This window comes from Musa acuminata, chromosome BXJ1-4 (assembly GCF_036884655.1).
Source record: "Musa acuminata AAA Group cultivar baxijiao chromosome BXJ1-4, Cavendish_Baxijiao_AAA, whole genome shotgun sequence".
In the NCBI taxonomy this organism is placed as follows: Eukaryota; Viridiplantae; Streptophyta; class Magnoliopsida; order Zingiberales; family Musaceae; genus Musa; species Musa acuminata.
Window position 1 is genome coordinate 10,156,536 of NC_088330.1, and position 141,772 is coordinate 10,298,307.

Consider the following 141,772-nt stretch of genomic DNA (forward strand, 5'->3'; position numbering starts at 1 on the left):
TATAATTTAGTGCAAGCAACTTGAATTGTTGCAAGCTTAGATGAGATATCAGATGATGACGGCGACGACGATGATGTGTTTTGAGAAAATGCGTGAAGGTACAGCTGCTTGAGACGTTTGGACACTGCACCGAGGGGCCGACACATCGACGGATGAAAGCAACGTCGATCGACCTTGTTCATGTACGAAATCCATTACGTCAGGGGAAGAATCTTGTCTCGGTTTAGCCCATGGGCGACTAACTGGGAAGAACACCGGCCACAACGTTGAGAATGCTGGCATCTCCACCTTACAGTTCCCAGTGACATTCTTCCTCTTATCCTTTTGTTTGACCTGACGGGAGTGCTCGCTGGTATTTATGCTGGCGCAGGGTGCCATTGAGCATGCATGCCTGCGTTTGATCTCATGGAACCCTATCAGATCGAGTACGCCAACTACTGGGAGACCGAAAGTTTCTTTGACGCTGAGTTCTGCAGGTATATATCCATGGCAGACATCTGTTTGCTCTCGGAAGAAGAACATGCATTTTTTATTGCGTTGTTATTTTGCATTGGTTGTGAAGTTTTCGGAGGCAAATATTGCTTTCTTGGTCTCTCTCTCTCTCTCTCTCTCTCTCTCTCTCTCTCTCTCTCTCTCACATCTCTCCCCGTCTCTTTTGATGTCTCGACATGGAATGAAGCAGTTGGGACTACGAGAAAACCCTGTCAAGCTCGCCAGACATGGCTGCTCAGTCGACGTCGTCGACGCTACCGAAGAACATCATGGCGGAGCGGGAACGGAGGAAGAAGTTCAACAAAACGCTCTACGATCTCCGAAGCGTAGTCCCCAACATCACAAAGGTGAGAGAGGCAGGCACACATGCATGCGTGAAATCGTTTCATCCGGTCAAAACCAGTGATTTTGTTGGGTTTGGAGTGCAGATGAACAAGACGTCGGTCATCCTCGACGCGATCAACTACATCCAAGAGCTTCAAGAGCAAGAGAGGTCGCTGGTGGAAGAGATATCGGAGCTGGAGTCGCCGAAACAGATAACTGCACCACCTCATGGCATAAAGGACGAAGACCTTCTCCATGCACAGATGCAAAGGAGGAGAGCAGCATCGATGTCACCAATCGAAGCGATGGAAGTACGTCAACTTGCATTAGAACTTAGAAGAGCGCTGTGAAGTACTGTCGACTAATTTTGTCTCTGGTTGTGTGCAGGTTAGCGTGGCAGAGATGGGCAATGGCATCTCGTTGGTTAGCATCACTTGCAACAAGAAGTGGAATGCCATTGTTATGGTGCTTGGGGTTATCGAGTCTCTTGATCTCAGGATCTTCACAGCCAATATCACTTCTAGCTTCGGAAAAGTCTTCCTCTCTCTAGTGATTCAGGTCTCTCTCTCTCTCTCTCTCTCTCTCTCTCTCTCTCTCTCCCCCTCTCTCCAGTCATTATAACCGAGTGATTGACATGTTCAGGCTGATGGAAGACCGAGTGCTTATTTGAAGGAAAGGATCGAAGCCAATTTCGTACGTCTCGAGGCCACATCTCGAGGCCACAAGAAACCCTTCATTCGGTAAAGATCTTCTCATGATGAAACATTGATGGGTTCAACTATGATACTATGTTTGGGCATATCATCATGCAGCCATCCATCCATCGGTCAACCCTGTGTTATCCAAAGTATGAAGTGGATAACAAGAAGCATCATTTACATTTAGGAGATGTGTGATAGTTAGTTCTTGGCCTTGTTATTGAGGTGTTTGGAAGAATAAGATAAAAATATGTGCTGCTCACTCTGTTTACCACAATGTCAGGAAAAAGATACAGGAAAAACTTTCATCGAAGAGATATTAAATGATCAATATAGGATAAAAGCATACCAAAAGCTTTGTGGAATCAGAGGTTTGCCATGACCAGTAAATGACCAGTAAATGTTGGATGTCAACCATCAGATTTACTGGAATGATGGTGCTCAGATTCAAAGTGGAGTGTTCAAAAGATAAGTGATAAAAACCTACTCTGTGAACTATGAAGAAGCTTGCCAATTTAAACCAAAACCACCAGTCATGTCTAATTTACTCACAACAGCACCAGAATATAACATAATACCAATGACAATATTTTTCTGCCAAATACCATTGAAGAACATAAATTTCTGTAATCAAGCCATTCTTCAGGCCATGAAACAAATTCTGGGGTCGACATATTTGATCAGCTCTCATTTGAACACTGACTGAGAAGTCTCCTCGCATCTCAGCACAATTCCATCTAGGCTTGCTGGAGTATGCGCCTTGCCCAATGGCATTTAGTAGAAGAAGGTCAGAAGGTGGAACTATCATAAGAACAGCTTCATTCCTTTGACAGAAACTTGTTCTGCCCTCTTTGATATAGCTCCAGGAGAAAACATCTTAATAAACAGAAACTTGTGGGTAATTTGTTTATGATGATGTAGTTCTCAGTCCTTGCACAAAAATGAACAGCACAACTGCATCCAGTGACATTTTTTTGTCTGACGAAAAAGGACCCATGATATTTTCATTCTACATTTCATTCTGTTGCAGAAGAAGGTACAGGCTGACTGCCACTTAATGTGTCTCACAAAGAAACATAGACTCGGTTTAGCCTTCTTTCAATCAGCATCATGTGATCTTAACCGGAAAGGTTGAAATTCCGCAGACAAGTCCCTGTTTAGATTGATATCCAGCTTTTATCTCTCAACCCAGATTGGAAATCTGAGATACAAGAGTCCACCACATGCCTCTGCAAAAGTTTCAAAAGTTCTAATGTATAAGATTAAGATTGAACTTTCTAGTTGAGAGGTAAGATGATGCTCTGGCTAAGATTGAACTTTGCCAACTAAGAAAGAGCATACACAAATAAGGGAGAAAAGCTACATCTAATTCTCCTTTTGGAATTGCTCAATTCATATTGATACAGCTAATTCAAACCAGATTTCCACTTTCCTGTGGTCTACTTTTTCTCATATATATATTCAAGAACCTTGCCTGCTTAAATCCTTTTCATTGAATTATGTAAGTCAATCTTTGTCACCTAAAGACGACATGTGACTAGTTACTCAATTCAGCATAGGATCAAAATAGGATTTTGGTTCTCATACATTAGCATGGGCAATTTTATGTCAGGAACCAAATTTGGCAGAGTTCCTTGAGTTAAAGTTGATTAATTGTGGGCCATGCCGCCATTGTGTCCAAAAAAAGAATAAAAAATAAAAAAAAGAAATAAGGTCTATGGTTATTGCTATGATAATTTATCAATTCATCACAAACTTCCGATATGGGCAACTTCATAAACTGCACATGTATATGCTTCTGACTGAAGCTTGTTGTTCCAACAGATGTTTTCCAGTTTATTACCAATGTAAATTTTAGGTCCCAAAATTTGACAATCATGAGAAAAGCTCAAAATTGAAAACGATTCTAATCAAATTACATTAAATGCCAAGACAATGCCAATTGTAGTTTAGAGTAAAGGCCAGCATAAACACTCAAAATAGCAATCTTTGGTAGATGAATATGCAAAGACATACCTGCATTAAATGTGGCAAAATGAACAATTAAAACAGATGTTCAGAGCAAAATTGGACAATAAGCTCCTTGCCACCTGTAGAAATTTGATATGCTAAACTAGATTTTAAGAAATAGTTTAGTGCATCTCTAGTGCAACACATAGGCTTCATTTTTACTCAATATATGCTTATAAATCTCTTCATATCATAAAGATAATATCCGATAGTATAAGGTTGGCCTCAGTTGACTCAACCTAAATCCTAACTTGGTTTAGTAGAACTTGGGACTCTTGATAATGAGATGCATAAGGCATGGCCAGTCCAAACCAATGGAAAATTGATCCTTAAGAAAGAGAACATTTAGTAATACTTGATTCATATTGCTACAGCTAATTCAAATCAGTTTTTCACTTTTCGTGGTCTCATTTTTCTCATAATATTATAGGACTTCACCTCCATTAAACCTTTTCATGAAACTACAACTCAATGATCAGCACCAAAAGATAATGTGTGATTAATTGGCCTGTTCAGCCAGAGGAACAAAATAGAATTCTGATTCCCTTAACCATTAGCATGCACAATTTTATATCAAGAAATACATTTGGCACAGCTCATTCAGTTGAAGTTGGTAAGGTTAATTATGAGTCTTGGTGTCCAATATAGAAGAGTCTTGGTGCCAGAATTTTGACAGTCATGAATAAAAGCCCAGAATTGAAAATGATACTAGTCAAACTACTGCAAAAGCCAAGATAATGTAAGACGATGTAAGTTACAGTTCAGAATAAAGGCCAACATAAACATTTAAAAATATATAACTTTGGTAGATGAATATGAAAATACATACCTGAGCTCATGGCAAAAGTGAGTGTGATAGAATTGAAGATGGCATACTCAAAACCCAAAAAATGAACAATTAGAACATATGATCAAAGTAAAGTAGGATAATCAAGCTCTTATAAATGGACTTATACGGAGATGAACAAATGAGAATTCCTCTATGATCCATTGAAACACAAGATGGCACTGATTGACAAGTAATAACATATGAAAGCAGCTCTCAACTAGCCAGTGTCAGTGACCATCGTCTAAAAGCCAAAACTTGGGTACTGCTGTCAAGAACTCTTTTCTGAAAGACATAATGCATAAGAAAATCTTATCATATCTTGAGCTAATTTATATGTAAAGAAATACAGAGATGTAAATAAGTATGAAACAATGGTGTATGCAAGCCATCTATTTAGCACTGTGATTGCTGAATAGATGTCAGGAAAAGTTTGCACGATTTTTTTTGTTTGAAAAGCAGCTGATTTTCTTGCTCATGAAATCAGAGGACAGATTTTGACTGTGTATCCACCTTTTTCACAAATAAAAAGAAAAAAAAAACCATTTTTGCTTGTGGCTGAAGAAGTTATTGCAGATATTGCTGGTCTACGCTTGTTGCATCAGGTACAGCAACTCAGCGAAGGAGGCCTCATCGTCCCTGTGGAAGGTATCGGGCATACTCCGGAGCTCGTGAATCCTCATGACAGTGGGATCGGAGGCATCGTCGGCGATTGCCGCGGCAGGAGGAGGAGGAGGAGGGTCTTGAAGCCCTAGGATGCGATGGGGGCTCGATTATTCCGGTAGCTTAGTTCCGCTATTTCTCAGGGCCAGGATCTCTGGTTCCAGCAGGGACCTCACGACCGTCCAAAGCGCTCCCTCGTCGTCCCACGCCTGGTCGACGGCAACCTCCTTCGGGGGCTCGATCTTCGGCGTTTTCTTGATGCCGGGAGCGGCGCCGTGGCCGTACTTAGGGAGGCGGCGGATAATGCGGACCACCTCTTTCCGGTCCATCGCGTGGAGCGAAGGAGATGGCAGCGACGTTGGTGGGGCAGAGGGTGGACAGCTCGGAGGCCTTCTTGACGAAGCAGGCCCTCCTCTTCTTGAACGCGGTGCGCCGTGCCCTAGGGTCGGCGATGAACTTCACCGACTGCTTCATCTTTGCCCGAAGAGAGATAGAGAGAGAGGAGGGCACAGAGGAGGATTGACCGCGGACGGCGACGCCAAACACGTCGAGTGGGAGAGAGATCGGAAGACGAGAGAGAGAGAGAGACGATGGGGAGACTGAGGAGATACATAAGCCGCGTCGGGTAAGGCAATCGTTTAGTTCAACTGGAAACGGATCTTCAAGTGAAGCAGATCCGAAACATGTGCGATCCGACACCGACTTCAAACGGATCTATAAGTGAAGCAGATCCAAAGCATGTGCGACTCATGACCGATTCAGTGACCGAGTCGATCACCGAGTTGACTCGAAATCTGAGCCAATTATAGGCAGGACTTAAGAGATGGCATTGAGTAAAGGGATGATTGACCAACTTGAAGTCGAATTAGACGCGAAATCAATCAAACTTCTTATTGAGAGAGAGTGAGAGGGATAAGATCACGACCGTTCATCACATGCCCCCTTCCCTCCCCTTCGTTCTACTACAGTGATGCCTTCTTTTCTATGGCCCGTGTGAGAAGATAGCGTTGGCCCGGGGAAACTCTATTTCGAGGGAGAGGAACGGTAGTGTCGGCGACGCGATGCTCTTATCCGCGCGGGAGTTACTGAGTGCCCCTTCCCATGGCATTCCCTTCTCCACCTTCCCTTCCGCCCGCTCTCGAGCGGCTTCCCTCGCCTTCGCGAGGACCCGGGGCGGTCCCTGTAGGGCTTCCTCCTCCGGAGCGGCGGACGCGGAGCCCCGACGGCGAAGCGTTCCCTGGGACACTCTCCGTTTGAACTTCAGCGACGGCTCCAGGTGACCCAATTCGTTTTCATTGCGGATTCTTTGCTTGATTGTTGAAGCTCTGATTTTGCGCCGCTGTTTCTTCGTCCGGTTGTTTGAGGTCGAATTTAGATGATTATCGAAGCATCTGATGCCTATATTTTCTTAGCTTTGCATGGAAGTTTGATAAAGCAGTCCTGGAACTTGGTTTTCGTGGAAGTTCGAAAAAGTTGCCGTCTTGTTTCCGTTCTGATGTGTTGCTTGATGAATTTGTCCATTTTACTCATACTTATATTTTCCTTTTGATTTTGTTTGCTGATAGAAAGTTCTTGATGTCCAATTCGCTTCTGAAACATCAAATTATATGCATGAGATTTTGCCCCAAAATCTTGTAAGCTTTACTGAAATCAGATGCGGTACTTTTTGCACCCATACATCCACCTCTAGCTGCAAAATACCATCCACATTATTCTGGGTTTCTTGAAGGTTCCTGTTTAATAATCTACAAATTTAACTTATGTTGCATTGGAGTGATCTTGAATTAGTCTTCAATTTCTTGCCGTATAATCTCTGTGTATTGGGAGAAGAATAATAATGATCTTGAATTAGTCTTCAATTTGTTAACCTTTCTTGTACCTTTTTATCAATGTTTCTAACCAATGAGGATATCTCAGCCTCTCAGGAATTGCAAGCAAGGATGCACCTAAAACCTCCAATAAACTTTAGCAATCCTTTGCTGGTAAGGTCCAATTTGATGATAAAACGCAAATATAAGTAGTGACAATATAATTGGGATATTTTTATTTTTGTCCATATAGCAATGTGATGGATCAAATCATCTTGGAACAAATTCATATTTGAATGGTTTGCACGCAAATATTCTAATTGGATATGATCCAAATGCCTCCAACTTTTCACATTCTTCTCCTCCATGAACTCAAATAGTGAGAGGGTTATGGCTAACCAAGGATATTAGATGAAGGCCTTCAAACATGCCTTAAAAAGGCAAATATATTCTTTGTACCATGCAAGAAAAACCACTTGCTTTTTGTTGCTATTATTTGCCTTGAAAGGAAACGTTGTGCATGAATGTCTCAGTTTTCTTATTTGCTTGAGGATATGCAGTTCTATTCTAGAATACCATTTAGCTTGTACCAACAGCTGGGCTTGCCATGGTCCAAGCCATATAAGGTCCTGTTCTACTTGTGTTGTGATATGGTGATTTGTCCATATTTTGGTTCAGAATTAGTGTAGCGTGTGAGCTTTGTCCTCATGGTAGGTTGGTCCTTTTCACCAAAGTGCCGAAGCTTGACGTATAGATATAGTCTCTCAGGCAAAACGTGTGAGGGTGCAACCTCACTGAACCTCCTTATATCTTGGTAATACATAATCGGAAATCACTTCTGTTTTTTTTTTACTATGAAGTTTTTTTAGATAAGCAGTCAAGCAAGCTCTCATTTGCTGTTGTTGTTGTTGTTGTTTTAATGATGATAGTTATATCATGTTAATTCAAGCGTCTACTTGTGCACTGGGTTGCAACTTTGCAGCCAATTGGAACCTAATATATCTGATTTATTTTGTTGGGTCTTTGTAGCTTTGTTCTATCCAGCTAATCAGAGCTCTTTTCAGGTGCATTCAACCATCTGATTTCTCTGTCTTTGATCCGTTGGGTTTGAACAAGGAGAGCTCTTTGGGCCTTGGTGCTTTGTGGGAAAGTGTTCTTGATTTCTTTTCCCAAACATTTGAAAGTACAGCAAGTTCAAAGAAGGATAAATCTTCCTCAAAACGAGGAGTGGCAGGTTATTTTTTTCTTAATTAGTAATTTTCTATCATAGCTATTGTTTATTTTATACTAAAAGTAAAAAAAAAATGATGATGTACTTGACTGGATTATAAAGAGAGACACTTAATGCTTTGTTTTCTTCAGTTGAACAAGTAACTAACTCTAGACTGTTGCAACAGATTTAACTCGTGTATAGTTCAGCTCAGCATATAGCCTTTTGGGTTATTTTATCTCTGATTTCTACGTAGACACCCTTTGCCTGTAGAAATATATCCAGATTTTGTGATATTTGTGGTGTGCTAATGACTGAAAGAAGAATGGTAAATAACCTATGTCAACATTTTTAACCTTTATCTGTCTTTCTCTTCCAAATAGATGTTCTTCCAGGATGTAGAAGAACATGGCCAATGAGCAAAAGGAAATACTAAAACAGTTATAGATATTTGAGCAAGTTGTTCCGAAACACTCTTTTGTTGCAATATTTTATCATACACTGGTCTTGAACTTCTAAATTCTAAGTATGTGAATTTAGAATTCTGCTTTACCTAATTGCTTATTTTTATCTCCAGCTGCAATTGAGGATAGTTCTATTGACATTGGTGACTTCTTTAAGGGCCCTCTTCCAGGGAAATTCCTAAAGCTTTTAGGATATTTAACTTTATCTCGGCTTGGAGTATATGTACCTCTAGGTGGAGTGAATCGAGAAGCTTTTGTTGGTAATTTGGATCAGAACAGTCTATTGAGCACCTTGGACTCCTTCTCTGGTGGTGGAATTGGTAGACTTGGTGTCTGCTCCCTAGGTATTGTTCCATTTATCAATGCACAGATTGTCTTTCAGCTTCTTACACAAATCTATCCAAAGCTACAAGATCTCCAGAGAAGAGAAGGAGAAGCAGGAAGGAAGAAAGTTCTTCAGTATACACGCTATGCTTCTGTAGGCTTTGCAGTGTTCCAGGTGAGAGCCACTGGAACCTTGAAACTGATGGATTCAGTAGCAATTTCATCTTGGTTTAGTTGACTTATCTTTCTTTACATGAACTCTTTCATGTCTAACTTACTCCATAATCAGCAAATGCTTGTTGCCATAGTTGAAGTAGAGAAATTCATCATAATTTTGGTATTCTCACTGTATCTAATATGTTTCCAGCTGAACTGTAGACAGTGGAATAATTTTTTGTGATTTCATTGTTTCTTCTTTCTCAATAGGACATGTTATCAAGAGAAAATGTCAATAAACAAAATTATCAGATAAGGTACCTATTTTATCACACAATACCTGCAGTTCATAATCACAAAGCCTCGTTGTTGTTAGGTGCCAGACTTTTGGATTTATTGAAGATAACAAAATGCCATTTTTGCCTCCAGAAAATAACTCCCACAATTTCCATTGTAGGTTCTAAGGTTTTCTTTATTTTGAGAAATTTGAATAGAGCACCAAATCTGTCTACCTACTGTGGCTTCATTCTGCTATATAGTATATACAACAGTATGATCTCAATTAATCCTTAATTGCTTCCCTTGCAATGCAACCGTGTCTCTACGATGTGCTAATTCTTCCTTCCAAGTCTCAATACACATATAAAAGACTTTTCTTGTTTATCAAACTCGTTTAGTGTTAATGAACATCTTTTACAACAGTACATTGAACTTTGCATGCTGGTAAATTTTCTTATGATTATTTTGGACATTACACCAAGATGCCATGTCAGTTCATCCCTGCACCAGGATGCTTTAACAAATTTGTTATTTAATTCTTTGATAACTACTGCAAATGATTTATGCCATTAGAACAAATAAACGCTTTTCTAGTATATATCCTTATATGTCATATTTATCTACATGTTAATAACTTCTCTTAATAAATGCTAAATTGGTGATCCCATGTTTAAAAAGTGGGTATTCGTCTAACAGAAAAAGAAGCTAAGTTTAAAATAAGACAATTATCAGCTCAAAGTTCTTTTGAAAGGGAATAAACATTTGTTGTATGTCTGATAAAGAATGACATGATATTTATTTTAATGCAATAACCAACAAAGCCAACCTTGAAGACTATATCCATCTCCTTGCTGCTGTAAGAGAATGTGTAGAAGGATTAAATAGGTTAATGAAAATGATTGATTGTCATGGATTTTCTAGGTGGTGTGTAACGCTGGAAAAAATGTGTAAGCCTTTGAGTTTCGATTGGTTGTTCTCTTTTAACATGTCTATTAAATGTTAATGAATTTAGCTATCCTGAAGTTTCTGCAAGTGTTGTGTTTAAAACATATGGAGTATAAATAACTTGATTTTGAGTGGAATAATTTTGTGTTTCCTCCCTAAATATACAAATTATACAAGTTATATAATATATATTCCTTTAGTGGAAATTGACATTTCTTTTCATGGTTTAGGTACTAATCTTCACTTGTTGCTGCAGTTTTTTACCACAATGAAAACTTTGCGAGTATCATTTTGCTTCAGCATGACCTTTCACAATTTAGAGATTATGCTTCATTCGTATGTTGTTCAGACTACTACATTATCCATGTTGCTGGTTGGCTACATGAAATTAATGTTTAATGTGGATCAGTGAGCAACATTGCATGATTTATTGTGGATTTGTTATTAATTACATGCTGAAGCCTTTGTATTTCTTATCACAAGGCCATTGGGCAAGTAGTTTACCTTCGCCCATATGTCAATGACTTCAGTACGGAATGGGTTCTATCATCGGTGGTATTGTTGACACTCGGTTCAGTATTTACAACTTACATTGGTGAAAGAATATCCGACCTGAAACTTGGAAATGGAACCTCTCTTTTGATATTCACCAGCATTATATCATACTTGCCTGCATCATTTGGCAGAACAATTGCACAGGCATTTCAAGATGGAAATTACGTTGGACTAGCTACGATTACCTTGTCATTTTTCCTATTGGTCCTTGGTATTGTGTATGTCCAGGTAAACGCTTTTCAGCTTATCTAATTTATAGCATATCTTTTATGTGCTAAGAAAAGCTTGATAAATGGTTTCTAGGAAGCAGAAAGGAAGATCCCACTAAACTATGCTTCAAGATACAGAAGTGGGGGCCTTCAAAAATCTGCATATCTTCCTTTTAAGGTTTGTTATATTTCTTGTTGATCCATTATTCTGCTCCAAGTATATTGCTTGATACTTTCAAGTTTCAATACAGTGTTAGTTATTTGCTGTTATAGTCTTCAACAACAACAACATTCCATGAATCTTTTCTTGCCAGTGAGCTTTGTGTTATGCAATCTTTCTAATAAATGAAGAATATTCATTTTTTTTATTGTTCTTAAGTAGATCTATTTATGTTTCCCTTTACCTCTCTTGACACCATTAATCATAATTGAGTTATACGGTCTAATCACAATATCTATAGGTCTCTTTTGAACCTGTTCATATCATAGACAATCTTATGGCATTTTATCCTCTATGAAGTAACACCTAATTATTCTTGAAATGAATAATTCTTATTTTTTTATAATAACTTCATACATCAATCTCAATAGTCTTATTTCAGTTACACTATTCTTTGTGCTTGTTTTTCGCCACCCAACAACATGATTTGCCCAACATTATGGTTTGGGAAGCATTTTGAACTTATATTTGTTTGTTATAAAAATTTCCTTTCAATGTAAGGACAACTCAATGATCACATAAATTCTGACATCCATCTTCTTTTTAAGCATTTGACTTTTACTGAAGAATATCTTCATCAATCCAGTTGAATAATAAATTAAAGATACTTAAGACTTTTACTTGCATAAACTTGTTGTTCATTCATGTTAATTGTATCCTCATTTCTTTTGTTTTAAACTACATTTCATATATTTGAATTTAGTTTTAATTTAATACTTTTAATTTCCAAGACTATTCTTCATAAGTTTAGAAGTAATCCGAACTAAACTTTCGATAACCATGACAATATTGTCAGCCAATAATGAACACCACAGGGGTCCTTGACATGACCAGTAAGTTCAACTCCTATCCCTGAAAACACCCTTAAACACAAAGACCCGAGAAACATGAGCGTTATTGCTTATTGACACGCACCTGCTGACTTCAACACAAACTTGCAGTTGCTGATCAAATTTTAAGGCAACTGCAAGACTTGTTCAATTACTTTAAAGTGTTGGTTTTATTTTTTTGCGCTGGTTGGGTTTACTTCAATTCTACTTGAAAATATCTATATGATTGTTCAGTATTTCTTTAATTCTTTCTTTTTTCTATAAAGCTATCATCTTCATTTTGCAAAGTGCATTGGCTGTGTACTAATATTCTTAAGCAGGTGAATAGCTCCGGAGTGATGCCCATTATATTTTCAACTTCTTCCTTGGCTTTACCTGGCACTCTGGCACGCTTCACTGGTTTAACTGCTCTTAAAAAGGCTGCAGTTGCTTTGAACCCAGGAGGTAAGCTTGTTATCTGATTAGCCACTAAAAGATCAGATGAGGATTATGTAGAATAGATCATGTTAATGTATCATAACCAAAGTCAAAAGGATATTTTACCTTAATCATGTAAATAAAATGCTTCATCATGTTTTCGTCAATAGATTTTTCTTTTCTAAATTCAGACTTCTAATAAGAATATATCTTGCAGGTCCTTTATATCTTCCTACTAACGTCCTACTCATTGCTTTTTTCAATTATTATTATACTTTTCTACAATTGGACCCTGACGATGTGAGCGAGCAGTTGAAGCGCCAGGGGGCTTCAATACCACTTGTTCGACCTGGAAAAAGCACAGCTGCTTTTCTTAAAACAGTAAGGATGTTCATTTTTATTATGAGTTAATATGCTGTATCATATGCATAAGATGTTCCTTTTTTTGTTATAGAGATAAAATTCACATGGCATGTTTTGGTCTAATAAGATTCCAGTATGGTGTTGAGAGTGGTATTCAAAACCTTGAACCTTATAATACTTGCATACTTCTAAACAGATTCTAGCATTATTCTGTCCCATGGCATGATTGATATTTAATCAGTACTCTGCTCTCTGCTGTAGCACTTAGCCTTTTAAGTATCAACTTATGTTCGTTATATTAATAGTGTTCTGAGAGTAAGACATCTGGGCTTTTGTCCAGTAATATCAGCTTGAACTTGTCAAGTGGGCTGTTAGGTACTTTCTGCTTTGGATAATGGATACTCTCCATTTTGTGAGGACAGGGATTTTACACTTCTAACATCTAATTATATGAATTCTTTCCCAATGGGGTTTTTCTTAGTCTGTTACAGACTAAGAGATTCAAAGTGATTGCAAGTATTGCAAATGATATAGTATAATGCTAATTACTTTGAATTTTACCTGGAAATCCCTAAATAGATGAAGAATGGTTTATGGATCCAGTGTATCTACTGATAAACTAGAGTCAGAATTGGTACTTGCAACTCCATAATAGCTGATATAATTTGCTTATATATTGCTTCTGCAGGTTCTTAGCCGGATATCAGTACTGGGTTCAGCTTTTCTGGCAGTGCTCGCAGCTGGCCCGTCTGTTATCGAACAAACGACACACTTGACTGCTTTCCGTGGATTTGCTGGTACATCTATTCTAATTCTCGTGGGATGTGCAACTGATACAGCAAGAAAAGTTCAGGCAGAAATCATATCGCAGAAGTACAAGAACATCGAGTTTTATGACATCAACCAGTATGGCCCTTGAATGTAATCGACAAAAATCATGCACCTTCTTTTCGAGCACACCGTGCTACCAAATTATCAATGTTGTCATTATTGAAAAGGGAACTAACACGCATATATTATGCCCCACAGAAAAAATTGTTAGAGGTCAAGAGGCTGTAAGTTTGCGTCTTATCGCCGTTATTTGACCGTGTTGGTCTATAAAGTATCTAGAGTGTAGATATCTTCTGAAGAAAATTGAACTTAAATCATTCTTTCTTTATGTGATGATCAAAATACTAATGATATGTTCTTTGTTGATTGCATCTTGGTAAATCAGTAAACGGTGATGTTTAATCTTGCAGATATGTCTGTTTATTGAGGTAACTAAAGAGTACTCGAAACACAAATCCTAATGGAGTTAATGCAGAGGTTCCTGCACTTTGGCGATATTATGTTATTGCCCCTAATTTGACAGAGATATTGAGATTGTGAATAGCATGTTAGTCACTAGGGTGTGAACAGTGTGCTATTCCCCATAATTTTGATTCCATTTATTAGTTAATTTGGGATTGTATCCTATCTGAACTGTTTAACCTAATCAAATATCTTTATCAGAACATGTTATGAGTTTTAAACTTGCATCAGTCCATTTCTATTCCTGTTTGGTGTTTAATTAATGTTTATACAATGACTTTTTCTCTATTTGAGATAACAAACCAGCTTGCATGTGAGAAGGGATGTCAGAGTAGAAAGCATGGATACATAGTTCATGATTGAGATGAAACCTTCAAAATAAGATCTGCTAACTAATCCAACAAGAGTGTCAGTCACACTGTCTAATACTTAAATAATATATCCATTTAATCAAGCATCACTGTAATTGCCATGAAGTAAGACATTGTTCCAGCAGAATTCTTTGGCAGATCAAGATCTTTCAGCAACAGATAGAATTTACAAAAAGTTGTCATAAAGTACTGGTTCACAATGCTTAGTTCTTCATGATTCATAAGCATCATCAGTTGTTGCTCAGCTTGTGCTAGTGGAGTTACTACACACTTCAGTGGCTTTAACACCATGTACTTCCCCATTGTGATCCAATCTTCATGTAAATTTCTCACCTAGGAAAAAACAATAAGCTACAAGATCATGTGCAAGCAAGACAATGACATTTGATGTGTCTGCAGTCAGTACAGATCTACAGCACACTCACTCAATAAAAAGATCAGCAAAGTGAAGGATCAATTACTAATGTTGTAGCTCAAGGCTACCATTTTATGGCTCAAGACCTCTTGACACAGCCATGGGAGGACATATTGGCAGCTTCCCAAAAAGTTCCCTGTCCCACAATGTTAATGGGACATTGTGGGACAAAGTGTTCCTCTCACTTTACCTGAACTCATTCAAGGTTTTAACCAAAGGCTTCACCTCCATGTCCTTCAGTTTTGGCAAGGAGACAGGGATGGAACATGGTGTGGGCCAACCCTTCCTTACAAATATGGCTTCTTGCTTGGAAGATGAACCAACCCATCATGAGGTCAACTCCATGAACAAGAACTGCTGCTAAGCATGAAGTGGAAAAAGCTGCATTGAAGCATGTACTTGGCAAACTGGTCTGAGATGAACCATGTTACAGATCTTACCTCTCTGCACTTTTCTTTTACTTGAGATGCAACAAAGCAATAGCTGTGGACTTGGAGGATTCCAGCAATGGAAGAACAGAGCTGAGTTTTTGAGATCCACACTTGACACACATCATGTGTAACTCAGTCCTGTGGCCCCCTGTTTATACAACATCTGGAATCTTTCTTTCTCACCTTGTACTTGTTTGTACACATCCTGTATGTATTCCTCTTGCAATATATGTGGGAGTACTATTTTCCTTAAGAAAAGAAAGATGAGGAAGAAACAAATAGTGTCAATGTGACTTCTTCTCCCAAAAAAAAAGCTGAGTTTTGCTTATGATATTTTAAGCCTTCATGCCTAACCAATCACCAAATCATATGGGCAACCAATTTATTTGCTAGACCATATATGCATCATAAACAGCAATTAAATCTTTTGATTTATTAAAGTTTTGGAACTTTTCATGACCGCATTACCTACTCAAAGAAAGTTTTTTGTTACAAACAAAAAGCAATGAGTATAAGCTACTAGACATTCGAGTTACGGAGCAATGAAAGACAATAAGCAAACATCACGATTACTTGAAATAATTCGTCGATACTGAAGTAACACAACAGAACAAGGGGTTCTCAAGTCAACCATTCATACATCAAATTGATGAGCAGCTAAAGTAAGATCCTGAATGTCCTAACTTGACAAGGACCCTTGATACAAGACAAGTATGCATCCTAAGCTAAGACCAGTAGCTGAGAAAAGTCCATGTACAAAAAGAAAAGAAATCAATAACAGAGACAGAGACAGAGAAGAGGGAGGAAAGATGAACTCTAGAAGCCAGATGCCCTTCCTAGCGTGTCATTTATATCTGGGGTGATGGTTGTCATCCCGGTTGTTCCTGAAGGCGCAGCATCCAATAGAGTAGACAACAAGAAGGAAGATGAGGAAAATGATATTAGCTACCGCAACCTTCTTCCAGTCATGCTTGAGGTTGGCGAGAACCCCTGCCTTGCAAGATTGGCAGTCATAGCAAAGAGTGGATTGGCCACTTTGCCATGTGTTGCAGTCCGGCACATCAGATGAGTTGAAGCCAGGAGGTTTATTCCATGCAGTTCCACTCATGTAGGTGAAGTTACATGCACTGGGAGGTTTGCAGCATCCAGACTGAACCGACAAGAGATAAACACAACACAATAAAAGTCAAGATACAAGCAGTAATGCCTACATGATACATTGCCAGAGTGCTACTCGTGGACACTTCTACTTTCGCATAACCTATTACAGGTTGTGGTACATACTTCTGTTTCTCCTCCCTAACATTATGCTTTTAGATACTATTTTATCTGCAGAATGAATTTGATCAGGTGTTCCATTTTAAAGGTTTAGCCATAAACCAAACTATCTTCACTATCTGAAAAGAGAGTTCAAGCAAGGCACCAAGTTCATCTGTGCATGGCTACTTGCAGCCGACTATCCATATTCTTTGTGGACTGGGAGCATTCTATGTTGATTGTTAACCAGTATTGAAGGAATCAGACTTTACAAAGAAGGTCAACAGTAGTGTAATAAAGAAAGACCTGCATGCTCATAAAGAAAGGGATACACATGGAAGAAGACAATCATTTCAAACAATAAAGTCACTTAAAACCACTCGAGCTGTACACATGTTGATTCAATGTGGTGCTTTGGAAATTTTGCCTATTGAAGTGCTCAGAAGTAATTTTGGATTCATCTTGTGAAAAAGGTGAACATGAATGTAATGAATCAGAGGTCAAGATGTGGACCAGGAGAAACCACACAACAAACATATTTATGTAGTCATTATTTTCTTTCAGCATAATTTCGAGTTTTTGTCACAAAAAGACAACCTGTTCAGTATGAACAAAAATATTAATGTAATAAAGAACACAAATATAGTTTACTGAGGAGAAGAAGCAACCAGTGCAGTATGAAAATTGAAGCTGCCAAATAAGATTCACAAAGAAGACACAAAGTTTGAAGTCTGGTATTGAGAAAATGCCATGGAAAACAACAAAGCTTACACCACATAAGATTCTTCCTTATCTATATGTCTATAACTCAAAAAGGCAGCAGCAGAAGACATGAAAGCTAAATTTCATACAGAAAAAGATAATGATTATGATGATGATGATAACAAATTACTAACACAACAAATATACCAGCAAAAGGGTTAGGCTTGCACTACACCTTGAACTTTCATAAGAATAACACAATCCCACTCTAATTGCAGCAGGTTTGGGCCACATTAATCAAACTCAAAGAACTGTTGCAACTCAAAACAACACAAAAACTCGTAGAAGACAAGAGAAACGACAGAGGTTATAATTGAGGAACCCATCTTCCATACCAATTAGATTTGACAAAAAAGAGATTCCTCATATCTCAAGAATTCATGCTAGCTACCAAAAGCAAAATTTAGACAAACACTACACGTACAGGATGCACCACCACCAACAGAAATAGAGAGAGGAGATGCCCAAACAGAAGCCAACATGTCACAGGCAGTAAAGAAGATCAGAGCAATGTGCGGAGTTGAATGTCAAAAGAAGATATGCTATGGAGAAAATTTTGCTCCAGAGGACAATTTGCAACGGCCAAACTTTTAGAAGAGCAGACCATCTACCGATTTACATGCCCCATGGACACATGCTTCTTGAAGATCGAACCTTTACAGCATAATATCGTCAGAGAGCGTCTCAAACGGGAGAAGCAACGCAAGGAAAAGCCAAAAAGATGCCATTTTCAGTTCTCAAAACCAAAACCTTGCGGGAGAAAACAAGAAAAGGGGATGACCAATGCAAGCCAAAAAGATGCGATTTTTAGCGTCACAAAGCACCGACCTGTATAGGGGAGAGGTTATCTTTGATGAATTGGTCCCAAGTCTGGTTCTTGTTCTGCAAGCTCTCGCACACCTTGCCCTGCTGCAAGCAGCTGCGGATCCTCCTCCAGTTACCGGCTTTCTCCACCCTCCTCTGGAGCCAGTCGGAGTAGTCCCCCAGGCGGTACTCCTTGAACCCGCGTCCGGAGACGACCTCTCCGGCGCCCTTGTTGGTGACGACGAAGGCGAAGACGGTGAAGCAGACGAGGAGGAGGATGAGGAGGAACATGACGACCAGGTACAGCCAGAGGAGGCAGGAGTTGCGGCAGCAGGCGCCGACGAAGCCGGCGAGGGAGACAAGGAAGAGGAAGACACCGAGGGCGACGAGGGGCCGCTCCAGGAACTTCTCGCAGTCGGTATTGGCACGCTGGCTCAGCCAGATGCCGCCGCCGATAATGGGGATCGACAGCACCAGAGTGATGACATTGAGCACTCCGATGAGGCTGTTGCTGAACCGCATCATCTTCCTCAGGCGGATTGCGGTCTCTCGCCGTCGCTTCTTCTGCACGCACTGGGGAGGGAGACGAAGGGACGAAGATGAGAGAGCCGACGGCAGAGCGAACAGTGTGTGGGAAACAAGCATCGAAGTGGAAGTGGAATAATCTTTATAGGGGAATTATTATTATATGGTTTCTTATAAACCAATAGAAATTATAACTAAAACATATTGACATTATTTACCAAATAATATAAAGTCATTAATGATATATATAAATATATAATTAATGACTTTGACTAAGTCATCCAAATTTGGGTTACAATAGAATTAAAATGCATCAATCACCTCTTAAAGTCAAATTAAGCAATTAGTAAAAGAGGGGTAACCGTCTCAGCCATAAAAACCTTAATTTGAACGCATTTGTCCGGTAAATTACACGTTAACAAAGCTTAAATAACCCCATAAAAATATCCCCTTTTGGTCTTTTTGACGAAAAATTTAGTCAACTCATGAAGACATCTTCTTAAGCACTCTTCGGGTGATTAAGTGCACGAGATCATCCTATACCTCCACCTTAAGTGTGAGACCCTATACCTCCACCTTAAGTGACGCAAGGCCGCACATTCGATGCCACATAATCGTATTATCTTTATGACTATAAACGGGTATTTTGTGGGGCTTAATCACATGCATTGTTAATTAATTCCATATCAAATGGTAGACTATGCATCAATCATATTCATTGGATAAAATTTTAATGGCAAATCGATGTAGGATAGAGACATGGGATCATCTTACGCGCGTGCCTTACCAGTTTTTTCCACGTAATCGTGTGATCTTTATGCCTAAGAACTTATATTGTGTAGGCCCATCATTAGTCATGTTAACCACGACTAATTATATTACCTTTTATAGTTAGTTATCTTTGCATGATCCCTACACTTTAAAAAGTTATATTGACATCTTTATAGTTACGAAAGTAAAACATTTAATCTCATTTATCCTCGTACCGTCGATTCGATGGAAGATACCGGACGTGCTATCAGTGCAAAAATGACGCTAAAAAGAGAGACAACTTCACTATCGTTCCTCATGCTTTGTCTTCTCCTCTGACTTCACTATCCTCCCAAACGGTCTACCCAACGATGGTGTTGATGGTGATCATCATCTCCCCTATACCGACCTTATGTGAAGTCGAAGACGTTAGGTAAGATAACGAAGCAAGAAAAATAGGATGATGTAGGAGATGATAATCACTACCAACACCGTTATTAAGTAGGTTGTTCATGAGAATAGCAAAGTAAGAGAAACGAAACAATACAAGATATGCAGATTGCTATCGACATCACCGTTAGGTAGGTCGTCTGAGAGAGCAGCGAAACTAGAGAGAAAGATGAAGTCGGAGGGAGGATAGTGAAGCCTTCACAGAAGTTATCCTTCTGTTAAGTTAATATCTTTTGGACGATGAAAATAGTAAAATTATCTTTTTAGCATCATTTTTACACATGATATCTTATGTTAGTGGAATCAATCGCGCGAGGAGAAATGATATTAAATATTTTACTTTTGTAACTATACAGATGTCAATATAATTTTTAAAAATATAAAGATAATGATACTAACGATAACTAATTATAAGATATAATATGTAATTAGCTCCACTAATTAATTTGAGATTAAATGATAGCCCACGCATTAGTCATATTAGTCGAATCAAATACTGAAAGTTCTACCGTATAATTGAACTTAGAGATTTGTGAACTTAGGATTAATGTGTTTTTAAGAAGATTAGTTCTTCCATATAGTGATAATGGTTTGCGAGTTAACTTACTATTAAATGATATCAGGTTTCACCAAATGAGGAGGCTAAATCATACCTTACTATTTATTATATATCCCTGCAAATAGGCTGTTTGTAAGTTTTAGTATATATCACTTCACATACTAAAATACTCGCACATATAATATCATTCCGTTGATTCGAATTTAGCATCATATTGATTTCTAGAATATTAATATAAATTCGAGTTGTAAGTAATAAACATAATCATAAATTTGTTTATTTATTTTTTTTGCCGGTCGAAATAATAAGGGGAGTCGATAGGGGTATAATTGTACTTCGACAAGACTCCGAACACACGTGCGCGGCTACCCCGCGGCACGTGTACGGCCGCCCGATACGGACGAGGCCCCGCTCCTAAATGTTAACGTGTCTGTATCCCCAAAGTCGGAGAAGGACGAAGTGACCTCGGGAAGTCCTCCGAATCCTCTCCGCCCTCCTCGCCAAATCCGGATTCGGGCTCCAACCCCTAGTTTTGCGATTAGACCTTTTGGTTCGTCGGAATCTAGAGTGGAGGAGGCTGACAGCGTGGAGAGGTTGCGGGGATCTGCGATCTAGGGCTTTCGGGCGGCCTTTCCCTTTGCTGGATTATTTGATGGTTCAGTTGAGGAGTTACGAGAAGCTGCGGCCGGATTCGGGGCTGCCGATTACGAAGCCGACGCCGGCGCCTGCGGCGGCCGGGGTGAAGTTGGAGATTGAGGACCAGTTGGAGGACGAACATGGGCCGCTCGACAAGAGGCCCAAGATGGACACCTCTCCGCTCCAGCCGGTGGATCTATCTTGTTCTTTTTCTTTTCTTGTTTCAAGCGAAAGCCTCATTATTTCGCATTCTCTGGCTTTGATTGCAGATGATTCTCGAGTAATTCCAAAAAATAGTTTGATCTGATTTATATGTCTTCTAGGTTGGTTAATGTCGGGATACATGGTGGATGTGTTTTAAGAAAGATGTGTCTACAGTTCAAACAGTTAGAAAAAAAGTCATCTTTTTTTTCTTTTTGTTTTGCATTTTTGGAATCTTGAAGAACCAGATAACTATTGAAACTTTGGCAGTTCTGTGAGAGGCTTCCATCTTTTACATCTTTTATATTGCATTTCTGTTGAATTATTGGTGATTGGCTGAAAAGTTTCGTCATTTTGTCTTCCCTGGAACAAACGGTTAAGTGTTGAACTTGTGAGGCCGATGCTCCTTTTTCATGATAAAAGAATAATGTCGAGCTTTGAGAATCAAGCTTTTTTATGGAGAATGTTTGTTTTGCGTTCTCCCTTATTCTTCTTAATATGCTGAATGTGATTTCAGCCACGCGAGTCACAAGTGAGCTTGGATGTTCTGTCCTGGGAAATTTGTTATGCTTTCTTATTTCCAAAATCTGTTTGTCAAGACACATGTATTATCTAGTTTTGGAAAATTATTTACTAAGTTGGTGTCTTATTGCAGTGGGGAATTGGTGGAAGTATGCCTCCAACAGAGCTCATTCAAAACAATCTGCTAAATGAGCCTAGCCCATTGGGTCTTCACCTGCGGAAGAGTCCATCGCTGCTGGACTTAATTCAGATGAGGTTGTCCCAAGCAAGTGCGAGTGTGAAGTCATCTGTCATGAGGAATGAGAGCTTAGAGGATGTGAAAAATGAAGATTTTAAGTCTACTGGTGCTTTAGCCAACATTGAGAAGATGAAAGCATCAAACTTTCCAGCTTCCCTTTTAAGGATTGGAACGTGGGAGGTAATTCATTTGTTTCCTTTGGAATCTTGTTATTTTCTTTGCTCTTAACTTAGTGAACGAAAATTAAAGAAATACTGCACTAATTTATTTATTTATTTTTCGAATCTTTTTATTTTCTTTGTTCGTAACTTAGTGAATGAAAAATAAAGAATAATGCACTTAGCATCATATGATTACTTTGGAGTTTGGTAAGTTTTTTTTTCCCACTTCCTTAGCCGAATCCAGTCACACAGATATTACTTTTGTTTTCTGTGGATGGTAGTTATTATAAATCTGAAATCTAACCGTGCATGATTGCAGCAATTTTCTGGTGATGGTTTCTTGAGTTCTGTGCAATTAGTTCAGAACTGTAGAATCTGAAGGAGCACCTCTTTCCTTCTTTTCGACATCTAACATGCTAGAGGATTTAGCTGCGTCTTGCCTGTGTTGGGAAGCCACAGGCATGGCTTTCCAATCTATGAAGGAGAGTTGTTGTCCATTTCCATGCAATTATAAGCATGACTACTATATATTATATTACTGGCTTAATTTGCAGCATACAGCATGTTGTATTTTTGTTTGCTATTTTTTAGAGGATGGGCAATTTGTTGACTCTGTGGTTTTCGGGTTGGTGGAATTAGAAATGATTAATCTATTTCCTTTTACTATAGTATGCATCAAGGTATGAAGGAGATTTAGTAGCCAAGTGCTACTTTGCAAAGAGGAAGCTTGTCTGGGAGATTCTTGAAGGTGGTCTTAAGAGCAAGATTGAGGTCCAGTGGTCAGATATCACAGCCCTTAAGGCAACTTGTCCAGAGCATGGTCCAGGGACTTTGGATTTAGTGGTAACATTATTTTGGTGTCAGTAAATTAGTGTTAGTAAATTTCATTGATTTTCTAAGATTTTATATCTTTTGTGCAGTTGGCTAGGCAGCCTCTTTTCTTTAGGGAGACTAATCCACAGCCTAGAAAGCATACACTGTGGCAGGCTACTTCAGATTTCACTGACGGGCAAGCAAGCAAACACAGGTAAATGAGATATTCTTTGTGCTGGTTAATTGATTGTGATCGGGACTTTACTGTTGCTACAGTAACTGGGAACACAATTTAATTTCACGGTTTAATTTGTTCCCTTTCTTGAATGTTCCTGCGTTTAGAAATCAATTTCGAAGTTTAATGATGCCTTTTTCTGTCTGCTTATGGATTTGGTCAAATTGGTCACAAGTGGGATTTTACTTTCCCTATCGTGATTATATATCAATCTTATGCATCGTGGTGTACATGCCAATTAATCAGTAAATTGGAAGCGAGCTTGCAATTTGAGGTTCTTTGGGAATTTTGCTTCTTTTTTTTTTATTGGTCTACACTAATAGCAAGTTCTGATATACTTGTATTCAGGAGGCATTTTCTGCAATGTCCGCAAGGTTTATTAAACAAGCATTTTGAGAAGCTTATCCAATGTGATCCACGATTATATGCACTAAGTCAAGAACTTGATATCATTTTGAAAAGCCCATTTTTTGAACCAAAGATCTCTATGTTTGAGGACCCAGATGAATATAAGTGCCACCCATTTGATAAGCTGAAGGATGAATATGGATCTGCAATTCAAAATTTTCAAGATTCTGCATTGGCTTGTGCTGGCACATCAATTTCTGCCAAGAGTGAAATCAGAGAATCTACTGGTGCATTATCTGATATTTCTATCGGCAAAATCCACTCACCAAGCTCAGGTAGCTCCGCATCCCAATTCTATAATAGTTTATCTGTGTTATGATAATTTAAGAAAATAAATATGTTGCACTTTCTACTTTATTAAGTGTTTGCCGTTGTTACTTACCAATGAAAACTTAGTTGAAGCACATTGTTCCTTTAGTTACCAGTAGGCTTCTCCATTTTTACGAGGCACAATTTTTCTGCTTATCTTGTTTGGTTCTTTTGGATGATATCTAGCATTTGTTGTTTGAACCCCAAAGAAAGAAAAATACACACTAAATTTTACTTGAAATAAGATAAATCTGAAGTCAGCATTCTGACCCATGTGTTCCAACATTAGTACTAACCTTTTCTTTGGCATAGTACAATATTTTGCATGTAGTGAGGACATCTAAATTGTCTCTTTATCATTCTTTGGATCTTTAGATGTTTCTCTATGTTAATTTATCAAATCTTCTGTGCTTCTATATTTATTCCTATATAGTTCATATTACTAGCTTCTTATTTACTAGGAAATGATACTTGCTAGTACTCATTTGGATTTTGGAGTGTCTAAACCCCATCTCTGACTGCAATGCAATATATTGTTTGCAAATTTGTATTGTTTTATGATCTTCTACTTTGTGTTTCAGTGATGGATCATATTTCAGTGGAAACTGACGAGAGAAAGAACCATAACTGCTGGGATGAGTTAAAGTACCCTGGACTCAAGCCTTCGATGTCCATTAGTGACTTTGTAAGTCAAATAGAAAATTGCATTTCGGAGCAAATCAGTTCGGGGAATCCACAATTACCTGGTACTATACCCGACAAGAAAATGTTGGAAGAGTTGGCTCAATGCCTCTTCAGCGATTCCCAGATGCCCACCTCTGATGAAAAAACTGTCATGACGAAGGTAAACTCGTTTTGCTGTCTTCTTCAGAAGGATGCTGCCTCAGTCCAAAGCCATCAGATGAATGCTGGTGGCACTTCAGCTGATGATAGTGGCTCCCAGGATGGTGTGTCAGAGAAGCACACACATTCTCTTGAAGATGAGTTCGACAATACCTCAGGTCTCAAGACACTGGCAAACATCTCGAGGAAAGATTCGTTCGGGGAGCTGCTGATGCATCTCCCTCGTGTCGCCTCATTGCCTCAGTTCTTGTTCAATATCACAGAAGATGAAGAAGATAGCTGTCCATCAAACTGACTTTCTCCCAGATGAACATTTAGACTGTATCTTTCCCTCTTTTTCTGTATAGAAATGGTATAAGTAAATATTAGGGTTTCAGAAGTTGATAACAGGATGAAGTTCCATCAATGTATATGTGCTTTCATGAAGTGTATGTATATGTGTATTTGGTCATGTTGCTGGATAAGCTGTGTTGGAAGCCCAAACTTTGGTGATACTATTGGCCAAACCGGCTGAAGAATTGTACTCAGTCACCTTTGTCAGACTTCAATCGTACTTTTCAATGTAGGCCTCATTTTTCTTCATCTTCAAGAAATGCTCATTACACAAAGTTCATAGTGCCACATGCTGCAAGGATGCCTCCTTGTTTCTGTGCCTCCGTGAATGCTATGGAAAATTTCTTGATTATTAGGCCGTGCTCGCAGAACGAAGAACTTAAAAATAGTTAATGAGGATGTTCATATAAAGTTGGCAGAGATTTGTACATAGAAAAATTCTTAAAGATAGATATTGATTTTATAGTAGTTTGCACGGTTTTCTAAACATAATTGGCAAAAGTTCTCTTCACAATTTATATATGTTTTATAAATAGCAAGCAATTTATGCGTCATAAGGAAATATATACATGGGCAGATTTCCTTAAAAAAAAAAAATGAAGTTTTCATTTTCTCTGAGAATGTTACCTTTTTATTTTATTGTTGACTAAGGTCTTTTATATTTTAAAAGATAAGATTATCTTTCATCTTGTCATGATTGTCTTTGCCTCATCGTGCTATGGGTTATTGTGGCTGTTCCATCGTCTTTTAGGAATCACCCCCATAGTGACGTTGCTATATCGACCTTTACTCCGTTTTGTCACAACGAAAACCCTCACTGTGATGGGTAATTGCCCCCGAGTCATTTCTCCCTTGATTTCTTCAATGAAGGTATGAATGACAAGGTAGAATCAATCACGACAAGGAATCACCCTCATAGTGACGTCGCTATATCGACCTTTACTTCGTTTTGTCACGACGAAACCCTCGCTGTGATGGCTAATTGCCCTTGAGTCATTCATCTCTTGATTTCTTGAACGAAGGTATGAATGACAAGGTAGAATCAATCACGATAAGGAATCACCCTCATAGTAACGTCGCTATATCGACCTTTACTCCGTTTTGTTACAACGAAAACCCTCGTTGTGATGGGTAATTGCTCCCGAGTCATTCCTCCCTTGATTTCTTTAACGAAGATATGAATGACAAGGTAGAATCAATTACAACAAGAAATCACCCTCATAGTGACGTCGCTATATCGACCTTTACTCTGTTTTATCATGACGAAAGCCCTTGCTGTGATGGGTAATTGCCCCCGAGTCATTCCTCTCTTGATTTCTTCAATGATGGTATGAACGACAAGATAGAATCAATCAGAACGAGGGAGGTCCCAATCATGTTATGAAGCCTATAGCACACCCGTTGCTTATTTTGTAACAGTAAATTAGTGAGCTTCATAATGAGATTCCGCAGCATGATAAAATATTTATTTCTATTTTTTTTATTATAGTTCAGCTTGGCTGGCTGGCTGGATGGTTGATTCCCTACGTTTGACTGCGCCACCACGTTTCGTTTTGTTGAAGTACCCTATTTCTATGCATGGCATCATAAATCAATCATACATGCAACCTTATTTTGCTTGCTAAAAATTTATTTATTTGAACAAGGTGTTTCATTGTGGACATGCTTTGTGTTAGAAGAATTTTATCAAAATAATAATAATTTATGAGCACTTACACTTGCTCATTGTTAGGAAATGCTTAATAATGAGTACAATTATATAAAGGGCCATATGACCATTTCACTTGCTCAGAGTTTATTTGCTAGATCAAAATGCATGATCCTGGTGCTTTAGTAAAGAATACTATTCACATTTCAAGCATGACAAAAAGAATTGAAGATTACAACCATCAAAACAACAGAAGCCATAGGCTATACCATCATCTGCTAACCACTCAAAAAGAGAAAAAAACAATGAAAACTTCTATCTTCCTTCAAAAAGAGAACTCCAAGAAAAATTTAAGACACATTTTCCGCATATCAACAGCAAACCACATTAAGCAGAGGAGCAAAAAGCTCAGGTAGCATAGTGTGTCTCAGTTTAACAACAAAACTCTTCACTGATATATGATACATTCCATTTTAGACACAATAAATGTAGTTTTACACACCATTGATCCTATATCTTCTAGAGGGATTTATTGTGAAGCCAATCTCTTAAGGTGCTGGAACATCCGATGTTTGATCCACAGCCGATCGTATGGTAGATAAGCCTGAATTGAGTGGTCAAAGCTGCAAGCAGAAAACAAAAGGCACAGTTGATTAAGTAGGTAAAATAAAATGAGTGAAGCAGGAAAGTGTAAATGATACACACATCAACGCGCTAAGGTCTGCCAGGCCATCGATGAAATTATAAAGATCAGAAATGTCATAAGTGATGTTTTGGATGGTTGGATTTATTTCCTTCAGTTTTCTTTCGTACAACCCACAGATCCCTGTGAATGAGAAATAAGGTGGGTGAAACACTTGAGACTTCAATCTTCATTAAGAACAAAAGCCAAGTCATTAGGAAACAACAAGAGGTGGAATGACTACCAACTAGGCCATCAGGAAGAAAGCATATAACCAAGGCATTAATTAGGGCATGCTACAAAACTTATCTTGAGACGTAGATGTTACTATCATCCTAAGAACTGTGTCCTCGCTATATAAAGAATTTCAACCAAATTAAAATACATCAGTATCTGAAAGAACCAAGGAAACATTTTCAATGACTTCCTTACAAATTGCATTGACTTAATATAACTACCATGTTGTTTTAAATTTTAACCAGCTTGCTGTGATAATTAAATAATTGTTTCCCCAATAGTAACTTGAAACTGAAGCCAATTGCAGTTCAAAGAACAAAAATTATCCCAACTTCTATGGATGGGCGATAATAACCCTCACTCGAATCCATATATCTGCAATGTGCTGCAACAAGGATTCAACACAAGGATATCAACCATTTTTTAATTACATAAATTTGATACATTTTTTGAAATAAAATAAACCAAAACAAACTTAATAACTTGAAAAGACATTGCAAACTGTTCCTGACAATTTCTGATGGATAGTGAAAGAAATTAAGAATTATCTGGCAGGATGAATTTACATAAATTATGTGCATATAAATTTCATGAATTCCTACGTAAATCATGCATATTTCATGAATTGAACAAGTGTTATAACCTCATTACATGTCAATTTCCATTTTATAAATATATTAACCACTGAATCCAAGTGAAGGTGAAATCATTAATTTCCTATGAATAACAATGACATGAAAATTTAAGAACTCTCTGAAATAAACAGAATATCACAGATAAGAAATGTCCAGTGATGCAGCTTAAATGAACAATTTTGAAAATTTCAGCATCTTGAGACATAAGTGACTGTACCATCCATAGCCTGACTAATAGAACCATAATCCATGAAAGTTCTGGTTGCCCTGTTAGGAGATGATTGCATCAGAACAATGGTGTGTCTATTTGCCTGCATATTTGGCAACCACACCAACCATTATATATCCAAATATCTTCATTAGAGATTAAATTTAGTAAACTATGTAGCATAACAGACAACTGACATGAGAAGTAAGAATCCCTGTTTTGAGTTTCTGTCAAATCAATAGTTTACCGCTTATTTTCAGTTGATATATGGCTATCCTACTATCTCAATTTTGAACTCAGTTATTCAGCATACGTAAATTGGTACAGTCGGGAGAGATCTCCAACTGAAAACATCCAGCCAAACAAGTGTTGGATGATTCAGGAAAGAAAAGAAAATTAACTTAGCTCAGACATCTACATGCGGCTTCTGACATCAGCCATTGAGCTGGGCCAGTTTTTAATGATGAAGGGAAGAAGTTACATGCAGCTTGCAAGATAGGGCATTGAGCTGGCCCAGCATAATGCTTATCATTACAAATAGCATCACACATATCGGTAAGACATCGAAATAGAGTTCAAGACTTGAAACATGAATATCATGTTGATAAAATCTATTTATATGGACCAAGTAGCCCCTGCAAAAATTCATAGCTGCTATCTCTTATCAGAGATCTAATGTATGAAACCCACAGAAGTACCCCACAATATAATGTATCAATGCTTAGAATGTTCTTTTTAAGATATATGATGAAATGATTCCATATCTGAGCTTGTCTCGATGCAAAACCGCAAGGATGTCCAAGCAACAAATGCAGATCCACTGTGCAATGGCAAATTACAAATTTCTTTATGCAGTAATCTCCCAGTCAGTAGGCGTTGGTATACATTCGCACCTGTTTTTGTGAAGCTGTCAATGTAGAAAATATTTCTTCCAAATATGCATCAAGAAGCTTCCTAGCTTATCCTAAGTCTATAAACACAACTTTATATCATAGTTTGCTGACATATAGGAAATAGGAGACAATGAGAAGATACTTTTTCACAATTAAAAAGGAAGCTTTAGCAAAATAAGATAATGAGTGAATACTTGTTTGCCATTGTTGCTATGTAGAATAGCAATAATAGAAAGCAACAGAAGCTTAAGCATGTAGCCAGGCAAATATCTAGTTGCAAAATTAAATTCAGAGTATCAACATGGCAAACATCCAAATGTACTTATAGTGGCAGGCTGCTATTGTTGAATCTCGTATTTTGATGATGAAACTACTTGATATATGTTTATGATTTAATCTGCGTTTTGAGTGACGCAGGATGCTTTGATCAGGATGAGACAATTAAAGCAGGAAAATCATGTTGTGCCGGAGGAACATGTCAGAAGATTGGACGTCGGGCCGGTGGATCGGTCGACGTATCGACAGAAGGCTTCGGGCCGTGGACTCGGGCATCGGGCCAAGTAGAGCGGGTATTGTGCCAAGGATATCGGAGTTGCGGAGTCAACTGGCCGATTGGGCAATAGGCCGCAGGAGAGGACGATGCGCCGAAGAATCAGACGAAGCGTCAAGGGACCAATGACATGCCGGACAACTTGGTTAATTGCTTAGGATTAATTGTCTCGATCGAAGTTTTGTTTTAAGTGTGCAGGATTAACTACGATGAAAGATAGACAAGCAGCAGGAGTTGCGCCGGAGTCAAGTTCATGATCACGTTGGGAGTTCGAGAGTTCGACGGAAGTACGGACGGTCGTCGGAGGTTCTGCGAGAACAGATCCGAGAAGTCCAGAAGCTTGCCAAGTGAAGCTCGTCGGAACTCGCCAAGTGGATCGTCGCAAAGTCCAGGAGTTTGCCGGAAGTCCGCAGAAGCATCACCGAGGGTTCATCGGATGATCGACGGAAGTTCGCCGGAAACTCGCCGGAAGAAGCGATTGACGTACCGAAGCAAAGCTGCAGAAATTGTCTTAGATTTAATCGTAGTTAGCATGGTGATTAAGTTAGAAATGGGAGGTGATCCCATTAGCTTAATCCTGGGGCAATTGGGCCCCTGAAGAACTCAAGTTGGGTCGAATGGTTCAACCCATTCGAACCCAAGTAGCTGTGGGAGGTGCAACCGCCCAGGCAGGGAGGTGCCACCGCCCAGGCTAAGTCTCCCAGCGAGACTGGGCGGTGCAACCGCCCCAGCCAAGAGGTGCAACCGCCCAGGGCTCAGTCTCCAAGCGAGACTGGGCGGTGCAACCTCCTCTGTCGAGAGGTAGCACCGCCAGAGCTCAAGTTCCGAGCTCTGGCAGGCGATGCAACCACCGAGCTCGGTCTTCGAGCTCTAGCAGAGAGCTGCAACCTCTCTGGACAGGAGATGCACCGCCTGAGCTCGGTCTTCGAGCTCTGGCAGAATGGTGCAACCACCTCTGGCAGAGAGGTGCAACCACCTCTGGCAGAGAGGTGCAACCACCTCTGGCAGAGAAGAGAAACTTCTCTGGTCAGGAGATGCACCGCCTGAGCTCGGTCTTCGAGCTCTGGCAGGAAGGTGCAACCACCCCTGACAGAGAAGGTGGAACCGTCCGAGCTCAGTCTTCGAGCTCTGCCAGGCGGTGCCACCTCTCCAGTCGAGAGGTGCAACCGCCTGAGCTCAGACTTCGAGCTCTGCCAGGCGATGCCACCTCTCCAGTCAAGAGGTGTAACCGCCTGATCCCGGAATTCCGGGATTTGATCGTTTTGAGCTCGAAATTTGAATTGGGTTGGGGCCTATAAATACCCCACCCATTCAGCACTGAAAAGATACAGACCCACACCGAAATCTTGATCTTTTCTGTGATTCTAAGAGCTCAAAAGTGTTGTAAAGCCTTTAAGTCTCCTCCTTCTGTTCTTCAAGTTTTCAGTTGTAAAGTGAGGAGAGAAAGGTCTGTAAAGGTTGTCTCCTGAGCCTGTTAAAAGGAGAGAAACTGTAAAAGGGCAGTTTGGCCTTCGCCCATTGAAGGAAGGCCCCTAGTTGACGTCGGCAACCTCGTCGGTGGAGGAAGCCAAAAGTGGAGTAGGTCAAGGCTGATCGAACCACTCTAAATCTCTGGTTTGCGTTTATTTTTGAGCACTTTATCATTACTGCAAACCTCCTCCATTACTACTGCTCTTTGCGCTCTCACGAACAAGTTCTAAGTGCTGTTCTTCCGAATCTGCATTCAGACGTAAATTCGTATTTTCGTACATTACAGTTTACGTTTACGTTTGATTCTGCAGAACTGTCTTCCGTGCTTTTACGAAAGAGTTTCTTTGCAGTTTACACTTACATTTTGATCCTATTGATAACTGCAAACTGTCCTCTACAATTTTACGAACGAGTTTCAACATTTAGACGTAAAACTGCATTTAGACGTAAATCGGCTTTCCTCTCACAATCATCAGTTCTCAGTTCACGTTTACGTCTTGATTTCAACTGCATACTGCCTTCTGCGAGTATACAAACGAGTTTCAAAGTTTAGACGTAAATCTGCGTTTAGACGTAAATCTGCGTTTAGACGTAAAACTGCGTTTAGACGTAAATCTGAGTTTAGACGTAAACTGCGCTTAGACGCAAAACTGCGCTTAGACGCAAACTGTGTTTAGACGCAAACTGCGCTTAGACGCAAACTGCGCTTAGACGCAAACTGTGTTTAGACGCAAACTGCGCTTAGACGCAATCTGCGCTTAGACGCAAACTGCACTTAGATACAAACTGAGAATTAGCTTTTGCATCATAATAGCTTTTATTGAACGAACGCAGCTTTTGGTTTTTAATCGCTGTAAGATTTCCGCTGCACTAATTCACCCCCCCCCTCTTAGTGCTCTCGATCCTAACAATTGGTATCAGAGCAGGGTATTTCTCATTTCGGATTTACACCCGAGAGAAATGGCTCTTCAAGAGGGCTTTTCGGTCTTTCGTCCACCGTTCTTTAACGGATTGGACTATACTTATTGGAAAACTCGAATGAGAGTTTTCTTGATTTCTCTAAATCTGGATTTATGGAATATCGTTGAAAACAGCTTTCAACTTCCCTCTAAACCGACGAACGAATGGTCGGATTTGGAGAAGAAGTATTTTTCTTTAAACGCAAAGACTATGAATGCCTTATTTTGCGCTTTGGACAAAAATGAGTTCAATCGGGTTTCGTTGTGCGAAACGGCTTTCGATATTTGGCGCACTCTTGAAATCACGCACGAGGGAACTAGTAGAGTCAAAGACTCGAAAGTTAATATTTTACTGCATGATTTCGAGCTTTTTCATATGAAACCAAGCGAAACCGTTGTTGACATGTACACCCGTTTTACGGATGTCGTCAATGGTTTAAAATCACTTGGTAAAAGCTTTTCGGATTTTGAACTCGTTAACAAAGTTTTGCGCTCACTTTCTAAAACTTGGGATTCAAAAGTAACTGCTATTCAAGAAGCTAAAAACCTAAACAACTTACCACTTGAAGAACTAATTGGTTCATTGATGACATATGAAATGGTGCACAATGCACATGATGAACATGTTGAACTCTGGACAAATGAATGCCACTTGAGCGATGACTCAAGTGATGAGGACAATGATGAACAAAACAACCTTCCAAAGAACAGGAAGGATTTGGGACATAGAACATTTGAAGACCACTCGAGCATAAGCTCAAGTGATGGTGAACTTAAACTACAAATGAAACGAAAATTAAAAAGCAAAAAGAATCGAACTACTTGCTTTAAACGCAAGAAGAAGAACAAAAATTGGGATGAATCGAGCTCCTCCGAAGAAGAGAAAGTCAACAAAAGCAAGGCGGCAAACTACGCCTTAACAGCCTACAATGATGAGGTAATCGAAATCCCCCTAATTTATTTTGAAATTACTTGATGCTTTCATGATATATTTTCTTTTTTAGTTTAGAATTAATTTTCTTGAAAATTACATGTTTAAAAATAAAAATACAAAATTTATGATCATGCTGATAATTTCGAAAATGATAATATTGCATATTTTATGATAAACAAACAAAATGATTTTGATCATGGTTAAGAAGTAATAATGTGTATCATGTTTGATTAACATTGTTGAATGAAATCACGTTTGATTTAAAGTAATGCATAAAGATGTAATATTAAATGGTTATTAACAATTTTATGCATGTGATTTTAAGTTATCCATGATCATGAGCTTGTTTGATCTTCTTGATTTAATTTCAAGATCTATAGCAAAAATCGTGTCTGAATATATGAAAGTGTTAATTTCATTTTCGGATTCACTTAACAATTGGTATCCTAACAATCAGGATTTTCTCGTACACTTATGAAAAATATTTTTCTAAAATGGATTTGAGGAAATGATTCATGCTTATAAATTCCATCTTGAAATATGAATGATAGTGTTTTTGCTTGCAAAGATTTGTTTCACATTCATATCTCCTATGATTCATGTGCAGAAAAAGAATTTATAAATCATAATACAATGAGATTTCCTATGCAAAAATAAAGTGCTTTTGTGATTCTTTGCTAAAGAGAATAATTATTAAAATCATGATCTTGATAATTATAACATGAAGCTCTTTATAAATCAAGATCGTTCATTATGCTCCCTACATTTATCAAAAAGGAGTTCTTCAAATGAAATGCAATTCAATGAAGTGTCATATTGATATCTTGAAACTTGGAATATTTTAAAATGTGATCTTGATAAGAATGTTTCAAGTTGCTCTTTGTACTATATCTTTTCGAATGAATCATGAGCCTTGATATCATATATTTCATAATACAAGATTTCTTTGCCTTATGTCTTGAACTTTCATTCTTATCTTAATTTGGCATATAAAGACTAAGGCATGCTTAGATAAAAAAAAAAAAAAAAGAATCTCTTAAAAAATGCTTTTCCTATCTGATCGAGATTAATGATTTCATGATATTTTGTGAATCTCGAAATTAATTTTAATGACTAGATTATGAATTTCAAGTTAATGATTTGATTTGAATAAGTTTTATCTAAATCATAATCTTGATCTTGCAAAATTGAAGTCACAAATAATATCTTGTGGTATTCATAAATTAATACTCACAATATGAAAGCATTGATATTCATGACTTGAATTGGATTGAAACATTGTATGCTTAAATTAATCATTCTCCTATGTTTCAAAAATTCCTTAAATGCCTTATGTGATGATTGAAAACTAACTTGATTTATGATGAATCATGAATCATGACTTGATCTATGATGTAAATGCCTTGAAATAATTGAAATATTTAACACTTTTATGCTCTTCCCCCTACCTTCTTCTTGTTTTCAATGATAAAATGGGGAGAAGTTTTGATCATGCATGGTAGGATATAATTTGACAAAATTGATACCATCATGATATGAAACATTTATGATGTGCAATTATGCATGCAATACTTGCTTTCTAATTATGATGTGATGTATTGCATATGATGTAAATCATGATCTAAAATGCTATGAGTGCCAAGTTACACATTTTGAGAAGAAATTGCTATATTGAAACATTAATGTAATTATGAATGGTGATATGATATCATGCATGTAATACTTCAACTTATGATAATGATGCATGGAATGATAAAATATTCATGATGAAAAATTGTCTTGACATTCATAACTTGATTATTCATCCTTTGTCATGATTTTGAAATCGTTGTAAAAGGAAAAAAGAAGTACAAAACTGTATTCTCTCTTCCTTTTTTACAATGACAAAGGGGGAGATAGCTAGCTTGTACAAGTCAAGAAGATGCAAAAACTTGACTGCTTGCTTGCCTATCTTAAGTAGCAAAGATTGCTAACTTGCTCATTTCAAGAAGAAAAATTGTCTTCTTGAACATCACTATCTTGAATATCTTAGTTGAAGCAAAACTTGCAATTTGCACAATTGCAATAGGAAGCAAGAATCATGAGCTTACACAAGAAAGCTATCTTGTATTTGCTTTCGAAATTTTTGCTAGCTTATATATTGTGAAACTTGTATATCATAAAAATTGCTAGCTTGTTGGTCTAAAGAGAAGCAAAAAGTTGCTATCTCAAAAGAGGCAAAAATGCTAACTTGCGCATCTAGCAAAGTGAGCAAAATTTTCAAGAAGCAAGAGTTGCCTTCTTGAACATCTCTAATTTGCTAGCTTACATGATGTAGAACTTGCTATCTTATATGCTATAAAACTTGCATATCTAAAACTTGATAGCATGAATGTTCTAAGCATGATGAAATACTTGCTAAATCTTCTAGCTCCAAAGATTGCATTATGATAAAACTTGATACTATGTCTTTCATGCAATGAATTGAACCAATATCACAAACACTTGATTGTGGTACTTCTCCTTTTTGTTGATGACAAAGGGGGAGAAGTATGTTGATGACATGACATGTGATGCATAAGTTTATGCATATGTTCATGTTGACGTGTTGCAAGTATTCATGATGAATATTGCAATGACTTGAATTCAGGTTGAATTCAAGGTTCTATCAATATGGCATATTGATAGGGGGAGTTTGTTTAAACTCCGGGAGTTAAGTTTAACTCCGTCATCAAGTGGTTGTCATCATCAAAAAGGGGGAGATTGTTGAATCTCGTATTTTGATGATGAAACTACTTGATATATGTTTATGATTTAATCTGCGTTTTGAGTGACGCAGGATGCTTTGATCAGGATGAGACAATTAAAGCAGGAAAATCATGTTGTGCCGGAGGAACATGTCAGAAGATTGGACGTCGGGCCGGTGGATCGGTCGACGTATCGACAGAAGGCTTCGGGCCGTGGACTCGGGCATCGGGCCAAGTAGAGCGAGTATTGTGCCAAGGATATCGGAGTTGCGGAGTCAACTGGCCGATTGGGCAATAGGCCGCAGGAGAGGACGATGCGCCGAAGAATCAGACGAAGCGTCGAGGGACCAATGACATGCCGGACAACTTGGTTAATTGCTTAGGATTAATTGTCTCGATCGAAGTTTTGTTTTAAGTGTGCAGGATTAACTACGATGAAAGATAGACAAGCAGCAGGAGTTGCGCCGGAGTCAAGTTCATGATCACGTTGGGAGTTCGAGAGTTCGACGGAAGTACGGACGGTCGTCGGAGGTTCTGCGAGAACAGATCCGAGAAGTCCAGAAGCTTGCCAAGTGAAGCTCGTCGGAACTCGCCAAGTGGATCGTCGCAAAGTCCAGGAGTTTGCCGGAAGTCCGCAGAAGCATCACCGAGGGTTCATCGGATGATCGACGGAAGTTCGCCGGAAACTCGCCGGAAGAAGCGATTGACGTACCGAAGCAAAGCTGCAGAAATTGTCTTAGATTTAATCGTAGTTAGCATGGTGATTAAGTTAGAAATGGGAGGTGATCCCATTAGCTTAATCCTGGGGCAATTGGGCCCCTGAAGAACTCAAGTTGGGTCGAATGGTTCAACCCATTCGAACCCAAGTAGCTGTGGGAGGTGCAACCGCCCAGGAAGGGAGGTGCCACCGCCCAGGCTAAGTCTCCCAGCGAGACTGGGCGGTGCAACCGCCCCAGCCAAGAGGTGCAACCGCCCAGGGCTCAGTCTCCAAGCGAGACTGGGCGGTGCAACCTCCTCTGTCGAGAGGTAGCACCGCCAGAGCTCAAGTTCCGAGCTCTGGCAGGCGATGCAACCACCGAGCTCGGTCTTCGAGCTCTAGCAGAGAGCTGCAACCTCTCTGGACAGGAGATGCACCGCCTGAGCTCGGTCTTCGAGCTCTGGCAGAATGGTGCAACCACCTCTGGCAGAGAGGTGCAACCACCTCTGGCAGAGAGGTGCAACCACCTCTGGCAGAGAAGAGAAACTTCTCTGGTCAGGAGATGCACCGCCTGAGCTCGGTCTTCGAGCTCTGGCAGGAAGGTGCAACCACCCCTGACAGAGAAGGTGGAACCGTCCGAGCTCAGTCTTCGAGCTCTGCCAGGCGGTGCCACCTCTCCAGTCGAGAGGTGCAACCGCCTGAGCTCAGACTTCGAGCTCTGCCAGGCGGTGCCACCTCTCCAGTCAAGAGGTGTAACCGCCTGATCCCGGAATTCCGGGATTTGATCGTTTTGAGCTCGAAATTTGAATTGGGTTGGGGCCTATAAATACCCCACCCATTCAGCACTGAAAAGATACAGACCCACACCGAAATCTTGATCTTTTCTGTGATTCTAAGAGCTCAAAAGTGTTGTAAAGCCTTTAAGTCTCCTCCTTCTGTTCTTCAAGTTTTCAGTTGTAAAGTGAGGAGAGAAAGGTCTGTAAAGGTTGTCTCCTGAGCCTGTTAAAAGGAGAGAAACTGTAAAAGGGCAGTTTGGCCTTCGCCCATTGAAGGAAGGCCCCTAGTTGACGTCGGCAACCTCGTCGGTGGAGGAAGCCAAAAGTGGAGTAGGTCAAGGCTGATCGAACCACTCTAAATCTCTGGTTTGCGTTTATTTTTGAGCACTTTATCATTACTGCAAACCTCCTCCATTACTACTGCTCTTTGCGCTCTCACGAACAAGTTCTAAGTGCTGTTCTTCCGAATCTGCATTCAGACGTAAATTCGTATTTTCGTACATTACAGTTTACGTTTACGTTTGATTCTGCAGAACTGTCTTCCGTGCTTTTACGAAAGAGTTTCTTTGCAGTTTACACTTACATTTTGATCCTATTGATAACTGCAAACTGTCCTCTACAATTTTACGAACGAGTTTCAACATTTAGACGTAAAACTGCATTTAGACGTAAATCGGCTTTCCTCTCACAATCATCAGTTCTCAGTTCACGTTTACGTCTTGATTTCAACTGCATACTGCCTTCTGCGAGTATACAAACGAGTTTCAAAGTTTAGACGTAAATCTGCGTTTAGACGTAAATCTGCGTTTAGACGTAAAACTGCGTTTAGACGTAAATCTGAGTTTAGACGTAAACTGCGCTTAGACGCAAAACTGCGCTTAGACGCAAACTGTGTTTAGACGCAAACTGCGCTTAGACGCAAACTGCGCTTAGACGCAAACTGTGTTTAGACGCAAACTGCGCTTAGACGCAATCTGCGCTTAGACGCAAACTGCACTTAGATACAAACTGAGAATTAGCTTTTGCATCATAATAGCTTTTATTGAACGAACGCAGCTTTTGGTTTTTAATCGCTGTAAGATTTCCGCTGCACTAATTCACCCCCCCCCTCTTAGTGCTCTCGATCCTAACAGCTATTACAATTGCAATTCTGATATGAAAACTCATACTGCAGCTTGGGTTAAAGCTAATCAAGTAGGACTAAGTAGAGTTCTAGGTTAAGTATATTTTGGCCACCAAATTGGATAAAGCTAAGTCTACAATTAGGTCAGATTGGTCTGCACCTCAACAAGAGCCGCAACAGACATAAGTTGAGAACATTCCCAAAGCCTGCCTCCGCCTTCATGTTCAAAGCCAATCCAGCCTGTTCAAGATCGAATTGCACCATAATTGGGACTGAGCTGATTGGTCTAGTCAGTAGTTTTCATCAGAATCTTTATGTCGCACTTTAGCTAATTATAGTCCTATTTGATTCATGTTCAAGTTCAACAAAGGCATAAATTTATTATAGGAAAGCAGTAAAACTTAACAGAATAAATCAATTTAGGTTGTCTGGTGGTGTACAAAAAGATTTCAAAGGGAAATTATGTGTGTATGAAAAAATGCTGATGGCATCAAACATATTTTACTTTCTAATACATTCAATGCATGTTGTATCGGCTTCTTCTTTACATTCTATATCTAATCTTGTCTGCTACTCACTTCTCCCCCTCTGTAAACTTTCCTAATTTACAAATTGTGAGTTCTTAACTTCAGGTTACACCATATATGTAGGTCCAGCTAATCAAAAGCGCACACAAAGGTATATACTGCCAGATAAATTTATCCAAAGTTGGTTGGCGATACATAAAGTTTAGACATCTTTGGATACCAAACGAGAAAATAAACATAAAAAACAAACAAGTTTTGAAGAATACCAATAAGAAACCAAAACATATAGTATGCATGTTACAATGAAACAAAGATGATAATATCCATGTGAATTTCTTTAGTCCAAAGGATTTAAAAGGAAAATAAACAAAAAAAATTTGTTGGTCTTATTTGTTGTTAAAGTGAAATGATACAACAACAAACAAACATCTGGACATAAATATCCTTTTTATAATTTCTTGTAAAAAAATTTACATGATGAAAACAAAATGTCGACTAAACTATCAGACTAATCCTTTTCATAGTTTTTAAACACAATTTTAATGAGAAAAACAAAGCACATTCTATTAAAAAAAAAAAACATATAGCAAGTCTAACTGTTGAAAATTTCCTTTCACCCAATTAGAAGAGGTAGTGAGCTTTGAAGGTTCATCAACTAAAACCTATGAGCACTTTGATAGGGTCTACTAGCAGCAACCAGATGGAGGAAGTAGTGTCTTCCATCTTCCATAAAGAAGCTAATCTACGTAATCAATTCATTTTTATTGGCAGCAATTGGAGGGCAAATGTCAAAATCTCGTCTTTTTGGCCAATCAATAAAACTGAAGATTTATACATCAAAGTAATCCGTTTTAAAAATCACTTCACAGAATCCACGAGATCAAGCTGCTCATCATATTCCCAGACAATCTTGTTTCCTCTTTACCATCACCTCCTAAATCAGTGTCAATCGATCTTACTTTCATGCAATTCTTCTGGATCAACAAAGGAAAGAAGCTGGGGTTCAAAGATCCTCTTTTCCTCACACATCATATGGAAAAAAACGATCGAAGGTCCCCCGGAGACCTAATTTTGACTTCGAAACGACACAGTTTAACGCAAAAAGAAGCTCGACATAGCGAAAAAAGGCGGTCACTCACCATTTTCCGTCGCAGACGCGCAGAGCGAGAGAGAGAGAGAGAGAGAGAGGATTTTTCGTAAAGGTGTGATTTTTTGGGCGAGGGCTATACTAGTCCGACTTGTGGTGACCTCGCGGGACACTTTTAGGGTTTAATTGGTACCCCTTCAGTTGTCCTTGTCTGAAAGGTTTGGGCTCGACATTGCAGCCGTTCAATTAGTGGGCCCCGTCCGTGTGATTGTGCTTTGATCGGTATACATACTCTCCACTTGTCTATATCAAAACCGTCCATCACAGATGTGCCCAATCACCAACTTTGAATAGGAACCACCGTCTGATTGTGTGAACATATGATGCTGATGATGATGGAGAAGAACGACCATTCGCGTTGCAACCACGCTTTTGCGGGTCCATCGTCAGCCAACTGCTCCACAATCTAAATCTTCTGTTCTCTCTTTGATGTTGGATTCTCCTCAGTAGTTGCATGAATGATCCCCAAAAAGTTTGCATCTTGACGCTCTCAGAGCCTTTTGCCGAGCTTCACATCAATCTCTACCAATTTCTATCTTGTTTGTAACTAAAGCTGTTTTAATGTGTTTATGAAATGTAAAATATCACTTGCGTGAAGAGGAGATGATAGATAAATCAGCAAATCATAGATGCATGCATGCTGATCTCTGGAAGGACTTCAGAAGTAGTACAGCAAGCTACCAATCCACAAACGCATGGAAGCCATCCAGCTTAACTGCGTGTGTCTCAGAGTGGATGATCCATGGTGCTAGAATCCTCACTCAAATGCAGACCTCCAGTATGTGAAGTCTCCATGACACTTGCTTTGGCATGGCTTTTGGATCTCTTGGTGGTGATGCTTAAAGGCTGCTCGACACGCGCTGGACTGAACAATCTTGTCTCAGATTAAATCCTGTAGAGTGAAGCTCGATTGTCTGCTTGCCTTTTGATCTTTTTCACTGATGTGGTTTTACTGAAAAGACTTTGGTAGGTGAGAGTAAAGTCTGCTTGATGTTCCAAGTGCCACCAAATGCATAAATTCTAGTCCAACTTAGGACTTTGAGTCCAACATATTTGTCAATTTTAATCACAGTGCTAAAGCTGAATTGGTAAAGATAATTCAAAGAGCTGTATTACACTTTTGCCAAAAAAAAAACTTATAATAATGTATGAAGAACATTCATTGGATCACAAACTCTTTTGTCTTTCTCTATTCTCCTTAGGAACACACAATGAGACAAAGAAAAGATTGCTCATTGACCTACATTCTTCTTTGTAATCAATAACAAGTGATGAAGCACTTCTCAGCTGCTGCAAACTGAAAAAGAGTCAAAGAGAAGAAGAAAAGGGTGATAATGAGTGCATGTCTTCCTGTGCCAATTACTTGCATGATTAGGATCAATATAGAATAGCAAAATGAGAAGCTTAGCAACTCCCAAAGGCAAGTCCAGGTAAGCTTATGCAATGATGAACAGCAATAACTGAACTATGTCAATCCATTATTAGGTTGCTCCCACTAGGAAGGTTCAGTCTCAGTTTCTGGCAGTCAATTTGTGCATCATATTAAGATGCTAGCTTTAGCTGTAAAAAGTTTGGTATATCTGTACAAGATCTTGGGACCAAAGGATTGGTGACAGAACCACAACTTCCACATCATCACAGAGGTGTATCTTTGATTGCTGACTGATTTAGGAGATGATTGGTAGGTAATAGAAGGTCTTGTATACAACTACTTGTTTCAATCATTTGGTTGACTGATCCAAGAAAAGAAAACCTCAGCGACTGTGATTAATGTGGGTCACCTAGTAATTTTCCTTGTCATTGTATATAACAATGGCAAAAATTTTAATGTAAGTTTGAGAATAGAAACATTCTGTGGACATCCTGTCCTAGAAGTTCTGAATTATATGTTTTAGCAAACATTCCTTTCCCTGAGAACAAAGATCTGAATTATAAGTTTTAGCAAAAGTGAGCTGTATTTGTTTGAGTTGCAGTGCCAGATAAGTTGTAGGATGTGTGAGGATTCTAAAAATCAGATATAAATTTATTTAAGATTTATTTAATTATTAGGAGAACAAATGCTAATGAACTCATGCGTCAAAACTTTATAAATATGAATATATCTGTTTCTTTTCATCATCTATCAAATATTATTTCAATTTTTTGATAAATCCTAGGAGATCGATCATCTTGAAATGATCAAGGAGGTTTTATCATTTAGTATCAAACAGCTATCCTCGACGTTCTCGTTATAATTTCTCAAAATATTTTATCACAACTAGTAATAAAATAAAAATAAAAATAATTTAAAAAAAAGGGCGGGAGAAGAAGAATTCGTAACCTTAATCCTCGGGGTCTCGCTGTTGTTCCTCATCCCATCTTCCGCGTAGTCGCCCTCAGCAGTAGCCTCAGCCCTCGGCCACTGGCCACCCCTAGGAAAAAGCCAGACAGTCGCCGCATCCCGCTCGAGCGAGAAAGAGCCATCGTCGCTGTTCCTAATCCTCGGCGTCTTGCTGCAGTTCCTCATCCCATCTTCTGCGCAATCGCCCTCAGCCGCAGCCTCAGCCCTCGGCCACTCGCCACCCCTCGGCGCCACCGGCATCTCACCCGCGCAACGAAAGAAATAGGGCAAACCTCCCCCCCCCCCCCCCCCACCTCCTCACACCTTCTCTGTCGTAGCCGTCGATCGTCGTTGTTTCCTCCCTTCTTCACTACCGGCATCGATAGCAACCATCGCAGCCTTAGCCCTCAATCGCTCGCGATCCCTCGGCGTCGCCAGCGTATCCTCCCGCAGTGCAACAGAAACAGAGCAACCTCTACACCGATCGCCATTGTTTCTCAACCACGCCGCCATCGCTGCTCTCAACCCTTGGCAACGCTGCCTCCCAGCCACGCCCTCAACACTGCCTCGGGCCGACGCCAGCCTCCCAACGTCGGCAACTACTCTTAGCTGCACTATCGCGCGAACATTACTGCGTCCTAGCTACGTCCTCAACGCTGCCTTGGGCCGACACCAGCCTCCCAGCCTCGGTAGCAATCGCGGTAGCTACTCCCAGCCGCGCTGCCACGCGACCATCATCCTCTGTTTCAGTGTTTTCCTCCGAGACAACTTCGCAACGGCACTCCACGCCTTCACCGCTACCATAGGCCGACATCACCGTAGCTACAAAAATAGGCAGGGTTGATGCCAGACACCAGAAACAAGAAATTGAGAATTACTAATCTATGGTCCTATGCAACGAATACCGACAACTCCATCAAAATCCAAATAGAAGTTTTGGAAGCAGAATCGATTATAGGAAACTTTTAATGATTTTAAAAGAAGCCTATAGGAGAGCTTCAGCAAGTTTCAACAAGATAAGTTTAAGTCTTATGTTAAACTGACCCGGAGATAGAATCAATATGACACAATTTACCCTGCATGCAGATGAAATTTTCAAGATGGGAAGATGGAGATCCGACTAGTTAGATCTTTAAGGTTTTTTTTTTTTTTCGTTTTCACATAACTCCAGAAGAATCTAAGGTGAAAATAGCTTCAATCCAACTAGATGAAGATGTAATTCAATGATATGATTGGTATGAAACTTGTCACGATGTCTCCTCATAGGAACAATTCAAGAGAGGACTTCTTGTTCACTTTGGACTATTTGAATACGAGAATGTTGATGGGTAGCTAATCAAAATTCGTCAAACTTCTACGGTATTAGAATATCATAGCAGATTTAAAGGATTGTCAAATCAAGTCAAAGATTGGTCCGAATGATAACTGATATGAACATTTATCGAATGACTTAATCCAGATGTCCGGTGTGAAGTCAAATCTCGCTAGCCCCGCACTATGACAACCATAATCTCATTTATACATTTACATGAGGAAAAAATCAACATAGAGAATCGTCGAAATAGAAGTGACAACAAACAAATGATCAATAAGCCACCAACTACATCTATTCTCAACAAAAACCCTAACACTCGAAGACTAACCTGAGAAGAACTCAAGAAAAGATCAGCAAAGGGCTTGTGTTAGCACTGTAATGAAAAGTGTAGTATGGAGCACCGATGTAAACAAGGGTAATTTATGATGATTGAACCAATTGGGGAGTAATTGAAAGCTGACAATGTGGACTCCGACCATGAAGGTATAGATTCTGATAAAGATGTTTGACCTATTGTACATACAGTATATGCATTAGTCGACTACTCTAACCCGCAAACTATGAAAGTTGGATGAACTTTGGAATATCAGTATATTACAATTCTGATTGATACTGGCAGCACTAACAATTTTATGGACAGTAAGGTTGCTGACCGATTGGCCTACCATATTGAAGGATATGATAAATTTGAAGTAAAGGTCGTTGATAGACGGATTTTAACTTTGTTGAATCTCGGATTTGGATGATGACATCAATTGGTGAATTAATGATATAATCTACATGTTGAAATAAGTGATGCAGGACTAACTATGATCGTGAAAAAGTCAAAACGATTAAAGAAGAATCGAAGTTAGGTCGGAGTCAATGATTGGGCATCGTGTCAGATGAATCGGGGGATACACTAAAGGATCAGACAATGCAGTGAAAGCTCACCGGAAGTTTGCCAAAAGCTTATCAAAGGTTCACCGGGAGTTCGTCGAAAGCTCGTCGGAGGTTCACTAGAAGATTTCCAAGAGTTCGTCGGAAGTTCACTAAGAGTTCGGTTGAACCATTGACGTGCAAGACAACTTAGATTACAAGTAGAGTAATTGTTTTAACCTTAACTATCATAGTTAAGACTTTGATTTGAGTTAGTTTTGGGAGAAATCATACTAACTCAAATAGAGGCCAACTAGGCCCAATTGAATGGCTCATTCAGTCACTTGAAGCCACGTTAGGTGGTGGCACCGTCGGAGCTGGTAGTGGAACCGCTTGAGACTCAGCCTCCCAAGTGGTCTGGATGGTGGTACCGTGGGCAGTTATTGTTGTCAGGCGATGGTATCGCCAGAGCCCGATCTCCGAGGCTCTGTCAGGCTGTAATACCACCCAGTGTTAGTCTGCATGTAGTAATACTGCCAGTACCTCGAAAATCAAGGATTAGACACTTTTTAACTTTATTTTTGAAGCCAATAGAGTCATTTGTTCTCATCTTCCTTTAGCTTTAGCATTGTGAACAATCTAAAAAATCTGCAAGACTTGTAAAAAGTTATGTCCTAAATATGTAAAAAAAATAAAGTATTGTAAAATGATGGTTGGTCTTCGACCGGTGATTGACACTAGTGGCCTCAACAAAGAAGAAATTGAGAGTAGACATACGTCAATGGAACCATTATCAAATTAATGTATACTTTCTTCATTACTCATTATTATTATTTTGTGTCTTAATTGCTTATCACTCTTATAGTAAGTCAAGCACAGTTGGGTATAGGAACATTCGGTGGACAACCTGTACTGGAAGTTTGCTTCCTTTCCCTGTGAACAAAGTTCTGAATTTAGCAAAGCAGATATCGAAAACGAAAGATAAGTTTTAGCAAAAGAGAGCTGTATTTGTTTGAGTTGCAGTGCCAGATAAACTGGTGCGAGGAAGCTAGGTATTTTGTTCACTAGTTTAGAGAAGGAGATCTATTGGATATGTTTGATGTGCATGATAGGTATACTGGAGGAGGAACTTTGTGAATTTGTTCAGTTAAAATCATCAAACAAGAGGATGTCTTATAAAAAGTAAATCAAAGAAGGAAGGCTATCTATCTTATTCTAATGGTAGCATGAAGCATCATGACTGGTGTCATAGTTATAGATTAGATGAGTTCATACTATGCTTACGTAGTACAATGTTTGAAGGTCCACGGCAATTATTTCATCGCTAACGATAGAGAAGTCGCCGCAGTTAAAGCAAGGCAAAAAGGACGAGGGGAAGGGACGATAGAGAAGAGCGCGGCTGTAGCGTCGATGGCGAGCTGCTCCGACTATGATGAGGTTGACGGAGCGACTGCGAGCCCGCGCCAATAATCCTCCCTCTGCCTCCAAAGCCGCCTTTCTTCGAGTACCTACTCGATTTCACAGTATCGAACTGCATGTTTTCCCTTCCGGAATCACCATCACCAGACAGCCTCACAGTCGCATTCAGGCCTGCAAATAAGTCACGGTATGAAGAACCTAGGTTGCGCGGGTAAGAGGGATTCTAACACATGCTTACCTTGAACTGGTTGGTGTCGGAGGAGTTGTGGCGGCTGCTGAACTCGGTCCTCTGCAGCATGGCTGGCACTGGTGGCTAAGCTCCACTTGGCTCGGAGGAAACAAAGGAGGAGAAAATATAAGAGGAGATTAGGCTTCATCACGGTAGTTGATCAGACGGAAACGATCATGTGGGAAGATGAAGGGGAAGCTGAGGGGAATTTAAGGACTAACCTCTGAGAACCAAGTTAGGTGCTCGCAGGCTGCTTGCCAACCCAATCCGAGGACCAGCACTCGCAAAAGAAGGGAATTGGGTTCATTGCGTCAGACCAAGCATGTAGATGGCATGGCCCTCATGGCGTAAAAAAAGGGCTCGGTATAAAGTGGGGGGCAAACAATGCACAAGCTAAACATTTTGATTTATGCCTGCTTCATTCATAGTAAGAAAGAACGTACCAATCTTGTAATGGATATTCTAAAACTCGTTCACAAGCAACAGCGTCAGAATTGCTCTCTTTCCCTGGGAGTCAAAAAAAGAGTCGGTGAAGCATAACTCTGAAAACAGAAATAAGTTGGTGGGCAGCTCAATTGCGTCAACAGAAAGGAAAGAACACCGGAAAATGAAAGCCTGTCGCTGGTCCTTCTGCATGTCGGTGGACAGTCAATCGGCCATCATGGTTAGAATTCTTCACATGGGTGCCACGTTGTAGACTTGATTTGTGTTGATTCGAGCGGTTGGTGCAATCACATAACACTATACTTGATTTGTATGTCTCGACTTCCTCGGATCGATACTTATCTGGACACATGCATCAAAGTATCCTTTTTATTCTCTGTTTAATATAACCCCTTACAATCAACATAATGCAAAACATTCATCATCATAGTGGTCCTTGTGACTCGGACAAAACCAACAAACCTTACTGCCGAAATTTGCCTAAAGGTTCCTTGGAATTGTTCGCTCACACCGAAAGGTATGGCATTGCTCTTACATCTTAGCTGCAATAGTAGGTACTGGTTCATAGCCACACGCTGCATGAAAAGTAGGTTCCACCATGTGATGGATGACTACAGGATAAAACAAGTTAATGGAAAGAAATTTCATTACTATAAGGAAGAGCTACGTATTATTAAGCATAAATTTATCATCGCATTAGAAAAAATGATCTTTTGAGAACAGATCCAGCTATTAGAAAATGATGATAACAGAAACAATTCAGTAAGATTGTATGATCTGTCCAAAGTAATGACTAGTTATCAGGTAAGAGTTATCAAAATCCAGGTCAGGGTAAGTAAGCTAATAATAGTACTTTAATGCTAAGGTTGATGATTAAAGGCTCTTGGTACCATCTAAAACATAAGCTCCTCACAAAGAATCAGGCATTTGATTACAACTACTAAGAAAACACTAAAGAAGCAATGACTAATTGTGGATATTAGAAAGGAAGTTATGTCAAGCATAGATTTCCTCACCAAGTCATCATTGTCTGGCTTGTACCGGTCTGAGCGAGGACCATGCTGCATCTGACTGCTATGTACCAGTTATTCTCAATTATCTCCCAAGCAACCAGTATACAGTTATCCTTGATCTCGAGATGCCATAGCACAAATTAAATCCTCCGCAAGGTGACAGATAAAAGATAATTGACAGAACAACAATGTTTATCTGATCGTAATGCAGGTTATATAGAGCAAACAAGAAATCAGGACTGATGATGAGCAAAGAAATCACAGGCAAATTTCCTTCTGGTAGTTTCCCTGAAATTAATACTGCAGACTTGTAGGAAAAGCACCAATGCCAAAAAGAACTAATGCACCTTATCCATGCTTTAAAAAGTTGTGATCACCATTCTGCTGTCAAATGCAAAGATCTTTAGTAACTAAATTTGGAATCAACAGTACAACCAATTTGTCAGCAGCACATGTAAGATAGGATGTCCACATCCAGCTTCCCTTGGCTGGCAAGTGGAGAGAGTATCTTTGCCAGTTCCCCAACAACACGTTCCATATAAAGCATGTATAACCCATTCCTAGACTCCATGAGTTCTGAAGCCTTGCGCGCTTGTATAACCGATCTCACCCACTCTTCGAGAAGCCCTGCATAACATAATCATCATGACTTTTAAAATATGAAGTACAAACTACACGGACCATTTTTAGCTCAAAAAAGGATATTATTAACCAACCACAATTAAAGGCACTTAACAACTAAGGATGTTCTCATGATAGTCATAAAACACGACAGAATGAGTGGAACAATTATTATACTGGTCTTGCTCAACATATAAGGTGTGCATTCTAGTGCATCCTAGATCCTGATCCACCTGGCAACTAAATTACTAAGCAATACTCACACTTAGAGAATAGAGTGGCCTTCTTCCCAAGCAAAACATGTATCATCTTCTTGACCAATTTTGAATATCAAATATTTAAAAAGGACAGAAAAATGAATGCATATCGAATGGGACTAGTGGGCGCAATTAATGATATAAATATTGTGACCAAAATGGTGCAAGATATAATACAGATTTAGAATTAGCGTAATATGAACCAAGCACAATATGAGATAAGAATTTGCATAAGCAATCGTATGAAAGAGAGAGACAAACCCAGAGCATAAGGTCCTCAACAAAAATTTGCATAAGCAATTTCTGCTGGAAAAGAAAATTACAAGCTTACTGAATGTCTTATTTGATATTCCACATGTAGTACCAAAATATTTAGACAAAGTAATTGATCTAAAAAAATTATACTAGAAAAATGATGTCATGTGTGTCTAATCAGCCAATATTTTATCTAAATCACCTACTTGCGTCAAAATCTTCAATGCTTATCCAGCTTCTGACATAATCTGATATCAGAAACTCCATAAGTTCAATCCTGATGTTGTGAGAAAAAAACATGTTAGAAATATTATCGCCCAAATCTCAAAGCACAATGGAGAGATACGTAGGAGAGATGCACATATGTATTCCAGTCATTTGAAACCTCAAGATTTTCAAACAGAAATGATACATATCTCAAAAAAAATAGAAAACAGGCGAAGCCAGTGTAGCATACAAGAACATTCAATTGTTTGTGACCTGTAATACTTTCAAAAATGCGCACCCAAAAGTGAAACAAGTATGATTTCACCATAACTGAATGATCATAAATGGTAAAAGAAAGAGGACATTATACTCAATGGAAGATGAAAAGCTATTGAAAGTGCCGTCTTTCATCTAATATCTTGTAAAGTTGCATTAAGAATCACTAGGTTAAAACATACATCATAAACATGTTTCCATGAAGGCAAGGAAATGAATCATCAAACGGATCCATGAGAAGTAAGCTATCAATCACTACTGAAGTCTTCTGGGAGACTGAAAGGAGAATTCTTTGACCAACAAATGGCTCATTTCCTAGCTTGCGAATTAGGTGTTGAACACAAAATTGAGGATCTGAATCAGAATTCACTGAGCCTGATACTGCAGAAAAGAAAAGGAAATTATGAAATTAACCAAGAACAAGGAAAAACTAACAAAGCCAAAGGCAATGTAAATGGTTACATATTTAAGGCAAAAGGCCAGACAATCTTGAGGTCCAAATGAGTTGATATATGCTGAGATTATCTACATATTTCTAATCAAGAGATAAACAAGGAAAAATATAGAAGTACTTTAGCATACATGAGATTAACTCATCCCAAAATGTAGAAGTAATGCCACAAATGATCCCTCCAGCATAACCATATAGTCAAAATGGTCCTCTGTAAAATTTTTGATAAACCTGAACATTATGTTTTGTGCCACCATTAGTCCCTCTCCTATTAGGGTTGTTGATGTGGCTAACAATTCAGTTTGTGGCATTAAAAAATCATTATCACTTTGCTTTTGCCTTAACAACAATGAGGAAATGCCGTATTTGCCATGTCAATCATCATCTAAAATATTCAGCCTCCTATCAACTCCCCAATCCCCAACACCTCTTCCTCTTCCTATTCCTCTTCCTCCTCCTACTCAGCCTCCAACTCCTAAACTCCCCAAAGTGGAGGCAAAGGACACAAATTGTTAGGTAGTGCAGGAAGAGGAAGAAAGGTTTGAAGTTTTTAATTTATAATGTAATCTTTACTTAAATATCATATTCTTATGTTAAATTTTTAATATGAATAGCATGAGTAAAGATGATATTATTCTAAAAACTAATGTAATCACTACTAAGCATTCATCAGAACTCTGTGAAAAAATAAGCAAAAGGTGGCTAGGATTTCCAAGTTATAGGAGTTAAACTTGAGCTGTGAGAATATCAAGGAAAAAATATAAAATAATGTAACATTATAGACATTAATGTTTCATTTACAAAAGACCAAAACCGAAAAGAACAAATATCATAATCAGATGCTACAAAGAAAGAAAAAATACCATCATTTTCAGGGATGGCACACATTCTTCTGATTAGACGCATAATCAACCCATTGACAATATCTTCAATGAGCTCGATATCCTTTTGTGATGATAGTAAATTCTTTAATGAGGCTTCAAAGAAAGATCATTGAGCAATTGCCAACACCATTAAACACTTCTTGCAAACAATTAATAGAGACAAAAAAACAATGTCATGCAAAGGATTACAAGTATTGGCAGGATAAGTGTCTGCCTGTACAAGCTAGCACATGCAATCAATGGTCACCTTCATATTTATAAACAGAGAGCAGAGAAAAAGAAAGAGAACCCTAATTTCAGTAGGTTAGATAGTTACATAATCAAAATCAATCTCATAAAAATAAAATAGTTATGGACAATCAAGTTCCCTGAGCATTGTTTAGATAATCTTGCGACTTACATGACATAAAAAATTATAGTTTTCCTTATCTCACTTTGGTTTTAAAAAGTAATAGAAGATTTAATAATATTATTTAATTCATTCTTAATTTCTTGCCTGATGGCAAGTAGATCAACAGTATCATTATGAAACGTCTTTTTCTAGTTTTCTTTTCTTTGTAATGTTGTATTTATAACAACACAAAATTAATAAACAACAAGTACATGTTCCTTGTGCAAAATTTCTTAAACCTCCATTTTATTTAGAATATTCCTAGTTCATGTATGCTTATAGGGAGAGAACGGAAAGGTGATTTCACTATATTTTTGACTGGGAACAGGACCTAATGGTGGACACTACAGATTTATATTTGTGCATGCATCCTTTTCATTGTCACAGCATATAAATGTAACAGATTGACACAGGTACAATATCTGAAATGGAATGCATAATACTCATGCACCACAGGTTGTATGACAGCATCAGAAGTTTAGTGCCATCAGTGGCTAGACAGTAGTATCCGAGTATTGGTGGAAACGAAAGTCATTCCTAGAAGGTGAGCATGACATTACATGCATAAAAAATAAGAATAATACTTGAGAAGATTTGTACCCAAATGTCATCTATCATAGGGTTGTGATTGCAGAGATGAGTTATAAACATCAAAAGAACGGGTGTCAAATACAAAACAAAAGAGGTTTAGTAGTAGTTCTCACCTAAAATGAAATCTATAGCTTGATGAGAAAAAGTAGCAAAAGAAGGGCCAATTTCCCCCTACACAGACGATGAGGAACTTAAAACAACTGAAATACAAAAGGCAAGGAATAATAATGTAACTAAATAAGTATATCCAAGTAGAATCATCTTGCTTTCACTAGGATATTATCTGTAAACTCCACCAAGAAATCTACTGATGTACCCAGCTGCTCTATCTCATTTTCACTGCCAAATGCTGCATTTAGAAAGAGCAACATAGAATTATGAGGGTAACTCTTGAGGAAAATAAAGTGCTATTAGTAAACAAATCCTTGCGATTTGGTACTGTTCATATCCTTGAACTTTCATCCTACACAAATTCAGAGCAACAATGGAAGTACAGATAATATGCAGATTTTACAGAAATAAACAACTGCTTATCTTGTAAACTACCAAACTGGTCATAATGAAGAAAATGTCTACTACAGTCAGGTAGATCTTTGGAGGTTCCATTGAAGCTACATTGTGTTCTTACACCACTAACATTCAAATGAGCCACCAAATACCACCTACATAGGAAATGCTTTTGATTCAGAGGTCGGTCCACTTTCTTCCTCCTTTCCTTCCAGCGAACTGTCACATGGGCAAGATTTCAGCCTCAAACATTTCCATTTCCACTCACGGACCAGAAAGAAACTGAAAGCAGAATCAATCAACTCCATTAAAATTTCACAGGAAAGCATCGTTTACCCAGCCTCAGGAATCTCCTCCTCAGGACCTCATCGATCCAATGTCCTCCATCACCGCGTCCCGAACCATCTCCTCCCAACTCACCGATCCCATCAAAGAAATGGCACCGGCATGATGCAATTGGTAGATCGGCTTCACACGTTCTCCCATCTTACACATCCAGACTTCTTTTACAGACAACTCATCCAAGAAACCAGAAACAAAGAGATCATCAGAGGGAAGCGGTAAAGTGAGGATACCCTCAAGTTGCTTGAGCTCTTCCCGGAGCCTAAGGATCTCGAGCTTCCTGTCCTTGGCCTGAAGCAATCGTGGGGTGGTATAGCCGAAGATTAGTTTAGGGTTCCAGATCGCCTCTCTTTAAGAGAAGGAGGGTGGGAGAACGGATTCATACCTTCCGCTTCCAGCGCTGGGCGTCGGAGGAGAAGGAGGGAGAAGGACGGTGAATCTTGTTGAAGCGGATGAGAGAGAGGGCAAGGGCAATCTTAAAGGAAGGGGAGTCGCAGCGAACGCTCGGAGTCGGAGGCATGGCGAGAAGAAGGCGGAGGTAGTGACGGTAGAACAGAGTGCGAGAACTATCAAGAAGAGGAACGTGGGGAAGGCGCCCGCTTCCTTTTATATGGCAATCGAAGGGTCAGGAAGCCTTCTAATGGGGATCCGCTCCTGATCCAACGGTCCACAGTGCAAGACCTGCGCATCGATGGATGACGTTCATCCTCTCATAAGCCAAAGGTCGCGACTTGTGACACGAAACCAAATGAAAACATACTGTAAACGAGTAAGTGTCATCAATAATAAAATCTTAAATTTCAATTATATGAATCTTTTACCGTTCTTAAAATTTATAATATATATTTAATTACATTCAAAATATTTAAATTTTTATTTACAATTTATATTAAGATATCTTCTCTTTTTGTTTTTTGTACTATTTCCTTTTTTTTTCTTTATTCATGAAAAAAATACTTTTATTATCTTTCTTAAAAATATCACGACAATACAAGTTTTTCATCTCAATATGCTCATCATTGATCTCCCGACTGTCAAATAGTTAGCCCAACAGTCGGAAGTGCTATTACAAGTGATACTCTCACAACTTAAAACAAAATTACACATCATTTGTCCTTTACTAAAGATTTAACATAATCCAGCAACAATGCACAAGTCAGGCTTAATTTTGCTGCTCACAAATCCCCTTAGAACAATTGTATTATATGTTCCTCATCTCATACAAAAGAACATGGAACAGAATTAAAAGTGGGAAAGGGAAAAGAAAGGTACCAAACAACTTATTCTATTAGAGGTACAGAATGTGAAAGAAAATAACCTTAGCAGAAGCCATTATGACATCCTCAATTTACCAGCTTCTCACAGGCCTTGATTTCTGCTGCTTGTGTTCCCAACACTGCCTCACCATTTGGACCTGATTTGATAACTCTCATCGCAGCATCAAATACTGCTGACTGGAAACTGGCTTCCTCTACCTTCTTGAGGATTTCCTCCACCACCTTGAAATCAACACCGCCGATGAGAACCAGTTTGCCAACCACTTCACCGAAGTAAGTCGGTGCTTTAGGCAAATCGATGCTGATGTCATCCAGCATGGCCCCATAAAGCAAACAACCTGTCCCCAAATCCCTTGGAGTGAAAACCTTCTTGACCAGCAAATACTCCAAAAGATTCACTAGAGGTTCCAGGCATGAGACACCCTTGTCGAGAGCTATATTGATGGCTTCCTTGACCACCTCAGGATGATACTCAGGGCTCTTCAGTTCTTCTACACATTGAAGTGCTTCATCTAGAATGCGGATGTGAAAATACTCCTCCAGAAGAGCGACAGTCTTCTTGTGTAGCTCATTAGGATTAAATTTGGGTTTTGCCACTAACTTCTCTGGAATTGCTGGTGGTGGCATTTGAGCAGCAGGCCTCAGGGGCACGAGGTTTTGAGATGGGGAGTCTCCCATGCCTGTAGCAAGAGTTGAACGAGATGGCGGACCACTGCCTTGCAGCAATGCACTAGTTCTGCCAGCAATAAGGCTACCACTACCTTGAGGTAAAAGCTTTGGATTAATGGCTGGTGACTTGGCAACCAAAGAACTATGAGCACGATTAGCTTCACCCCTGGGCATAGATTTGCTCCGTGGAACTTCCCAGAAGTCTCCATCTAATCCCGACATTCCAGGCATTTTCCTTGCCCCGGGCATTCCAGGCATCATACCACCAGTTCCAGGCCTGTTGTTAGGAAATCCAGTAGGGCTAAGTCCCCCTAAAGAACCACCATCACGGCTATTTCTCATGCTTGCAGTTGCACCAGGGCGCAGCCCAAGATTCTTTTCTGCCTCGCTATGGATTTCACTAATGGTTTTGGCTTTTACCTGCCAAAGAAGAAAACCATCAATTCTTGAGAAAATTATATCAAGTTTTCTCAGTTTCTTTAGCAGAACTCAGTCTAGTTAATCTATCAACTTAATTTAAATTTCAAAAGAATAAAGTCTGAAATCCATGATCGGAACCAGGTTAAAGCTTACTTCTTCACGACGAGGCACCCAGTTGTTTGAACGCAGGTCAAGCACATTACGAACCATAAATCTTAGACGTGGTGCAAGTTGAGGATTGGTAGTTAGTTCCTTCAGCCGGCTAAAATAGACATCATTAAAACGACGAGACTTGGGGCTCTCATCCAACTGCTTTCCTATGGTGTTGAATAATTGGCAGATGGCCTCAACATTTTCCTCAGCAGGACAAGTTTTGCCATCATGCCCCAACAACTTCTGCTCAGAGCAATTATGTCAGTAAGATTCTTAAAAGAAAATAAACGTATCGAAGAAACCTCTGTTAACAGCAACTATATCAGAAAGTCCCTTAAAAGAGAACATCTCATAAAAGATAGAAGGACTACGATTACCATAAACAATGGTTACCTGAGCGATATGATGAACTATTTTCTCTGGCACCATTTTCTGCTTCAAAAGCTCACCTATGAGGCGAATGTTGCCAAGGGTACGGAGTTTCACCATTCTCTCTTTATCCCTACGTTCCATTTCTTGGTCTGGAGCAGTCAGCTTTCGCACTTCAGCCTCCAGGTTGTCAGCACCTTCAAATGCCTCCTGGCAATTATTCAAGAGCACACGCTTGAAAGTAATCTCCTTCTCGCCTTCTTGTTCAGGGGGAAATACAGGAAGTTTTTCATTGAGATCAGAACACAGTTGAGCATACATGGGACAGAATGTTGGCTCAAAGACAGCTTTGTCGAATATGAGAGTAATGACATCCTGCAGCATTGGTGTATTTTCCAAATTATTTTTTTATAAATTAGAGGTTAACATCTCAAAAAACAATATAGTATAAATCCATGAAAATATCAAAACCTTTAGAATATCAGGCGTTGTGATCCCAGCATCGATTAGTTGGCCTTTGAGAATATCAAATTTTTCTGGCGTCAACTTGTTCAATATACTGCAATGAAAAACATCACCAAAAACTGAGAACATTTTCCAGAGAATCCCAACTGATACACCTTATGTCTTTTTCAAGGAGAATGGATTGATTCCAAGGATCAGGATGAGAACATGTAGTGTAAAACTAGAACCATAAATCCCAAACCAGACTAACCAGTAAGTGGTGTGTAACTACCATAACATGCATGCAGGCTCACTTAACAGCTAGAACAACAGTGGCTATGCAAATTGTTAACTTTTTTTCTGCTAGACTATCAAGAGTCAGTTAATTACCCTTTTACTGTTTTCAGAACTCTATCCTTTTCAGTGAGATTGCCTCTTCGAGCAGACCATGGCACTTCAGCCTTGATTAGAGCAGGAGTAGGTCCTACCTAATATATTGCAGTCAAAGTTAATTAATGTCAAAACACAGCCAAGAAATGATATCTAAATGCAAAGAAAAAGGAAGAATATCTAAACGTCAAAAGAACAACAGGGATAAATGTTCGACAAAGAACCAATCAAAGAATAACTAGAAGGTGACAAAGATGGACATCAATTTTAAGTATGTCAGGTAATAATGAAAGAAAGATCCCTTTGCAAATCAAAGAATACCTAGAAAGATTCTTTATCTCTCCTCCCATCACTAATACAACTCTAAACCTATTTCCAGAATACAGCTCAAGAACAACACGTTTGGAGCAAGTTAATGTTAGTAGAGGACTCTTGGGTCAATCATTTTATCAATGTTAGTAGAGGTCAGCAGATAAGAAGACTGTAAGTGATGTACATTAAAAGTAAGATGAAGGGTACATAAAATATAAGATTAGGGCAAAAATGAGCGGGATCAACTTAACTGCATACACATATATAAGACATGTATTCCATAATCTGTATGTGGGGAATGTGTGGTGCAGAAAATAGCACCTCGACAAGAAGCAAATTTATGATATGTATAAATGTAATAAGCATATTAATTACTGAACAATCTGGAAGTGTGAGCACATAGAAATATAGGTGAAAATATTGGCAACTGTAAAAGATGTAAACAGAAGTAATATGATTCTAACATACTAGAAAAGGGTGTTGATCAATTTGAGGGAATAAAGCCTCCAAACCTAAGAGAAACCCAATAGGATGGAAAGAAGCAATAGGCAAAAATAAAAAACAGTCTATAAGACCAGTCGCAAAGGAAACAAACTTATTCACTCAATAATGAATACTTGTTGCTCTTAGGAGGATCTGAACTATATTTTTGCTACCGGAGCAACACATTCCTAAGATGAGAAAACTGACACTGGCATACAATTTGGAATTGGACCAATCTACTACCAAGGAAAACATAAGTTTCAACTTTCAATTAGGAATTGGACCAAACGCATTGTCATAATAGCATTTGCAATGATATATTTACATTGATAAAGCTGCAGATACTGCAACGCAATAAAATGGAATTCAATAAACTTTTAAAAGTCAAGAAGATGGCATAAAATCTGTATACAGGACATTTGTGAAGGAACACCAAAAAGACCATGGCTTTATATGCTAAGTTGAATGATACAGTCTCATATACAACAAAAAGAAAGAGTATAATCACCAAGATAGTGACAAGACTTACCAAACTTAAGTTAACAAGAAAAGAAGCAGGTGAACAAATGGCTTGAAATACACAAAGAAACTGAAAAATAACACTCCTTAGTTCATCTAATAAGTGACCACCTGGGTTGAAGAAACTTGAGTACTTGAAGGAAACTGGGACCCCTGCTTATTTGACTGCTTTATTTCTTGATAACCTGAGATCGAGATATTTGATTCTTTATTATCATGGATTGAATCCCAAGACCTCTCATTTCCAAATGAGGTAGGTTGTCCTGACCGGCCACGCCAATCACGGCCGTCTGGTTCAAAATAACGACTCTGTGACTGACTTGCCAACTGAAAAACACACACAAACATCAGATGGTAATTCCAGAAAACTTGAATCAATTAACGCATATAGACAACTGAACCATGAAAAAAGAGTAACAAGAAAAAAAGAAGCCTGACCAAACTACTATGCAATTTAAGCTTGTGACACTTAGCAATAAATTAAGACCAGACTTAGCCCATAATCCCAGTGGTGGAACAAGAACTTTGCATGGAAATTTAATTTCACTTCTTCCCCTCTAACTCTTTGATGTAGATCTTAACTGGTCTCCCTGTATACTGTTTATATAAGACACACAATGAGAAAATAAACAACAGAGGAAGAGGAGACGTTCTCTCTCAATTACCAACAAGAACGACAAAATTTTCTTGGTATTCTTTATATGGGATCTTATGTTCATGACACAAATGGAGGAAAGTATACCATATATTGGGATAGCAAATTTGGGGAAGCCCCACATATTGGAGAATTCAGGTAATTTGGAAAGGTTGGGGATTGTGGGCCCCCAGGCAGTTCCCCTTGGTTCCACCACTGCATACTTCCACATTATAAACTGGAATTTGTGGTTTGGTAAGTGGGGGAAGACCCACATGATTTAGAAAATAGTTCAAGGCACCAACACTTAGTAACCTCTTTCACATGTAGAAGCAGGAGAACATACATTAGAGTCACTACGACCCCAAGTTTGATCTTCAGGAAATAATTCAGCCTCAATCTCCTGTTTAATTTTCACAATGTCTTCTGGTGTCTGAACAGCCTGCCAAGAAAAAAAAAAAAGTAGATCAACAGTTATGGAGGATCTGATTACAAAGTTTAATAGATTAAACAAGTATATCTACCGAATTACCAATCACTGATATAGTTTTTAAGAATCTGTAGTGATGATAAATATATCACTTCAATTTCCACAAGCAAAAGAAATAAAAGGGGTCACCTAGCACCTCTTTACCAGAATAAAATAGCATTTACTAATATCTTGAGAATACAAAATATGTCAGATAGGGGAACATTTACTTACAATGTAACAAATTCATAAAAAGTTGATGAACCCATACAAGACTCCCACCAATGGAGGTCGAGATAAAGTCAAATTTAAGCACCGGACAATTTTTGTGACTTGAACCTTGGTCACTTACATTGTAAAGAGCAATCTTACCATTGTACCAAGGCTTGGTATGAAAAAGAATAGGAAAAACTACAAATAAAGAATACTTAAAAGAAGAATTCCACAAAACAATAAGTTGGATCAATTCTCATCAAAGAATGATAAACTAGTGCAGAACACCCACTGAAAACAATTAGATGTGTTAACATCATCATCAGAGTGATAAACTATAGTGTATTACTCATAAAAACAATGACTTCAATCAACTCTCATCGAAGATCGACAAACTTTAGTGTATTAATCAACTAGATTTGGACATGTTTAACAAAAACACACTTGTCTTAACAAAGCTAAAATCTAATAAAATCAAATCAAGATTTAACTAAACCCCGTAAGACACTGATAAGACATCAAAATAATAATCAATCCCACCATATTTAACAGCAACAATAAGAATCATAATGTGATGATAAAATGAATTTTTTCAGCAAATGAAAATTATAACATACCTCACGAACTTGAAGAAGTTGGTCCCTTGTGTAACGGATATGTTCACGACTCTCAAACCTTGAGTCTCCAATCTGACAAAATATTCATACAATGCCTTTCAATACTCAAATTGCTAATCTCACAGGTATTTGAAAGGAAATACATAAAGTAAATATGCATATTCAAAAATTAACATTTACAAAGACTTGAACAAATGGCACAATGAAAACAAGTGCCAAAGTGTATATGACATTGGGAATTAAAATAAACACAGATGTTGGTTGGTATATGGTCAGTCTCGGGCACTCAAGAAACTGGTGATTTCATCTGTCCATAAGCATGTTAAAAGTTTGTTACCAGGAAAATAGAGTGTACAAGATATTAGCCATATCAAGGAAATTTGGACAAGGAGATCGACCAATAAATACCAGCATTAAGACAGCATCAATCAAAAAATGTCGTGAAGAAAACAAATCTGAAGACCATTTTTTCTTGCTTTCAACTACAAATTATGAACTTAGAAGACAAGTTATAATCAGAAACAATCGAGATTCAATCTAATTATGACCACCATCAGCAATGAAACAACGACAATATCAGGACCACATTTTAGAACAAGCAATTTGAAAATCTGTCAGAAATCTAAAGCTAATTTCCAGCATAAAATTAATAAGAAAACACGATTCCAGGACTAGGCAATATTAGATTCCACCAAGACCACGACTCTTCCATCAAGCTCCCTATGCTTTAGGAAAAGGAGAGCAGATCAAACATAAGCGGATCTCAAAAAACAACCAATCAATCGACCAAAAAAATAAAAAAAAATCCATTTTGAACATCGGATCGGACCGTTTAAAGACACAAACTTTGATCAAACAAAGAAAGCAATAGATCGATTCAAAGCGTTTGCACCGACCTTGAAAGGGAGGGCGGTGCCAGCGCCGCCATGGGGACGGAGGGCGGGGAGATCAGAAGCGCCGCCGGCAGAAGCTGCGGAGTCGAACCGGGGGGCAAGGATTCTGCCGCCTCGGTTTCCGCCACCAGGCCTCAAACTGATTTCCGTCCGATCTGACTGCATAACTCGATGGATCCCCCTCACTTTCTCAAGCTCTCTCTGGTCGGTGGTGCGACGACGCCGGATACGCGATCGGCAGCGCGGCAGGAAAAGGAGGAGGAGGGAGAAGGCGATAGAAGAGCCCTTGGCGAAGCCCTCTTCGCTCTTGGGGTAGCGAAGAGAAGGGCGACAGAAAAGGAGGCGAGACGTGGTGGCGGAAGCCCTTATAATGTCCGAAGCTATAAAGCTATGCCCTGGTAATTTCGTAATTAAAGACTCTCCCCAAGGGTGAAGTTTCGGATCGTAAAGGTTCGTAACGTTGTCGTAGTCGTATATTAGGTTTCCCATATCACAATATCTTTTCTCTACCTACCAGTCGTAACTCTAAATTTCTACCAGCTATGCTATTGGGGAAACGAGTGGGATCAAGTAATTTTCGTAGCCCACACAAGAGAGGTAAAAGCTTGAGTGTGAACTGTATGGCTTACAAGTAAAACTGTAGTTTAAACATTGTTGTAATCCTTTTAGGAGATGGTTTGTGTCCAAAATAGACCAAATTAACCTCGTGGTTTCGCAGAATGTCGGATGGGTGCCATTGTCACGTGCTGCGCTCGTGACTCGTTCATAATCATAGAGTTCAAATTATAATCCAATTCAATTAATTCTAATGACCGCATGAGCCGAGCCGAGTCGACTACACACACACACACACACACACACACACACACACACATATATATATGCATATATTGTTTATAAGATTTGATCGCAATACAAAGCAAAAAAAAAAAAAAAACTTCAATATATTTAATGTAATTATTTATTGATTTGGGTTGACTCGGATCGACTCGATTAAATTCCTAAACTCAAACATAACTCTAATCGAAACCCATTAATCTCGCGTCAAAATTAACACCATTAGCCATTGTAGGAAAATCATAGATTTATAATATAGGATTCAATAATTGCAACCAAGTTCAGTTTTAATAGTCATAGTTTTTTTTTCTTATTTTTATAATTTTATTTTGACTTTTATATTGACTCATTAAAAATCTTTGATCATTTAAGACAAGTAGAAGTACTTTTGATTGAAAATTTTTGTTTTGCATATGCAACAATCTATATTGTAATGTATTCAATCAAAGTCAAATGTGAACCCCCAATGTTCATATGTGTACATGTAATCTTTCATTTTAGTCTTATTGGTAGTTTTAAGCTTCTCAGTCCAAATAAATCATTATTCTCCCTCATAACTTTACACCCATGAATAAAAGTTTTGTCATGGTCAGCTGCATTATATTAATAAGCTAAGAACATAGAAAAGTACAAGTTGATTATGACATCAAAATCTTCATTGGTTTTCATTTGCTAAGGTTCTAAAACACATAAGTGTAGGATGATTCATCATGGCAGTCTTTTTCGTCACAAAGTTTAAGCCAAATCATCAATTAGAGTCCTTTTCTAAGTGATCTATCAGTTTTTTTTGTATGCTTTTTTTTTAACCTCTCTCTTGTTGATTCTACTTGAACAAAGTTTATATGATTTAATCATTTTAATATGTAGGGACTTTTATAGTGAATGTGTCACCCACCACCAAATATCTAGTGGAAGAAAGCTAATTTATTTATAATCAATTTCTTCCTTTTTTAGATTTTGTCCTTTAATATTTTATTATTCAATAATGATGTCTATGTCCCAATATATTATATACAAGATATAATTGTGTTTTGGCTAATGTGCCTATGACTAAGCATGAAGATGACAAAGTATGACTTCACCAAGCTAAAAACACACTTCAAATGAAGACACACTATACATCTCCAAAACAAAATGGAATACATTATGCTCCTCCAAAACAAAATGGAATACACAACCAACCAATGGAGACTTCTATTTCATTCTTTAAAGACATGATATACTTTTGATTTCAGAAAAAAAAAAAAATATTAATATTTGAGACCAAGCAGATAAGAGTTATAAAGGAGGGTTTTTTCTGTCTCTCTTTGTTCGAGATTTCTAACATCAGATTCAACAATAATCCTTCAAATGTCTTCCATCCAAACAGCTTCAAGACCCTCCCTGGTAACATGCAGTCATCATCAACATTGCTTGTTCTGATGTTAAAACCATAACCTTTTTTTACTGTTCTAGCTTACACCATCTCTCTTCAGGCTTCTTTCGGTACTAGAATAACATATCTCCTTTTTATTTCCTTCTGACAAGTTCAAACCTGCTATTTATGATCCAGTAGTCTTCATTTCCGTTCCCATTGTAATCATCATAGTTGACTTACGCAAAATTTTATCTTCAAATGCTCCATGCCCTTCACCATCATCCGTAGCACCTGCGTCAACTATGTGATTCTCAATGTTGTCGGTAAGGTCACAAGGATCACCAGCATCTGATTTGATTTTTCGCTTGTTTCCATTATCTTGGACAGACTGTTGAAACACATGATCAGTAAGGCAGAATAAAAATCTAAAACAACATCAAGAGATACATTTCTTTCATAGCAATGCTAAGTGCATGGCATTTAGTATACTATTTTGCATTTACCATGTGAAATATCATAAGCTGCAGAAAAAGATAAACCACAGATAGTGCAAAAATTTGTACCTACACATGTGAAGTCAAAACCCATATATTACATTTCTCTTCCTTCTTGTCGGAGATCATTCATATGGACACATGTATATATACATTGGAATACCCCTATTACAAATTGTGTGCCTAAGATATGGAATCGAGTGTCTGGAGGAGTCGTCCTCATATATATATAGTGTACCTTGGCGTCTATTAGCTTCCAAGTCTCAATGGTCAGTGTTGGAGGTTAATGGATCCTCAAGCATCACTGATTTGATTTAACCACCATCTGAATGAGCATCTTTGATATTATATTACCTTTTGCACTATAATGATAACCTAGAGTTCATTATGTGCACACTGTTTTTCGTGAGATCTTGTTGACATAAGTACTGAATTCATCATTTAGATGATTGCCTATTGTTAATTTGTTGTCATGTTGCAACTATTCCACACATTTGAAAGTGTGGGCCTAAAATCATAAAATTTTTAAAATAGAAATCCATCTCCATATTCCTTCTGCAAAACCTAAATGGTCCCCAACCATGTTACTAGAAGGCATAATAGTGGTCGTCATCTCTTGATGGACTGAGGGTAACCACATCTTTGACACAAATATGACCAAAATGTGTTAGCAGAGACAGATCATTCATATGTAGCCATATTAATGCAGCCCAAAATGCCTAACACTAAATTGTTAGTACTATATCAATCCAGTTTTACACTATTTTACTTTATTAACTGTGATTAAGGTGCATCACTTCTAGAAAGCTATATTGCAAAACCCCTATCATTAGGCATTTAAATCATGATGCGCACTCCAAGAATGATCAACAGATTTCATATCAGAATCAATATCAGCCAAGTATGGTTGGAATTGATAAGGACTGGTTGAAGATTGATGGGTTCAAACTTGGTCGAGAAATTAATCTAATAATAAAAATACAAAAGTCATATAGAATTAATAAAACACTAGTAAAAACATAAAAACCAATGATATTATGCTAAAATGTTATTGCCCTTAACTCTTTCTGAAATTCTCCATTTGCCAGATTTGCTACTTAGTTTTTTTATATCATAGGTGCTAATCCTTGCTTGACCTTGAAAAGGTCTATATTTGGAATGGGTATTAAAACATGAGAGGAACAGAGCAACAAAATGAATTGAAAATATGCAACTAGCATTAAAAGCAAATTAAACCAAGCATTCCAAGAACGAAGATCAGCATTTGTCTTCCGTAACATCAATGAGAGAGCCAATAGAAAACCATTATACGCTCCTACCTCCCAGTGTGTTAAAAGAAAAGGTGGAACGGGTTCGATACAGCTCCTGGTCATGTAGTTTAAAACAGAAAGATTCTAAAGAACAATGTCAGTTATTTCTTGAAATACAACTGGCTATTTGCAATCGCCAGTACATTGAACACACTGAACTGGATGCTGATACAAATAAGAGAAAGTTATTGGTGTATTGATCATATGAGGTCATCTCCATTTTCTTGTTAGAGTGATAAGTTTCATCCGTGCCTGGCTCCACACAATGAAACTTTCATTCGTGATTGTAGGATGTATCTTGTGATCTTAATTAAGTTTGGAAAGTTGTCCAAAGATTTCAACATCCAGAACCTTCGGACAATTATTTTTTGGCTTTTTTCTATACATATAAATAAGTTAATATGCTCTTTCTTTATGTATGCTAGACTGTTCTTATTGTTGCAACTTCGACACTGTGTTGATTACTTTGTTTAATTTAATGAAAAATGTGTGTGTTCTAGACCTGAAGTCTATTACAAAATTATTCGATTAGTGCTGATGCCTCTTTGTCAATGCAGAACGTTCGTTCTAGACATTTGACACTTAAAAGTCTCAACAATTTATGGAGTGGTTGGGACTATAAAGTTGCTTGCAGGTACTTCTTGTTATCAATTACTTAATCCAGGTGTGTTATCAAGTTTAGCAGCAATATCCAATTTCATGTTGCATCAAGGTTTGATATTACCCACATATATCGGAGAAAGTATAAGATAGCAGCTTTTTTAGTGTCCATTAGATTTAAAGGAATAGGGGTTAACGGTGCTCGATATTTTCAGCAAACTATGGGAATCAACAAGTTACAGAATGCGGCAACAAAAAATGATCTTTGAAAGGGAAATAGAATCAAACTATAATGGGAATCAACAATTTGCAGAATGCGGCTATCAAACTATAATGTCAAATGATACGCGCCCATTATTTGAGCGAAATCACATAATAACTAACACAAATACATAGATGGATAAATGGAAGGATTATTCTCACATAATCGAAGAAATACAGAAGTCGAGAGACAAACCCCGGGATGCGCGTTGGAGCCATACTAAGCAAGGGGCTGGTAGTAGCCCCGACGGTAGGGCTCGGGATCGACGGCCACGAGCACGTAGATGGCGTAGATGATCCCCGGGACGTACCCCAAAACCGTCAGCAGCAAACAGATGCAGAATTCCAGCTTCGGATCAAAGAAACAGACAGAGCATCGACATCAGCTGAACAATAAGAAGGGTAAACAGGGAACAAAGCCGAGAGATTGTGATCGGAATTTGTACGCTGCAGCAGCCGTAGTGGAGGAAGACGCCCACGGGAGGCAGCGCGATCGAGACGAGGATCTCGAGGAACAAGCAGCACCGATCCAACGCCATTCCTCCCTCTCTCAATTCTCCTCTTATCGTGGCAATCAAGAACGCGGCGGAAACATGCAACCCGAGCCCCACCCGAACAACCTACCTGTCTGGGTTTAGCTCAGTCCCACCAATTACACCAATAGCAATCGCGGTAGACAAGTAGGTAAAGATATTGCTCAGCTAAAAATAGCGATAGCGTGCACTAGATCCGGATCGTGTGTCGGTAAAGACACGAAGCAGAGAAAGGAGTATCTTCATAGGTTGTCAATGGTGGGCCCCAAATAATAATTTATCTACAAAGAGGTATAATAATAATAATGTGAATATCTGAACTAATCACACTTTTTTTTCAATTGAAATAAATTTGTATATTAATTGACAGACACATATGACTTTCGATTGTATAAATATGCTCCTTTTGCAAGACTGTGTGAATCTTCGATAACTCAAATATATTTTAATAAATTAATATTATAAAAAATTAACATGTTGTAAAATATAATCATGTCGAAACAAAAGAACATAAATTAATATTAAGATTATAAACTCTTAATAGAATAATTTAATTTATGTGGTTAGACATAACTTAACCCAACGAATAATTAATTTTTTAGATTTTTCAGGTCAATTAGGATAGATTTGGAAGGCACCAAAGAAGGATGACTCAGTTGTTGTGTTGATCCTCTGAAATGATAAAATAATAATAAATAAATAAATCCATTAATGATTTGATTAAGCCAACTATTCCATGGTAATTAAACTAATCCCAAGTGTCACACATGTGAGAGGGTGCCAAGTTTGTACTTTAAATATTCTTTTGATCATTCAACCAATGTCACATAGATTAAGGGGCATTGTTATTTCCCATACTATAATCTCCTCACATGGAAAGTTTGAATTGCTATGAATAAGAAAGAATTGGGATATAATAATTTTAATTTTTAGCATATAAAGTGGGTGAAGGCAAAATTATGTCTGTGTATATTATATATATAATTAGGTATAAGTTATATAATGGTGACTAATATTGGATAGATGTTAATATTAAATTTCATGGGGATAAATACATCATTTTTTAAACTGTGAAAAGGATAGATATTTGAAGACCCTAACAAATAAATAATGTATTTATTCTTTGACTAAGAATGGCCATCCTTTGGCTAAGTTGTGCATCCACCACCAAGCATTGGTGATTTCAACATAGCTTTTGATTACTCCATGGCATGTCCCACTCCAAAGCAGACAATTTGATGGGGATCCACAACAATCAAGAAGGAAGAGATAAAAGAAGTACTATTACAAACAAATAAAGACAAACCAAAAGGTGAGGCTAGAAAAAGGATTTATTGCCCATTTGTAATTATTGTAGACAAGTTTTAAGTTGCATATGAGTTAAAGAAAACATGTGTCATGCATTGAAAACATTTAAAAATATATATAAATATTGAATGAAGTAAAAAAAATAAAATAAAAAATGATATTGTAAATTATTTTTTTAAATCAGTTATTTAATATGATTTAATATTTCAAATAATAGATTATTATTATTATTATTATTAAGAAGAGTTCTATATATGTCTATAAAATATAAATAATAAAAAATATCTGAAAGATATTTGATTTAATTAAACAATGGAAAAAAAAGATGCGAGTAGATATAATTTTCAAATATTAAATCCATATCCAATCTTTTTTTCACTTTTATAAATAGTTCAAAATAGTAACAAAGCAACAATAATGTTAAAGGAATTACTCAAATTGTCTCTCTCACACACACACATTTAATAAGCAATCTTTGGATTTTTGCTTTTTTTTAATGTATTTAGTTTAATTATACATAAAACAAATACAATGAGTTGGAGGAGTAATATTTAAAAACCCCTCAACTTCTATAGTATCCAAAGTTTAGAAATAGCATATTTGCCCCTATAAATATAAATATCACATATATGTACCATTAAAGCTAATAATGATTAATGATAATAAATATAACTTATGGATATAAAGTAAAGCATTATAATGGTTAAGAATTAATTATATATTATCCTATATATTTGGACTCTATTATTTATTTATGATTTTATCAATACTAGGACAAATGATGTTATTTATTTTACTTTTATAACTATAAAAATTTTAATATAAAATTTTTAAATATAAAAATTATAATGCTGATAGGGTAATTAGTTTAATGATTAAGTAAAAGTATAATATAGATTTTCTAAGTATAAGGGATAATAGGTAATTAGTTTAATGATTAATTAACGATTATATTTATAGGGGTACATATGTAAATAAATAATTGTAAGGGGATATATTTATTTATGTGATTTTTTTGGTTAAAAATAAGCACACAAAAAAATAGAAAGGAAAAAGAAGCGATCAGTGGGATCTTTTCAGAGAGCCAAAGGACGCCGGCTCTGCAATCCATTTTACCAGGGGTCTCTTACCGACCTCCGCCTGCCTCCATCTCGATCCCGTCGACTCTTCCTGCCGAGAGGTTTTCTGGTTCCCTGATTTATTGCTGAAATCTTTTGATTCGGCGCTTGTTTTCGCTCGAACCCTTGAATCTTTTTTCAAGATTGGATCTTTGGATGCAAGTTTCCGTCTTTTTACTGCAAACGCCGTTCAGTGTGCCTGTTCTTGCTTAAATCGGCTTGAACTTGTTAGGAATTTCATGTACGAACGTTTCCATGTCCTTGTTCAGATTTCTTTTTTCTCTTGAATTTGGTCGTGCAGTTGTTCTTTCTTGTAGGAATGAGATGGACTTGTTTCCCAGGGTTGTTTTGTGAGCGGAGAATAAACGAGGATTATCCGGATATGGGAAATTTTGGTTCTTGGTGTGGCATGACTCCCAGCTGATTGTTTCCCTATATTATTGTTTCTTTAATGTCACTGTTTTGTTGCTGAATTTTGTGAATGAAGACATATTAGATCGAACATAGGATCCTTACGTAGTAAATCATGCTTTGACGACACCTTGGTTGTGATAGATTTTTGAAGTCCCTTGATGTGACAGTTTGTAAGTCCCTTGGTCTGCGCCTATGGTCATGTACTATGTTCTCTGTAGATTGTTCTGTTGGAGGAGAATTATGAATGTATTATTCTCTTTGAACTTCAGAGGACATTATTTAGGGTTGGTGGCTTCAGGACCAGTGGTGTGGGATATGAAGAGTAAATGAACGGGTTGTTTCTGGACTAATGTAATGTAATGGTGAGACTGATCATTAATTTTAGAAATTATTAGCTGTTCTCTATGGACAACTATAAAATGAGGAACAGTCGATGGTCTTAGGGATGAGCTGTCTCTCAACTCCATGCTAAAAATGTGGATCCTTCGTGGTATTGCATCTAGCAGATCTGAACTTGCGCTTTCTTTTGGCCAGGAGATCATTGTAGTCCACCTTTTCTTTTCTAAATGTTATGAGTATACATTTGTCCTTATCAGAAGAAGGGAAATTGCAATTCACTGAATATGATCTGTTGTCATGGGTTTGACAGGACTTAGTATTAATTTTTTCTAATCTTGTACAACATTATCTGTAGTACTGATAATAAAATATGGTTACTGAATTGGTGTATGCTCTTCTGTGTCTTTTCAGTCATTTTTTCAAAATCAAACCTCTTTCCTGAAACATGAACTTCATGCCGTTGCTTCATTTATGTTACTTTAACAAATGTTTATTGGTTTCTTTCTTGCCTCTTCATATAACCTACTTTATCTTTTACCTCAAAAAATACACTAGAATTATACCTGAGCCAGATAATTAGTAGAAGATGGCTCTACAGTTGTGAGGGCTATCTTACTCAGTGTAGCACATAAATGAATAGTGGTGAATATTAAAATCTTCATGTCTTAAAATTGCAACCGGATTTTTCTTTTAGCTGGCTTGAATTTCTCGATGATTGACTTCTCAAGATATGAAGTTAGGAACCCATAGCTACTTGGGTATGATAGAATAAAGATTTTCAAACTAAATACAGTAGTTGCATCGACCAAATGTAATGTCTACTATACTTATATGTATAAGCACATATGTGCATACATAATTAAGCATGTGTACATAGATACAAACTCAAAGTCGTTTGAAGTAATATCAGCTTACTTATGTCTGATCATGTCTAAGTATATATCGGCTATGTTTATATGTAGGGAGTGAATGGATGTTCATGAATGTGTGTATGTTTGTAGCTAGGTAGGTAAATGTATACGCATTAGTAGATGTGTAATATGTGTGCTTACGCATGAACATCTATGGATTGACAATAGGTCTTTCATTCCCTTTCAACAAAGTGTCACCTTGTAGAAAGGCTACCTTATTTATTATCATTCATTTGTTAGTATGAATGTGCCAGTGTGTGTTAACACTTAATATGATATTATTGCATTTTTTTAATGGATAAATAGATACATATAATTTCATATTTGTAAGATGTCATCTTGCGGAAAGGCCATTTCATAAATGTCATATATGCATTAGCCATCATTTGTTCATGGTGCAGGCTGGAAGATGTTCAACTTTTGTGCCTGAAGAAATAAGAGAGATTGGTACATGCTGGCTTGCATTATCAGTAGCTACTTTGCTGAGCTAAATCTCAGGTTGGTAGAATCTGCTAATGACCAACTTTGTATTGTTCTCTTTCTCTGTGAAACAAAACAAATGTCAACACTACCATTCATATGTTTCCTTTATTGGATTAGATGATCTACTCATTCGCTTTTTCTAATTGCATTGTCTAGAACCATATGCACTGGACTACCCTTTAGTACTAGGATAAGAAATAAGGATATCTGTCGATTATGAATGAGCGATTTGTGATGTTACTAACATGTTTTTCATGGCCTTTTGCAAGTTCAATATGATATTCATGCTAACAAAGTGTCCTTGTTACTATGTAACTGCATTTGACTGTCTTATATGTAACTGAAGCTTTTGAAGGGTAGTGAGAGCAAAAATAGAAGACATTCTTTAAATTATAAGTTAGCTTTGAAGTTATCTATGGTAGCATTAAGCCATTAAGCCACTAAGAACGGATGTTGTCTATATTAGGCTGATGATTAATTTTGTAGGGATGCTTAGCAGTTAGCTCATTGATGATGGCTGAGAATTTCATTTATAACAAAATTGATATGGCAGTCTCTGAGACTAGATGTGTCATTCATATGAATAACAGAATAAGTCAATATGAAATATGGCCAAGCTTTGTAGTCAGTGACCTCAGACGAAATGTTCTGTGGTAGGTGGAATTCATACACTAATTTTTTATGCTAAACCTTGACCAGATATATATTTGGAAGTTTGATCATTCTGTAATAATACCTTTTTGCCCCAGTGAACTCATTGTTAATTTCTTTAAAATGCATATATGTGATAAGGACTTCTTGTTTGTTTAAGTGAACTGTCTAAAGTCTATTGCATCATCCATGATCTAGAGATCTAGATTATTTTACTCGTGAACTTGTGTTAGCCGATGATAATTGTGTTGAGGCTGACCTGTTGGTATTCTTTTGAGATTGCAAATTTTGAATTCTTAGTCTTGACTGTTTTGCTTTGACTTACTTTACAATACATATTAATTTGACACTTCTGTGCTAGCAGAAATGTATAAAATGAGCTATTTTGTCTGTGGATGTAGTATAGTCAATAGAGATTTGTTGTGTCTAGGTGGCAAACATGCACAGTTGTATATCTGGCTATTGATTTCCTAAAATAAAGGTTTGTGAGGGATAATCTTTATGATTTAGTCAACAAGTAGTTTTACAATCTTTTCTTCCTTATCTCTATAAAGCTGCTAGACCTTTTGTAACTTTGTATATTTTCTTAGTGGAAAATGAATTTGCAGGTTTCTTTGGACCGCCTTATTTACCATATTTTGCAGTTAGAGAGTTCACCTCTCAGACTCAAGTAGTCTGTGTCGACTGTCAAGTGTATTTCCCTTGTTCTGAAGCAAAATTTAAAGGTGTTTTTTCTTTTGTGCAGCATTCATATTCTTTTGTCAATAATTTCCTTACTGTTATATGAAGTTGGTTTTGTTTAAAATTTATCTCCTTGCATTTCCACCTCACAGAAATGGGGATATATCTCAGCACTCCCAAAACTGAGAAATTTTCCGAAGATGGTGAGAATGATAGACTAAGGTTTGGCCTTTCATCTATGCAAGGATGGCGTGCAACTATGGAAGATGCAGTAAGTTCTTTTTTTTTTTCTTCATCTATTCATGCTCTCATGATTCTAATTGATTGTAGATTCCAAAAGTGCTTATAAAACCTTTAAGTACTTTTGTATTAGTTCACATTCTGGTTAATGGGTTAGACCAGAAACTATGTTTTTTTTTTATATCTTTGGGTGCCTAATTGGAATTCTTAATGACAAATTAGATAATGTTGAACCAATGTGCTTGACTACGTCTTTACATTTTGAGATTCAAATACAATTGTTTATGGGTTTGCTTTCTTCTATCTTTGTTGGCAAGTATCTGGAAGTTATGATTAGGACTTGCAACAGGTGGTGGTTCCAGTGGGAAACCCCAATGAAGTTGCACGAGGTTGAGAATGACCAATTGTTGCCAATCTAATGCCAAACCAAATTTGTCTATCATGAGATATTATGCTTATCATATACTTTATCAAGATTATGTGATAAAATTAGTATAATATTTTGCTTTGATACTGTAAGATAATTTTGCTTTAAATTTATGATTTATTACTGAGATCTGCAAAGGTCCAAGAGAAACTCACAGTTGTTCTTGTAACAGCTCTATTGAGCTTTTGAACTTTTGGAATCAAGCAAAAACATTTTTAAGAAATAAACCAACAGATGGTTGTTGTCTGATCATGTCAAGAAACTCAGGCAGCGCTTTTGTCATTTGCTGATATGGATTTAAATTTTGGTTGGACTACTATGTACCTACCAATATTTATTGGTTCAACGAAGTACTGGTATTGGACCGTATAGCCCCATACTGGTATATTTTCTTTTTTGTTTTAGTCAACCAGGCTGTGCAGATTGGTACACTGCCTGGTATACTAGTACCTTACTGGTTTGGTACCTTACCAAACTGGTATCAGGCAGGAATGTAAATCCTTGTCAATAGGTATATCGTTTTTTGGTTGGTTCTTACCATGGTTTGTCTTACCGGTTCATACCGGTATATCGATCGGCTATCGGTAGGATACGTACCAAAGCATGCTGATATATCGACACATGATACAATGAGGCATACCAACAAATCAGTATGTACCATCAGTATTAGTCATCTGTTGACCAGTATTTATTGTCTATACCGGGCGGTATGCCGTGGTACAGTGAACCTTGGTTCTTATTATGTCATAGAAAAAAATGATTGATTGCTCAATACAAACAATTTTTTTTGTGCTATTTTAACCGAATTTCACTTTTTCTGTTTTATGATGGTTTTATTGGATCTATATTTTACTTGTCTGTTCATTTGCCTTGGCATACTCCTATACTGGTCAACAGGACAACATATATTCTGGAATGACTTGCTGATCTGTGCTATAGCAAGAATGCTGGTGACCGAAGGTTGCAACGATGGGGATTGAGTAAATAAGTACAGGGTACACAACTTCAGCTTTGGGATAAGTGTATACTAATATCACACTTAAGAAAAAGATTGAAAAACAAAGAAAGCAATTAGGTCATGTCAGCTGTAGTATTAGCTGACATGACAGTGCATCGTCAATTTTACCGGAAAATTTAAAATATTGCATGCCCTTTATCTTGTTAAGCATATGAAATTATGAGGAAAAAAATAGAAGAGAAAAACTAACCAAAGGTTGTATGAAGAAAATGGATGTAGTTGCCAAGCCTTCCATTTCCTCCACCTTAAAGCTGCTTATGAGAAAAAGCTTCATGAGCTTTAGTCATATCCTTATCTCCAATGCAGTATGGAGACACAAAAAGGAGGTACAAGATTTCTTTCTTCTTTGATATACTATAACATGATACTTATTGTTGGGAGTTGGGACCAGATGATTACAAGTAGTCCCAAAAGACCCAAAAAGATCAATTTCTCTTTAATACTCAAAATCTATATGAATGATTGATAGGTATCTGTCATTCTGCCTTGTGCATTTGTTTTTATCACAACCATCACACAAGTCCATAACCTGGCCTCTCCTGGTTTATCTTTGTGCTTTTACTTGTGTTACCTTATGTACTCTTTTCCTGTTTTGTTCTGTATTATTCATAATTTTAGTAATTTCACGACTTACATTTACATTAAATTGTATCCTTACCCGATTTGTTCTTTAGCATGCTGCATTGCCAGATCTTGATGACTGCACATCATTCTTTGGCGTTTATGATGGCCATGGTGGTAAGTATAAATTATCTCTAAATTGCAACTAATGCCACTACAACTTGATTTTAAAGGTTTCTGTTGGCTTTTCCCTTTCTAGCTTGTCCCTTCTTTGAAACCTAGGTTCTTTCAGAAGATCATTCAAGTTGTATACTTGTTAGACCCTTGTTTTTGTCATTTGTTATTTGTTTTCTTCTCTTTTTTATTGTTTTGGTATTAGTGTTCAACTTTCCTGGCTAATTATTTAGGTCTGGAAACTAAGGCTGCTTTTACATTTTTTAGTTTGTGTGATGTTGGATCTGCTGCTTGTGTTTTGTACTGTGATGGAACCATTTCTTAAATGTTCATAAGGTTGAAATGTATTTTGCTAACATATAGAAGAGAACTCACTGTTTCTGGTCAAGTATATAATGATGCCATCCTCCAATTGAGTAGAATGCTAGTGTTTATGTGAAATGACCATAATATCTTCTGGGCTATCAAGATAACATAGAGAGGTAAGTTATTGTTGATTGCTATGTGATCTATGAGGAATTTTTTGACTTGATATCTCAGGAACTTTTGAAGTCACAAAATGTTTTATTTTGTGCTCCTTTTGACTGGTGACACATATGCTGTCGGTTTGTGAGCAGTGCCAAAATTATCAAAATTGAAAATATCAATCCATATAGGCGTCATCTTGATATAAGGTCAATATAAGCTTTGAAAAAGAAATTATTTGTCAATTCGATCATCTTGGCAGCTTGATGATTTTTGGATGTTTGATTTGTACTGAAAAATAATAGAAACCATCTTGTGCCTATGCCAACATTACTTGAAGGTGCTTATCTTATTAAACATATATCTGCTTTTGCAAAGCAGTTGGATCTAATCAAGAATGCTAGCAGTTGGATCTGCTTGCAAATTGTGTGCTTCATACCAAAAGGCAATGCACCAAGCTGGTGCTTTTCAGCCATATTTGATGATACATTATGCTCTGTTGTTGATGACAATGGTACAGATTTGATATCATGAAACAGCTAGTTGCAATTACATTTAAACTCCCATGAACCAGCACAATTCATGACCTTGTTTTTACTTGATGTGATAAACAAGCTAGCTGAAATTCCACCATAAATCCCATGAGTCAGCACAATTCATGTCTTTGTTTTTATCTAAGAACTCCTGGCTGTAGAACAAATGACACTTTCATTAAATGAAACAAAGTCTACACTGCAAAAAGAATGTTCTCTTGTGAGAATAATTTCTGTGCCTGTATGACATTGAAATGCGATGCATTTTTGTTTATGATGCTTTGTGATGTATGTGTTTCTCTCAGTGTTCCTTTATGTCAAGAAATTCTTTTTACTAGTTTTAGTTTGATACTTGGTTGTTTCAGGAAAAGTAGTTGCTAAGTTTTGTGCAAAGTACCTCCACACTCAGGTTCTCAAGAATGAAGCTAGTTCGACAGGAGATTTAGGTACTTCTGTTCAAAGAGCTTTCTTGAGGTAACTTAATACCTTTCTTTTGTAGTAATATTATGAATTATCAATTACTTAATGAATCATGCAGCTGCATGAAGAGCATTATTTTTTATTTTGAAGATAAAGTAGTATTGCAATTTTGTTTCTTCAGAATGGATGAAATGATGCAAGGACAGAGAGGGTGGAGAGAACTAGCCGTACTTGGAGATAAGATAAACAAGTTCACTGGCATGATAGAAGGCTTGATTTGGTCTCCAAGGGGCAGTGACTCAAATAATCATGAAGATGATTGGGCCTTCGAGGAGGTAATATCTGAGTGGACTATGCTTATAGAAGCTACACCATGTTTTTTGGATTTCTATTTGACCCAATATAAAATATGATGAGCTAGATAATGGGAGAGCAACAGGCCTGAACTTATTGTAGTTTTGTTTCTGGAAATGTCTCATGCCTACTTTTTTAAAATAGATCAATTCAGCAGTAACTTGGGTAGCACTAGGTGACTGTTTGGTGCATATACGTCTCTTAGTGACTATGAATAAGGATTATGTTTTGTGAAAGATGAATTAATTAATGGACCTAATCATTGAAACACATGATGAACAGCTCGACTAGGGTGTAACTTACAGGCGTAAATAGGATGACCCAAGTTGAGATTGCACTTTCTGTTTCATGAGCTTAGTTTGAGCTTCTGATGTGACATGGTTGATGGTATTGAAACAACATTAACACAACAAAGATGAAATTATAAGTTTCCCACTTTATTAAATTTACAAATATCACTTGGGAATCTAGACTAGGTAATTATCAGATAGGTCTTGATGCAGGATAGTGAAAATTATTGACAATGGAATTTGGTTAATTCACGAGTATGGGTTGCCATTCTCAGCATGCTGTCCCGTGACAGTCCATTGGACCCTGGTCCCATATAAATGTGGCCATGTGACCAGCACTCGGCTACCACGAGCCTAGGCAAATGCTCGTGCCATAGCGTGTTGGATGGTTGTCACCTGTTGACAAGTTGTCACAATAAGGTGATCATTACCAAGGTTTCAAATACCTGTCAAACATGTGTGTATTAGGCACATATACAAGTGTAGTAACTCTATGAATTGGTTAATTGACCTGAGCATGTATTAGGTGGCTTACCACATGGTTGGATGCATTTCACTCTATATATTTTGGTATTTTTTGTGATGGATGATAATTCTTTCCTTTCCCTTTTCAGAGGGTGGATGGGTGGTAAAGTAGATTATCAAGATCCTTGGGTTTAATACAATTTGTTCTGCCCATTTCAGATAAGATTTTATGTTTGTTTTGAAAAGTATATCTTAGGCTGGAATATTAGCTACTCCCAGACCTTATCTGATCTCCTGTTAATGCTCTGTGCCAAGCTCTCCACTTCCAAGGAGGGCTGTAAAGGGAAAATGATTATGATGGCTAAACGTAACTCTTTTCTAATGTTAATCAAACTTTAAAACCTAAGATATCTCATAAGGTTGAATTTACCTTCACAATTTTGTGCAGCAAATTGGACTGGCTTGGGGTAGCATTTTGTTAATAAGTGCGTAAATGGTGGTCAGGCCCTTTCCAAGTCTAACTGCAGTCACTTTCTTGTTTAGTGAGGTTTCACTCCGAGTAAATTCTCAGCTGACAGATGTCTTTCATTTCTTCCATGTGAGTTAGTGTTCAATCCTTAACTGCGGCTTGGGTGTCATTGATGTGTGACTGTGTGGGTGTACCAACGCAATATGCTTTTGATATGTATGATAGCACGGCTATTGCAATCTAGTGTGGCAACTGTTTTCTTCTATATTCATTACTTGTTCTGCCAATATACAATTTTTTTAACAGAAGCCATAGTCAAGACAAGATGCTTCATATTGCGCTTACATTTTAAATTTAACCATATTACTTGTATTTCCAGCAGTTATTTTGACTTCGATTTCAATATTTAGGGCCCCCACTCTGACTTCTCTGGACCAACATCTGGCAGCACAGCTTGTGTAGCAATCATGAGAGGTAACCAACTCGTTGTTGCAAATGCTGGAGATTCGCGCTGTGTGATCTCTAGGAAGGGACAGGTATAGTACCCAGGGTCATCTTTTTACATTTGGCTGGAGCTTAGGCCCAATATTACTGGTAGATTATTTTTGCTTATGAGCTGATGTGTTTTAATTGTTTTTTCAATTTGCAGGCATACAATTTGTCAAGAGACCACAAACCAGAACTTGACGCTGAAAGAGAAAGAATACTAAAAGCAGGGGGTTTTATACATGGAGGGAGAGTGAATGGAAGCTTAAATCTTGCAAGAGCAATTGGTGCTTTTCATTTCTGTAGAACAAATTTGAGGAGTCTTTTTATTTACATGTCTAATTATCTGTTATGCTCTAGGAGACATGGAATTCAAGCAGAACAAGTTCTTGCCTGTTGAAAAACAAATAGTAACTGCTAACCCCGACGTAAACAATGTAAGTTCTGTGTCCATGTGCTTGTGTTATATTGTTTTCTTTTATTGAGAAAAAAAGGTAGTAGAATAATGCCCTTAAACTCTATTAACTAAATGGACTTTGTATTAGTTACTAAACATAAAACAAAGTTGTGATGACTTAGTGCAGCTTTCTTAAGCATTATGGTCAATTTTACAGGTGGAGCTTTGTGATGATGATGACTTCATTGTTCTTGCGTGCGATGGTATTTGGTAGGAGTTTCTGTTTTTCTTGCCATGCATGCATATTTTGTCATTATGGTTTTCTGATTCCAGGAACTTGTTAGGATGAGGAATATTGCCTCTCTTACATTTGAGAAAAAGGAAAATGGGAAAATCTGTCATATCTGCCTCCCTTTTATCCATTTTTTTAAATTAGTGCCTTTATTGCTCTCTCTCTCTCTCTCTCTGGCTCTCTTGTTCATTTGTTCATTTCTTCAGCTCCTAGAACATACTAATATACCATCCATCTGCATATGGTAGTTTTGGAGGGGCATAATTATAGCTGTCCTATCTATATCCTACAAATTGTAGTTTAGTCTCTTCTCCACCAAACATTCACCCTAAAAAATTATTTTTAACAATGGCAATTAAAATAGTCTCTGGAAACACCATTATGTTTGAATGTACACAACTGCATGACTCATTTTGCATATTCTTTATCGATCTTTCGAGTCCATCTTGTTCACAAATACGATAGATATGCCAGATCTGTCAAATACTTCTTTAATTGGATATCCATATTCACTTTCAATTTTTGTTTCTACAATTTCATTCTGGCTCTATTGTTTCCAGGGATTGCATGTCAAGCCAACAGCTGGTAAATTTCATACATGAGCACATAAACAAGGTAATTGCAAAGTTCACTAGTGAAAATTGTCTTTTATCTTGTAATATAACGAGGAGCCTTACTATTAAATGCCACGAATGCCTTTTAGTGTTCAAATGTCCTGATTTTGACACTGAAATGATAGCATCATGAACGTGTCGTTGATTATCAATATTCCTCTATATAACTTCAGGAAACATCTCTATCTGCTGTGTGCGAGAAAGTGCTCGACAGGTGTTTGGCACCTTCAACACTTGGTGGAGAAGGATGTGACAATATGACCATGATTTTGGTTCAGTTTAAGAAACCAATCAATTCCAATGCTGTCAGTGCCGAGCAGTCAACTCAGGCTACACCAGGGTCCGAGAGTTCATCCGCTGACTGAAGGTGAACAATTCTTGATGTTGATGGTACACTTGACACTGTCGGAACCAGATTATCCTTTATTATTACTATTAATCCCTTTCACTACTTTCCAACTTGACTTAGTTACATCGCTTTTTAGGATATCAACAAAATGCAGTAAAAGAGGTTCAAAGTGTATTTCTCATGTGCATTATTCTCAGAAGGAATTTATTTCATATGATACACAATCGCTGATATCTGTTGCTTTATGGAGTTGTCCCTTCATGCCTATAGATTGTTCCACTTCAATGCATCAGTTCATAATTTCATGTTATCTTTCTGGTTTTTTTTCTCTATCGTGGCAATGAAACTAGAAAAGTTATACTGATAAACCTACATATTTTAGGAAGTTGATCTAGTATTTGGAAATATCTTCTTGTAGTTATATTATCAATAGTTCCTTGGGCTCATACACTGGTTGTGGTTGTAACTTGACACAATTTCCATTATGAAGTGTCATCTTCATGTTTGCTGATTACTTGCTCATTTAATCGGATGCCAGTGATTTGATTTCAGCTAAGTGCATGCTGGATTCCAGACACTCACATAATAAACCATGTGATAATGGTGCCCTTCCGATGCATTTAGGTATGGTATATCTCACTGCCAAATTATGCTTATGCAATTCCGAGATAAAAATAATAATAATTTCTAATTGATACACAGGTCCTACTTTTAGGTTTGAATTATTAATTTTTTCCTCTGAACATAATGCATTTAGTGGATTGCGGATTTTGGTTGGCATATGATTGGATAATTATGATAGCGATAAGAAATGGTGGAACAGTAGTAAAGAATATGGCAAGAAAAAGATATGACTTGTTCATTGAAATTTATTTTCTTAAAAATTCTTATCACTGTCTTCCTGAATCCATTAGTTATAAGATATCTGGCAGTGTCCTTACTGTTGATCCACTTTTTCTTTTTTCCTTTAGATATCTTGAGCTGTTAAAGAGTTTCTCAACATTGTTTTTTCTTTTTGTTATTTCAACTTTTTTTGTTTTACAAATGTGAAAAAGTAGATTATCATTCATTCAAGTAGAATGGGAATACAGAGGCATCCATGGACTACCCTAATGCAATCTCTGGTTACATGATCAACCTTGACGTCCTCAAACATCCAGCCACATGAAAGTACTGGATTAAGAAGAACACCTGATAGGATAAGTTATCTGATTCCAAACTCACATTCATCAACTCCATTTTAGCTGCAAAAGTGACTGCATTACTTACTGTCAACTGAGGCTTCTACAGTTTCAGAGATGATTTCCTACTGCCTTCTAACTGAAACTGCCATCCAGCATATCTGATCCTTGGGATTCTGACAACAACACTCTCCTTTGTTTCTGAGAAGTTGGTGGTTTATTATTTTATCTTGATTCATCTCTTCTTTTTCCCCTGATACTGCAATGTGTTGGATTAGCACATTGATAGTGTTGCAGAGAAATAGAGCTCTTATTAACTCCTCTTTCTTTAAGAGTCCATTGTTTCTATCCTGCCACAATACAGGAAATTATGCATTGATCCTTAGATCTTGTGAATAGATAACACCCAGACTCTGCATCTGGGTTGGCCAATCATCAAGTAGCCTTGATCTATTTCACCCATTGTATCTTACAAGATAATAGAAGACATGAATCTAAACCCTCAATGCTACTTGGTCTTGCCATGACATCTTCTGCTTCTTCAACATCTGGTTCACTCCCTTTCCTGGCCTCAAATATCTTCTTCGACTTAACGATTCTCAGATGATCTGCAGCTCCTCCATTTCTTCAGCATGAATCTCATGAGAGTGCTGCTCGATGCGAGTAGTTTGCGCTACGATTGTAGCATTTGTTCTTGTCAGCAGACCTTGTTCAAATCTATTGCTGTTGAAGCACTTGGAACCAAGGTTTGTTCTACCGACTCTCTCGGGTCGGTATAGTATGTTCGATAGGTGATCAAGATGCAGATTACTTGAGTTCCCATCGTGTTGGTATAGAGCGGTACATATCATCAGTCGATAAGAATCTCGAGTGTATGTTGGTATTCTTTGATAGGTTTGTGTGTTTCCTTTGCAATAATCTACAGGAATGTTGATTTAGTTGAAGACCATACAAAAAGTATAGAATGGTTTTTATGAAATCTGTCCTTTTGATGCATGCCTAAGCATCAAAGGCTGAGACAGGCAAAACAATTGGTAAGATGTAGAATAAACAGATACTACGCAACAGAACGCAGAAACAAAATAGATTGAAATCTATTGCAATTGCTTCGATTCAGTTTTCTGATGAAATAAAATGTAGAAAAAAATCATGTCAAGAGAGAGATGAAAAGAGGAGATCGTTCGAGGCACAGTAATAGATCAAGAAAGTCCAGTACCGAATAAAATCTCATGTTTGGGAGGCTTTTTCCAACCATCAGAGACAAAAAAAAAAGATACGAGAAGACAACAGTGTACATTTGGAGCATTCTGAGCCACCACGAATAGCCATTCGTTTTGCTCTTTCGGTATGGACGTCAAAGGACACTTCTAGGAGATGAGAGTGGTGTTTACTCTCCAACCTTCCAACCAACGTGAGATTGATTATATATCATCTTATTAAAGAATTAGTAAACCAAAATGTTAAAAATGTACTTTTTAAAATGGATTTAAGAACGATATTTGGGTGCTAAATGACAGTAGAAAATATATTTCTTATTAAGTAAACAAGATGCATCATTTTGTAGGTGACTGAAAATTCCATACTACCATAAGCTAAAACCAAATCGACCACTATATATATCTGAAGAAAGCTCATGCTTCATAGAACAGCAAATTCTCTTTAAGTTTTGAAGTGTTTGTCAAATGAAAATTATTACATTAATAAAACTAATCCATCGAAAAACAAAAGTCCACCCATGTACATTTCGCAAAAGTACTAAAAAAAAATTGTCAACTAATCAGCAACTTGATTATCATCCATCGGTAGTGGTTTGCGCGATGCTCGAATCAATCCTAAATAATACTTTCCAACTCGGAAGGATTCTCTTTTCTTCAATATGACAGTCTCAGCCATATTTATAGAATCAGCTTGAATGATTAAATTTGAGATTTCATTTTGAATTTGCACATTGTAGGAGCTCATGCGCTTCGGCTGGTAGTTCGAACACAGACTTGCAACTCCTTCGGCACGTACCTGCAACAACAAGGATTTTTTTTTTTTTGTAAGTCCTCTTGAGTACAAATTCAACCCATTAACCCCTGATGACCACCAAAAGATTCCACATTCACCTAGGCAAATGATTCTACCACACCATAGCCTCAAATTTGGAAAACAAGCAAAAATATTCATTATATAGAAGTAAGAGCGTATCGAAAACCGAGTGTTAACCGGACAATGGTTTATAAAAAATGTATTGCTTTTTAAAGGATCCTAATAGAAAAAAAAAACCAAAGAGATTCAAAGATAAAAGCAGGCAGTTCAAAGTAAGGCTGTCTTTTGTTCTTTCTGGAGGGTCGACCAAAAGAAGCTGCTTTCCATGGTTTGACATTGTACCAGTCAAGCATTTTCTTTTCTTTGTTCATGATGTATTAGTTGGATTGTTACTCATCACAAAAGCCTAAGTTAATAGGAAAAGGAATTAACATATATCCAAAGTAGATTAATGAGCTTGACACAGAGATCCAACTGCAAGATTATGGTGTAAGTCAAAATGGGTAGAATCAGATTTCAGACAAATGACCTGCTCTGATACTTGTATGCACACAGTGAGCCAAATTCAAGTATTCTAATCAAGCTGAATTGGTTGGACAACAAGTGTTCCATCTTCCACCATTCGTTGGATCAGTAATCTTTATTTTTTTATTCAGAATAGGAAACAACCAAAGATCTTTTAAAAATCAAGAAAAAAGTTCATTCCAAATCATTACCAATATACTTGCAGAAAGCACGCTTACAATTTTCAAGAGAACCAACAACAGCATATAGACACCAAGCAGCATTAAAGAACTTCTCTTCCAAGATGCAAGTCTTCTGTCATGTTATTTTTTCAGAGAACCTTTGGTGGCCATGTTAATATAATTACTGACATCTACAGGATGCAAATATAATAAATGGTGATGGAATAAAGAACTGCATTAACAAGCACTATTTCTGTGAAGGATTTTCTCAATCTTAACCATCCTCTTTCAAATTGTAACCACCAAGTTCTCAGTTCTACCAAGCATATCTGTCTCCATCTAACGTTTCATTGCTTTACTCCTATAAACTTCCTCCAGCCTCTACCACAATAGGTCTGAAATAACTTGCTAATTTCTTGATCTCCATTGCGGCCGAAAGCTTAGTTCTTTGTTTACTTAATCATAAAGATGTTAAACTTGAGAAGGCTGGAGAACTACCATAATGTAATCTTTATTTATTACACCATTGTTGACATAACATATTGCATAATCCTTTTGGCTCCCTTTTATCATGTATCACAATCACTACTCTAAAGTTTTTACTTTCCTCCATGAGCTGGTGAACTTAGTTTCAGTTTTGGCTTACATATGTTGAGTAACCATGAATTTTGTTGTTACAAGACTCATATCAACCATCAGGACCATCTGTAGTTATTTTTGGTAGACTTGTTCCGATGTGATGGGACTAGTGTTTCCATTCTGTGTCCACTAGGCAATACAGGCACCAAGAAATTAAAGTATAATGCTCTTGTTAATTGACCATTTCTTCTTCCCTTCACATCATTATTTCTAGTCTTTATCCCACTTGCCGACAATTGCTACCTGTAATCCGCTCTTACAATTGATAGCCACATCTCATGTATAGCCATCCCCTTCCATTTTTTATGCTAAAACTTCATTAGATTTCAAAAAGTAGATTGCCAACCACGACCAAAGGTGAATGAAACGTTTAAATTCAAGCAAACTAAGACAAGTTCAGTATTGCCCCTTTACTATGTGGTTACCCAATCTGTAAGGGACAAGGAGCAGGGGACAGGATGAGAAATAAAGATACTCCAGGCAACGGCCCTTTCTATAGTCTCAGAAAATGGAAAAGAAGAGGGAGGCACAAGGAAAGAATTGCCCCTTAACTATGTGGTTACCCAATCTGTAAGGGACAAGGAGCAGGGGACAGGATGAGAAATAAAGATACTCCAGGCAACGGCCCTTTCTATAGTTTCAGAAAATGGAAAAGAAGAGGGAGGCACAAGGAAAGAAGGGAGACCAAGGTCTGGCTACAAATATATATAGACTCGGAATTTTCAGCATCAAAATGACACTAAAATGTATAGCTATGTATAGGATTAAGCAAGGCACTATTCTGATAGATTATCATAGGTAATTGGAAAAAGGTCAAGAGTAAAGGAGAGGGAAAAAAAAGAACCTGAGACTAATCCATCAAACAACAGCGATTGTAACCTTTTCCTTTGGCTCCAAAAGTACCAATTCAGCTGCCATCTCATGTCTTTTTCATTTCTGAAACAGAAAATAAAATATAGAACAAACAAAATGCTTAAGTTAAACAGACAACTATTACAATTCTCAATAAACAAGACACAGAAGATAAGTTAAACAGAGCCCATATATTCATTGTTGTAATTAGTATGACCTGTATAGACAGCAAATTTTCTAAGATATAGTGTCATGGATCTTGAAATTTATGCATGCATTAACTTGTTGAATTAACAATGAGTTCAAATATGACCATGATGTGGTTCTGATAACTGTCTTTATATGAGACAAAGATAATACTGAAAAAGGAATGCAATTTGTAAGCTTGAGACAATAATGTTTAAACAAAACAAACTCATTATGCATCCCAGGAAAGCAACCTATTAGTTGCAACTTAAATGAGGGAATTAATGGACCAAATAACAAAACTTTATCAAATTCTTTGATCTTTCCAGTTTTCATGGAATGGAAAAAGAATTAATTAAAATTGGTTGTCAAAGCACCTGAGGTGATTTTGCCAATAATAACTTCTTCTCAGAAATTCAAACTTGGAAACAGACACTTGAGGTGATTTCTAATCCGACCTTTAATGTGTTGTCGACTTCACTTCACGCCTTCAACTTCTGTGACAAAATATACATACAACTGACCAAAAGTTTCGACTCTCTTGTAGAATGCCTCTCTTGAGCACATTCATTTGCCAAACCAAGCCCTCATAACTATTTGCTCTTTATTGAGAATACTAACTAGTTGTTGAACCTGGATTGATACTATCAATCAATATGACAAACCAAAAGACCTTGTGATGCATCTTTATAGACCACAGATATGCAGGATAACCTACTTCATATGCTGTCGGATTAAATATCAACTTCCAGAACCTACATTTCACCTTAAACATGGATGTAGATGAAAGCCCTTGTATCGCAGTAATTAGTGGCTGCAAAATCATCCATCAACCAATCAAATGGTCAGGTCTTCAATTGCCCTCAACATGGTTTACAGCAGGCTTGTACCCTGAATGGATAAATATTTACTCATTAGTAGGCGATACAAACATAATAGTAAAATAATCAAATATAAAATTTTATATGGTTAAGTTGACAATTTATTTAGTGCTAGAGTAGTTGTTTTATATGATGATTAATGATAAATGATAAATGATGTACATTCAACACATTTTACTGATCATCGATGCTTAATATAAGCAACATGTAAACAATTTATTTAATCTTTTGTTATATTCAAAAAGTAATTTCTAAGCAAAACAAGGTATTTTTAATATGTCTCCTTGAATTACCTTCCAAGTATTCTAAAAGTTTTCAATTCTTTTAATTACTTCTATAAAAATTGGATATTTTGATAGAGTATCCTTCAGATATCCAAGCAATATCCTACAAATACGTAATCGGCACATACCTGACACAGATGCAGCAAGCAATTTGAAGTGTTCATGCGTCACAGGGTCGCTGCCTTGTCAAGTGGTGGTGGATTTTTCTAGTTCAACAGCAGCTTTCACACAGAGTGCATAGCAAAATGTGGAAGTAAACAGTAAGTCTTTTGGTCTAGGAGGGAATTGTGAGCACCAGAGGCACAAGGTGGGATGAGGTGACTATAGTGCATGGCTATATATGGAAGGAAATTTCTGTGATTTAGCTTATAGTGTAACACTTGGATTCTTTATACTTATATATGTTGGACATTTTTTTACTTCACCTTGTGCAGGCATGACGTAATCCCAAGTCCTATATTTTCCAGTGCTACAAACAAAAATTTAAATTGAATAAGATGTAGTTCTGTTGCACCAGATTTAGGATCCAAGTAATAATTTTCCTTCACACATTGGCACAGGTAAAACAAGATTTGCCACCTTACTACCAAATGATCATCGAATCCACACACTTTTCTACCCTGTGGCATTCAGTTTGCTCTCTAGAAGGCTATTTTGACTGTCTAGTGACTCAAAAGATCAAAATACTGGTTTGCCACCAATAAGACTGTCAACCGAAGTCATCGAACAAATGCAATAGTCTGGAACCTGACCCAATCTGCACCCTCTGTAGTGTTGAAAATGAGTCCAAAGAGTCATCTTCTTTTCTGATAATTTCCTGTTTGTGGTGCAAGGCTGAGAAACAACTGCTAATAAGCATGGTTTACATGCTATAGCAGTGGATGATTCATTCTAATACTTCCAAACTGGAGTTACATGGACAAGGTCAGAGAACCAATGTGGGCTGTGGTGCCTGCTATAGTGTCAAATAATCTAGGTAGTCCTGAAAGATAAACCTCCCCATAACCTGAGCGATTAAATAGTAATATGGGTGATAGGTTTTATTAGTCAATTTATTTGATAACTAAAATAAGAGCATAATGCCAAATGAAATGTTTCAAAAGACAATCACTTTCATAAAGAACTGCTTGGAGCATTCGCAGTGAATCAATTTTCAGCAAAACATCCTTCCAATTGCTTTTATAACTAAAAGCAAACTGTAAGATATAAAACAAAGAAATATTCCTTCATAACATTTGTCATAAGACATAAGAATGAGTACTAAAAATATCATGATTGATTTAACATCTTAGTAACTATTGAGAACTAAAAACAGCATAATGCCAAATCAAATGCTAAGACAATCAACTAGAGGTTTGAGTCACACAAATAACTGCCTTTATTTATTTGGAAGTGAAATTATTTTGTACCAAGACGATTCGTTGATGGCTCTTATCCACTAACAATAAACTATAATCTAAAGAAAGAGAAAATTCCCCCACTAGAATTGCCTTAAGACATAAGAATGGGAACTCAAAATATCCCAATTGATTTGACAATAGTCATATACATTGATAAGAGCATAATGCCAAACCAAATGCAAGAAAAAGACCATCACTCATAGGTTTCATTCATAAAAATAACTGCTTGCATGATTTTGCCAGTGAAACTAATTCTGTGGCAAGACATTTTGTTGATTGCTATTATCACTATCAAGAGATCATAAGCTATAAATAAGAATATTAGTCCATAAAAATAGCCTTAAGGCAATTAATAATGGGAGGTTCAAATATCCTGATCGATTTAACAGTCACAGTAACCACTGAGAACTTGGCTCGTAGTTCTTTTTAGCTTGTCGAAGAATTAATGTGGAAAACCAAAACTGAGCTGTCTACTCTCCCACATAAAGTTTCGAAGTTTGGAACTACATGTCCATGATTTCCTCGTGGTTGGGCATCAAGTGTTTGACATATTAATATTACCCCCAAATCCAATTCTCCATAAAGATCAAGTAACCCATACCCTGACATCTAAAAAGAGACAAACCAAACTATCATGGTGTACAACATAAGAGAGAACTTTCTTCAACAAACCAAGAGCTACTGAGAGTAAATGAGCAGGCAAGAATATTCAATGCAATGTTTGCAGACAAAAGGAAGAAAAAGATAAAAGTGGAAAGTTGGCCTAGCTGCACATCCGTGGTACCAAAATTCTACAAAGACCTGGTTTTGGCCTTCCACAAGGCCATTCATTCGTCACCATCTACAAGCAAAATAGAAACCAATGAATAGACAATAAAAGAAGGGGTAATTCAGGCAAAAGGAGTGATCTTGGGAAGCCTCAAATAGCCTCCGGGAATCAGTTCCTTCACAGATCGAAACAAAACAAAGAGAGAGAGAGAGAGAGAGAGAGAGAGAGAGAGAGCACTCAAGGTCCCTCGAAGTGTAAGTTCATAATTTCCACTGTAAAAAACACAAGAAACCTGAAGAAGGAAGGAGACAACTCCATGGAATAATAAGGCACTGCAGTAACAAAAACCACCACAAAACAAATTCGTGAAAGGGAAAAGAGAGATCCCAGCTTTCTTTTTGTCGGATCCAAAAGCGTCTTCGCTTCTTGGAAAAGAAACCCTAGAAAAAAGAACCGGCTCAAGTTTCATTATTGTCGTCCACACCGGAAAGTAGGATTCGTTGAAGACCCAAAAAAATCTGAACTTTGGCGATAAGATGGCAAACGATGGAAGAAAAATGAAAGAAGACTCAAAAGTCACAAGGAAGAAAAAGAAAGAAAGGGAAAGGAAACACAGCTCTCAAGACTGCCATCAAAATCCCAGCTTTGCTCAAAGATGTATATCCAAAGAACAAGAACAAGAAACGAGAGACAGAACGAGAGAGAGAGAGAGAGAGAGAGAGAGAGAGAGAGAGAGAAGCAATGGTGAAACAGTAGATTCGTTGAAGCACTCAGTACGCAGTTAGAGAGTGAGAGGAGGAACGCAGCGTGAAGTACCTTCGAACTATCGCCTCAATATGAATTGGTACTTGGCCTCTCAAAAGTCCCGCTTCCGCCTCCCAAATCTCATTTCTTTAAGCTCAAATCCGAGGCCTCCGATAGAAAACTACACGCGAAATCCTTGATCAAGCAGTTTCCAACGCAAAGCAAACGAAAACGAGAGGCAAAAAAAAAAAGAGCAGCAACAAAAGATCGATCTCGACTGGTACAGCGAGCAATCATATTAGGACTCCACTCTACTCTACTACCGAGGCCGAAGAGGAAGAAGAAGATAAGGCTGACAGGATGAGGAGTGAGCACGCAGCGGAAACAGCAGCGCCATCCCATCATTTTTTGTTCCCTCCCTGTGCTCACTCTCTTCTGTCAACCCCCCCTCCTCTTCCCTCTCCAAATCTCTCTCCCCACTCCTCTCCGCCTGCTCGTATAAACCCACAAAAGAACAATCCATAGGGAGAGGTGCAGTTGAGGTTGCATCTGTCCTCGATTTAGCTTGATTCATGTGTAATAACCCTAATTATTATTACACATGAGAATTTAATATATATATATATATATATATGTATAATAGCGCTGAAAGAGATTAAATTCATGTTAAATGTGAATTATTATTCTTGAAACACCGAAAAATGGATTTAGAAAATATTTATCTTACGAAAACAAATAAAAATAAAGGAGTTTTTTCGATTTTTTGGAAAAAAAGAAATATAAATGGAGTGGAGGAATTGAGTCTCCGAGTAAGGTAGAGGACGTGGTCTCTGCTGCACCCGACGGCGACCGAGGAGGAGTCGGCAACCGAGGTGGGACCCACGGGGCCAAGTCGAGCGCCGGCGACAGTAGGAGGGACGCTCGCTCCGTCCTTCCTGTACGAATTCGACTGCGACCACAACTCCCTCGCTTGGTAGACCCATATATATATATATATACAAATCAGAATAATAAAAGGAATATGCGTAAAACTTTACATTATTTACATAAAAGGTATATCTGATTTATTGAGAGTATTTGAAAATAATTAATAACTTGTTTGTTCTTCAGGGTTCGAATTTAGATTATATAGATTATGAATTGTGTCTTTGGTTATATATTCTTGCTTGGAAAAAGAAAAAGGAAAATTGCCTTCTTTCTCTTCCCGGAGGGCGCATGAAACGTCAATGTCGTGACACACAGAATGAGCGCAGCTGTTTGGGCTTACCAGTTTGGATAAGTTCGAGCTGCTGTGTCGTTAATGGTTGTTCAGATATGTGTGAGGATAAGAAGTAGCTGTACTTGAGACGACAGCTTCTACATATTTTCCAGCAGTTGTTTTGTTTTGCTTCTGCAAAACATGTGAGTATACATTACAAGGAAAGAGAATTTGAATTGATTGAATTATTATTTTTTTATTTTACAAATTATAAACTCATAAACAATTTTCCCAGGATCACATAACATGATGTGATGTGGACATAGATCGAGAATGGAAATCATTAATCTTTGTTATCGATTCGATGCCTTGAATTATTGTAATCTCAAATTTGTTTCAATTTTAGCGTGGAATATAATCTAATAATCCATTCTCACCACCTAATCTATGACTTCTTCCAAAAATTTAATGAGATATACTTAATTAATGTAAAACTCATTATATAAAAGAAAAAAAATGCAACCCTAATCACTACAAGTATAGAAAATTAAATATAAAATACATCAAATTTAAAACATGAAATGTCGATAATGAATGTATACATAATTTATATATTTGTCTATCAAACATAAAGGTAAAATAATAAATACAAAAATGAAGGATAGGATATTAAAATTATAAACTAACAACACATAATACGGACAATGTAAATACCATTCATTGGTTATTTTGATCAATCGAATCTTGATTCTAGCTTTGGGATTGACAAATCAAAGGCAGAACGATCGATCGTTCAGTTCGGTTGAAGTTTCGATCTCAGTATCCGCTCTTTCATAAACAACGAACGCATCATCATTACGTACTTATAATTGAAATGTCATCTGATTGAGAAAACCATAAGACAACACTATCGAGCATTTACCTGGGATTGATATTTTTAGATAAATAAGAATTAACAATTCTCTCCCTCTTTCTGTTCTCTATCGAGTAAAATCTAGAAGAATAAAAAAAACTAGTATTTTTACTTTCATTATTCTTAATCAAATGATGTCATTATAAGTTTAGCCCCCAAATGATCAATCCAAACCAGCCAACTTAAATTCTTAAACACAACCTTAGCCTATATTTTGGAGCATTAATATACTCCTTTTGGTTTGGTAGGAAAAAGAAAAAGAAAAAGAAAATTATAAAGGCTGTATCATGATCAAAGATGGTGATTTTGATAGTCATGATGATATCGATGTTAATGATAATGCCAGTAATTTGAAATTGTTTTTAATCTATTTCTGTTTCAGCATCATATACTTTTCCTACCGTCTTGAATGTGCAGCTAACCAGTTAAGGAGTTGTGTCAATAGGCATTCTGATTTTTCATAGTGACAGATGTTGGGATGTGGTTGGGCCATGAACTGCAAGAAATAAAAAAATAAATAAATAAAGAAAGCCTATTCATCAGGTACAAGATATATTAATTCCTGTTGATTACCAAATCTCAGTTTGTAAAGAGAGAAGGAATAGAAAATACCTAATTATGTTGCATATCATGCAGAGTCATCAGCTATAATGGTGATATGAGTGCCTTTGAGCCCATCCTCCACTGTTGAAATTTTGCTGTCTGCACCTACTTCATTGCAGTGGATGGTATGCCACATTGGCTGCTCTTGTTGAAACATCCTGCAGTTTAAATGCAAGTTAGAATGGTCTCTGAAGTGGAAATAATCTGCATGGCTCATGACTACCAATTAGAGCTTGTTCCTTCAAGATTTCTGCAGATTTCTAACATGTAATCACATAGCAATTAATTATAAAAATGCTCTCTAAATTTTGTGGAAGATTGGGCGATGCATGGGAATCAGAACTTACGGATGCTTGCAAAGCAATGGGCACTGAACTGTGACAACATACTTGCAAGTAGAAGCCTCTTTGATCGAACTAATTAAAACAGATGGCTCCGAGCACACAAACCTAACCTGCGATCACATAAGCATGCACATTTCAGAAAAAACCTACAGGTACTTCGTATCTTCTGTGGCGTTCTGACTATTCTGTACCTCTGTCTCTCGAGGTTGATTCGTCAAGTCACAAATAGTTCCATTTGTAAACTGATGAGCGTGATACCTGCAAAATTTCACAAGCAATCATTTACTAATCGTTGTGGTCCTATTCTTGATCAATTGGCTGAGTCAAATCCTAAAACTTTGTGTTGCCTATGGCTATGAAGAAACTATACCTTTGTGAGGCATCTTTAGAGCGAGGATCTTTTACTATGGAAAAATCAGACTGGTTCTGATTAAAATCAGCTGTTGCATCAGGGTCAAACATGCCCAAAATAAATTCTTGAACCACCTGCAACAATAATTCTTATTTCATTTTTGCAAATTGCAATTTAACAGAGCATCAAGGTGAAACTTTCTGATGAAAAAAATTACTGAAACACTGATGGTATATAGATTGATATTATGGGGCGAAAAGTATAACAGGATCTCTTTGTTCATACAGTCTCCAAGATAATCAAAACTTAAAAATATTCACTACATCAAATGAAATTGGTTCCAACAACAAAAGTATGACGTTATGGAGTTAATTTAAATCAGACGTGCCATATACTCCAGCCCTCTAAAAATTACCATAATGTTATCTTAAAATCAATCTATCTAAAAACCATGTTTGCTGGTTCAGCTGGATTTTTTTTCTGACACTGTTCCCTAATGTTGTATCCAATGCCTGCCACGAAAGCCCAATCAAGGACCACTAATACCATTTAAGTACATACCTCCTTGGGATCTTCATTATATATATATGTATATATATATATATATATATGTATATGTATGTATATATATATATGTATATGTATGTATATATATATACATAAATATATGTATACATATGTATACATATATATATGTATACATATATTTATATATACATATATATATATATAGAGAGAGAGAGAGATGGATAGATAGAGAGACACTTCCAAAGCCTCAAAATTAACAATATATCCTCGCCATCGGGCTCAATTAGTTAACCCTTGCTAAACTATAATAAAATGAGAAGTGCAACCAATGTTAAACTTTAAGAAATATTAATGGGTAAAAACAATCCTGTTGTCCACCTCCTCTCCCTCTTTTGATCCCTCTATAACCCTTCTCCCACTTAAATTCTAATAATGACCATCTGGTTTATTCCCTTCATCTCCGCTGCTCCCCCAATCCCCAAGTCGAGCCAACTCTAGTCCCTCCTTTTCTCGATCCTCCTTGGACCCTCTCCTTTTTCCCCTTCCAGTCCCCAAAACACCCAGGTAAAACTAATCTCTTCAATGCATCCATCTTCTCTGCTCCCTTCTCGTCATCTATCTTCTCTCTCTGCCAACTTATGCAAGTGAAAGCAAACATGTAACTGGATGCAAGGATGCCAACAAGAATCATAGGGATTGCTTTCAGTTCTAAGAGAAAAAGAAAGATGTGCTTTCCAAGTGTCAACTTAAACTCAACAGATATGAGAATCACAAAAACCAAGTGACTTTTAAGCAATGCAACTGGCAGGTGCCTGCTTATGGTTTCCTAGCTATAACAGAACCCACGAGAGAGGAAGCCAGTTTTAGTAAATAATGATATTCGTTAGGATTATGAGTAGAACTTGATGCATTTGACATTTTTACCATTTTCCACCTTGGCAGGAAGGTGGTGTTAAATGTCTCATAACCTCCTTAACAAAATGCAAAAACATACCTTCTCATCTTCCACATGAAGTTGTTTCACATGCTTCCGGAAACAAAATTCGTAAGTCCACCAACCTTCATGCTGAAAGACAGATAACTAAAGTGAGCAACACAGAAAAAAAAAATTCCCATCTACATAGCAGTCAAATCTCTTGTAAAAAGCATTACCCTGTAGAAGCATTTGTCATTTAGAATCTCAATCAACTCATCTGGAGTCTTAAACATGATTTTTCTCTCACTTTCTGTTATTATACTGCTTGAATTCTCTTGGGTGACCCTCAAATGTTTTGTTTCCTCGATTAAAGGTAAGAAACAATTGTAATTTCGACCCTCTTTATTTGACATCACAACTGCTTCCTGGCCATCTTTCTGCAGAACAATTCCATTGATTAAACTTTCATAACAAAATCTTATTTAAGCAAAGATTTTGAATATTCTTGTATAAATTTATGGAAAATTTTAATTTTTTAATTATATACATCAAAGTAATTTACAAAGACAAGCAGATGATATCTTATTTAAAAAATAAATAAATCTATGGTCAGTAGATAATGAAAAAGAAAGGCCATAAACTACTCTTAAGCTGCAGAATTAGAAATTTTGATGAACCAATGACATAGGCTAATTACAATGAAGATTTACTTTACTAATCAGGATCCACAAGATACAAATAGCCTATAACAACGATATTTGGACTTTTTTAGTCCTATTATTCATGAAAAAAGTGAACATGACAATAGACGGAATCTAATGGCCCAAAAGATTCCTCTCTATGATCTATAGCATACAAGCATCCAAGCCTATCAAATATATATATTGACACCAAGCATGCAAGTACAGACATATCCATCCAAATGCATCAATTAAATGGCATATCAGACATTTTAACATATTACCAATATCAATTTTAGACTGATTGTCAGACCAATATGGTCATGGCATGCTGGGCAATATACCATAACGAACCACTTGGTCTCATAAAAAAAAAAATAAAATATAAATACCAATTAGTATTGAGCCATATGATCCGGTATTGGTCCTTGGATGAACCAGTAAAAAGCAGTCAATACATACAAGTCCTAATAGCAGTTGAAACCTTGCCATTATCATCACTACTTAAAAGCTCTCCATTTTATGCATGTAAAACTTGTCGGTAGAACGACATAAACTGTATGTGTATAAAAAAATGACTTGAAACCTTGCCATTATCATCACTACTATAATAGCTCTCCATTTTATGCATGTAAAACTTGTAGATAGAACAACATAAACTGTATGTGTTTATAAAAAAAATGAATGTACGTGTTTCTTTAAGTACCTAGGAATATCATAATATCATTTGTATTACACCTTTATATATTCTGTGAAAGACCACAAATGCTTGTACGGTTACCAAACCTATCTGTATGCTTTACTAGCCATATGATAATTTATACAATTATATGCGGTAAATCTGATTTGATCTGCTATTCTCTACTTCAAAACTCACACATTACTTCATCTGAACTTTGCTCAACATGAGTCTGGTAAATTCCTATGTGCCAGATAGAACTACAGGCTATCTAACACGCTTAACGGATATAAAAAAGAATGTTCTGGGTGGAATAGATATAACTTAAATCCATATAACATGCTTACCGGATGAAAAGGAGAATGTTCTGGGTGGAACTCGACCTTGTACTTTGGTTCACGAGAACTCCTACCGAATCTCCCACCTATAGGCAACAGAAGAAAGAACAATAATTTAACAACAAAAACACACCCATTATTGGTTAAACCATTAGTGTTTACCATAAAATTCATGAATACACAAGTTATAGGCAAAAATTCATCCCAAAATGTAAAGATAGTCTGTTTTAAAAGAATTATGGTTATGACAAGAATATTATACAATTATCTGACAGTTTGAGATGTGATTTAGTGGAGGCATACAATCAAAACCATTATGACATAGCATGACTACTCAACCACTTGGCTGTTTGTTTAACTGGAACACTAAAATGCAACTTGATTAATATCTCAGAGGCTCTATGGAATATGTTTGGGCAACTAAAAAACATATATCTGTAACACAAACATCTCAACATGAGAAATTCTGCAAAAACATGATGAGTTATTTGCAACCGATCCTACCAGATGATCCCAGAATTTAAGGTTGCAGGTATGTTGCCTACGATGGAGAAGAATATTGGATGTAACCAACTCTTTACAGTCGTATTCTTCTCCAAAAATCCATTAACATATGGACTGAGGATGAAGGATAACATGATTATGTAATAAAAGAAAGGGTTTAAACACCAGTTTGGTAGTGGTTTTTGTAACCAACCAAACCACTATATCAGGGAGTATGATCGAAAATAATTTTAATAAAATAGATATTGACCGGTAGCAACCTATATGGTTCCATTATTAATCCTTGATCATCGGCCAACCAGTATCTGAGACTACATAAGAATACCATAGTTCCAATTAAATGATTGTTAACACTTGGTAAAATAGAACATTATAACTCAAATTAAAAGCATCAATTTAGTCCAACAGAATTTTGTCGAAGAGTTTGATTAGCACTTTAATTAGTTAAAGATACTGAGTTAAGCATCAAAAGGACTGTTGGATTGAGGCACATATGCATCTGATGCTTCTACACCTAAACTAGGTTGTACTGTAGTGGTTTCACATGCAATAACTAAAGCCTAAGATACTATGCTCTTTCTAGTGGACAATAAAAGATAGCAGAAAATACATGGAAAAAACCATAAAAAGAGTTAGATGGGATAGAACTGACAAATAAATGTCATTGTTACCATGTCAACATCAGGAATCTAGAAACATGTTAGGAAATGAGATCCTCAAACAATGATCACAAGAAAAAGAACGAGAAAGAAGTGGGTATGTACCTTAAGCTCTGCACGTTATGAGTCTAGAGATCTGAGGCTCTTTCTCTCTCTACTACTATTAAAGCTTAACCCTGTTAGTGCATCTAATTGTTACAATTTTGCATGTGAGTATTATCAAGCCTAATCATCTGATATAACACGGACTCATGGAAAATAGGGCACACAAAGACAAGGTGCTTGCTGACTCTTCATAGACCGATCTCAGAAGTGCGTGAGTGTCCTATTGGTTCTATTTGGTGCTCGAAACATCATATAAAAGCTCTTATGTGCTGCGCTACTCAACTTATTGATCATGTACTTGTTTATTTTCTGGTAGAAAGACTACCCATACATCTTATTGTACTTCCATTAACTGCACTTAACAGGGCATGAGCTTTTATAACATCACCAACAGGAAAATCACACAGTTCTTTCATTGTGATGGTGATCGCTGGATATCACGCTCAAGCAATTCCCACACAAATTGCAAGACTCGTTTATTGACATTGAAATGGAAAAACTGCTCCTTCAATGAAATCTTCTTGCATAATTCTTCCAAATTTAGGACAAAAAGCGACGCGTTTACAGATTCACTGCAAGAAACAACTTCTCTAGAGTAAATTTGGGTAGTCTTCTTAGGAGATGAAAAGATAAGATTAATGACATTACATGATTATAATGCTCATTAGATCCGACACAACGTTACGATTCATTGTCTAATCAACGATTCGCTTTTTTCGTTAATTTATGAGAGAAGCAATTTAGGAAGTATGCAGCTAACAGGTAAGACAATAGAAGTAGATTTGCTAACATCTTCTTCCGGTATACGATTGCATCTGAACTTAGACCTCTCGATTAAAGAAAAAGGGGGCCAGTATCGGACCGAGAACCCTTGCACAACCGAAATAGATCTCTTTAAGAAAGCCAGATCGATTCCTCCACAGATAGAGACGTTGACGATCGAATCGAGATCAGTAGTGCACTATAGATCTTAGAAGACTGAAGAAGAAAAGTGGCAGAAAAGAGAATACCAACCGGAATTCGCGAAGATTTGGTCGGCCAAAACGGAGCTGCGGAAGCTACCATCGAACAAATGGAGAAGAAGGCACAGGCCGCACAGGAATCTCACGAATCCCATCGATGAGAAAGCAAGCGACTCCGATCGCCGTCGCTGCGTTCGATCGTTTGTTTCCTCGATGGCCTCTCCGATGGTGAACTCTTCCGGGGTGGACCGGAAGTCGGTGACAACATCTGGGCTTAATGATAGTTCTAATTGGGCCCGGCTCGACACAAAACTCCGAACCGTCTTTGGGCCGGAATTTGGCGGTCTATTTTGTGATTGGATTCTGACTCGAATTTACGCAATGGAGGATTATATCTTCACTTAATAAAAAAAGAAAAAAAAGTCAAATTTAAAAGAAAAAAACATAGTTAATTTGAATTTCTCAAGTTTTGAGATATTTTTTCAACATAAGAATATTAAGAAATTACAAACAATAATTTTAGAGGAAAAGCCTCTACTACAAGATTGCTCCTCTGGGATTTGAATAATCAAGATTTGCATAGTAAAGATAATTATTTTTTATAAAAAAATAAAATATTATATATTGTCTTAATAGTTCTTTCTTGATCAATGATGTAGGTAGAATTGACAAACCAAGTTTGACATATGACATTAAGTCAAACCATGAGCAACCAATTAAGGCTTGAAGTAACACATCTCCTAAAGGAATATATTTACCATAATTTTAGACTGTAAAGTGATCTAAACAAGTTTTAGTGTTATCGTTATTTATTTTTTATAAAATGCACAACAAAAATTATTAAAAAATAAAAAAGAGAAAAGTAAAATACATCTCCTAAAAGAAATTTTCATGTATAAATAGGTAAGTTATTTTCATGACTTTGAACTTATCCTGCAAATTACAACACAATAATATTTGGGTGATGCCAAAGTTCACCGATGCATATAAAATATTTTTTCTATTGCTTAACTCATAAATATTTCTTTTTGTTTAGTCTTGCTGAATCATGAGGCAACATATTCATAATTGATTCATAGTATTATCTAAATAGTTATTATGTTCTAAGTAGTTATATGTATGTTTTAAGAAGTGACCCATGATCTAGTAGTTATAGGATAGTTCTTACACCTAACTCAATCATGAGTGACATGGTGAAGTGAGGTGGTTACCACTAAATCCTATAAATAAGATCATAGTTCATGAAGTAAGATAAATAATATACACTTGGGAATATCTTGTAAATATTTTATGTTAATCATCTTGTTTAAATACTACATTAGTTTTCTTGATCAAAAGGATTCTTTTTAATTACATCATAGTATCATGTTTTTATCATTTCCTTGCTCCTTCGTCTCCAATATTTATCACTTAACTTTGTATGGAATTGACTAAAAGATTTCACAGTAATTACACTGTGATCACTAACATGAAACCAACCTGAGAGAGAGAGAGAGAGAGAGAGGCGATGAACGCTAAGAAGTTTATGAACATATTTCTTTTCACCTCGATACTGAGATTGGATTGAGATAGTTAAAATATACAACAAAAACTCATCTGAATACAGTAGACGACTAACTTTTCATATTGTTTGCAGAACCACTGAATTCAACAGGAGTTGCCTATGCATGCAGAGGACTCATGCTGCCATTATACTCTCTCTCTCTCTCCCCTCCTGCGGTCGTGGCTGTATCTATCTTCGTTCATCGTCACGCCAGCGTTCTATCTCTATATATTCTCTCTACTGGTCTCTCTCACAGTCCGCTTCTAAATCGTTTTCCCATGACTGCTGCTGACTTCTCACGTACAGCAACAGTACATGGCCATGAATGATTGAATCTTTATTCGGCAGGAGGAAGAGAAAGGGGTGCGCGTCCATTGATTGGCTGTCCCGGTCTGGGCCCCACAACGTCAAAGTGGTCGCCTTAAACTCTGACGTGCACGTCTATTACTACAGGCGGCGATACCCTCGCAAGCTTGATCTCACTTCTCCCTGTGGGCCCCGCGTGCGCGGCAGAAATTTAGGTGGGTATCGTTGATGAGTACGAGATTCGTATGTGCGTTGTGCTTTTAAGGCCGGGTCCCGCCCCTTTCGACACAACTAACTAACCTCCATCTGGGGAGGGGCCCTGCGGGACCCGCGCCTGCCAACCCCGAACCCCGGCTCCGATTGAGCTAAGCGTCCACGCAACACATGCGTTGGTGGGGCCCTTCCCTCTTTTTCAGTCAAACACGAAACAGCGAGGTGACAAGGGCGGACGTGAGAGGCGACAACTCGCGTTCGGTGTTTGTGCTGTGCAGGTGATCTGCCGGGACCGCACCAGGTTAGGGTACGAGCTCCTGAAGAACACCGTAACCGATGCGGCTCTCGCTCGCGGGCGGGAGGGAATATCCCACGGCCAAGATTCCTTCTTTGATGCGAATCAAACGGATATCATCCCACCACTGGCGAAGGGAAAGCATCATTCCAGGATCTAATCAAAGGGACGCTCGGCAAATCATTGTTTTGTGCCTTTATGATTCGTACCCGCAACCTAGTCGCCGGGAGTCGTATATGGTTCGCTTACGCCCTCTATATTACTCACGACTCGGGTTGTCGTCCTCCGCCGGCGGCCTCTGACACATGCTCTCTGTTCGCCTTTGATATTACCGCGCCTACCTTTCGCCAACTATGGTGATGTCGGTGGTGTCGCCGCGGCGGTCGATACGGGAGGCGGTGCTGCACGGGGTGCTCGCCTACTACGGGGGCGGCGGCGGAGGAGGCGGAGGCCACCACCACCCGCGGCGGTGCTCGTTCTACGCGGGCGTACCGGAAGGGGACGAGGCGGCGGCTACGGCCTGGGGGAAGGAGAACGAGGAGGAGGAGGGCGCCGTGGAGCTGGTCCAGCTCGGGGCGGACCGGCCCAAGAACGTGCTCGTGCTCATGAGCGACACCGGCGGGGGCCACCGCGCCTCCGCCGAGGCCATCCGCGACGCCTTCAGCCTCGAGTTTGGGGATGAGTACCGGGTCCGTGTTCCTTTAGTCCTAACGCATGCAACTCTCGCCTCTGCTGTCTTCTCGGACTCGTTCTCGTGCTCTCATCAACCCATCGACTTTGCTGGTCTCCGTCCCACTGCGATCTGAGCTTTTAGCACCACCATCATCAAAATTCTGATTTCTAATTGTTGAATTCCCTTCTGTGGTTCCAATTCGAACGAGTATATACTGCTCGAACATTGTTGAATCCGATGCATCACAAAGGCAGGATTTTTCTGGTTCAGTGAACAATTTGGCCAGAACAGAGAGTTCCTTCGTTTTGTTTTAGGATTAACTCCACCTTGTTTGAAATGCCAGGTTTTTGTGAAGGATTTGGGGAAAGAGCATGCCGGTTGGCCGCTAAACAACATGGAGAGGACCTACAAGTTCTTGGTCAAGCATGTCCAGCTCTGGAAGGTGGCCTTCCATGGCACCTCCCCTCGCTGGGTCCATTGCTTGTATCTTGCAGCCCTTGCTTCCTTCTATGCCAAGTATATTCTTTCTCTCTCATCTTCTTCTTCCTCTTAATTTTTGTCTGGATTCACTACATCAGTGGTGTCTTTGTGCTGTGGTCTGATACCCTATTCGGTCCTTTAGTTGGATTTTGATTGCTTCAGTTCTTATGTGGATTTGCTATTATTTCCATCTAAATTGTTGTCGATCCTACTACCAAATTGTTTACCAATTTGAAGGATAAATTACTGCCAAAGTTTTCATTTCCAAACAATATATGTTGGAAAGAGTAGAAATTATTCTAGTCCTTACCACAAGTTCAAAAATTGGAGTGCAGGGAAGTTGAGGCTGGTCTAATGAAGTACAAGCCTGACATAATTATAAGTGTTCATCCCCTCATGCAGCACATACCTCTATGGGTGCTCAAATGGCAGAAGCTCCAAAAGAGAGTGGTTTTTGTTACTGTGATCACAGACCTCAATACCTGCCACCCCACATGGTGAATTCAGATCTTACTCCTTTGGATCTCAGCTTGCCATTCTTATTTTGCTTTTTGTGTCAATTGTATCGGATGGTGCTAACTCTTGCATTTCGATCGATATGTGATAAATTAGTCTATGAATTTTCTTCTAGGTTCCATGATCATGTGACCAGATGCTATTGCCCCTCAGAGGAGGTGTCCAAGAGAGCCATGCTGAAAGGATTAGAGCCTTCTCAGATCCGTGTCTTTGGTTTGCCTATTCGGCCATCCTTCTGTCGTGCAGTTCTAAATAAGGTTTGTCTCTTTGAGGGAATTTTAGATCTTTGGATTTACCACTTCTGAAGAGAAAAATGCATGCATACAGGGTGATCTGAGAGAAGAGCTGGAAATGGACCTTCAATTACCTGCTGTGCTATTAATGGGAGGTGGAGAGGGAATGGGTCCAGTCAAGGAGACTGCAATTGCTCTTGAAGAAGCTCTCTTTGATGCAAGTCTCGGCAAACCTATTGGACAGATTGTCATCATATGTGGGCGTAATCACTTTCTGCACTCCACATTGCTGTCGATCGATTGGAAGGTTCCTGTGAAGGTATCACTTTTCTTGCATCAAACACTGTTTCCACTTGCATTAGTACGCAACCAATGATGGTAAGCTATGATTGCAGATACAAGGATTTGTGACACAGATGGAGAAATGGATGGGGGCCTGTGATTGCATAATAACAAAAGTATGCGGCTTTACTAACCTCTGATTCGGTCTGCTTTTGATCTTTAGCTTATACATGTTATTGTTTTCAGGCTGGACCAGGCACAATAGCAGAGGCTCTAATAAGGGGACTTCCAATTATCCTAAATGATTTCATTCCTGGGCAGGTGAGGGCAGACTTCTTATGATCTTGAAGATGTGTTTTGCCTTTGACATTCTTGAACTAATGACAAACCTACGACGATACAAGAAGCCTAAATGTATCTGATTCATGACTATCAGGTCATGTGTATCTGAGAAGTTCTGATCAAATAACCTAATGGCAATGAATTAGGTAGAAGAAAAAGCTATTGAAGAAGACTAAGACAAACACTAGCAAGTTAATGTGATTGGTGTTGATATAACTGTGATGATAGCATAGACATCCAGTCTCTACACTGATGCTTGGCTGAGTTGCCATGTTCTGCATGTCTTACAAGTCTTATGATGCTTGCATCTGGATTTGCCCTTGCAGGAAGTTGGAAACATACCTTATGTTGTAGACAATGGAGCAGGAGTGTTCTCTGACAACCCAAAGGAGACAGCCAGCCTTGTTGCTCGATGGTTTAGCTCCGACCGGGAGGAACTGAAGGAGTTATCTCAGAATGCACTCAAACTAGCACAACCAAATGCAGTGTTCGATATCGTGAGAGACATCCATGAGCTGGTGCAGCAGCAGGGACCGATGGCTCGTATCACCTATTCTTTGAATTCATCAGTCTCTTATCCGATATAGAATGTAACTGGCACATTTGGTAGACTAGCTGTATTCCATGGAAGCTTCACTAGTGTGATGATGCACAGGTAGAACTGATTCTTTGGCCTGGAGTGGCTCCCCTGTATCAAATCCATCATGTAGATGATTGTAATTTCTTTCAGTTCTTAATTGAAATTTCTTGGTCCTTGTAATGATCTTGTTAGATTTGAGCAGTCTTTTCCTTTTATTTTGCCTCTTTAATCTTTGATATTTTTTGTTTTTGGGTATGTTTTTGAGTTTGTTATTAACCGGGACTGGATTGGATTTGAGAGGATCCTATCCAACTAATACTTATACCACTCCATGTCTCAACCGTTGGATGATGCCTATACGCCATGATCTTTGGATAACGATGGTCCGATCGGAATCAGATGTGTGGAATCATTGGAAGGGATCCTAACCAGAGGCATGCTTTGGCCCACGGCACGGCCAATGAGGCACTTCCACGTCATCACTATTTTTCGTGGTTTTGTCCTGGGGTCTGCTTCGGCCGAGACGGGCGTATAAAGACCGTGGAAGACGGGCAGAAATCGAGCTGCATCGCTTTCCTCTCGCCATGGAGGAAGAAGAAAGAGTGGAGCAGGTGATGAGCGAGGTGCACCTCGGATGCCCGCCACACTTCTCCGGCCCCTACGTCTCCCACTTCACCGTCTCCCTACCCCCAACACCTAACCGTAACCAACGAGTCCCTCGTACATTTTTTTTATGACAGATTACAATTCTATCACGCATTTCGTCATACAGTTTGTTGGCATGGCTTCCACTGTTGCATAAAATCCTATTGATTCTTCGTAGTTCTTTTCTTTCTTCTTGCACACCTCCATATGATACTTTTATTGTACTCTGCCGTTCTTTTCTTTATATATAATTGTGATCGACAAGTTTGGTTAGGCAGACCGACCACAGAAACTTCTTGGAAAACAGTGGAGTGGAAAAGTGATCTTTTTTATGTTCCAATTTGTTAACATACTCTGTATGGAGCAAGTGCAATTTTTGAACTTTATATGCAATCAAAAGCATAGAGTTCTTTTGACGAAGTTTGTAGGGTTTCAAGAAACTACGTTTTCTTCTATCCATCCAAATTTATGATGCAATAGTCTTATAGATATCCAGATGTTGTATCTACGACTTTGTACTATCTTACAATTGGTAATAATCTATTATTGGAGTCACATGACTCGTCTGAAACCTGAAGTTTTCAATGAATTAGTAGTCAATTTTGAAGTTCACTTTGTGATATTAACTCAAAATCCACGAAACTCTTATTCTGTCACTTCTAAGAATGTGAAGGGAGTTGGCGCAGGCGCTCGAAAGATGGAGGACTTGGTGTTCATTGCTTTGATGCCAGGTATCTTCTACAAAACAGGGGTTGCGTGGGTAGCGATATCTTATCTTCTAGCTGTAGTTTCATCTCTGAAACAAGAGTCCTCTTTCAGTGGTATAGAAATTTTTAGATCTAACAGAGATTGACTTGGAGGTCAACTCAATAAGATGTTAGGAGGATAAAGTCCAAAAGCATCACCTTGGGGATAAGATGAGGCTGAGGAGACGTGAGATGATCCACTGTGAAATCCAGGCAACACAAAGAAACCTTTCTCAAACCAGACAATATCTTCTTTTTCGTAGATATAAAAATGGAAATGCACATCTATGGACAGTTGTAAGTGCATAAGTAGGTGAAAACAAGTTGTAGCATTGAATCAAGAGAAATGGAGAAAGGACACATTATTTGAGATCCTCCTTTCTGGGAGTGAAAGAAATGTTCATTAGTACTCACAGCAATAACTTTGGCCAGTTAACTGATCTTTGATTTTCTTTAAGTCAGTGTTGTGGCCCAGTCTTTGATTTTTTGGTCCATTGCTGCTAACGTTGTTGACATCAAAGGGCAATCTATGGTTTGCAAGGATAATCAAATCGATGTTTCAAATTGCTCAAGGAACAAGAAACCGAAAATGGATTGCACCATATCAAACAAGTTTATTTTGTGCAAAGTTCTATGCAATAAGAATGGCAGAAAATCAAGGAGAATGTATCTTTCTTGTGTGGATTCCCATATACAGGTTGAAAAGAGTAGTGATAACAAAGAGTTGGAAATAATCAAATTTCTAACTTGAAAGAGACAATTTGGGTAAGTGATGTCTCTTATGTTTTCCTTTTGCAAGCATTCTTTAATAGTAGAATGAGTAAGACATATGTGACTGTTTGTGGATCCCCCTCACAGAACCCTTTGTAAAATATGCTTCACTTATATAATGCATAGTGTTACAAATGATCAAAAAATTAACATGAACTTGATCGGAGGAAATATGGAACTGTATATCATTGTTGGTTCATCTTTAAAAGCATGCGTTAACTTAAGCATAAAGATTTTCATGCTACATTTTGTTGGCTTAATCACAAAATAGACATCCTTTGGTTTCTAACACTTCCCAAGTTTTCGCTTATCAAATGATACATTCTGGGTAAAGGTTCTGGTGATCGATTCCAAGTGGAAGCATCTTCTAAAGAAATGGTTAGCTTGGAGACTCATGATGATCATTCTCCAAAGAGAAAAATCAGATGTTCCTGTAAGTGTTAGCACATTAACTTTGATTTACATGGACATGTCTTGCATGTGATGATGAATCTGATTCTGATGCTTGGTTGAACATAAAGATTCCCAATCTAGCGCTCAGTTCCCTCAGGAAGATACTTCAGATGAATCTCTTAGTTTGGATAAGGATGGTGATCTTGTTCTAACTCGGCGAAAGAGTCATATTAGTAAGTATGAGCTGCTTTTGTTATAAGGGTTCTGCATGTTTAAAATGCTTTCACAAATTCCATGGGAGTGCATAGAGTTATTTTTTTGCTTACAATTTAATTATTCATACAACTGACAAAGAGAAATGCAATTTAATGGCGTGAAAATTAACTGGACTTATAATAAGAAACAAAATGTTTATTTATATTCACATGTTTTGGTTTTCGTCATAATATTTTTGTTGCTTCCTTCAAAAAATGTTTACATGTAGCTACAGATCTCTTGCTACCCCCATCCTTTCGTTCAGTATCGCCAAAATGTAACCATTGCTTGTCTGTTTTTTTTTCTTAAAACATAATCTTCTTTCAGATATTTTTATCTTATTTATGATATTCCACCCCCCACATGAATGCACACAAGAAAATAAAAATCATCCGACCCAACTTCCAGCTATTCTTCCTTTATGGTTAACACAAGCCAATGAAACTGCAGTGCCAGGAAGGCAGAGTTTCTGTGGCTAAAATATGCTTTTACTCATGTTGAAATGAAACTCAGAGGAACATTTTCTCTATATTGTTGGCTGAAAATTCTTTTCTGGAAAATCATTAATTAATTATGAAATAATTGGCTTATTTCTTGGTCACTTTCTTCACATAATTTGGGATTTTTACTTGTTTGCAGATGGATGTCTGAGTTTTGGTTTGACCATCCAACATACTATTACGTCATCACTACTTGAAGTTGGATTGCAAGTAATGTCTAATTTAGGCTTTTCTTTCATTATTGCCTTTGTGTTTTCTTAATTGTTATATTTTCCTATGGTTTTCAGGTATGGAAGGCAGCACTTGTATTAACCGATTTTATCATGCATAAAAGTTTCACCTCATCTGACTTGAATGATGTCACCGCAATAGAGCTTGGTGCCGGAACAGGTTGCCCATAATTCTTGTAAAGTCCAATTGGTTTTATGGAGTTTGAAAATTGTGCTTGTATACTTGAGACTTCATTCTATAACTTGAACTGAAAGATGAGTACTTTTATTGTTTTAATTTACTTCCAATGTTGACCAGGTTTGGTTGGTATAGCACTTGCAAGAGTTGCTAAGACAGTCTACATAACAGGTGCCTCATTTATTTGCACTGAAATCCTATGAAGTGTTGTTATCAGTTATCTACTAAAATATTTTAAATACCAAGATAAAAGTTTGTTCATGTTTCCACACTGCACATACATTCACATATTTTTACATGTGCATTGAGGAGTTCACACTGCTTGCAGATAGAGGAGTTCACATCCTAGATAATTGTGACACAAACACTCATATCAACTCTAGCCTGCTTAAGTTTCGTGAAAACTCTGTTCGTGTAAGGGAGCTTGATTGGAAGGAATCCTGGCCCCCCCCCAGTATCACTGCTGATTTGCCATCTCAACATAGGTGATTTCCAGCTTGTTTATGGAATTAATACCAATACATGATCGATCCATTCTGTTGAGTTTACCCTTTCAATTTTTACGGTCTTATGTTTTTCATTTTAAAGAAAATATTTCTTGTTTTCTTCATTGAGGATATCATTCTTATCCATCTTGCATAATGATTTGATGTCCTCAAGTTAGTAAGATCATTTCCCTGATGTTTTCTCAATTCTTTTTAGTGCATAATCAACTACTTTCCTGACAGCTTTATTCTTATAGTGAATCCCATTATCTGGCTATTATGCATTGCATCCTAGGTCATCCAAGTCGAGATACTTGTGGGCATCTTTGGAGATTGAGGAGGCCGAGAATGCAACAGTCCTCTTAGCAGCTGATGTGATATATAGCGATGAACTGACTGACTCATTCTTCAGCATGGTTGAAAAGTTACTGTCAAGAGGTTCTCGAAAGGTAATCTTAGCATAAGATAATGATCTTATAGCAAGATAACACTTCAAAAATATTATAAACAGAAAAGCGGGGAGAAACTTGCATTTGTTGAGTCAGATTTTCTTATGATCGACATTAGGTCTTGTACTTGGCCTTGGAGAAGCGATATAACTTCAGCATGGATGAACTTGATGTTGTTGCTAATGGTTATTCTCATTTTCGGAGCTTTTTCGTTGAGGACGAAGGTCCAATCCACAACAGAAGATTCGTTGTTTGTGGCAATACTATCTCACATTCTCATTTCTGTTTTTTTGTTCTTTTTGATCCTGGGTGGCAGATCATGCAGAACATATCGATGGACTGCGGCCTGGTTTTCTTGGCAAGCAGATTGATCTTGCAGAGATTCCCCAGTACATAAGAGAGTATGAAAGAGGAAAAGATCTTGAGCTGTGGAAGATTACATACTGTAGAAATTGATGCAGATAGTCTATCTTCCTCATGAAACATTGTCATTCACTTTGTTCTTCAACACTGTAATGCACATTGGTGGTGAAGTTTGTTCTTCATATTCATGTGTGTTCTACTTTTGACAGCTGAAAGTATTTAGACGTATCTTCTGATGGTATTTGCACAAACATTGAGCCAAATGAGTGGCATGGCATTTGCCTAAGTTTAGGTGATGATATGGGGACATGACATGGAGGCAGTCTGACATGTGATAACTACTTAGTCAACATATTAGTTGGATCTCAAAAGTCGATCTCAGTTGCTTTCAAACTCAATCCACACATCGAACATCTAGAATTTGACTACTCCTTGCGACTCCCAACATAGTAGATGAGAGAACCTTCATCTGCTTATATCAAAAGAGAAACAAAATAAAATCAAAAAGTGAAAAGATATCAAACTGAAAATTAAAGATAAAACAATCTTGATTATAGACACTTAAATAATGATTCAATACACTTAACAAAAAAGGTGCGATGCTCAATACACTTAAACAATGATTCAACATAAAGGGTAAAAAAATTAAATTTATATCATTTAAATATTAAAAATATTAAAAATATATTTTAAGGGCTTAAAATATTTTTAAAAAAGCCATTTAAGTATTTGTAAATTATTCTAAAGGTTTTAAAAAAATTTAATTTTTTTTAAAATAGAATATGTGGTGTATTGTTTAAACTTCCAAAAACATTATAATCTAATTTAAAAATAATGTTACTCTAAGTCTAAAAATTTTAATTAAAACTTTAAAATACATTTTTTTTTTATAATATTCAAGTATATTTTGATAGAAAGTGGTTTTAAACTTATCTTAATTGGATAAAATTTTGAAAAACACAAATTCAATTTTTAAAGATTGAAAATTAGTAAAAGTGTTCACTTTAAAGGTTTAAAAATAATGAAAAAGATCATTTTAGGTAAGTCATTTTCAAGGTTAATTTAAAATTTTAGAAACTTTTTTAAAAAAGATGAATTTCACTATCAAAGTTTTTTTGGATATAATATTCAAATTTTTTATATAGAATTGTAAAAATATAATCCTTTAACTAATTTTCGGTCCTTAAAAATTGAATATGTGCTTTTTTAATTTTATGCAATTTAAGATAATCTTTATAACCATTTTTTTATATAGAAAAAGCTCGAAAATACCCATATTTTTGAATTTTTCAATCTTATAATTTTTTTGACTTGTTATAGTGTTTTGGCGGTTTGATCACCATGACACAAACAATGTAAAACCAACTTGAAAACATTGTATAAAAGTTAAATGGAATCAAAACATATTGAAAGCCACTTGACATATTATACTATGATTCAAATAATTATTTATAATAGTTTATAAATAAAAAATTAACTTACTATGATGCTATAGTCATCATAATAAAAATAATATAAAAACAATAAATAAATTAAATAGACTCGTAACCTTTATAAACGTAACCACAATATGGTGTCATTTATTTATTATGTTTTTATCGAAGAACTCAAAACATTATAAACAAAATAAGTGAGACAGATAAAAATATTATAATAATTTTAAATTGATAAAAAAAACGAATACAAAAATTTGACAAAATTTTTTTGAGATATATTTTAATTATTTTTAAAGTTAAAAATATTATTTCGGAAAAAAAATAAAATGAGGGGTATATATATATATATATATATATATATATATATATATATATATATATATATATATATATATATATATATATATATATATATATATATATATATATATATATATGAATCGCTGTGGGTCCGTCGGATTGCGATAGGGTTTAGTTCGAATTGGAAGCGGAGTGAGCCAGAGAGCGACGGGAGCGGCGACGATGGCGGTCGAGAACGGCGACGGAGGGATGGGAAATGCCACTTCGGAGGCGGCGGACGCGGAAGTGGAGAGGCTGGAAGCAGAGGACGAGGAAATTGTGGGGGATTCCCCACCTTCGGGGATGGAGCAGCGGAGGGCAGGGAGGGAGGACGAGGAGGGCGCCGGCGACGGAGTAGATGGCGGCGGTGAACGGCGGAAGCAGATGGCGATCCACCCGTTGGAACACTCTTGGACTTTCTGGTTCGACAATCCCTCAGGGAAATCCAAACAGGTCGCTTGGGGCAGTTCCATCCGACCCGTCCACACCTTCTCCACTGTCGAAGATTTCTGGGGGTAATCTGTCTTTCCTCGTTAGAAATGTGCATCATTGTATTGTATCAGAAGCTGTCCTTTATGTTCTGTTTAACCAGATAATATGTTGCTACGGTTTGTAAGGAAGGTTCCTGTTGTCGTCTTCAAGCCATCGTGGTTGTTCTTGGGATGTTTGGTTTCAAACTAGAAATGGGGAAGCACAAGATTTCTTGGATCACCAATTAGATAAAACATAGCTGAGAATTGCTTTGTTGACAAATTATTTCTAGAGAGCATCTTGCCTATTTGTTGAGAAAAATATTCAAAAACTTACGCTATTCTGATTGATTGATGGCATACATTTTCACTTGAAGAATCTTCTTTAGTTTTTTAAATCTTTAGGGTGTTCCTTAAGTGAAGTAATTTTGGTGAAGGTGGGCTGTTTAAATTTTCCTTCGCGTCCTTCTTTGTTGGGTTTTGACCACAGAATGTGCCAAAAAGGTTCGTCCACTGGGGCTGGCATGAGCAAGTCTACATTAGTGTTTGGGATTTTGATCTCTCTTAGAAAATGTAGTTGAATGGGATACCCTTTTTGGTTTATATGTTATTTAGCCTCCTATGTCTCTAGCCATGGATTCTTCTGTAAATCTGACCTTAATTTGTAAAGAAAAATCTAAACAGGTATTGAAAAGAAAGTTTAGGTTCTTTCTTTCCATGTTTGCTAGAGCACTATCTATATTAATACAATTTAGAGTCTGTCTCCATATTTGAGTTAAAGAAAATATTTGTGGGCTTTTAACTTATAGAAAATGAGAAGTGGACATTAAAGAAACAACTTCGAATTAGATGTTTATTTTAGAGATATCCTAAAAAAAGGCCTTTTTTGTTGATAAGCAAGCATTATAGATGTAATTGCCAAATAAAACATTGAGAAAATAAAGGTATTTGGAAAAACAAAGAGCTAATAGAATGCAGTGAAGAAATGTTGTGAAATTTGTCTAGGCTTAATGATGTCCTTGAGTTCATGGAGCCAAAGTCACTGTCATATGCTTGGCCATATCAATTATGTCTTCATTTATCTGTACAAACTACACACCACAGAGATTTATTTTCTTCATATAAGATAATAGAGGAATGTGTGCCTGCCAAATGACATCTTCCAAGAGCAAATTATTTTAATGCATCCTTTTCTAAAATTATGGTAACTGGAGTAAGAAACAATTTTCTCCACTGGTAAGGTTCGCTTATATGCTGAGTCTTTGTTTGTAGACTGTCATAATGAAACAGGATTGCAGCTCAGAGTTTATAATTTATTTAGATATTCTCTTTTTTGGGGGGGGACTTTCACTTGTCTGGTACATGGAGGACAACATTTTCTATACCATATTGTGTGTACAGGCTTCTTCTGTAGTTCTGTTTGAAATTGCATATATGGACAAGATTATTACTAGTTTATGGTGCATTATGTCAAGTACTATGATTTGTTGTTCTTTTTAATGTTTGAGTAATCTTTTGGATTTATATTTAATAATTGACTCAGCCACATATAATATAGTCGAACAACTCGTGTGAATGATGATCAGACATAGTTTTGGAGCCATTGATTAGCTACATAATCGACTTGGTTTAGTTAGGCTTAAAACATTAATTTTTAAATTGCAGCAAAACTTTGATGCATTAATTGGCTGCTTGATTCTATGGTCCACATCTTTTTGAAATTTCAAAATTTCAGTCTTCTTTTGTTGGTTTTTTATGGAACTAAAATCTAGGACAATTATAATAGGATTGGAATTAAAGTTTCTTTTTCTTTTTTATGATGTTTCAGGAAGGAAAATGTTCTTTCATATTTCAGTAGGTTCATTAATTATAGTTAATTGACAAGCATTTTTAAGGTTCAGGATTTGTAAACAATGATCCTATGGTGTTTCTGTGCGTTTAACTGATTAATGCATCTTTATTTTCCATATCTGATGAGTAACACTCTAAAAGATGTTATTCAAATGGCTGATCTTCTGATTTACTCAATTATGACCTTCAAATTTCACCTAAAACTAGAATGATGGTTAAGATGGAAATGCAGGGTATGGTAGCTTCAAGTGGTGAGGTTATGTCGTATCTGACTTGATCTCGTGCTTTTGTTTTGAGAGTGTTGAAAATAATTTAATCTCTAAGAGCTTGCTTGGGATACTCATATTTAATGCTTTGTATCTATAGAAACTAAATACATTCACAAACGCTTGAGGATGAAATTTGTTTAGTATAACATTCTCATTATTATCTCCAAATTGTTTGGATCAATGTTGGATTTCTACATAGAATTTCTATTTATATGAGTCTTGAGGAAAAATATAGCTGACTGCATGATTGTAGTTCATTGTCTGACCCAGGAACATAGACTGTTGAAAATTAATCATCCAAGCGGCACGTTTTTCTGCTTTACCATAAATGCATAACATAAGGTTCAAATGGGGGTTGCACATGTCTCTGAATTTCTGTGTAGTGTGCTTTTTTTTTCTTGCTTGCTTCTTCCTTTCTCATTGAATTTGGATTCAATGCATGTTATGGAGATATATAGCATATTGTTATGTGAAATAATGTCTTTGGTTGACTTTATATTAAAATTTTAAGGATTTTAGTTGTTGCCATACCTTGTTATGGGGAATTATTAACTCATTAGATCTTGTTACCTGGCTGAGCAAAAACCTCATGAGTAATTTTGGCTATAGCACTTTATAATATTTTAGTGGTTTTCTATTTCAGACGTTCCCTTTTCTTGTTTTCTCTACTTTGTTGTATAGAGTACTTCGTTGCATATTTTAGATAAACTGAGAGAAGTGAAGATTTTGAATGAAGTCCTGGGTTACTTTGTTGTCTTTTATATGTTATAGGTCATTATGCAGGATATATAAATCAAACATGTTATCTATAAGATTCATGCATATATTGTTCCAAATTTGGTTCATATTCTGAGAGGAGAGTCGTTGCTCTTTTACATAAAATTCTATGCCAAAGAATGATTTATAAGCTACACTTTCCTTTTCTGGCTTCCTTTGCCTTCGCATGCTGATGTGTTGAAGGTCTTTCTGTTGTCCTTTTGATTTAGTTTTTGCCTCCAAATGCTCTATTACGCTATTGGAACTTGATGGTTTATTTTTGGGCTTGTTCTCTTCAGTCTCTACAATAATATAAATCGTCCCAGCAAGTTGGCTATTGGAGCAGACTTCCATTGCTTCAAATATGGAATAGAGCCCAAGTGGGAGGACCCTGTATGTGCCAATGGAGGAAAATGGACACTGAGCTGCTCTAGAGGAAAAGTTGATAATTTATGGTTACACACTGTATGCCTCTCTTTATGGTTGTCTATTATGGTCTAGACTACTTAGTGGCCTTATTCAAATTTCAACCATCTTTTCCTGTATTTTCTAGTTGTTGGCTATGATTGGCGAGCAATTTGACCATGGTGATTATATTTGTGGGGCAGTTGTGAATGTACGAGCTAAGCAGGAAAAAATTTCCATCTGGACTAGAAATGGTCTAGATGCAGCTGCTCAGGTAAACACTCAATCACCTATAGGTATTGCAATCTCATTTCGTGGGTTTTCTATCATATCATTGTGTAAATTTTAATCATTAGGAAACATAGCTATTTTCTTTAGTCTCGTGATTGATTGCTTAGACCAGCTCAACAATATGTATATCAGTTACTTTACAAGTGTCATCATATCCCCGAGTGGCGGGTCTGTTGGTGTGGCTGCTTAACCTAAGATGGCACAAACTATAACAAAGTTTCCACGTACTACATGATCAACATAAAAAATAGAGGTGTTAGTGTATCCATCTTGTCAAGAAGTTGTTTTGCCATCTCTCTGACATAGAAACAGTTTCGAAGCCAGTAAAACTTTATTATTCACATGGTGTTTGTGAAATAATGTTTGTATCTTGAGGTTAATCGTGTTACAGCTCCTCTTAGATTTATATTGTTATTTTTTGAACATAGGTAGACTTAATTTGTTTTACACCAGTATGTTTTGAATCGTATCTACTTTGAAAATGACCTGTTCCAGAATCTGGTGGCTCCAAGTTCAACTTTGTCACTCACTATGTCATGAATCTCTTTCTGCCTCATTTAGTGTTTCTGAATCCATGTTGTGCACCATTTTTGTAGACAAGCATTGGGAGGCAATGGAAGGAGCATTTGGATTACAACGAGACCATTGGCTTTATTCTTCATGTGAGTGCATTGATCTATGCCGAGTTTGTTTCACTTTATCCTCGAAAGAGGATATCAAATATTCACATCAGATGACCATGTTCCTTATTTTTTACAGGATGACGCAAAAAAACATGATAGATTTGCCAAGAGTACATATCAAGTATGATTATCATGACAGGGAACCATGGCCGACAGTTCCTACAGATGATAGAGGGTGCTTCTGGATCGAAGAATTCATTTTGCTGAAAGACATCACAGATTTTTACACTGTTCAGCTTCTATTACTAATTTCGAGTGAACTAATAGTGCTTTTGGAACTGCTGATCATGTTTTTAATCGGGTGATGCATCGACGACATTGTGATGCATGACAACCGTGATATGTTGCATCATATCATTCCGCTTACATCCATTCCATTTTCATTTGTGAAGCTTGGCCACCTTTGTGTTTGTTGTAGAAGAAACTTATCCTTGTTTGCACTCTTTAACATCGTTGTGTTCGGATACAAAGAATAATCGAGTCCTAAGGTCCGTCGTATCGTATCGTACCGAAGTTTCGACCCGGGCTTGGTATGGTATGGTACGAGTGTACCGATCGGTACACTGAGGTGTACCGAGCGGTACATCTGATTTTATCGATTTATCCCTCTAAAATACTTAAAAATTAGAAAAAAAAAGTTAGGATAGTGTTTTCAAGTTACAAATATATACCTCTTGATTAAAAAATGAATACATACCTCTTAGGTTCGAAAAGTTAGGATAGTCTAATTATTCTCTAATTAAAGAAAACAAATATATATCTTTTCACTAGAAAATTTTTCCTCATCTTTCCAAATTAGCTTAATTCATAAGAAAATTTTTCCTCATCTTTCCAAATTAGCTTAATTTACAAATCGGAGAGAAGAATGGTTTAAATAGGAGGAGAAAAAGCTCCAACAGTCAAATTGATCATTGGAACACTATTTTGCCCCGTATCAAATACGGATAAAATACGGAGTGGTGCCGTGTAGTAACGATATGTCGATGAGGTATCAGCCAAGCATAGATGATATGTCGCAAGGTACCTTCAAAACTCATGTTGTATCGGTCAAAATTTGATTGATACCAATCCAAATCGGCTCAAGCAAAACCCGAATACTCAAATTAACCATTAAGGCCTCTTTTGGAACTTTAAATCTTCATGTGTCCCCCTTTTCACTCGGTATTACTCTCATTCTCATCCGCTTTCTCACTCTTTCTCACACTTTTCTTTGTGAAAGTTCATGATCGGTGATTAATGGTAATTAAGATATTGATTTAAATAAAGAAGGGATTCGAACTCAACATATGATGGAATTTCACTCTAATTTGAGAGAGCGTTTAGCTTTTATCTATGTTTTATCATCATTTTGTACAAAGATTAAACGTGATTAAGGTCATTCTCTTATGTTTAGTCTCAACTAGGTTCTTTCTCTTACATTTAGACCTAAATTAGGGATACTTAGGGTCAAATTGGTGGTTATAAAAAGATAAATTCACTTTCTCATCTTTATAACCTGTTATTCCTATTCTTTCATGCCTCATAGACACTATATTCTTATTTAAATATAACAAGTTATCATTAATTAGGATTAAATACGTAAAAATTATCTTTTGTGAATTCCAATCATCATTGGCTTAAAAAAAAAAAATTGGGATGTACAAATATTCAGACATATGGTACATCGATACCGACTATACCGGACTGTTCATGAGCCAATACCGGACTGTTCATGAGCCAATACCACTGATCAACATGATACTGTGATCCATGATTGGATCATCCATTCTACATATTGTTCTATATCTTAGCATGTATCCTATTTGTTCTTTTCTTATATTGAGCTTTTATGTGGAAGAGGAACTTGGATTTGTGAAACGTATTTGGAGAGTTTCCATGAAATGAAGTTGTAAAACAAACTTCAAATCACCTTCATTTTTCTTCAACAATAAGTTTTGAAAATTGTGAGAAATTATTTTAATGTTGTTGCTGCTAAGATAAACTCATTTCTAGAGCTTCTTGCATTCTTTGCAAGTTTTCATTACTATGAATATTAGCTAAACACCAATTGCTGTTATTTTTCACATGCTCAGAATAGTGGACTCCTTGATGTTTATGTCATAGTATATGGTGTTCATATGCTTGCAAAATATTACCAGATGACTTCAGAGATTTGGGGAAAAAAATAAATATTATTTTCTGATTATTTGTTAAGATATAGCAAAAAATATATATATTTTTTCCATCACCGATCTTGCCATCACCAAAATTGATCTTACCAACAAAAGTTTTTTTTGCCAAAACCCTTCAACAAGAATTTGTTAAACATTTCAGTGAAAATTATTATCCTCAATCAAAAAGTTTAATATAGCGTGGAGGTAATTAAATTCTCATACTTGTTTAACAGGAAATAAAAAAAATACCAATTCACCTAAGGAGTATACTTTGGAAGAAAAACTCAATCCTCTCAAGAAATTAAAAAGTAAAAAATTTTCCCGCTTTTTTTTTTTTTTGTTATCAGGGAGGAAAGGGAAAATACACCCACTGGTCTTGAAAAGGACAATCATTTCCCAGAATAGGTTCTTAAACAAGGCAAATTAAAATGAAAGAAGATAAGATTAATCAATAGATCCGCATGAAAAAGATGAGATCACAAAATGAATCAGCTACATTTATTTGATTTGTGAAATGGAGATCACTTGCTATTGTTTTGTGCTACTTTATCCTCTCACTAGATTGTTGTCCTATGCTGCTGCTATCTTATTGGTGAGTGTTGCTGTGGTCCATCCATCCTATGTTTTCTGCTGATAACTCTACTCAGTCTGGAAGTATTTGCTGCTTTTAAAAACCCTTGAGGTGTATGCTAAAAGGCTGTAATCAAAATTTCAAGCTTGTCACTGTGTTTCAGCATATAATCTTTATTGTAGAGAAACTTGTCCAAAATTTTGTTTCGCTGTGGTTGACACTCGGCGGTGGGAGTCCCAACCGAGAACATTGATAAGATGTTTCATGGATGTCAAGTAACCATTGTCAAAGATCATTCTGCTTCAATCCAGTCTGCTAGTTCATAGGATCTGATTACTTCTACTTATCATTTTTGCTACTCATATGTTGCTACACCAAACACGAACCTAACTAAGTGATAAGCCCACTGTACGTACTGGTCTGCCCACTGATTGGAAAGTGATAAGCCCGTTTCAGATGGTATGCAAGAATCAGGTGAGGTATCGGCCAAGTATGGATGATATGTCGCTCGGTACCTTCAAAACTCATATTGTATCGATCGAAATTTGATCGATACCAATCCAAATCGGCTCAAGTGAAACCCGAATACTCAAATTAACCATTGAGGCCTCTTTTGGAACTTCAAATCCTCATGTGTCCCCCTTTTCGCTCTGTGTTACTCTCATTCTCATTCGCTTTCTCAGTCTTTTATCACACTTTTATTTCACTCTTTATCACACTTTAAATCCTCATGTGTCCCTCTTTTGGAACCCAAATACCCTCTGTTCTTTGCAAGTTTACATTACTATGAATATTAGCTAAACACCAATTGCTGTTATTTTTCACATGCTCAGAATAGTGGACTCCTTGATGTTTTTGTTATGCAATATGGTGTTCTTATGCTTGCAAAATATTACCAGATGACTTCAGAGATTTTAGGTATTTGCTGGTTATTTGTCAAGATATAGCAAAAAATATATATAATTTTTCCATCACTAATCTTGCCATCACCAAAATTGATCTTACCAACAAAAGTTTTTATTGCCAAAACTCTTCAGCAAGAATTTGTTAAACATTTCAGTGAAATTATTATCCTCAATCAAAAATTTTAATATAGCGAGGAGGTAATTAAATTCTCATACTTGTTTAACAGGAAATAAAAAAAATACTGATTCACTTAAGGAGTATACTTTGGACGAAAAACTCAATCCTCTGAAGAAATTCAAAGTAAAAAATTTTCTCTCTCTCTCTCTCTCTCTTTTTTTTTGTTGTCTTGAAAAGGACAATCATTTCCCAGAATAGGTTCTTAAACAAGATAAATTAAAATGAAAGAAGATAAGATTAATCAATTGATCCGCACAAAAAAGATGAGATCACAAAATGAATCAGATACATTTATTTCATTTGTGAAATGGAGATCACTTGCTATTGTTTTGTGCTACTTTATCCTCTCACTAGATTGTTGTCCTATGCTGCTGCTATCTTATTTGTGAGTGTTGCTGTGGTCCATCCATCCTATGTTGTCTGCTGATAACAGTACTCAGTCTTGAAGTTTTGCTGCTTTTAAAAACCCTTGAGGTGTATGCTAAAAGGCTGTAATCAAAATTTCAAGCTTGTCACTGTCTTTCAGCATCTTATCTTTTATTGTAGAGAAACTCGTCCATAATTTTGTTTCGCTGTGGTTGACACTCGGCAGTGAGAGTCCCAACCGAGAACGTTGATAAGATGTTTCATGGATGTCAAGTAACCATTCTCAAATATCATTCTGCTTCAATCCAGTCTGCTAGTTCATAGGATCTGATTACTTCTACTTATCATTTTTGCTACTCATATGTTGCTACACCAAACACGAACCTAACTAAGAATAAAGCCCAAAGCGACAATGTGGCAAGAATGGAAAGGAAATCAACATGCGACGGATCTTGTTGGCATACAGGGACAAATGATCACCCTCCTCGTCCCTCTGATTGGTTCCGTCAGCTCCCACCCACAAACCACAAGGCAATATTGGAGGAAGCAGCGCACATACCTCCTCCGTCTTCGCGATCATCGAACCAACCTGAAATCGATCGAAGAAAACTCAAAATCAGCCCTAAAATCCATGCATTTCGCTGAAAGATGAGGTGTTTCGGACCAAATGCTCACCTCCGTTCCCGAGCAGAGACAGATCGAACGGGGCGAAGGGCTCGGTGGATTTAGAGACACAAAGAAGATGAGCACGTGCGAAAGTTACTTTCAAATTAAATATATAATACGACGCTAAAATCTTATAAATATAATTAATTTGGGGATTCGGAATCCAGAACAGGAAACACGCTTACATGGATTCGATTCAAGAATCACTCTGCGCGCCCGTTGCCTACATATATATATATATATATATATATATATACATATATCGCACGCCTCTCCCACTCTCACTCCGTCTTCTCGCCCCTGCGCCTCTCGCCTCTCCTCGGCTCCATTCTCCTCCTCGTTGATTTCCTCTCCTCTCCTAGTCAAGAAACCGTCTTTAGTCGTCCATCAATGGAGCCCATCGACCTCGTACCGAGCGGCTACAGGTTCCTTCCCACGGCGGAGGAACTCTTGGTTGACTACCTCGCCAACTGGGTCGCCGGCGCACCCCTCCCTAGCCGCGCTGTCGCCTTCGCGGACGTCTACGGCACCGAGCCGTGGAATCTTCTCGGCAGCGATGGCCAGGAGGGCTATTTCTTTGCGGAGCGCAAGCCCAAGAACAGCGGCGGCTCGCGCGTCGATCGAAATGCCGGCAACGGTTCTTGGACTCTGTACAAAAAGCAAGAAACCGTTAAGTCCATGGTCGGCGGGCGCGAGATGGTGGTCGGGCGAAAGAGCTGCCTTTCTTTCAACGATGGCCGGCGGAAGAACTCCGGGTGGACGATGTACGAGTTCGAGATGTGTTCGTCCGGCGGCTTCGAGACACGAGTTCTCTGTCACGTCAAGAGAAGCTCGCATTGTGCCTACTCCGGCGGCACCACCATCAAAACGGTTGAGACCACCTTAACGGAGGCCGCGACAGACACGGTCACCGGCGACAGCTTCGTTGGGCGGAAGAGAAATAGAGACGAATCTTCTACTCTCTCGGCAAAAGCATCGACTCTCTCAAAGAAGCCATGCTGGGAGTTGGTTGCACATCCCAGCAGAGCATTGCAGTCCGACGTCTCACCACATCCAACCGCGGCGGTGCAACATTCCTCGTTGGCTCCTGCTGTGACAGCCCCGGAGACTCATCTTTCCTCGGTCGACTCCGTTGCACCGAACGATGCCGGAGTCGCAGCCGCCTCTCCATCATCAACGGAGGTTGGTGGAGGTGAGCTCCCGATAACTACGGAAGAATTGGAAGCATTCTTGGCTTCGTCTTCGTCGTCGGTCGATCTTGGCGGTGAGCAGAACTGCACCGACGATGCGTTCTTCGCCAGAGGGGTTGAAGCCTTCCTGATGTCGGATGACACTGACACAGCCTTGACTACCATCCCGAAGGCCTCACCGCCAGGCCTTGTCGATCTTCTCTCGATGCCCGATGACACTCGGATTGATTCGACCACGGTCGCAGATGTTTCCTCCTCATCGTCGTCGATAGACTTTGTTGCGTGCGAGCAGATGCACAGCACCGACGATGACTTCTTCGTGAGCCGGGAACGGGTCCATGCCTCCTTGATGTCCGATGACACGATTCCAGCCTCGGTGATGTATGGCACCAGCACTGATTCAACCACGATCGCAGCGGCTTCGTCGTCATCATCGATCGAGATTGTTGGGTGTCAGCAGACGGAGAACATAGATGATAATGACGACTTCCTGCAATGGATTGAAGCCCTCGTGAAGTCCGATGACACCCCTATTGATTCGACTATGACCTGGTGGTTGGATCCATAGCTTGCTTGTATGAAAGCTTATACAGAAAATGATGTTTGTTCATGTATATCATAACAATGGAAGGGAAAGAAAATTTTATGTTCTTGTAAATATTGGCCATAACAAAGTTCAATTTTCATCTCATGTTTTGTTTGTTGTTTCCTTAATATGATGGCATCTATAAGAAATGGTATCAATGTTGTTTCGTCAAGTTCGAAGAGAAAGAGTGATCATATGATATCAACAGGTTCTCTCAACCTCAGACTTTGCTGGTTTGGACGACTGGTATCAGAGGCAAGGCAGCAAATTTGATCAATCATCTTTTGGAAACATGTTCCAACTTTTTTGTTTCCGAGTGAAGTCCACAACAACAACAGAAACAAATAACAAAGCTGCTGCAAGTCAATCCATCGTTAAAAACCTTTAATCACTGAATCGATACTATCGAAAACCAAACCTTTAATCACTGAATCGATAAAAAAATTCCATGGTTTGAAGCAATTGACAATGCCCAAAAAAATTCTAACTGATATGCAAAAGATTAAACACACATATCATAGTAGAAATGCATATTCTCTTTCTCTACAGAAATCTTATTGATATGATATGATCGGATTTCAATAGTGAGCGAGAACAACGCCTGCATCATGTTAAATTCATTAGATGAATATCATAGTATCAATAACTAGTCCTGATAAGCCACCGTTAAGAAATACAAGACAATTGAGATAGAACAACGTACCATTCTTCTTACTGACTCGAAAAAATGATCAAATTACATCTAAATTACATATTCAGAATTTTGAATGAATTTGAACAACCAATCTGAGTCTACTATTCCAGCTTTGGAAGTTACATACGAATTCAAATAACTAATATCAAGTCTACAAAACAGTAAAAATTTATGGGAGTAATCGCGTCGGTTTTCAAAACAAATGATAAGAACAAATAACACTCCTGAAAAGATTGGAACAAACTAAGATATGGGCCTAAGGACTCCCAATCTTCCTTCATGTTAATCTACAACTAGTTCAAGCGCATAAATCAGAAGAACTTTGACTTGTTACATGCCGAAAGCTTATGAAGAAGAAATGTAATCCTAATTCCTTTTGCAAAGGTTGTAGCATTCAAATTCTTCTGGAGTGTAACTCCTCTTCTTCCTTTGGGGCATGAATTGTAACATGATCTGGCAAAGGAGTCATGGTGCCCTGCTTTCTTTTAGGATCCTAGTCCAGCATGATCTTTACTTCGATATCGAGGACACCCTGACATGTTTAAAAGCAAAAGGTCAATTAAAATGGATCATTAAGCACTTGAATATATATATATATATATATATATATATATATATATATATATATATATATATATATATATATATATATATATATATATATATATATATTCTCCAGGTATATCTGTGTTTTTATTATTGTTTAGAAAGTCAATAAATTCATCCATCTAAATTTCAGCACAAACAAGGTTAGTACAATAAAAAATTCGAAGCATTTAGGTACAACCTACCAAACAAGTATTTCTAGTTGAAGTTGTCAATAGGCAAGTATCTATATGAGCATTGCGAGGAAACCAAGTTCTATTAAAGCAATTATGCCGCACTAGAGATGTAGAAAGAATTCAGGGACAGAAGTATCAAATAGGAAGAACAAAAAGTCATCTCCTTTATCATGTGGCACTAGAGATGTAGAAATAAAACAAAATAGAAGAAAAAGAAAGATATTTTGAGTTTTTCCCTCTCCTCAAGCATTTAAACTTAGCCAAGCCAAATTGTTCTTATTGCAGAGTTTAAGCTCATCAAGAAGGCAAGATACTTGAAAAGGAGAGTTTCGATTCAAACAATAAAAAAAGTTAAGAACACAGTTTGACTAAAATTGTTCTTGATGCTTTCAATATATGTATGAGACAAATTCCTACTGCAGTCAACCATGCAGCAGCAACAAAATCATAATACTTCAAGTTGCAGCAAAAAAACACAAGCATTGGCAAAGGTTATAAATGAAGACAAAACCAAGAATCCAATTGCAATGACTTAATGACTTCATCAAAATTTTGACTGTAACAATCATTTTGCTGCTGTCATCAGAATAGTTTCATTGAAAAATTTTCTACCATCTACTACTTATCCCAGTTACCATCAGAAATGATCTTTGTTTGCTGTTCTTCCAAGATCAGTTATGCATGTCATTTAAAGCTTGAGTTCAACAGAATCATGCCATGATCTAAGAACTGACATTTACTGGAGTCTCTATGCATGTTACACACAAAATAATCCACCTCATTCATAGAGTATGCCACGAATTCAAACTTGAGTTCAATAGAGAGTTGATGAAATTACAATTTTGAGAACCCAAAATTCATTGCGTTCCTGTCGTTGATATGGAAGAAAAGGAAGGCAAAAGGCTTGAGTTGCAAATAGGAAAACAGAATTGTAAGCTACATTATTTGGAGTTAGCAAACGAGAATCTAATGGAAAGAGGATAAAGAAAATCTTGTTAGTTGGAATCAGAATGATCATTTTCTTCTAAAAGAGAATGTCTTGCCTAATTAACTCCATAAAGCAAAGTTCCTTTTGAGCAATCGAGTCTATTAGAGAAAACTATCACAGTTTTGAGGCCAACGTGATCAAAACCAATACTATGCTTGACAGAGATATTTAAGAGACCATAAGCAAATAAACGTCAGATGGCATACTGAAAGATAAAACACTCGATCAATGTCTGCATTACAACTATCCATGCCTTTCACAAAACACATTCTATACAAATTTGGATGTAGAAAGAAGCCCAAAAGTCATAGCAGAAGATCGGATAAAATATACAGGATTTTTCTACCAGGACTGTTAGACTAAATAATCAGACTATAGGAAGACAACTATAAAAAGCCTCCTTTTCATTTCAAGGTTATATACACTCATTACTATTAAATTTCTAATAAAATTTTATCACAGATCGCCTAGGTTTTAAGGGGAAGAAACTGAACAAAGATAAAAGATCTCTAGCATGTAGGACCGAAGAGAAAAATGAACAGAACCTAACAGACAATTTACAGTCTTACTGGGAATCAATGAAGCTTCACTAAATATATGGACTGCAGGTAATGCTCATTCAACATGCCCACACTTAACTTTGCTGACCTAAAAACTTGACATCCGCATGCATCTTAACTCGAATGAAACACTAATGAAATGATAAGATACTGCATTAGATTTCAGATAGTGTCAATTGTTAAGACACAAAGGAGATGAAATCCATAACTAACACATCCACTAGATGATTCAAGTTCAAGATAGAAGGTAACAGCTTACATGGTACTACATAGAGCAAGGTGTGACAAAGTAGCATAAGCAACAGTAGCAGCTGCCTCGAGCAGCTGTTTAACCTTGGCTAGGTAGTCACTCATAGCCACCTCCTTCGGCTTCCTCCCCTGTCAATTTTACTAATATTAAATAAGAAATAAATTTTGTGCAACAAGTTATATATATTTATATATATAAGATTTGTCAAGTGGATTTTGTAAACCTTCAATTGCCTTCCAAGCTTCCCAGTTGGCTCTATCCCTCATATTGAATATACCAAGTCAACCTGTAAAGAGACAAAAGATAAAAGTGTCAAAATTTTGTTTGGCAAAGAATGAAAATAACGAATCAGAAGATATTAAGGAGCACATACTAGTATTGACTGGTCCGACAGTCGCTTGCTAGTAAAGCCCATAAAGGAACAATTTGCTCTTCTTAGTAGTATATTTAGGTAAAGTTTTAGCTTTTGCAGCATATTCTTCAAAATCTATCTGCAAAAGATTATATATCATCATCTAGTTAAGTTTTCGTAGATAAAAGAAATATATTGACTTGGAATGTACCATGTGGCACAATAACCAATACTATCAAGACAGATTCTTGGAAGCAAACACTTATAAAAATAAATCAGAAACTAGGAAACAGATAAAGAAACAATCTTAATACTTATGGACTACATATAACAAAGGCCATATGCTAAGTAAAAATGAAAAAAAAAAGAATGACGGAACAGCCTCAATGACATAAATAAGAAGAAATGATAATTAATAACAATAACACAAAACATAAGCCCATCTTTTCAATTCAACAATTTGGAAGAAACGGGGAGTAGAAGACCAATACTTCTTTTATTTTTTTTCTTTTCCTCTTCTAAGAAATGTTTTTTCTTTCCCGTCCAAAAATAAGTTTGCAATAGAGTATCATTTAGGAAAAGTTGTTTCTTCTCATGTGTGCACACATGCACACATAACATGAACATCGACTGAGGGAAATTGATAGCAGATTCTAGCAATTATATTTATTACTTTAGGGCCACTAATTTCAGGCGTTATAGTTTTTCTTCCTCATTGTAGCAATTATTCACAAACATGTGAAGAGTTTAAGCCTCGCTGTATCTGATAAAATTAAGATACCAATAAATATAACAAAAATGAAATTATGTCTCTATTTTTCATTGGATACCAAAGTTTAAAATTGAATGATGATGGATGCTCTCGCAAAGATGCTCCAACTATAATTATGATCCCAATGAAATATAAATTGATGAAAAGAATCAAAATTCGAGTTTCTCTTATGCATACAGATATGCAACTTCGAATCGGACCAATAAATGTTATTAGAGTTCTTGTAGAGTACATCAGAAATTGTATTACTTACAAGAACCAAAACTAGATTAGGAGCGCATGAGATCTACCAATAGGTACACAAGTAGAAGAACTGATAATAGACATTGAAACATTATCAGATGGATTTTTGAAGCAGTTTCAAAATAAGCTCTCCATGTTAAAGGTAATGAATGTATATCTTTGAGGGTGAGGCAAAGAGTTATACAGATCCATACAAGTTTGTTTTCCAAGCATCTAGAGTGTTGGAAGATTGTCTCTGAAGCTCATTAGATTTTTAACCATGTCTTTGATCCATCATATGTATAGATTTTCAAAACATGCATCTCTAGTGTATTGCACGATTTTAAAAAGACGCATGCTTCCTCTGGTCATTGTGAAATCAATCTCGTTCACCAGACTGAACACTAAAACTCCATCCTTCACGATATGGCTTCTTCAAACTTTTGCAAGGACAGATATATAATTTACCATCTAAAAAGATCAACTCTACTTATAAGAAATTGTCACAGCAACCCCGATCTAATTATAAAATACAAATCATTTCCATTCACAAATACAAATCAAAGACTACTAATCACCCAAAATTAAAAACAAAAGTCCCTGATGCTTCAAATTTCACATAGCTAAAATTTTAGCTACACATTTCAAATTGTGATAGAATTTAAGAGTGAGATCTATAGTTATGGTCAACAAAATACTCAATATCAGACGTCTCTTGGCCCATCAAAAGTCAAGCGGATCATTTCTGATGCAATTCTGCATCATGTAATATGATCCATGCTTCTTACCTATCCTTCCATCACTATGTTCTTGCCTTCATTATGAGGAGGCTTAGGCCATGGAAGAGTTCAAAAGGACTCAACCAACAATATCGACAAAGAAAATAATAGGGGTGACACATAAAGATTCTTTCGAGTCTCAAGAAGCTAATCACTATACAAATCGATTAGACACTAACCACTAAATCAACCCTTCACCAAATGATCAAGGAAGCCTCTGATCTTAATAGAAAAACGGGACTCATGCATGTATGCTCTCCACCTGAATGAATGATTAAGGACACAAATTTGCACGATTTGGCACTTTAAGATTTTAAAAGTCAACACAGTTCCGATTTCAGAAATCAATCGAACCACTACGACACCAATATTTTGGATGGCACACTGGTCTATACCATCTAATACCACAGAAAATGTAATGAAAATTAAATATATACTAATTGGTACTAATTTATATAGTTCGATGTCAGATCGATATCAAACCGTGGTTGTGCAGTTGCAGGAATAAGTTTTTTCAAATTTAAATGCTGTATTTTGTAACTGCAAATCATGGAGTTTTATCAAATTTGTAACTCCAACACATATAGTTCAGCACAAATCAATGTAATTTGTGGAAATCATGTTTTTGTTGATGTAGGATACTACCATGGGCTTCCTATAATGGCTCTAAGTATACCTTTTATATATACTTAATATGCTCACCTCGGCTTACATTCTAAATGCCATAAGCCGATCCTGTTTCACCTCGGCTTACATACCCAGGTTGGAAGATTGGCCTGTCATGCCTGTGGATCGGATTGGCTTTATGCTCATGGTAATGATGGTTCAGATACCTTTTGTTACCTTGAGCATGACAGTCTCTTGTTTTCTATTTCCTTTAGTTTCAATGCATACGCGATCGGCTTTAATGATGGCCCAAAATAGGGCCATCATTAAAGCCAAATCCATCAAGGTACCTTGTTTTGTTATCAGTATATGATAACTGATGGCTCTATAACAAAACAAAAGGTATTTTGTTTATGATAACAAAAGCCATATGTATCAGAGCCATAAACAAAATAAGTGATGGCTTTTGGGCCATCAGATCCAACAAAGTTAGCAGTATGTCTATGATAACAAAAGCCATATGCTGTTTATGGCCCAAAAGGTAACAAAGCCCATGGTAACAAAAGGAACAAGAGACTAACATTCTAAAGTTAGCCTAAATAAAAAAAGTCCTTTATGGATTTTGCCATACATAACTTAGACAACAAAAGTCAAAAGCCAAAAAAAATAAACAGGAACAGGATCGGCTTTAAAAGGAACAAAAGGAATACTTAGACATACATAAACAGATAAACAGGATCGGCTTTAAAAAAAAATTAACAGGAACAGGATCGGCTTTAAAAGGAATAAAAGGAATACTTAGACTTACATTCTAAGAACTGATATATATAAGGAACTTAGGAAAATAAAAGGATTCTTACAAAGATCTGGGGGGGGATTTTTGCTCAAGTAGAACTTCAGTGTTCGACTGCCTGTTCTGCAAGAGAACTACTAAGAGGTTTATATAGAAGAGGCGGATAGAATCGGGTACTCATTGGGCCCCATCGCGTTCTTCTCGCTTTCTCTTTTATATTCCCTCTGGTACAATTATTTAAATTTTGAGCGGCTCCCCGAGGCACAGCTCAAAAGTGCTACTGAGTAGTGAAGGTACGCTCTATACTGCGTGCCAGCTTATTTTGTTGGGCGGCTCCCCGAGGCTCAGCCCATGACTATCTAACTTATTGCATTAGGTGGTGGTGTTTTGCATGATTTCAGCATAGTTAGGGGTCCACCGTGTTCCTAGATGCTGAAGTTTGGCGTCCTTTGGGCAGTGTCTTTTGTAAGCGCCAGGGCTCTTTCCAGCTGTTGTTGTTGCTGGAGGACAGCTGGTAGCCAGTCTTTATACCAGTTGTCTTTTCCTGAGCTTCGCCGCCGGTACTCTTCCACTTTAAGTGAGTGGATGTCTCTGTATTGTTGTAAGGCATTGATTACTTGTTCTGCTGCCTTCTGCTGTAAGATTCCGAGCGTTCTTTTTGTGGAGTCTTCGTCATTAAGTAACCTTTTCTTTCCTTTTTGAAGGCAGGTGAGCTCATCAGTGTACTGGAATAGGAGGCTATTATTTTGCAGGCTATTTGATTCAGAAAGGCTTCCGCCTTTGGATTGGGCTTGGCCTTGAGTTCTTGGGTTGCTTCCGCCAATAGTGATAGTTGGTCCTTTTGTTCTTCCTTCCATCCTGCATTTAAAAGAATATTGATTAATCTAGATAAGGAGTCGGCGAGGATGTTACTTGTTCCTTCAATGTGTTCAAATTGGACTTCAACTCCACTTCCGGTGATATAATCAATGAATGTCATCCATCGGACTCTTGACGGTTTATTTTGAGCTGATTTGTTGAAAAAGCTGATTATGGCTTGACAGTCCGTTCTTATCAGGATCTCTCTTTTGTCCAGATAGTAGATCTTTAGGGCTTCAAGAGTTTTCAGGACTGCGTGTAATTCTGCGTCAATAGCTGATTTGATGGGGCTAAATTTTCCGCTAGCATAGGCGCAGATTCTTTCTGTGCTCCTTGGGTCTCCTTTCTTATTTTTCCATTTACACAGTCCTCCCCATCCTTCCATGCATCCATCAACTTCTAGAATTATATAGCAATCTGGGGGTGGTACTTCTAGATCAGGAAGCTGTTGGACTTTGCTTTTGACTTCCTTGATAAGCTTCCAATCCTGTTCATTGAGTCTCTTTTCTCCTGTTGGGCTTGTTTTCGAGTAGAGAGGCCCTAGGAGTTTAACGAGATTTGGAATGTAATTCCTTGCATAGTTTAGAATCCCCAGCCAAGACGTTAAACCCCTTTTGGTTGTAAGGTCTTCTTCTTTAAACTCAATAATTTTTTTTACTATGTGGGGCTGCAGCTTAATCCTTGAGTTTCCTAATACTGCCCCTAGGAATTCTATTTCTTTGACTGCAATCTTCATTTTTGTCGGGCTCAATACTAATCCATTTTTTTGACAGATTTCTAGCATTTTATGAAGATGCTTAGCATGGTCCTTTGTATTTTCAGAGAATACTAGGATGTCGTCTATATAGACTGCTATAAATTGTTCCGTACCTTTGAAGCAGGCATCCATCTTTCTCTGAAATATTGCAGGGGCATTTTTGAGCCCAAATGGCATTGCCAGCCATTCATATAATCCATCTGGTACCCAGAAAGCCGTCCATTCTATGGAGTCCGGGTGCATTGCCACCTGATGGAATCCAGATTTTAGGTCAAACTTGGAGTATATCTTGCTGTTGCTGACCTTTCTTAGTATGGTGTTCGTCAGGGTACGCCATCCTCCATTGGATCCAAGCTAGCTTCTCGGATTCACCGAGCAGATTTTCGATAAATTCCATCTTTGCTTGGGAATCTGTGAATCCTTGGAGTGAAACTAAATTCTTAGTTATTGACTCCCATCTCATAAAAACTTCATCAAACATCCCTAATTGTGTAGGGATAATGAACATGGCTCCCTACTGTTGAAACGCTGAGGGTAGGTTCCATGCTTCAGAAAAATCCTTTTTTTTGAATTTGGCCTGCCTAGTATATCCTTCAAAGGTAGGTTTCTGGATGGTTGACTCTATGTTAATGGCGGGGGGGTAGTTTGCTGCCCCATAGTAGAGTCTGTAGGTGGTCTGTAGTTTGATACGGCAGAGGAGGAATATACTTATTGGGAGAGTTTTGCTAATTGTGGGTATTCCACTTCCCAATTTTCCTCAAGTCCTGCTGCTATAATTTCTTCTTGAAATTTTTGGGGATATGGCATCTCCCCATCATCTTCTGAAGCGTTAATATCCTGAAAATAAAAATTCAGGTTTTTCCGCAAGCCTTCCGCCTCATTGTCTTCGCTGCCTGCTGTTTGTATTATGACAGCTATAGTGTGGCTCCGGATTTCTTCCTCATCGCTGAATGTCTCGTCATCAGCAGTATTGTAGTTGATTCGGCTTGATGTAGATGCAGCTTTGTAATTGTCAAAGCTGATAGATATCCTTCCATCTAATAAGTTTCGGCTTCGTGCTTCTGAAGGCTGCATTAGTATTGAGACTTGGGTTGGTCGGATGACCCAGTCTCTTCCTTGTATGTCTGCTGTAGAGTACCTCCTCCCTGGTAGTGCCCTTACACCGTGGCTGGTGAGGTAGTCCACCACCCTTGATACTTCGTACGCAAAGGCAACATTCGGGGTATTTGAAAGTCGCCCCACCATTCCTCTGGTGACAAGCAAATTAGCTTCACCATTTCGCCATGTGTCATATCCTCTGGTGAGGATTGAGAGTTGAATATTGCGGTAAAAGTCCCCTATTGTCATCATGATGTCGGGGATTACGTAGACCAGCTGACTCCCTCGAGTCAAGTCTACTTCCATGGTGGCAATGATGGACCGATCATCCATCCATCTGTTGTCCCTGAACACTAGTAGTGCCAGTGTCCCTTCTTCCTGTCGATGTAGGGTTTGTAGCCGTACCTGGAGTGTTCCCAGGTGGATATATTGCATTCTACTCCTCTGAAGCCTTTCGTAACTTTCCTCTATGATGAAGGGTCTATCCTCCTGGTTATTTGTAACCAGCATGGCTTCTTCAGATCTGTGAACGTATACCCTATGATGGGCATCGTCCCTTCTTGAGTGGTATAGCACTTCAGCTGGTGCTATAGTAGATCTTTCATGCATAGATAACTTTAGTTGTGCCTGAGGGTCTATTTGTTGTTCTAGGACATGTTGGGTGGAGGCTGAACCTCCAAATAATCTTTGTCCTGCACGTCTTGTCGCTTGGCGAGCGTTAAAGATCCTACGTTGATTTCTTCTGTAATCTCGGATTTGATCTTCGATCAAGGGGGCAGATGTGGAGACTTCTTGATTTCTGGTCGTCATCTCTGGACTTGTTTCAGGATTTGTATAGGATCTTTGAACACCAAAATTTTTCCTTTTGCCTCTTTAGGTCTTTCTGAGGGACCTAGGCTTAAATTGGAGAGCTTTGCTATCAAATCTTCTGGGATGCTCTGGGGTGGTTCTGTCTTAGCTTGCTGAAGCTTCCTTATAGCTTGTAATTCTGTTCGTATCCCCTTTATATCCTCAGCGATCTGTGTGAGGAGTTGGATTTGTGTGTTGTGCTGTTTAATCACAGCTGCTTGGTGGCTAAGGGTTCCCGGGTAGTCATTTGTTTTGAGAAATCCTAAGGATGGGGGATCAATAGGTTCTGTGGCCTTGAGGGCTTCTTCGTAGGATTCGGTGTTTTTGGAGAACAGATAGTTCATCCAAAAATTTGTTTTTCTATCCTTGATAGAAGTTGTTCAACCCTCTGCAGCTTTTGATTTAGGCTTTGAGTTAGTCTGAGAGCCTCTTCTTCCACAAGTTTTGGTTGCCTGGAAATTTCTGCAACTAAATCACGCACTTCTTGTTTCGTAAGGGGTCTATTTTCAGAGTGTAAGGCAGTGAGAGTTTTTATGGAGTGCTTGAGTCCTTTGATTTCCCTCTCCAGATTCTGATTTTTCTCAATAATGACCTTGAAGTTTTTTAAATTGACTTTACTAGATAGACAGGTTCTATCGTAAATAATCGCAAGATTATGGGCTAGCTCTTTCCTGGTGGGGCTATGGGTTTCAGCGAGGTCAAGGTAGTCAAGCTTTGAAGTGTGAGAACTAGTGTACCATTGTTGTATGGCTTCTTCCCATTTTTCAGACATGTACTTTTAGACTTTCATAACCTGGTTTTCTTTATCCTTTCTAGATTTTAGTCATCTCACCTTATCGGTGTTCCTTCGGGTCTCCCTGCCCTTTTGAAACCTTACGTCTTTTGATCGACTTACTTCTAGATCGGATACTTCATTCAAGGTTATTTAAGACTTCAAGTCCAGTGGACTTATTAGGTCCAGCCTCTGTGCCACTAGTTTTGATGTCTTAAAATAGGAAGAAACCTACAGTTTGTATAAACTAGTCCAACAGTTTACAGAAAAGAATTATTACGAACAACGATTTGAACACCCATAAGCTGGCTCTGATACCATAAACAGGATTGGAAGCTTATCAAGGAAGTCAAAAGCCATAAATTTTGTCATAACTTTTGTTGGGAAGAGACTCCGCATGGATTGTTGATAAAAGGAACAAAAGGAATAGTGATTGTTAGAATGTAAGCCCTAAAGGCAATCACTGTTTATGGCTAAGTTACCATGGATAAAAGGTAAGCCCATCGACATTCTAAGAACAGGATCACCTCAATATGCTGCTCCACCACCCAAGAGCAGTGGCTTTTTGGAAGGATGCTTAGAGTGTTCATGGCTTCTATTTTTTTATACTCTTAAAGTTTTGTTCTGATACTCTGTTCCTAAAAAAACTTCTGAATCACCCCTTCCTTCTGTTTCTGTGTTTGTTAGAACAAAATGAAAAATTGGAGTCTTTCTCTGTTTTTTGTGTGATTAAAGTATACAGCAGTAGAGGAATATGATATTTCACTGATGAACAAAGATTAAATAGAAATGTGGAAATTAAATAGCATATGCAATCATGATTTGATGCATTGTACGGCGTACCATTCAAAATAATATGAAACGAGCTGTAAGTACTGGTTTGCCCACTGATTGGAAAGTGATAAGTCCGTTTCAGATGGTATGCAAGAATCAGGTGAGGTATCAGCCAAGCATAGATGATATGTCGCTCGGTACCTTCAAAACTCATGTTGTATCGGTCAAAATTTGATTGATACCAATCCAAATCGGCTCAAGCGAAACCCGAATACTCAAATTAACCATTAAGGCCTCTTTTGGAACTTTAAATCTTCATGTGTCCCCCTTTTCACTCGGTATTACTCTCATTCTCATCCGTTTTCTCACTCTTTCTCACACTTTTCTTTGTGAAAGTTCATGATCGGTGATTAGTGGTAATCAAGATATTGATTTAAATAAAGGAGGGATTCGAACTCAACATATGATGGAATTTCACTCTAATTTGAGAGAGCGTTTAGCTTTTATCTATGTTTTATCATCATTTTGTACAAAGATTAAACGTGATTAAGGTCATTCTCTTATGTTTAGTCTCAACTAGGTTCTTTCTCTTACATTTAGACCTAAATTAGGGATACTTAGGGTCAAATTGGTGGTTATAAAAAGATAAATTCACTTTCTCATCTTTATAACCTGTTATTCCTATTCTTTCATGCCTCATAGACACTATATTCTTATTTAAATATAACAAGTTATCATTAATTAGGATTAAATACGTAAAAATTATCTTTTGTGAATTCCAATCATCATTGGCTTAAAAAAAAAAAATTGGGATGTACTAATATTCAGACATATGGTACATCGATACCGACTATACCGGACTGTTCATGGGCTAATACCACCGATCAACATGATACTGTGATCCATGATTGGATCATCCATTCTACATATTGTTCTATATCTTAGCATGTATCCTATTTGTTCTTTTCTTAAGCTTTTATGTGGAAGAGGAACTTGGATTTGTGAAACGTATTGGGAGAGTTTCCATGAAATGAAGTTGTAAAACAAACTTCAAATCACCTTCATTTTTCTTCAACAATAAGTTTTGAAAATTGTGAGAAATTATTTTAATGTTGTTGCTGCTAAGATAAACTCATTTCTAGAGCTTCTTGCATTCTTTGCAAGTTTTCATTACTATGAATATTAGCTAAACACCAATTGCTGTTATTTTTCACATGCTCAGAATAGTGGACTCCTTGATGTTTATGTCATGGTATATGGTGTTCATATGCTTGCAAAATATTACCAGATGACTTCAGAGATTTGGGGAAAAAAATAAATATTATTTTCTGATTATTTGTTAAGATATAGCAAAAAATATATATATTTTTTCCATCACCGATCTTGCCATCACCAAAATTGATCTTACCAACAAAAGTTTTTTTTGCCAAAACCCTTCAACAAGAATTTGTTAAACATTTCAGTGAAAATTATTATCCTCAAACAAAAAGTTTAATATAGCGTGGAGGTAATTAAATTCTCATACTTGTTTAACAGGAAATAAAAAAAATACCAATTCACCTAAGGAGTATACTTTGGAAGAAAAACTCAATCCTCTCAAGAAATTAAAAGGTAAAAAATTTTTCCGCTTTTTTTTTTTTTTGTTATCAGGGAGGAAAGGGAAAATACACCCACTGGTCTTGAAAAGGACAATCATTTCCCAGAATAGGTTCTTAAACAAGGCAAATTAAAATGAAAGAAGATAAGATTAATCAATAGATCCGCATGAAAAAGATGAGATCACAAAATGAATCAGCTACATTTATTTGATTTGTGAAATGGAGATCACTTGCTATTGTTTTGTGCTACTTTATCCTCTCACTAGATTGTTGTCCTATGCTGCTGCTATCTTATTGGTGAGTGTTGCTGTGGTCCATCCATCCTATGTTTTCTGCTGATAACTCTACTCAGTCTTGAAGTATTTGCTGCTTTTAAAAACCCTTGAGGTGTATGCTAAAAGGCTGTAATCAAAATTTCAAGCTTGTCACTGTGTTTCAGCATATAATCTTTATTGTAGAGAAACTTGTCCAAAATTTTGTTTCGCTGTGGTTGACACTCGGCGGTGGGAGTCCCAACCGAGAACATTGATAAGATGTTTCATGGATGTCAAGTAACCATTGTCAAAGATCATTCTGCTTCAATCCAGTCTGCTAGTTCATAGGATCTGATTACTTCTACTTATCATTTTTGCTACTCATATGTTGCTACACCAAACATGAACCTAACTAAGTGATAAGCCCACTGTACGTACTGGTCTGCCCACTGATTGGAAAGTGATAAGATCGTTTCAGATGGTATGCAAGAATCAGGTGAGGTATCGGCCAAGTATGGATGATATGTCGCTCGGTACCTTCAAAACTCATATTGTATCGATCGAAATTTGATCGATACCAATCCAAATCGGCTCAAGTGAAACCCGAATACTCAAATTAACCATTGAGGCCTCTTTTGGAACTTCAAATCCTCATGTGTCCCCCTTTTCGCTCTGTGTTACTCTCATTCTCATTCGCTTTCTCAGTCTTTTATCACACTTTTATTTCACTCTTTATCACACTTTAAATCCTCATGTGTCTCTCTTTTGGAACCCAAATACCCTCTGTTCTTTGCAAGTTTACATTACTATGAATATTAGCTAAACACCAATTGCTGTTATTTTTCACATGAACAGAATAGTGGACTCCTTGATGTTTTTGTTATGCAATATGGTGTTCTTATGCTTGCAAAATATTACCAGATGACTTCAGAGATTTTAGGTATTTGCTGGTTATTTGTCAAGATATAGCAAAAAATATATATAATTTTTCCATCACTAATCTTGCCATCACCAAAATTGATCTTACCAACAAAAGTTTTTATTGCCAAAACTCTTCAGCAAGAATTTGTTAAACATTTCAGTGAAATTATTATCCTCAATCAAAAATTTTAATATAGCGAGGAGGTAATTAAATTCTCATACTTGTTTAACAGGAAATAAAAAAAATACTGATTCACTTAAGGAGTATACTTTGGACGAAAAACTCAATCCTCTGAAGAAATTCAAAGTAAAAAATTTTCTCTCTCTCTCTCTCTCTCTTTTTTTTTGTTGTCTTGAAAAGGACAATCATTTCCCAGAATAGGTTCTTAAACAAGATAAATTAAAATGAAAGAAGATAAGATTAATCAATTGATCCGCACAAAAAAGATGAGATCACAAAATGAATCAGATACATTTATTTCATTTGTGAAATGGAGATCACTTGCTATTGTTTTGTGCTACTTTATCCTCTCACTAGATTGTTGTCCTATGCTGCTGCTATCTTATTTGTGAGTGTTGCTGTGGTCCATCCATCCTATGTTGTCTGCTGATAACAGTACTCAGTCTTGAAGTTTTGCTGCTTTTAAAAACCCTTGAGGTGTATGCTAAAAGGCTGTAATCAAAATTTCAAGCTTGTCACTGTCTTTCAGCATCTTATCTTTTATTGTAGAGAAACTCGTCCATAATTTTGTTTCGCTGTGGTTGACACTCGGCAGTGAGAGTCCCAACCGAGAACGTTGATAAGATGTTTCATGGATGTCAAGTAACCATTCTCAAATATCATTCTGCTTCAATCCAGTCTGCTAGTTCATAGGATCTGATTACTTCTACTTATCATTTTTGCTACTCATATGTTGCTACACCAAACACGAACCTAACTAAGAATAAAGCCCAAAGCGACAATGTGGCAAGAATGGAAAGGAAATCAACATGCGACGGATCTTGTTGGCATACAGGGACAAATGATCACCCTCCTCGTCCCTCTGATTGGTTCCGTCAGCTCCCACCCACAAACCACAAGGCAATATTGGAGGAAGCAGCGCACATACCTCCTCCGTCTTCGCGATCATCGAACCAACCTGAAATCGATCGAAGAAAACTCAAAATCAGCCCTAAAATCCATGCATTTCGCTGAAAGATGAGGTGTTTCGGACCAAATGCTCACCTCCGTTCCCGAGCAGAGACAGATCGAACGGGGCGAAGGGCTCGGTGGATTTAGAGACACAAAGAAGATGAGCACGTGCGAAAGTTACTTTCAAATTAAATATATAATACGACGCTAAAATCTTATAAATATAATTAATTTGGGGATTCGGAATCCAGAACAGGAAACACGCTTACATGGATTCGATTCAAGAATCACTCTGCGCGCCCGTTGCCTACATATATATATATATATATATATATATATACATATATCGCACGCCTCTCCCACTCTCACTCCGTCTTCTCGCCCCTGCGCCTCTCGCCTCTCCTCGGCTCCATTCTCCTCCTCGTTGATTTCCTCTCCTCTCCTAGTCAAGAAACCGTCTTTAGTCGTCCATCAATGGAGCCCATCGACCTCGTACCGAGCGGCTACAGGTTCCTTCCCACGGCGGAGGAACTCTTGGTTGACTACCTCGCCAACTGGGTCGCCGGCGCACCCCTCCCTAGCCGCGCTGTCGCCTTCGCGGACGTCTACGGCACCGAGCCGTGGAATCTTCTCGGCAGCGATGGCCAGGAGGGCTATTTCTTTGCGGAGCGCAAGCCCAAGAACAGCGGCGGCTCGCGCGTCGATCGAAATGCCGGCAACGGTTCTTGGACTCTGTACAAAAAGCAAGAAACCGTTAAGTCCATGGTCGGCGGGCGCGAGATGGTGGTCGGGCGAAAGAGCTGCCTTTCTTTCAACGATGGCCGGCGGAAGAACTCCGGGTGGACGATGTACGAGTTCGAGATGTGTTCGTCCGGCGGCTTCGAGACACGAGTTCTCTGTCACGTCAAGAGAAGCTCGCATTGTGCCTACTCCGGCGGCACCACCATCAAAACGGTTGAGACCACCTTAACGGAGGCCGCGACAGACACGGTCACCGGCGACAGCTTCGTTGGGCGGAAGAGAAATAGAGACGAATCTTCTACTCTCTCGGCAAAAGCATCGACTCTCTCAAAGAAGCCATGCTGGGAGTTGGTTGCACATCCCAGCAGAGCATTGCAGTCCGACGTCTCACCACATCCAACCGCGGCGGTGCAACATTCCTCGTTGGCTCCTGCTGTGACAGCCCCGGAGACTCATCTTTCCTCGGTCGACTCCGTTGCACCGAACGATGCCGGAGTCGCAGCCGCCTCTCCATCATCAACGGAGGTTGGTGGAGGTGAGCTCCCGATAACTACGGAAGAATTGGAAGCATTCTTGGCTTCGTCTTCGTCGTCGGTCGATCTTGGCGGTGAGCAGAACTGCACCGACGATGCGTTCTTCGCCAGAGGGGTTGAAGCCTTCCTGATGTCGGATGACACTGACACAGCCTTGACTACCATCCCGAAGGCCTCACCGCCAGGCCTTGTCGATCTTCTCTCGATGCCCGATGACACTCGGATTGATTCGACCACGGTCGCAGATGTTTCCTCCTCATCGTCGTCGATAGACTTTGTTGCGTGCGAGCAGATGCACAGCACCGACGATGACTTCTTCGTGAGCCGGGAACGGGTCCATGCCTCCTTGATGTCCGATGACACGATTCCAGCCTCGGTGATGTATGGCACCAGCACTGATTCAACCACGATCGCAGCGGCTTCGTCGTCATCATCGATCGAGATTGTTGGGTGTCAGCAGACGGAGAACATAGATGATAATGACGACTTCCTGCAATGGATTGAAGCCCTCGTGAAGTCCGATGACACCCCTATTGATTCGACTATGACCTGGTGGTTGGATCCATAGCTTGCTTGTATGAAAGCTTATACAGAAAATGATGTTTGTTCATGTATATCATAACAATGGAAGGGAAAGAAAATTTTATGTTCTTGTAAATATTGGCCATAACAAAGTTCAATTTTCATCTCATGTTTTGTTTGTTGTTTCCTTAATATGATGGCATCTATAAGAAATGGTATCAATGTTGTTTCGTCAAGTTCGAAGAGAAAGAGTGATCATATGATATCAACAGGTTCTCTCAACCTCAGACTTTGCTGGTTTGGACGACTGGTATCAGAGGCAAGGCAGCAAATTTGATCAATCATCTTTTGGAAACATGTTCCAACTTTTTTGTTTCCGAGTGAAGTCCACAACAACAACAGAAACAAATAACAAAGCTGCTGCAAGTCAATCCATCGTTAAAAACCTTTAATCACTGAATCGATACTATCGAAAACCAAACCTTTAATCACTGAATCGATAAAAAAATTCCATGGTTTGAAGCAATTGACAATGCCCAAAAAAATTCTAACTGATATGCAAAAGATTAAACACACATATCATAGTAGAAATGCATATTCTCTTTCTCTACAGAAATCTTATTGATATGATATGATCGGATTTCAATAGTGAGCGAGAACAACGCCTGCATCATGTTAAATTCATTAGATGAATATCATAGTATCAACAACTAGTCCTGATAAGCCACCGTTAAGAAATACAAGACAATTGAGATAGAACAACGTACCATTCTTCTTACTGACTCGAAAAAATGATCAAATTACATCTAAATTACATATTCAGAATTTTGAATGAATTTGAACAACCAATCTGAGTCTACTATTCCAGCTTTGGAAGTTACATACGAATTCAAATAACTAATATCAAGTCTACAAAACAGTAAAAATTTATGGGAGTAATCGCGTCGGTTTTCAAAACAAATGATAAGAACAAATAACACTCCTGAAAAGATTGGAACAAACTAAGATATGGGCCTAAGGACTCCCAATCTTCCTTCATGTTAATCTACAACTAGTTCAAGCGCATAAATCAGAAGAACTTTGACTTGTTACATGCCGAAAGCTTATGAAGAAGAAATGTAATCCTAATTCCTTTTGCAAAGGTTGTAGCATTCAAATTCTTCTGGAGTGTAACTCCTCTTCTTCCTTTGGGGCATGAATTGTAACATGATCTGGCAAAGGAGTCATGGTGCCCTGCTTTCTTTTAGGATCCTAGTCCAGCATGATCTTTACTTCGATATCGAGGACACCCTGACATGTTTAAAAGCAAAAGGTCAATTAAAATGGATCATTAAGCACTTGAATATATATATATATATATATATATATATATATATATATATATATATATATATATATATATATATATATATATATATATATATATATATATATTTCTCCAGGTATATCTGTGTTTTTATTATTGTTTAGAAAGTCAATAAATTCATCCATCTAAATTTCAGCACAAACAAGGTTAGTACAATAAAAAATTCGAAGCATTTAGGTACAACCTACCAAACAAGTATTTCTAGTTGAAGTTGTCAATAGGCAAGTATCTATATGAGCATTGCGAGGAAACCAAGTTCTATTAAAGCAATTATGCCGCACTAGAGATGTAGAAAGAATTCAGGGACAGAAGTATCAAATAGGAAGAACAAAAAGTCATCTCCTTTATCATGTGGCACTAGAGATGTAGAAATAAAACAAAATAGAAGAAAAAGAAAGATATTTTGAGTTTTTCCCTCTCCTCAAGCATTTAAACTTAGCCAAGCCAAATTGTTCTTATTGCAGAGTTTAAGCTCATCAAGAAGGCAAGATACTTGAAAAGGAGAGTTTCGATTCAAACAATAAAAAAAGTTAAGAACACAGTTTGACTAAAATTGTTCTTGATGCTTTCAATATATGTATGAGACAAATTCCTACTGCAGTCAACCATGCAGCAGCAACAAAATCATAATACTTCAAGTTGCAGCAAAAAAACACAAGCATTGGCAAAGGTTATAAATGAAGACAAAACCAAGAATCCAATTGCAATGACTTAATGACTTCATCAAAATTTTGACTGTAACAATCATTTTGCTGCTGTCATCAGAATAGTTTCATTGAAAAATTTTCTACCATCTACTACTTATCCCAGTTACCATCAGAAATGATCTTTGTTTGCTGTTCTTCCAAGATCAGTTATGCATGTCATTTAAAGCTTGAGTTCAACAGAATCATGCCATGATCTAAGAACTGACATTTACTGGAGTCTCTATGCATGTTACACACAAAATAATCCACCTCATTCATAGAGTATGCCACGAATTCAAACTTGAGTTCAATAGAGAGTTGATGAAATTACAATTTTGAGAACCCAAAATTCATTGCGTTCCTGTCGTTGATATGGAAGAAAAGGAAGGCAAAAGGCTTGAGTTGCAAATAGGAAAACAGAATTGTAAGCTACATTATTTGGAGTTAGCAAACGAGAATCTAATGGAAAGAGGATAAAGAAAATCTTGTTAGTTGGAATCAGAATGATCATTTTCTTCTAAAAGAGAATGTCTTGCCTAATTAACTCCATAAAGCAAAGTTCCTTTTGAGCAATCGAGTCTATTAGAGAAAACTATCACAGTTTTGAGGCCAACGTGATCAAAACCAATACTATGCTTGACAGAGATATTTAAGAGACCATAAGCAAATAAA

General features: G+C 37.7%; 12 protein-coding genes and 1 long non-coding RNA gene across 21 annotated transcripts; 7 read left to right on the top strand and 6 right to left on the bottom strand.

The window, feature by feature from the left end:
* Positions 1–708: 708 nt before the first annotated feature.
* On the top strand, positions 709–2,748 carry LOC103981690 (transcription factor bHLH35-like). Its single transcript, XM_065165713.1, has 4 exons — positions 709–839; positions 921–1,127; positions 1,204–1,374; positions 1,459–2,748. The coding sequence occupies exons 1-4, from the start codon at positions 720–722 to the stop codon at positions 1,558–1,560; spliced, it is 600 nt and encodes a 199-aa protein (XP_065021785.1). The 5' UTR covers positions 709–719; the 3' UTR covers positions 1,561–2,748.
* A 3,256-nt stretch (positions 2,749–6,004) lies between these two features.
* On the top strand, positions 6,005–13,995 carry LOC135583405 (preprotein translocase subunit SCY1, chloroplastic-like). Its single transcript, XM_065165714.1, has 8 exons — positions 6,005–6,289; positions 7,886–8,055; positions 8,609–8,994; positions 10,683–10,982; positions 11,058–11,141; positions 12,334–12,457; positions 12,648–12,811; positions 13,482–13,995. Exons 1-8 carry the CDS (start codon positions 6,075–6,077, stop codon positions 13,710–13,712), a joined length of 1,674 nt encoding a protein of 557 aa, XP_065021786.1. The 5' UTR covers positions 6,005–6,074; the 3' UTR covers positions 13,713–13,995.
* Positions 13,996–15,878: 1,883 nt separating this feature from the next.
* On the bottom strand, positions 15,879–18,762 carry LOC103981291 (tetraspanin-7-like). The gene is made up of 2 exons (XM_009397967.3): positions 18,151–18,762; positions 15,879–16,453 (listed from the first exon to the last, which is right to left on the bottom strand). Exons 1-2 carry the CDS (start codon positions 18,649–18,651, stop codon positions 16,148–16,150), a joined length of 807 nt encoding a protein of 268 aa, XP_009396242.2. The 5' UTR covers positions 18,652–18,762; the 3' UTR covers positions 15,879–16,147.
* Positions 18,763–20,847: 2,085 nt separating this feature from the next.
* On the top strand, positions 20,848–25,358 carry LOC135647688 (uncharacterized). The gene is made up of 6 exons (XM_065165715.1): positions 20,848–21,236; positions 21,903–22,187; positions 22,838–23,011; positions 23,089–23,195; positions 23,565–23,899; positions 24,515–25,358. Exons 1-6 carry the CDS (start codon positions 21,063–21,065, stop codon positions 25,069–25,071), a joined length of 1,632 nt encoding a protein of 543 aa, XP_065021787.1. The 5' UTR covers positions 20,848–21,062; the 3' UTR covers positions 25,072–25,358.
* Positions 25,359–27,117: 1,759 nt separating this feature from the next.
* Positions 27,118–40,394, bottom strand: LOC135647704 (enhancer of rudimentary homolog). The gene is made up of 5 exons (XM_065165716.1): positions 40,314–40,394; positions 38,808–38,887; positions 28,529–28,622; positions 27,463–27,583; positions 27,118–27,380 (listed from the first exon to the last, which is right to left on the bottom strand). Exons 2-5 carry the CDS (start codon positions 38,829–38,831, stop codon positions 27,287–27,289), a joined length of 333 nt encoding a protein of 110 aa, XP_065021788.1. The 5' UTR covers positions 38,832–38,887; positions 40,314–40,394; the 3' UTR covers positions 27,118–27,286.
* Positions 40,395–45,944: 5,550 nt separating this feature from the next.
* Positions 45,945–53,376, bottom strand: LOC135647721 (protein MULTIPOLAR SPINDLE 1-like). The gene is made up of 14 exons (XM_065165718.1): positions 53,087–53,376; positions 52,935–52,992; positions 52,696–52,845; positions 52,519–52,578; positions 52,119–52,201; positions 51,966–52,023; positions 50,850–50,963; positions 49,718–49,916; positions 49,259–49,329; positions 47,923–48,546; positions 47,369–47,517; positions 46,684–47,248; positions 46,472–46,556; positions 45,945–46,404 (listed from the first exon to the last, which is right to left on the bottom strand). The coding sequence occupies exons 1-10, from the start codon at positions 53,219–53,221 to the stop codon at positions 48,362–48,364; spliced, it is 1,113 nt and encodes a 370-aa protein (XP_065021790.1). The 5' UTR covers positions 53,222–53,376; the 3' UTR covers positions 45,945–46,404; positions 46,472–46,556; positions 46,684–47,248; positions 47,369–47,517; positions 47,923–48,361.
* Positions 53,377–53,789: 413 nt separating this feature from the next.
* On the bottom strand, positions 53,790–60,910 carry LOC135647737 (eukaryotic translation initiation factor-like). 2 transcript variants are annotated; one of them, XM_065165719.1, is made up of 9 exons: positions 60,567–60,910; positions 59,671–59,742; positions 58,718–58,813; positions 57,849–58,064; positions 56,424–56,521; positions 56,061–56,148; positions 55,614–55,964; positions 55,221–55,463; positions 53,790–55,067 (listed from the first exon to the last, which is right to left on the bottom strand). In XM_065165719.1, the coding sequence occupies exons 1-9, from the start codon at positions 60,726–60,728 to the stop codon at positions 54,045–54,047; spliced, it is 2,349 nt and encodes a 782-aa protein (XP_065021791.1). In that variant the 5' UTR covers positions 60,729–60,910; the 3' UTR covers positions 53,790–54,044. The 2 variants fall into 2 exon arrangements, with proteins under 2 accessions (XP_065021791.1, XP_065021792.1); XM_065165720.1 differs by lacking the exons at positions 58,718–58,813; positions 59,671–59,742; positions 60,567–60,910 and adding an exon at positions 58,480–58,618.
* A 7,395-nt stretch (positions 60,911–68,305) lies between these two features.
* On the top strand, positions 68,306–79,659 carry LOC103981297 (probable protein phosphatase 2C 11). Of its 5 annotated transcripts, none has more exons than XM_009397976.3 (13): positions 68,306–68,443; positions 70,447–70,543; positions 71,770–71,904; positions 72,013–72,131; positions 74,220–74,283; positions 75,644–75,752; positions 75,880–76,033; positions 77,687–77,812; positions 77,926–78,049; positions 78,123–78,199; positions 78,377–78,429; positions 79,012–79,066; positions 79,239–79,659. In XM_009397976.3, exons 4-13 carry the CDS (start codon positions 72,015–72,017, stop codon positions 79,428–79,430), a joined length of 1,071 nt encoding a protein of 356 aa, XP_009396251.2. In that variant the 5' UTR covers positions 68,306–68,443; positions 70,447–70,543; positions 71,770–71,904; positions 72,013–72,014; the 3' UTR covers positions 79,431–79,659. The 5 variants fall into 5 exon arrangements, with proteins under 5 accessions (XP_009396251.2, XP_009396250.2, XP_065021793.1 ...); XM_009397975.3 differs by having other exon boundaries at positions 71,788–71,904; XM_065165721.1 differs by lacking the exon at positions 68,306–68,443 and adding an exon at positions 68,473–68,622.
* Positions 79,660–82,214: 2,555 nt separating this feature from the next.
* On the bottom strand, positions 82,215–89,633 carry LOC135647818 (uncharacterized). 3 transcript variants are annotated; one of them, XR_010500530.1, is made up of 4 exons: positions 86,283–89,633; positions 85,756–85,880; positions 84,796–84,887; positions 82,215–82,608 (listed from the first exon to the last, which is right to left on the bottom strand). It is a non-coding gene; the product is annotated as an uncharacterized LOC135647818 (long non-coding RNA). The 3 variants fall into 3 exon arrangements; XR_010500524.1 differs by having other exon boundaries at positions 85,756–88,395; positions 89,140–89,628; XR_010500518.1 differs by having other exon boundaries at positions 85,756–89,624.
* A 1,833-nt stretch (positions 89,634–91,466) lies between these two features.
* LOC135647854 (protein OS-9 homolog) lies at positions 91,467–98,121 on the bottom strand. The gene is made up of 9 exons (XM_065165722.1): positions 97,901–98,121; positions 95,628–95,704; positions 94,158–94,358; positions 94,000–94,071; positions 92,496–92,611; positions 92,317–92,383; positions 92,129–92,235; positions 91,791–91,939; positions 91,467–91,674 (listed from the first exon to the last, which is right to left on the bottom strand). The coding sequence occupies exons 1-8, from the start codon at positions 98,001–98,003 to the stop codon at positions 91,807–91,809; spliced, it is 876 nt and encodes a 291-aa protein (XP_065021794.1). The 5' UTR covers positions 98,004–98,121; the 3' UTR covers positions 91,467–91,674; positions 91,791–91,806.
* A 2,252-nt stretch (positions 98,122–100,373) lies between these two features.
* Positions 100,374–103,491, top strand: LOC103981301 (probable monogalactosyldiacylglycerol synthase 3, chloroplastic). The gene is made up of 8 exons (XM_009397980.3): positions 100,374–100,894; positions 101,222–101,394; positions 101,694–101,855; positions 101,990–102,131; positions 102,202–102,426; positions 102,503–102,565; positions 102,636–102,710; positions 103,058–103,491. The coding sequence occupies exons 1-8, from the start codon at positions 100,559–100,561 to the stop codon at positions 103,316–103,318; spliced, it is 1,437 nt and encodes a 478-aa protein (XP_009396255.2). The 5' UTR covers positions 100,374–100,558; the 3' UTR covers positions 103,319–103,491.
* A 375-nt stretch (positions 103,492–103,866) lies between these two features.
* On the top strand, positions 103,867–108,514 carry LOC103981302 (uncharacterized). Of its 2 annotated transcripts, XM_009397981.3 has the most exons (10): positions 103,867–104,013; positions 105,808–105,906; positions 105,995–106,099; positions 106,761–106,831; positions 106,909–107,011; positions 107,150–107,200; positions 107,358–107,514; positions 107,810–107,963; positions 108,082–108,187; positions 108,280–108,514. In XM_009397981.3, the coding sequence occupies exons 1-10, from the start codon at positions 103,896–103,898 to the stop codon at positions 108,417–108,419; spliced, it is 1,104 nt and encodes a 367-aa protein (XP_009396256.2). In that variant the 5' UTR covers positions 103,867–103,895; the 3' UTR covers positions 108,420–108,514. The 2 variants fall into 2 exon arrangements, with proteins under 2 accessions (XP_009396256.2, XP_018680128.2); XM_018824583.2 differs by lacking the exon at positions 108,082–108,187.
* Positions 108,515–110,224: 1,710 nt separating this feature from the next.
* Positions 110,225–115,260, top strand: LOC135647895 (eukaryotic translation initiation factor 4E-1-like). Its single transcript, XM_065165724.1, has 5 exons — positions 110,225–110,616; positions 113,747–113,912; positions 114,001–114,126; positions 114,740–114,805; positions 114,903–115,260. The coding sequence occupies exons 1-5, from the start codon at positions 110,285–110,287 to the stop codon at positions 114,951–114,953; spliced, it is 741 nt and encodes a 246-aa protein (XP_065021796.1). The 5' UTR covers positions 110,225–110,284; the 3' UTR covers positions 114,954–115,260.
* The last annotated feature ends 26,512 nt before the right edge of the window (positions 115,261–141,772 follow it).

Bases quoted from the DNA above. Each gene is read 5' to 3' on its own strand.
- LOC103981690 (XM_065165713.1), top strand. From the start codon at position 720: ATGGCTGCTCAGTCGACGTCGTCGACGCTACCGAAGAACATCATGGCG. The intron at 1,128-1,203 runs GTACGTCAACTT...GGTTGTGTGCAG, and splicing joins CACCAATCGAAGCGATGGAA to GTTAGCGTGGCAGAGATGGG. The intron at 1,375-1,458 runs GTCTCTCTCTCT...TGACATGTTCAG, and splicing joins TCCTCTCTCTAGTGATTCAG to GCTGATGGAAGACCGAGTGC.
- LOC135583405 (XM_065165714.1), top strand. From the start codon at position 6,075: ATGCTCTTATCCGCGCGGGAGTTACTGAGTGCCCCTTCCCATGGCATT. The intron at 8,995-10,682 runs GTGAGAGCCACT...TCTTATCACAAG, and splicing joins TAGGCTTTGCAGTGTTCCAG to GCCATTGGGCAAGTAGTTTA. The intron at 12,458-12,647 runs GTAAGCTTGTTA...TATATCTTGCAG, and splicing joins AGTTGCTTTGAACCCAGGAG to GTCCTTTATATCTTCCTACT.
- LOC103981291 (XM_009397967.3), bottom strand. From the start codon at position 18,651: ATGATGCGGTTCAGCAACAGCCTCATCGGAGTGCTCAATGTCATCACT. The intron at 16,454-18,150 runs GTCGGTGCTTTG...TTGTCGGTTCAG, and splicing joins ATAACCTCTCCCCTATACAG to TCTGGATGCTGCAAACCTCC.
- LOC135647688 (XM_065165715.1), top strand. From the start codon at position 21,063: ATGGTTCAGTTGAGGAGTTACGAGAAGCTGCGGCCGGATTCGGGGCTG. The intron at 23,012-23,088 runs GTAACATTATTT...TCTTTTGTGCAG, and splicing joins CAGGGACTTTGGATTTAGTG to TTGGCTAGGCAGCCTCTTTT. The intron at 23,196-23,564 runs GTAAATGAGATA...ACTTGTATTCAG, and splicing joins GGGCAAGCAAGCAAACACAG to GAGGCATTTTCTGCAATGTC.
- LOC135647704 (XM_065165716.1), bottom strand. From the start codon at position 38,831: ATGTCTGTTGCGGCTCTTGTTGAG. The intron at 27,584-28,528 runs GTACAGTCACTT...TCTCATTCACAG, and splicing joins TATTAGTCAGGCTATGGATG to GGATCTGTGGGTTGTACGAA. The intron at 27,381-27,462 runs GTGTGTATCATT...TTCTGCTTGCAG, and splicing joins GCAGACCTTAGCGCGTTGAT to CTTTGACCACTCAATTCAGG.
- LOC135647721 (XM_065165718.1), bottom strand. From the start codon at position 53,221: ATGCCTCCGACTCCGAGCGTTCGCTGCGACTCCCCTTCCTTTAAGATT. The intron at 49,330-49,717 runs GTATGTTTTAAC...TCACAACATCAG, and splicing joins CATGGAAACATGTTTATGAT to GATTGAACTTATGGAGTTTC. The intron at 48,547-49,258 runs GTAGGTGATTTA...TATGTTATGCAG, and splicing joins CATTGAAGATTTTGACGCAA to GGCTTCTCGAAGAGTGGGTG.
- LOC135647737 (XM_065165719.1), bottom strand. From the start codon at position 60,728: ATGCAGTCAGATCGGACGGAAATCAGTTTGAGGCCTGGTGGCGGAAAC. The intron at 58,065-58,717 runs GTATGTTCTCCT...TGTGTTTTTCAG, and splicing joins GGGGTCGTAGTGACTCTAAT to TTGGCAAGTCAGTCACAGAG. The intron at 56,149-56,423 runs GTAATTAACTGA...TTTTCATTGCAG, and splicing joins GTTCTGAAAACAGTAAAAGG to TATATTGAACAAGTTGACGC.
- LOC103981297 (XM_009397976.3), top strand. From the start codon at position 72,015: ATGGGGATATATCTCAGCACTCCCAAAACTGAGAAATTTTCCGAAGAT. The intron at 74,284-75,643 runs GTAAGTATAAAT...TGGTTGTTTCAG, and splicing joins CGTTTATGATGGCCATGGTG to GAAAAGTAGTTGCTAAGTTT. The intron at 78,200-78,376 runs GTAAGTTCTGTG...TCAATTTTACAG, and splicing joins CTAACCCCGACGTAAACAAT to GTGGAGCTTTGTGATGATGA.
- LOC135647854 (XM_065165722.1), bottom strand. From the start codon at position 98,003: ATGGGATTCGTGAGATTCCTGTGCGGCCTGTGCCTTCTTCTCCATTTG. The intron at 92,384-92,495 runs GTATAGTTTCTT...GAAATTTTGCAG, and splicing joins TCTAAAGATGCCTCACAAAG to GTATCACGCTCATCAGTTTA. The intron at 92,236-92,316 runs GTACAGAATAGT...ATGTGATCGCAG, and splicing joins ATCAACCTCGAGAGACAGAG to GTTAGGTTTGTGTGCTCGGA.
- LOC103981301 (XM_009397980.3), top strand. From the start codon at position 100,559: ATGGTGATGTCGGTGGTGTCGCCGCGGCGGTCGATACGGGAGGCGGTG. The intron at 102,427-102,502 runs GTATCACTTTTC...CTATGATTGCAG, and splicing joins ATTGGAAGGTTCCTGTGAAG to ATACAAGGATTTGTGACACA. The intron at 102,566-102,635 runs GTATGCGGCTTT...TATTGTTTTCAG, and splicing joins GTGATTGCATAATAACAAAA to GCTGGACCAGGCACAATAGC.
- LOC103981302 (XM_009397981.3), top strand. From the start codon at position 103,896: ATGGAGGAAGAAGAAAGAGTGGAGCAGGTGATGAGCGAGGTGCACCTC. The intron at 107,515-107,809 runs GTGATTTCCAGC...ATTGCATCCTAG, and splicing joins GATTTGCCATCTCAACATAG to GTCATCCAAGTCGAGATACT. The intron at 107,964-108,081 runs GTAATCTTAGCA...GATCGACATTAG, and splicing joins TGTCAAGAGGTTCTCGAAAG to GTCTTGTACTTGGCCTTGGA.
- LOC135647895 (XM_065165724.1), top strand. From the start codon at position 110,285: ATGGCGGTCGAGAACGGCGACGGAGGGATGGGAAATGCCACTTCGGAG. The intron at 113,913-114,000 runs GTATGCCTCTCT...TGTATTTTCTAG, and splicing joins ATAATTTATGGTTACACACT to TTGTTGGCTATGATTGGCGA. The intron at 114,127-114,739 runs GTAAACACTCAA...CCATTTTTGTAG, and splicing joins GTCTAGATGCAGCTGCTCAG to ACAAGCATTGGGAGGCAATG.